Source organism: Falco rusticolus, chromosome 1 (genome assembly GCF_015220075.1).
Source record: "Falco rusticolus isolate bFalRus1 chromosome 1, bFalRus1.pri, whole genome shotgun sequence".
NCBI lineage: Eukaryota > Metazoa > Chordata > Aves > Falconiformes > Falconidae > Falco > Falco rusticolus.
In genome coordinates, this window is record NC_051187.1 from 39,685,022 (window position 1) to 39,826,712 (window position 141,691).

Below are 141,691 nucleotides of genomic sequence, written 5' to 3' on the forward strand. Positions count from 1 at the left end.
CATATTTCATTCTTGAAGGTTAACTCGTGTGTGTAGCTCCCGACCGGGACAGTTTGTACAAAATGGATGCCCCAGTGTGCGGCTGGTGGGATGTGAAGTTGGGGTAACAAGGCAGACTTGTGTCACCCCCAAGGCGCTACCATTGCAGCACCGGCTCCCACGCCGTGCAGCCAGGGTGCAGTGCCTGCCCTGCGGGGTGGCTCTGCCAGGTGAGCCTCTCTCTCCCGTTTTTTATTTTGGGAAGCCAGCAGGATCAGGAGGTGCTCCGTCTTTTGGAGCAGGGCACTCAGGGCCAAAGCAAGAGGAGAGCAGCCGCGGGTGCTGGGGTCAGGACCCCCGGGGGCATCAGCAGGCTGCGGCGCGGTGGCACCGCTCCCTCCTGCGGGAGCGAGGAGCGCCTTAAGAAACGGCGGAGCGGCTGCTGCCCCCCCCCCCATTCCCCGGCCCAGTGCGGAACCCACGCGTGTGGTCACGGCTCCCACAGCCGCATCCCGCCATCCCGACCGGGATGGCTGCCCCTGCGGGTAGGTCGCCATGGCAACACCGCGCCGGCGCGGCCCAGCCCGGCTACCGCCCGCTGCCACTGAGGCATGCGGGCGGGGCGGGCGAGACGCTCTACCCTTCCTCTCGCTCGTCCCGGGGCCGCGCCTCGTTGCTATTCCTGGAAGTGGCCTGGACCATAGAGTCGCGCGGAGGGTAGATAGGCACTCGGCCGCGTTGGCGCGTGGGGTGTGGGCGGGCTCCGCCGGGGGAGGTGGCAAATCGCGGCCTGGCAGGGAGGCACCGGCGGAAGCGGCTGTAGCTCAGGTAAGTGCCGGGGGGCTGGGCCGCCACCTCTGGCCGGCGGGTGGGTGCCTCGTCCCGCATACCGCTCCGCCCCACAGCTGGGCCCGGTCCCGTCCGGTCCCGTCCCCGGAGCCCGCCCGCGGTGGTGTGTGCTCCGTGTGCAGGCCCAGCGGCCTGGCCGCGGCCTGCCCCGCGGCGTGGGGCGAGGCTGTTGAAGCTGAGGTGTGAGGGGGGAGAAGCCTATTAGGGCAGAACCCGCGAAGTCCCGCAGCCGGCTCGCGGGCAGTTTAAGCGCACTTGTATTTGTTTTTAAAGCGAGGCCTGCGTTGCTTTTGAGATGGGGACAAGGCCTCAGTGCTGCTAGGTCTGGCCCATCTGGGGATGGGGGGCGAGGATGGAGCAGGAAGCTCTGTCTCCATCGGGCATTCCTCAGATGTTTCTAAAATTGCAACACCAAGTGTGGCCAACTGCTGGGAGCAGAATGCAGAGCCCACTGCTGTACAGAAGGATGTATACCTCATTTGGCAGCAGATGGAACAAGTGCTTTACTTTTTTTTTAGGCTTAAGTTCATATGCAGGTTGGACACCTCATGGTATCATGGGACTTAAGCATGATTTGGAAGTGACTGAAAATACTAACTGCAGTTTGCCAGTATGTACACAGTTACACGTAAGCTTTGTGGGTGTGAGGCAGAGCTGCCTATTTCCTGATGAGTGATCATGGGTAATATGTTCAGTTTCTTAATTTAAAAAGAAGCCCCTGATTTTCAGATTTACAGGCCTGTTGTACAGTATTTTTCTCAGATACAGTAACTTTGGGAAAATACCATCAAAAGCTGCTTGCATGGGAAGCACATTGTTGCTAAAAGTGGTTGTCAACGTATTATTGCCACCTTTGTGCTTTTTAAGTGACTATTCATTGTAATAACAGCAAGAAAAGAACTTGTCTAGAATAGCATGTTAACACTGAAATGGAACTTTAAATAAAATATTCAGGGTTAGAGCTCTAGATTCATGTGTTGCTTTTTCTAGGCCTTTTAAGAACAGTGCTCATACATGGTTCTTTTACTTGCTTAGTCCTTGCCTGCCTTTGCGGTGCCTAGGTGTGCTCTTAAGTCACAAAAATGTTACAAGTTGTGATGAACAGCAGTGCATTCCCAGTAATAATCTGTATGGTGTGTTATTGGTTCGAATGCATTATCAAAACAGTCTGCAAAACTTAGGAACACTGAATACTAGTTCAAAGACAAAGCAGTGGCATACACTTAGCTTGATCTGCCTGCAGATACCTTAGCTGGGCATTTGCTGTTAAATTCTCTATTTAGTGGAAGTAATACAGTCATTTTCCTGAGTAAGAGTAATGCAGAAATGTATTCAATTGTTCATGTATAAGAGAGAATTCTTTCATTTGATACCTTTTGTTTTTAACGAGGAAAATGGAATCATCTGGGATGTTAATATAGAGGGAGTGATGCTTTTCCCTGGGAGCTTCAGTGAGGTGGTTTCCAACCACAGAGGTGAGGATGTGCTATGAACAAAGCATGACACAGAGAACAGGCTCTGCTGGACCTGCTGTTGTTGGATAGAATTGGGTGATTCATACAACTTTGATAGCGTAAGCTACAAAAAAAAAAAAAAGTTAACTGTTTTGTATTTTAACACCCCTATATCCAATTTGGAATACAGTGAGGAAACTTCTAATTTTCATGTAACTTCCTTGTTTTCCTGTATGCAAGACACTTGGGGGAGTTATAAATATTTTTTTCAATTATTATTTATGTGCCTCGGTTCTTGACTCATTTCTTTGTGGGTTTTTGTAGTTCTTTTTTGTGAGAAATCTCAAATATTGGTATTTTACTTACATTTTTTTGGTGGTTTTATGTCTGCTTTAAGTCTGAAAATGTCACTTCAGAATGGTAATGCTTTTGAGATCATTCCCAGCACTTGGAAACCTACTTAATTTTTAAAAAGTATTTAATAACCTAACAAAGAACCACAGAAAGTAGTAAAAAACAAATAATCAGAGTTATATAACCTCTACTGGGAAGAAAGAAGCCTCACATGATCAATCAGGAGGGCTATTCTGCTTGTAGAGATGGTTGTTAACGTCACTCTAAAGTAATTATTTTAACATGTTGTTTAATATCCTTATATGGAAACAGTCTTTGTATATTTTCCGTAGCATTTTGTGCTGGTTCCTATTAAGAAGCTCCCAGTCTGCCTGTTCTTAACAGTTTACTTCTTGCATCCTGACAGGAACAAAGGAAATGACCCATTTTCCTTCCCCTCTCATTCTCTCTTATTGGGATGCTGTTCCTAGCAGAAGGCGGTAGGATGGCACGTTCTAGGCCTCACTATTTGTAGAGGCAGCAACTGCAACTGAACTTAGGGATGATCTGCTCCCCTCGCCGAACAGCATGTTGTTTAGGATAGGAATTTGTTGGGATCTGAAATGAAAGTTTGTTACGTTATTCACTATTCAAAAACTGATTTGGGCATTCCTATACTATAGCAGAGTGTCCCTTTTTTCTGCTAAACCTGCTAGATGGGACCCACAATTACTTACAAATAAAGTTTCACTGCGTTTTGCAAGCTAATGCAATTGTATCTTATCTGTTCCTTTCGCTTGGAAATATTTTTCGTGTACTGCTTTCCTTGTCTCATAATGATTGAAAACAGCCCTTTGAAAATCTAAAGAAAGCAGAACAGCTATGGCTTGCTCTGTTTTGCCTTAGGGTTTTTTTGTGGCTTTTTTTTAATATTTAATTTTACTATGGAAAATCGATGAAAAAGTCCCACATCTAGAAATTGTAATGTTTAATATCTGGAGTGTTGCCAGACACTGAACTCCGCATTATATTAACGCTTGTTTCAGTTACATGCAGACAGACTTCAGGATTTCAGCAGTCATTGATCTGTAATGTAGTCTGGTCTGTTGGCAAGTTATCACTTGTGAGCAATGCTGTAAGTGGTGCCGTTATTGGGTGCTGTAGGAAGATGTAACATACGGTATGTTGCTAATTTTAAGGTTTTGATTTGTAGTAGTATAGTAAAGCTTCAGGAAGACAGCTCATGGTCATCGGGGGAAGTTGGTGGGTTAAATTTTCTCGGAAGCCTCCTGAGGGCAGTGTTACGAATTGCACGGTGTGTTGAGGCAGAGTAACTGAGGAGTTGTGTGAACCTCAGTGCCTTCTTTAGGTGTTGCGGATCAGCAGTTTGGGTTTTTTTTCTGTTGTTGTTGTCCAGCTAACTTTTAGTTAGAATATTTCTATTCTAACAAAATACAGTGGGAAATAACTAACTGGATGCTGGTTGTACACAAACATTTAAGCATGTGCTGCAGTCATGATGGGATCAGAGCAGCTGTCCTGTGGCTTTGGCTACAGCAGCTTTTTGGTCAGAGTAAGTCACAAGGTGAATGTGGTTTACCTGGTAGGAAACAGGTTTTGTGAATTTTATTTGTGGAATGATTTGTTGTAAAGTTTAGGTTTTTATGATATGACACACCGAATGTGTCATAATCAGTTGACGATTTTGACTCTTCTGCTTTTTAATCAAGTAGCTTGGGTAATGCTACATTGGATGTGACTGTACTGTCAGTTTAAAGCAGAAGTAATTCAGTAATTTAAAAAATACATATTTAAATCTGGATTGTTCCTCCTTCTCACCTTTAGCTGTAGGCAGCTTCTCTGGGTGGCTTCTCACGTGGCATTACTGTGAGAAATGGGCCAGAAGGTATATCTGCATTAGCACTCGGACAATGACTATTTATGAACTTTTCTAAACTCTTGAATTATGTCACTGAATGTATAGACAAGGTGACAGGAGAGATTTGCAAAAGTAGAAACAAGATGTGAGCAGAGCAGAGCGGTGAGTTACATCTGTCAGTGAGGCTGTGGCTGTCTTTAAAGATCTGTAACACTTCTTGGCTGGAGGCTGGAATGAGCACTTGTGTATTGGTCAAAGAAAAAGGAGCTCTGTTTTTTCAAAACCATTCTTAAGTGGTGTTTCCCAGGCAGTTTTGAGGAATACCCTGTTAGAGGCTGTCAGAAGATGATTAGGATCAGGACCTCCTTATTTTCTAGGCAATGAACCTATTAGGCTTTCATTAACAAGCAAATGAACTGGGGGGGGGGTGGAGGGGAGAAGTTAGAGGAGAAAAAAAAACCCCACAACCCAACAGCTTTCCTAGCTTACAAGGTGGCTGATGTCTGCACAGCTGCCAGGATTTGAAATGCCTGCTTCAGGGCAAATGAAATGCCCTGTGAGCTAAAGACATGTTTTTTTTTAAACTGCCAAGTTGCAGTTATGCTAACTTAGACTTTTCCTTTAGCCCAAAGCTTAGTATCTGTCTCTGCTAGGATTTGTCCGTCAGACTGTTGGTGTCAGAAACTGGACTGTATCCTGCTAGAATGACTTCCGCTACCCAACAGGAAGGCATTTCTGTCTGAACACACAGGTGCCTGCATAGGTCACTTCCCTGCTTTCCCAGGCCAAGAGTTGTGTTGTCAACAAACCAAGCTGTGAAGTGCTCCTGCCACTTCTGCGTTTCCTGTCCGTGCTCTGTGGCTGCTCTAAATAAAAGGGCCTCGCTACTGCTGTGATAATTAATCTATAGCACAACTAACATTCTTGAGTAAAAAGATAAGGGCTTGCCAAAACCCAGCTGTTCTGGGTGTTTGAAACTAAAGAACAAATCCTTTTGATAATCCTTCAGATCAGGGTGAATTTTCATGTCTAGCTTGGGTTAGCCAAGTGCTAATGTTCAGTGTAGCGTTTGTATTCAGTGATGGTACTTCAAAGCGACTGAAAATAATGTTAGAACCTTTACCTGGAAATCCTGTAGGTGTCCCATTTGTGGGAGAGTTTTTGTATGTGGTAGTAATTCTCAAATTTTTGGACAACAGTTACATTATGTTCACCAATTTGTAAATCATCTTTAAGAAAAATATAATTCCTAAGTGGAAAAGGTAAAAATGGAAGGAGAAAGGACCTCCTTATGCTATTCTTTATAGGGGTTGGAAACAGAGTATTTGAATTTCAGGTTTTATTAGCTAAGTACAGAATCAGAGAACATAAAAAAACCCCACAAAACTTCAGGAGTACCTTGCATACTCAGCATTAGCTTTCAGTAGATATTTTTCCTTCTTTAAAGACAGGATGGGTGAAAGGTATTTAAGGATGCAGAATTTTAATATTCTGAGTTTTAAAGGACTCTTTCTATTTTAAAACTTTTAAGTATTTAAATGTTCTGATTTTGATAATTCTGTGTAATTTTTTTCCTGTGACTAGCTTTGCGGAGGCAGCCATTTTGATTATGGCTTGTTTGTTTTATTAATCTTTGACTATGTGACATTTTATTCTACTAGAAAAAAATGTGAATATTATATGCAATTGATCAGTTCAGAATTGAAATTAATGTAACCTTCAAGTCAGCTAACATGCACTGTGGATTTTATTTTCCAGTATCTGAAACTTGAAGTGACGAAACATGTCTCAGTCTGGTGAAAAAGTAAAGGTAAGAAAGCGCCTGCATAGCTAAAATTGTGTTTAGAATCTGTTCAGCTTCTGAAATTACTTGTGGTTTTACTGAGGTGGTAAAATAGTGAATAAATGATACCTTATTGCTTCAGATGTGTTTCTGAAAAGGAACTGTTTGGTAGCAACAGAGCTTGCATGGGCTTTCAGATATTTGCCAGACATTCAGTGTTTGCTTGTGCATTTAGAATGGTGCCTTTACCTAAGGAAATTTAATTTTACAACCCTTTATTTCTAATGTTTTTGCCCATCTGGGTCAGTTTTAAAAGGATTGTTAGGAAGTAACTGAATGGCCCTGTATCCCCCCCCTGCCCCACTGGAGGTCTGGCATTGGATAAAAACTGTTCTCACCATAAACTCATCTGTGAAGAAAACATTTGGTTCCAGCTGGCTCATAGGTCCCTACATTAAGTGGCTGCAGTTCCTGTTGAGGCTCCTATTAGGTTTTCAGTCAATTGATGACAGATGGTGAAGCAAACTGCCCTTTTTATAGCCCAAATAGCTTTGATAAGTTTTTCAGGCATGTTTCTTTTTCCTGCTTTTGTGTTAGAAATTAAACATTTAGAAGATAGGTGAGCAGCTTAACAAGCAGAAGGTAGATCTCTGTGTAATTATGTTTTCGTAATCTCTGCATTACTATAGAGTGTTCCTGGTTTTCTACGTGTGAGTGTATGCATTATTTACTCTTATAGAAGATAGTAGCAGCAGATACCAAATTTCAAGAGATATTTTTGGCCTTTAGCTTAAGATCTTTGGGATTTTTAGCTACGTTTACAGTTTCAGATTAATAATAGCATGTTCATGCAAGCTTGCAGATTTTTTTTTTAACAAAGGGGAGATCTTTGTTTATCTGTAGCCTAAAGTACTTAATAGATTTCTATTTATATTAGACTGCTTGGGAAATGGGTCTGTTTCAAGGTCTGCCTTACTATAGCAACAAAAAATTGTTTCATTCTCTTTTTCCATGTGCTTTATATACTTCTGCACTTTATTGTTTAGAATCAGCTGAACTCTCTTTCAACTTCTTAGGGGGAAGGAGATCTCATTTATACTCAACTCTTGGTTTTTTGTCAGTTTTCCGACTCAGCAGGCTATGTGGGATTTGCTAATCTGCCCAACCAAGTTCACAGGAAATCTGTGAAGAAGGGCTTTGAATTCACACTGATGGTGGTTGGTAAGTGCTTTGTTTAAGTATTTTTGATCGTTATACAATAACAAATTTCTTTCACATAGACATATATGTCTTCCTACTTAGCAACTGACCGTTACACAGAAGAAGAAGCAGCTTTGAACTTCCGTGCACTGTAATTAAATCTTACACTATTTTGTCATGTCTGGTAGGAGGGAGTATTTGTAGTGATTAAAGATGATGACTTGGAGCCAACAGGACATTCTTGTATTCCTGACTCATCATCAGATGGTAGGGGTAGTTGCTTAATCTTTCTTTGACTCCCATTTCCCCAGCTGAAGGCATGAATGCACATGGTGAATATCTTCCTGTTGAAACGGTGACGCTATTCTTCTGTTTTCTTCTGTTCCATCCTGACTCACTCTGGTATTCGAACTAAACTTTGAATTTGCCTGTTCTGTGAACAGGCACCTGTAGGAGTCTTTGATGGAAAGTCCTTCAGGTACAAAGCCGTTTTAAGAGATTATTCTTGGCACGTTGAATGATACTTACATTGAATCAGTTTAATGTTATACAAATGCAAAGGGAATCCATAGTACTTACCACCTTTTTGTCATAGTTACCTTGAAATTACATGTTATTGAAAAATGAAAATGAGAAGAGATGCATTACACTTCTTATTCTCTGTGCTCTGTAGTACTGTTTGGGATTATTTGGTGACAGTTTTCAGCCATGTCTGTGAAATAAATAGGTAGTTTTTGGTAAGTGTAGAGGTGTTTTTATTTCACGTAGCTTGTGATGATAAATACAGATAACAGAGATGGAAGTTAGTGGCATCTAAAATATCACGGCTAGTTGTTCTAAGTGTTGACTCCTTTGATTGCTTGGGTTAGGAAAAAAGTTACTTTTTTAAATTCAGGTTTACTGATCACATTTACAGGTCTTACCTTTATTATTTTATAGGACAAAATTTTTATGAAATGAGGTTCTAGATTTATTTTCTAGATGAATTTTGAATAATATTTGTTATAATTTTGTTTCATGTTTCATAGGATGTGTATAGCCTAACTGTAAGGGTGCAAAGTTCAACTGTTAGTTTGGGGTTTCTTTATTCATTGTCCCTCCTAACAGTGTTCAAGGTGCAATTTCTAGCTTAGAAAAACCTTAAAGCTCTCAGAAATTTTCAGCAGGAGAGTTACAGCTCCAGATTTTTTAAGTTTAAGTGGAAAAAAGCTTTTATTTCCTTGAGGTAACCAAGCTATCTCTAGATCTGTAGTCAAAGCGCTGTATGACCTTTCAGCTTTTATTATGAAATGTATTACAGTAAACTTCTCATTTTCGTGTAACATTTATAAAAACACTAGAGGCTTGTTTTTCCTGTGTTTTTAAAGTGCTTAGCTGAGCCTTTGATGTTTTTATATCAAAAGCTAGGGTGGATCCTGATGAACAAATTATTTTTCCTCCATAACATGCACTTGGGAAAAAGAGGTGCTTTAAAAAGTTTAAGAGTAAAAGGTGTATATGCTTAATAACCTGAATTATTTTGTTTGTAGGTGAGTCTGGCTTGGGAAAATCCACTTTAATTAACAGTCTGTTCCTGACTGATCTTTATCCAGAACGTTATATTCCTGGAGCTGCAGGTAAATATGGTTTTGCAGTTCCTCCAGCATATATCCTATGAAATTTTATGTTCTTTCAGTTAACATTGCTTCATTCTGCTAACTTCACCTGTGAGACCCTTTCTTCATGTTATCTAGATGTATTTTAATCTTCCAAATTATTTTTTGTGCTGTCATTTTCTCATTTATATTTCCTTTCAAAGACTCAGCTTTTGTTGTTTCTTCAGTAATTGTTAAAAAACCCACCCCCCCGCAACCTTTTAGGTGTCAATATACCTAAAGGTGATTTTGCTCTAATCCTCATTTCCTCTAATACTTTTTGCCTGTAGTGCCTTAAATCCTGGTTAGAGGTGTAAATTCGTTCTGACAAAGAATCTAGCATGTTTCTGAGTAGTAAAATTTTACTTCTGCATATTGTCATGAGTAAATCCCCCCTTTTTAGTTCTTTGGTTCTTGTTTATTTACAAAAATGTATTGTTAAATTTTGACTGGCTAGCTTGTGGTTTTTTTTTTCCCTGTAAAATACTTTGTCATGTAGATTACAATACAGTTCAGATTGCATTTCATTCTCTATTGCTCTCTCCTGCAGGGGTTTCTGCAGCAACTGATAGGCGTAATAACAGTAAATATGTTCCTTTTCTTTTAGAGAAAATAGAGAGAACAGTTCAAATTGAAGCTTCTACGGTAGAAATAGAGGAGCGAGGTGTGAAACTGCGTTTAACAGTAGTTGACACACCAGGATATGGAGATGCCATTAACAGCCAGGACTGGTATGTGTGTAAATACTGCTGTGCTTGGTAGACTTTGTATCTTACACAAATAGTACTCCAGTGTGTCTGTGTCTCTGAACTTAAGTGATTCAGCTGGTGGTCTTTGGATAGCTTTAATGAACCTGTTGCTTCCTTTTACATAATTCTTAACATTAATGGAGTGTTATCTTGAATTCATGGTAGAGGGTGTTTTCTGAGTCCTTGCAGTTAAGCGCAATTTTCCAAGCAGTTCTGCATTCTGGGTGCTTGTCTTCATATCATCAGGGACATGATCATTTAGTTTGTGTGAGCTTTCCAATAAAGTTTCTCTTTATATTTTTTTGTTGCCTAAAGTACACATCTCTAGTAAAACTATTACTTATGCAACTTCTGTTTCAGTTTTCTAACACTTCTTTTATTTTTTTGAAAGGTTTGGTTAGTTTCTCTAAGCTGTCTGTTTCTCCCTCAAAATTAGTTGCCTTTTTTCCAAGTAAGGTTTTCTGTGACAACTGAAGTCAACTTCTTGTCTCCATAGCTGCTCTGATAGGGTGGAATTCTGGTTAAGGGAAATTTTTCTGTGTCTCTAGCCCATGCAGTTTCCATGTTTTTTAGACACTACTTTTCGTTCCCTGTCCTTTATATGTACTACTAGCAATTGGGATAGAACTGCGTTATTTTTAATGATGGAGTTACTACTTAGCTCTCTCCAGTCTAAATATTGCTGATAATCTTTAGTGGCTGAGGTAATTGTCTGAGATACATTGGACAACATATATAGTTGCTTTAGCATAAGGATTGTGAAGAAAGAAGATGGTAAAATATCTATGAAGGAACTGGGGAGTTAGTAACAAAATTAGAATTAATAAATTTGTTCATAAATGTAATTTCCGAAGCATCATAGTAATGCACTTTAACTGTGGATAACTACACATCTTGTGATAACTTCTTTCAAGTAAAGATGAGATATATTAATGTGCTTACTGGGATGCCTGAATTGTTCCAGTGCAACTAGAAGCTAAACTTTGAATTTCCATGTGGTTGTCTTTTAAAAAGTGCTAATAATATTTATTTTGCTTGGCCATTAATTTTTGTTGACACTTTTTTGTGGTGCTGGTGGTAATCCTAAGGCAATCAAAGTGTCACTGTACAGAGAAAAGGTGCATAAAGCCAAAACAAGTTGATTTGAATTCTTCAGTATAAGTTAAAGATCAGGAAGGAGGCAATGCTAATCGACTGCTTTGTAATCTTTTATTGACAGAATGCTGTGTTATTTGGAGCATTCTGGAGAAAATTTTTGTCAGACATGGTTTTTCTTTTTCTTACAGCAAAAGTGAAGGCAGTGAAGTTACATAATGAAAGTTTGAAAGTGAAGCTGTAGTGGGATTTTTATTTTCCTCCCACTTTTCCTACTTTATTAAGTTGAAAAAAAATTGAACTTTCAGAATAACACAAAGGCATCTTTCTGGACTGCAGCATGGTCTTGCTTCTTTTGTGCACTGTTGACTAGAGCTTCCTTCCGCTGGAGCTCAGAACTCTGCAGCCTGTGTATTGTGTTACATAGAGCCCTTCCTGTTGATTGTGTTTTAATGGCCTTTGTTTATTCTGTTAAGATGTTTCTTAGAGACCTACGTGTTCATGTTTTTCCCCTTTACTTAGCAAGCCTTCGAAAAGAGAGTCATTCTATGATGATTCAGATCCAGTAGAACAATTTACTGGTTTGTACTTGGTTTTCTGTGACAAACCTTAAACATCAAAATAGATTATGGGGAAAAAACAGTACTTACATGCTACAAAATAAAAAGGTGCAGTTATTTTAATTGTCTCTAGTCTCATTTTCTCATGTCACATGAAAGGACTTTGAGCCATGACGAGTGTCATTTTGACAGAAGTCTGTTAGCCTTTACAGGATGTCATAGGGACTTGGAGGGATAGACTCTTTGTTTCAAACTGTAGTCAAGACTAACCCAGTGCAACCACCTTCCTTCCTTCTCAGTTCAGAGGAAGCAGCAAGTTCGTGTTCTTGAACTTATGTTTGTGTTCAGGAGCATTTACTGCAATTATGGTTAACTGGTAGATGGTGCTGATCTTGATCCAATTTTTATAAAGGACTTTTTTGGGAAAGCTGCAGTTTGTGCACACTACCTGTTTTTCAGGGTGATGAAATATACTGAGGTTATTTTTGAACAGGGGTAAATCAAACTGGCACAATGTCCCTAGGAAGTAGCAGTAGCTGACAGTGTTTCAAATATCTTTCTCCTGATAAGCTTTTGTAATAACTTTGTTTCTGTCTTTGCATTAACAAAAAGGCTTAATTTTAGAGCTTGACCTTCAAGGTTGGGTGCTGGGGTCAATTTTTGTGTGTTTTCCGTCACAGAAGAAGTACTAGTAAGGATTGCATATTCTCAGGAGTTTTTCCAGGAGGTCTCCTGAATTGCAAGAATAACAGTGTTGGATTGGGAAATGAGTTATGGATTTAGTACAACATATTCTCTAAAGTAGATTACTTTTGCTTTTCCAAATGCTACTGTACTTAAAACAGCCTGTAAGAAAAGGTGGCCGCTAACCTTAGTGATATTTTTTTAGATTCTATGTGAAGCTTTAGTTCTAGCTGTAGTTCTGTAGTCTAGAATCAGACTACACCTAGGAGTGCTCTTGGCATCAGTTTAGACATGTGTTTGTAGAATAGCAAAACTCTTTATGGTGGGAGGTTTGAAGCATAGAACATGTCTTCCATGCAAAAGGACTTTGGGATCAGGAGAAAAGCATGCCCTTAAAGTAACATCTTTCATCAGACAGAAGTGAAAGGATCTAAGGAGAAGAGAGAGAGGGGGGAAAAAAATATTTGATTCATGCACTGATTTGGGATCAAATCTAGACTCAAAAGAATGGTTAAAAAAAACCAGTCTACAGATTAACTTATTGGACACTGCCAATCACATGCCTCGTTTCATCTTGTTTGCAGTGTGGCAGGTCGTTCTTTGATAGCTGCTTTCTGGCTGCTGCTAGTTTGTTTTTTTTTTTTACTGGCTTACGTTAAGCTGTATTTTGTGGGCTTTGGCAGCTTGGTAATATTTTTCATTTTCCCCCGGTGGGCTTAAATGCAAAGGTTGCGTTGTTTGCTGTTACAACACAGGATGTGCTATCTCCTAAGTAGTGATAGCACAGTGGTATAAGCCAGGTGTTTCCCGGAAGTCAGGAGGTACAGGACACTAACGCCGTATTTATAGGGAAAATTATAGCTGTTAAAGCTAGAAAACTGCACGTAAACTAATTACGTTGCCAGAGAAGTGTGTGATAGTTGCTTTTCCATTGTTTGTGCTTGGTTTCTGTCCTAGTGTTTGTATGTCTTCAGTCTTGTTACCTTTCACCAGCCAAGAGGAGAGTTTAGGATCAACAGGAACATAAACCATGTTGCCCTTTTCCAACACATTTAGGTATTAAGAAGCTAGTTCTTAAAGACTTGAGTAGCACTAAGGTCAGAACCCAATAAATTCAATTCTTTGCTGTGTTGTCTTCCATAGCGTGACTTACAATGGTGTAAATCTTGCAAAGATATAAACGTGTGTATATATATTCTACTATGGATTTGTTCCTTCTAGATCCAAAAGCTTACTCAACTTTGGAAAACAAAATTCCCTCCAGGATCTCTTCCATCATTCTCGTTGCTTTCTTTCATTATCTTCATTACAGCCACACAGCCCAGGGTTGAACTTTGCTGCCTGTCACAGTATTTGCCATCATTCTGTGTGTTTATTTTCTAGTTTACTGATTGTTTTATTTGTGTTCTCTTGTCTGTTTCCTCCTTAAATTCCTATAATCAAATTTGCACTTTCTCAACAAGAAAAATACTGTTTTTTTCAAGTAAAGCTTTCTGCTCAGTTTTTCCACAAGTAGTTTAAGATATGTTCATGACACACAATCTGCCTAATCTTATCTTCATCAGTGTGTTCATTTCCCTTCCCCTGAAGTACTTAATATAAAGTGTCCTTTTATATTAATGTTGTTTGCAGGTGTCTGCATGCTCTGGAATATCTTAAAACAATCTTCTTAGTAATGCATTGTGTTTTCTTTTCTCTCTCTTAGTCACTGCTTTCATGAATTTTTGTGATCAAATTTTGTGTTCCTTTACTTCTTTGTAGGGCATATTTAAAATTGCCTTGAACTAAGTAGGAATTATTTTTCTTTGCCAGCAAAAAAGAATTCTGTAAGTTAACAAAAATAGCTTAATAAATCATGTGATGCTTGAGTGCATGACTTGCAAATGTATTCGTACTTAATTGAAACAGACTAGTATACCAGAATTTTCATAGGTAACTATAGAAACTTAGCTCTAGGGTCAGGGTTGTAAATCAAGAGGATATCCGGGATATGTCATTTTTCAGCTGATCTAAAAACAAATCCTTACCCTCTACCCCCAGAAAAAAAAAAAAAGCGCAGAGAAATCCTCAGTCTTCTGTTCCTGTCTGTGTTGTCTCAACACTGAGTGCTGCTTCCCGCGCCACCCCCGAGCTTGCACTTGAACTTTTTATCCGTAGACAGAGTAATACTTGAAAGTAACTCTAGGCATAAATAGACACTTGGTTGCTATGAAAATATCTTTTTGCATTATCAGAATACTTTTTCTCAGTAGTAGATACAGTGCTAGGAAGTTGAATTTTTGTAACAGAAATGTTCTTTATGAAAGTGTGATTCTCCTCGTGTTCTTATCTTTCATACTTCTTATTTTATTATTTTCATGCTTATCTAAGATGTCTCTCTCCCCCCTCCTCATACCACAGCTTCAAAACAATTATCCAGTACATTGACAACCAGTTTGAAAGATACCTTCATGATGAGAGTGGTCTAAACAGGCGCCACATCATAGATAACAGAGTCCATTGTTGTTTTTACTTCATCTCTCCCTTTGGGCATGGGTAAGAAAAGGCTCTTGAGCTCTTGTATTTTAGGGCATTATAACTTGTTTGTAAGTCTGTTCATTACTTGAATTGGAAACTTAACTTTAATGGTAATTGAGTTACTTCCCACACTGTCAGTTAGCCAATGCAATTAAAATTGTCTTTGGGGATTAATGCTCTCCTCTGCTTTGTCCCCATTTTTGGCATTTAATATTGTTTTGAAGCAGTCAGCATTACATTGGTTATCACCCAGAAACAGAAAAGCTTATAATACCCAATTTATCTTATAGTGCCAATTTTAATGGTAATTTGACCTTTAAACAACCAAGCTGATAAGCAAGTGCTCTGGCTTAATTTATTTTGGAAATGCTATTTATGTAGATACTTGAAATAAATATTTTTTAATACATTTGGTCTGTTACAAAAACACAAACAACCACAAACAAAAAAACACCTTTTTTTTTTTTCTACTTGTTGGCAGGCTGAAACCATTAGATGTAGAATTCATGAAGGCTCTTCATGGAAAAGTCAACATTGTTCCTGTGATTGCCAAGGCTGACACACTGACGCTGAAGGAAAGAGAAAGGCTGAAGAGAAGAGTAGGTCTAACACTTTATCATGAGAACGATGCAACCCATACAGTGTTAAAGCCAAATACAAAGTAAATTCAGACTGGAGAGGGGTGAATGATGCTGGCCAAGGACCTAATCTTCAGGAAGTCTGATGTGCTTTACCAGTTACGCTTGCTGAAAATCTGGCCATTTTTGGCTTCATTTGTCTTAGCAAGCAGTGCACCCCAACAGAGCAGGTTTTGAGCAAAACTGTTTGTAATGAGGGCTCAAATCATCCTGAAAAGCATGTAGTGTAGATGTTTCAGACTAGCTGTCATTTAGTCTGGTGGAGTGAATGCCCACTAATGTGAGTGCGTGAGGTATGTTCTGAGAGCGTTATCTTTTAGGTTTAGTTTCATCCAAAAGAAACTTGGTTTGTGTACTCTAGCTGTGCTGAATGTTTTGTAGCAAAATGTGGTTAAGTCACGGTGACTCAAACTTGCTTAGTAAGTGCGCCCATGATACAAACTAAAACACTAATATAGAGGCAGGACAGTTGGGCTAATATGTTAGCAGGATGCTTTTTGTAGTTCCATTATTATGGAAAAATGTACGCTGTCTTGTATATGTATTTCCTACTAGGTTATCTGTTCATGTGAAATATCAGGGCATAATCAGGATTGCATTGGAGAAAGTCTTTCCAGACAGTGGTACTAAAATAAATGCTTTTGTATTGGAAGATTTACTTGCTGTCTTGAACTTTTTTTTTTTTTTGGCCAAACCTTTCCAAGACAGGCCAGCCTCTGCCAGATGTGACATTATAGTGAGTTCTGCTGGAATAAAGTACATATTTGTGGTTGTATGAGTCTTTCACCTTAAATCTAATTTCCATTTAATCTCATCATAGAATAATCTGGTGAGTGAATGTAAAAATTTTAGCTTTCCTAGTTTGTCTTTGATTCAGAATGACTTTGTGCACCTTGTTAAAAGAAAGGAATGGGTAGGTGGTGAGATTGTATTGTGCTCACAGGTGTTCAGTAAAATTTATTGAGATGGCAAGCTTTTTTCAGGTTCTATTGACTCAAACCCAGTATATTCATTTGTAAAGTCTAACATATTCGAACGTTACAAAGCCTGTGAAGTTTTACAAGTTTAATAACTTATTCCTTTAGTATAGAGTTAATTAGTACTTCTAAAATGCAGCCTATACTTAGCACCAGAGTACGCAAACTTTTTTCATGGTAAGATTATATCTTAATCTCTTATGTTATATCTTAATATAATTTTATAGTGCCACTTTTTTATTTTTATGGAGGGCTTGATAGATGATCTGATTGTGTTCCTCTGGCTTCCAGTAGTCCTTTAGAATGGTTATTGGATCTTTTTTTGTGTGAGGGTATTTTCTGGGTTTTTTGGAGAGGGAGTACAGCTTTATTTAACTTGGAAAAATAGTGTAGTTAAAATGTTTGAAGTTAAAAACAGCACATTAGCTGAACTCCACCTAAATTCAGAGGATTTGTTTGGGGTCTTTTTGGGTGGACCAGTGCCACAAAGGTGTGATTGTGGATTTTGTAGGCTTGTAAGCAACTACAGTTTGGCAAGGTGAGGTACTGCTGCCACTGGTAATGTGTTTGCATAAAGCTCAGTGGTATAAGAAACCTTGCTCAATAAATTGAATAAATCTTCTGTAGCTGAGGACATTTAAAGTGGGGACAGTTGTGACTGTATGAACCTTGTCTGCAACGTAGACAAATTCACAGAAAGAGGGGAGAGGTATTTATACAAGTGACCAGCTTTATGATGAACTAGGTGAAAGGGAGAAGGGTTAAAAAAAAAAAAGGTCATTCATTGAGTTAAAAAAGACTTATGGATCTTCCTGGGAGAAATTCTGTCCAGCCTCTTTGAGCTTTTATTTTGTTCCTCCACAAATGCTATGAGGACATGACAGGTTCAGTCGGCAAATTAAAAGAACTGACAGGGAAGTAACAAAGCAGAGATGTGGCTGTTTATGCTGGTTTTATCACTTCTCTTTCTATGGCTATATTGTATTGGTTAAAGATTTTTATCTGGTAGTAATATTGTTTGTGGAGCTGCTACTTTCTATAAAGAAACTGTAATTGATTTTTCAGCAGTGTACTTCAGGCTCAGTTTTCATAGGTGCTTATTTTTTGGTTCAGCGTTTGGTAGCAGAATGATGTTGAAAGATTTGAAGCAGGCATTTAAGTGGAATGTTAATTATTTTATTATATAGTTCACTGGGAATCTGAATGTTATGCTTTGTCAGCTCAAATACATAAAATAAACTGATATAAAAGAAGTTCTAGCTACACTCATCTTTCACAAAAGCAGTTCTTGGGTGAAATGAAGAGGAATGTGACTCTTACCAGATTTCAGTACTTGCTGTAATTGTTTTGGGACTTTCATCTGTGCTCCTTTTATCTTTTGCTTGGTGGCTTCTCTTAAGGTCAAGCACAGCATAGTGCACCTGCTGTTTGACACTTGCTTCTGTGTGTCGCTAACACCGGATTTTAGCTGAAACATGGCAGTAGCACAAGTAAATGTGTTTCCCAGTGTGAATTTGGAATTATTTTTCAGTACAATTCTGTAAGTGATGTTAGATCTAGAGTTTATGCTGTACATTTCTTGTGGAAGAGGGAGATGAATCCCTGTTTACATATCCTGTGATTGAACAGATTAAAGGCAGCCTCTCTTGACCATATTCAGTGCTAATCCATGTCTAGTTCTTTCTAGTTTGAGCAAAGTTACTTTTGACTAACTAGTCTAAAACAGTTTTGACTTAGATATATGGACACCACATTTATGCGTTGGCTAAATATGAGATGAATGGCATTTATGCTGAAGTCTGAGGGAGTGGCTAGAAAACAGGTAATCAAGTTGTCTTTATTTTTGTACTGCTGGCAAAGGTCACTTTACAAACTGAGTTTATACCAAGTCAAATGTATAATGTGGTTCCAAAGCTTTGAAAGTCCTAGCTACTGTATATTGTTCTAACTCAAAGCATCTTGGCTAACAGAATCTCTAATCAAGAGTAAGAATCAAAATCCTGCTTTGCTGACGCAGCTTGAGGTCTTTTATTTTTTATTTTTTTTTTAGATGTTTCTGCCATTTGGCCATGAATCTAAAGTAAAATGTTTTTGTTTCACTGCTTTGGACTAAGCAGCAAGATCAGTTTGTGGTGCTTGCAAAGGAAACCCAGCTTGGAGTAATTCCTGTTTAGTCTTTCTGGAATTCAAAGTTATTTTTTAAAACTCTGGAGTGGGAAGAAATGCAAGGCAGTTTCACAAGCTGTGCCATGCAAGGCTGCTAAGGAAACCTGCTCAAAAGAATGACTTCATGAGAGGGGAACTAATATTTTGACATTTTTTTTAAATTTCCCATGGGAAGGCTAATCTTTAAGAACACAGAATCCTCTGAGGCCAATAAAATTCAGATTTGAAGCAGCAAAATGCTGTTTCATTGTTAGGTCCATAAAATACAGTTTGTTTTTATTGCAATTCTTTTTCCTTTCAGGAAAGCACTAGGTTTAACAGCTGTAATATATTATTCTAGCACCCCTTGTTGTTGGCTTTCCCGTTATTGTTTCACTTGCATTTTATCTTCTAAGATCTCAGCCAGGTTAAATGTGCTTTCTTGCTTTAGGCAGCTACTTAAAGGCATTGCACTGCCCCACCTATCCCAGCTGTGCATCTTCTGTTATCATTTGGTGACAATTTAGTTGTCTTCCATGTTGCAAAATGGTAACAACGTGCATTGATTTAAATGTAGTTGTGTGAACATAACTGTTGCTTGTTGGCAACGCTTATTCCCAAATTTCTTTTTTCTTTTAAAAATATTGCTCTTTGTGTAGGTGAGGGCTCATAATATTCTATTCAGTGTGGGCCCACGCGTGTGTGAGTGCGGGGGATGTTTATGTACCTGGCAGGAAAACATCCTCTTGGGAGTAGTTGTGGTTCATACATGGTCATTCTTCTTCTAGTGGTCTGAAGGATTGTTTTATTTTAAGCAGCTGTTTAATAATCAAGCTCTGGTTGGACAAGTTTTATTTATACCACAGCTATTGGTTGCCGTCATGACAGAGGATTGAGGAACCCAACAATGCTATGAGAAGGCTCATTAAGACCTCTCGTCTATTTGAAGTCCGGTTGTATTTGTATTATCAAGATATGTCCAGTTGTTTATGTAGTAATGACAGCACAAGTCCTTACAGGGGCTTCTCTGAATGTTTTTATAATTACCCCAAACTTCCTCCCTCCTCACTGATTTTGCCCAGACTTTGCTTATTAAAAGTTCATTACATCCTCCTGCTGCTTGGTTCAGGTGTTGGTTGTGGGGTTACAGTTGCAACTTGTCAGGGAATACTAACCTAGGAAGTTTGCACAGCTAACCTTTTTTCTGCTGTGACATCCAAGACCCCTTTGAAAAGAGTTATTGTGAAATCTCGGCATTCTTTGTGCTTCCATACCACTACCTTTAGTGAAAGAAAATCTTGTCAGTGCATTTGATGGGATTTCTGCCTTAAATATTTTTAATAGTATGGCAGTAGAAGCATTCTCTTCAGTTTTGAAGAAAGGATTGATTTATACCACCTTTTGAAACTGCCAGAGTCCTGGACTTACGCTAGCTGCTTACCCCCGCAGTGATTTCATTAGGAAAAGAATGTGTACAGGAATACAGATAGAGTATTTTTAATGTTAATCTTAGGCATTAGTGACAGTAAAGGAAACTGTTTATGGATGTTTTTTTCTCATAGTGTATTTTGAATAACTTTCTTCATTTTAAGTGAAGTTTTTGTCTTTTTGATTCAAGAGGCAATAGGCACTGCCTTTAAAATTTTTGTACATATCAAATACACAAAAATATACTTTGATATGGGCTGCATGGTTTTGATGCTGTAACTAATGAATCCTGCTGCCAAATTCATTGCTTTTACTTACTTTTTTCACATTAACTTCACTTTACTTTTGTCTGCTTCTGTTTTATGCTCCATGTGAATCTTCTGGTTTTTTTTTTAATTATTTACTTGCTATGTTTTCAAAAAATGTGTTTGTCTTTTGTGCCTTTTAAAAAAATCTTTGTGCCTGTGTTATTTGGCACTTTGGACATTGAGTCAGGTGCATGTGTGTTAGTCTTCAAAAGGTGCTGTGCAGGAGTACATTGTATTACAAATATTTTATTAGTTATGCAGCTAAGATTCGTAGCAAATAGTGTTCTACTTCTGTTGTTTGTTCCCCAAGTGTTGTCTGAAGGCCTTAATTGCATCTTCATATGCCTATTTTAAATCTTTTATTTCTGTATCACTGCACAAAAATATGCTAGTTAAGGTCTTACAGAAAGAAACATACATTAGGAATGTCACAAAATGCATTTAGTCAGTAAATCTGTTTCTTTTTGGGTGAACAGGCAGGTGAGCTGCTGTTAGTGTTTAGCCATTTCTGGTTTTGCAGATGGTATCATAGATTACAAACAGTTTAATTCAGAGGTAATCTTAGCAAATGTTTTGGCTTTTTAAAATGCCTGTTAGTAAACTCTTTAAAGGAGAACCTCTGTAGTTAGCAAATCTCAGCAATGTTTTTAAGATAAATTTTCTTTGTAATAGTAAAATAAAATCTATATAATACAACCAGGTTTAGCGTAGGCTTCCTTTCTTAATTTTAAGGGTGTGATTGACTTCCCACTTAGTATTCCTTTCTTAGATCTCAAAACATGTAGGTCACTTGCCGAGTGTTTTTATACCTTGTACTGTTCTTTCCAGGATATTTATGGACTTGAGGTTCAAGTCTGTTGAATGAAGAAAAAATGAAAAATGCTGGGTTTTTTTCTTCATAGGTAGGATGAAATTAATGCAATGTAAGATTGTCTTGCAGGACATAAACTAGTTTGTTAGTACATAAACTCAAAGCATGGCAGTTTCTGCTAATTTTTTTTTTCTAAGCATTGTCAAACTGCTTAAAGCAGGAAAACATTCTGATTTTTTTAGATGTGACAGACTAGTAAATCCATTGTATATATTTTTAACTTAATACCTCTTCAATGAAATAAGAATTTGTTGTTCTCCCTTTTTTGTAAATTTCAGGTTCTGGATGAGATTTCTGAACATGGCATTAGGATTTATCAGCTCCCTGATGCAGATTCTGATGAAGATGAGGAGTTTAAAGAACAAACTAGAGTTTTAAAGGCAAGTTTCATTCCTAATTTATTATTTTGGTTCAGTAGCTCTTCAAGGTTACAGTATTGCTTAAAGGTACTTTATTCCTTTATAGTGTGTTGGAAATTCAAATTTTCTTTGGATGTTGACTCTGAATTATAATCCTTTTTATTCCAGTCTCTGCTTCATCAGAATTCCAAATGTAGTGTGTCATGACTTTCTTTTCTTTTCGCTGTTAAACGTAAGCAGCTCTTCACCAAGATCTGTGATTTGCAGTGTGTTTTCTGACTCAAACCATGTAACATGCAAGCAAAGAGAAAGAATGTGTGTGTGTTATGGTTGCTATACTAATTAACAACTTTCCTCTCATTAGAACAGATAATAAAGGTTTTACTGAAGTAATTTCCTCTTTGTGCTGTGGTACTTGCAAAGGTGCTTGGAGAATGGAGCTGAAATGCTCTCTTTAGCTACTTCAATCTGTATCTGAAGCATGCTTCTGTTGGCTGTTTTCCATGCATGATGTTATGTCAGATGACACATTATGCCCAAACTGTACTTCAACAACAGTCAAGTGTTCCTAAAGCAAAGCATCATTTCCTTTTGTGCCTCTGTTAGGAGAAAGAGATCCTAACAAAACTACAGGTGTTAATAGGGACTTGTTGGGTTTCTGATGTGGAAGGATTTTAGTAGTGCTTTGTCAGCATTTCTTTCCCCCTTTCTCCTGTCTGTTACTTAAAAGTCTTTGCACTTTCTTTGAAAGGAAAAAACATAACAAAACACAAAAAAAGGACCCAGTCAAAACAGTAACTTGTTTTGCTCTGTCTCAACTAGGCTAGCATTCCCTTTGCTGTTATCGGATCCAATCAACTTATTGAGGTGAAAGGGAAAAAAATCAGAGGCCGTCTGTATCCCTGGGGAGTTGTTGAAGTTGAAAATCCAGAGCACAATGATTTCCTTAAACTGCGCACAATGCTGGTGTGAGTAATGGTAAAATTATCCCATCTCCTGATAATGATGATGTAACTTTCACAATGAGTAGAGAGTTATAAGAACATGAACTCCTTAATTCAAAAGTAGCTCTGATGGCAGTGTGGAGTGTCTTTTTAGCCCCCTGCAGCTTGTTTTGCTACTGTAATCCTCCGATCTGACTTCAAAAATTATTTTCTGTATTTTACATTGCCAGATGTGTGATCAGTTTTATGCCTTATGTGAACTAATTTGATGGCTTTACATATAAATTAAAGTTTTCTTATAGTGCAGTGGGTGGGGCAGAGAGGTATTCAAACTACTTTTCAGTTTCATCAATCACTTTGGGTAGTATTCTAAAGGCAAAACTCAATTTTCTGGCAGTATAGGAAATCCTATGTTAAATATGAGACCCTGCCCTTCTGTAAGTGGTTTTTCTGATGACATTGTGTGATTGTTGGGGAACTGAATGCTGTCGGTAATGCTATTGGTGTGTTTCTGATTTCAGTCTATACTGGGCAGGGATTGCCCTCTGCTGGTCACTGGTACCAAGCATTTTTGTCCACCCTCCTCCCCCGCCCCCCCCCCCTTTTTTTTTTTTTTGACAGTTGGAAATTGTTGGGCAATTATGTCAGCTGTTACGTGAGCCAAGGAGCTCCACCTAGTTCTCAGTTACAAATTATACTTAATAGCACTTAAAAGACAAAAAATACTTCAGGAATTAAAGTATCTTTCTGAATAACCGTCTTTGCAAGGTTCTTAACGCTGCCAAGACTGGTATAAACAACTCCTAGCAAGCAATTAGTGAACAAGAGGATGACAGTGTATTTCAGGTCTCTGAAGAATCTTTGTGGGAGGGCCCTTAAATATGAATTAAGGGAAGACCAATAAACATGAAAGCAGAGCTCTGACTAGCTTTATGGCAGGCTTGGGCTGTAAGGGTTACTTTTTCATTAAATACATCCATTATATAAACAAAAATATAAGATAAGAGTGTTTTTCTTCCCTTTGACAAGAAGAGCAAAGTGTTCTTCAATAGCCCTTTGCATGTTCTAGAACGCACATGCAGGACCTGCAGGAGGTGACGCAAGACTTGCACTATGAGAACTTCCGTTCAGAGAGGCTAAAACGAACTGGCAAGTAAGTACATGTGCGCCTTTGGGCTCTGCTGCTTGTCAGTCTCTTCTTTCTCCACTGTGACATTGGACTTGCTCCTCCTCCTAACTAATCCCACCTGTAACTAATTATTTCTCATGATATTTAGTCTATGGAGTTACTGAAATTTGTGTTAAATGCTCTTCTTGAAGAGCAGTAATATCTAGTGAAGTGCTGTGCTTACAAACAGCTGTTCTTGATTTTGCATCCATTCCCTCTTCTCTATGCTTTTAATTGGAATGTGCATAAAGAAGTAGTGGGCTGCAAGAAGGACAGGTTTTTATTTTGTGATGTCTCCTTGGAAAAAATAAACTGTAGTGGGCACATTTAAATAGAACCCAGCCCATCTGATTAGGTAGGGTGTTGCTTTTCCAGTTCTTGCAGGACTGCTGTGGTGGCTGTTGTCTTGCTCCTTCATAGATACATAGAGAGGGAAGTTTAGAGCAAACAATCTTTTTTGGTAATGTGTATGTTCTGTGGTGGTTGGATTTTTTTTCCTTGGTAAGGTTTCTGTCCTTGACAACTTAATGCAAAAAATCTGTCTACCTGTGCTGCATCTTTTTTTTGATAGCAACTTATCCTCGTCCCCAACTTTACTTGTTCTTTAAGTATTCAGCCAAGCATTTTGGTCTTAAAGAAGACAGAAAATAACCTATGCAGCCTTTTAATGGTTGATTTTTGTACTGTGGATAGATAGTAGAGGAAATACCTTGGTTAGAGTAAATGGCAAAAAATCCCCATAGCAGCAAAGAAATCAAATCTTAAGAAATGGGGAGTGAATAACAGGAGTCTATGAGGTCAAGATGGTGTTTTACAAAAGGGAAGCATGGGTTTAAGAATGTCCTAATTTCCCGTGTGGAAGCATGTAGACTTTTTTTTGTTGTTGTGTTAGCTGAAATAGGAGCCTTGAACGTGTTCTTGGAGATTTTTACTTCTGTAACTTATATCATCAATGTGTTTTGTTCAATAGGCCTGTTGAAGAAGAAGTGGTAGACAAGGATAGAATCCTCCAGCAGAAAGAGGCTGAGGTAAGAGGGAGCTTCTAAAACTGTTATTCTTTAATATAACATGCTATGTTCCTATTTCAGTATTCTACATCAACTACTGCCTACCAGTGTAAGGCTGGAATTGTAAAAAACAGCCCTAATCCAAACATGCACGTTGCCCATACGAAGTGGTTTGTTTATATAGTCACTTGCATACTGTGGATGGTAGGTAGCATGTGGACTCTTGGTTGTAGGCAGGGTATTTATCACTTCCAGTTTGTATGTTGATTTTCCATAAGGATAGTTGCTATTTTTAAAGTATTGAAATCGATTTATGTTTGTCAGCTACATACGCTGCTTTAAACATAGTACCTTGGGGTAGACTGGTGGTCTGATGTCATTTCAGATGTGCATGGCTTACTACAAACATGTTACCAGTAAATTTCTCCTTATGTCTGGTGTCTATGGCGTAGAAAAAGGTGGCTGAGTTCTAAAAATCCCATGATATAATTAATGTGTATGTTTTTTCATCTTAATCTTGACGTACAGCAAAATTTTTATTTCTGTTATACCAGTAAATTTATGAATTTGGAGTTTTCAACCTGACTTCTTACTCTGGTTCCAAGCTATTACTAGACCTTTCGATTTAACTTTTTTATACTAAAGTTCTAAAGATCCAGAGATTTTTAGCCTAGTATTTGAATTCAAGTAGTACACTGCCAATGCTTATGACTGCTTACATTGTGAAAACTTAAGACTTGCTGCAGATTGGAAGATAGTGTTTTTTCTGTTTATCCTTTTTTTTATTCAATTCAGCTTGGATTCAAGTCCATAAATGCAGGAAGGCATGATTTAAGATCAATGCATATATGCAATAATTTGGAGTAAGAAATAAAAAACTGCAAGCAGTTTTGTGTGTTTCTGAGGTGAAAGATTCAAACTCCCATACATGGTAATTCTTGAAATATTGTTATTTAGTCTGTGCATTTCCTTTTTCTTTTATAACATCTATACTTAAAAATAGCTAACCCTGGTGAGCTACTGGCTAACCCTGGCATTTTGACATAAATAGCAAAAAATTTTCCTAAAAGGAAATGCAGCAGCAGCCTATTAGCACCATAACTAGTAGTCAATAATGTGAATTACTGGAGATTAAATGAGCTGCATCTTTGTCACTGTATAACTTCATTTCAGCAATTTAAGTGTACTTGATGGCCAGGCACTTATGAGAGCAGAACTTCCACAAGCGTTCTGTACCATTTACTGATGTGTGTGCAAAACAATAGTAGACCATCATCTGATAGTCAGGAATACTAGATGTTTTGAAAATGTCAAGAGCATTTTTTGAAAAAGTTTTGTGGGTTTTTACTACTTTTTTTTTTTTTTAATGCTTCCAAGATTCAGGCAGTAATCTTAGAATTGAAGTCATAACTCTTTCTCCCGTTATTTGTACTGTATAAGTTGTATATGTCTAATCGTTAAGTAGAAACTTGGATATCCTTATAGAACTATTTCTTAAGGCTTACGTCTGAAAGAAAAATCTCTTATAACCATTTTCCGTGGAAACTGTTGATATGACAGGGACATTATTATATACTGGTCTATTCTGACCACTCTGTGTGAATGTATATATAGTATTTATAAATACATATGTATGTAATTTTTATATAACATGGCTAAAGGGATGAAGTCTTTAATTTCTCGGAGGGCAGTCTCTGAGTTTCCTCTGGGACTAATATCTCTGGATAACTGCTGCTGAAGTTGCAGAGGATTAGGTTAGAACTTGAAAAAACAAATAGATTTTTAACTTCTGCGTTCTATTGTCCCAAAGAGATCAAGAGGCTTTGCTGAATCTTCTGTAGATAAGCTGGTATGAAGTCCCTTCATCTCTGTATCATCCCTAAGGTTCAGACTGGGAAAAATCTGAGGAGGAAAGAGGCACAGAGGAAATGGGCTTGCATTCCATAGCCTTTGCAGAGAAAACAAATACCCATTTCCCCTCCTGTTTTGCATTCCCATCAGTAACGGTGCTTGAAGTTCTATTTACAGTTTTGTGAGGTTTATATAACCTTGGAAGGAATGAATGTTTGGGCTAGTGCCAGGATCATCTTTATCACAGCATCACTTTTGTTAAATGATCTTTTATTATGCCAAAGGATGTGGTCCCCAGTTCAGCAATTTGGAATTGCTAATCTGTCATTTTGGATGTATTGCTCAGTCTGGTAGTGATTTTTGATCATTTGCAAGTGATGACCTGGTTTTTTGAGCTGAAAAGTGAAAATAAGAATAAAGGTATCAATGTTCTTTACTGTAAATATGCTGCAGTTCAAATTATTTTGGTTTTGTAGTGTGGATGGGCACAAACTTAGGTTGTAGTGTTGCGCCATATTCTTCCTACTCTGAAAGTATCTCATAATAAAAAGCTTTCAAAGTTTTGAGAGGCAATACTTCCAGAAAAATGTTAGGGCAGTGATTACATGAAGACGGCAAGGAACAAACTTCCTCTGATTTTTCCAGTGAGCTACCCTGAGGCTTCAGGCACATCCCTTAACTCTCCTGTCTTCAGTGGAGTTGGTCATTAGTAGGCTGAATATAGTAGAATTAAGCGCAATGTTGAAATCTTCTCTCTGTCCTTCTGCTTTTGAATGTGTTTAACCCTTTAGCAGATGAGATGCAGAACCCTGGTTTGGTATGGGAGTTGGGGGGGGGGGGGGGGCAGCCTGCAGTGGCGGGGCTGCCAGGCTGGGGCCTGACAGACCTGTGGGAAGGTGAGGATGTGATGAACATGGGCAGGTAACTGCCTGGTATTCCAGGTATTTGCCTAAGTAGTATTTTAAAAGATAAGGTGAAAACTGAAGTGGAGAGACAGCATGACTGCTGACGAAGGCCTGCAGACCTGAGGGAAATAAAAACAGCTCTAAAGTTTAATTTGTTTGTGGGATGTTATTGCCCAGTGCAGGGGGGCAGAATGCTTCAACCTTCCTTCACAAAGTGATACAGCCTTAGTCCTGGGAGAACATCCTGAGAAGACCCTTAGTAAGCAATTAGCAATGGGAATCCCTTAGAGGCTGGAATGAAGAACACTTTTTTTTTTTTTTTTTTTTTAAAGAGTAATTGCTGCTTTTGCCCTTTTGAGTTGTTCTTTGAAGGAGCAATACTTACTTGCAGCCCATGTTTTGTGATGGCTGTGACCATAGTGACTTCTGCTATTTATAATGTCCATCTTGCCCTGTTCTTGCTGCCTTGTCCCTTTTGAACTTTCTTATGTAAAGGCATGGGTAGAAATAATCATACCTGGCGTGGGGAGGCGAAGTGTGTCAGTGCACAGTAGATATTCTTCATGTTTTTAACATTGCTTTTCCTGTGATATCTGTGGGGTTGTCACTGAGAAGCCACTCGCCTTGTTCAGACAGGAGTAGCACTTTTTGGTATTCTGGGCAAAGCATACTACAGATTAAATCTTGTAGGTGAAGCAGAGCTGTGTATCTGCGGGTTCTGTTAATGGTATGGAAGCTATTAAGAAGCTGTATAGTTCACTTTAAAGTCTGTAACTTTAACTCTCACTTAAATACCTGTTTCCTTTCTGTGTTGCTATGGTAGTTATGTGTAGTCACTACCTAGTAGTTACATGATAGTTTGAACTAAATTTTAGTCCTGACATAAGTAAGCTAGGTAGAATTTATACCAAGGTTACGTTGACTCTTTTGGCTTTTGTTATCTGGGAATTAACAGGAACTATTTGTTTTAACAGATTTCCAAGCACTGTTTTGTATTTTCTTTTTCATCATGTGCATTGACCCTCTGCTGTCATGCTGTAGATCCTTTCTTTAGGGGATAAATGCCATCTCCCTGTAGAACATATTATTGCTGCTCTTACAAGTGAGAGGGTTTGCTGCCGAGCCAGATCAAAGTCATTGTGTGCCCTTCATTCTTGCAATCCCCAACAGCGAAGGGAACACAGACATTGATATGACATCAATTTCAGTCTTCTTTGTGGTCTTTTACATTCGTTGTTATTAAGAACAAAGATTGTTTCTGTGTATGTGGTACGTCTAGTAAGGTGAACACATACGAGTTTTTTAGCTTGTATTGTACTGTGTAGGAATGGTTCTTAGGTCCTGTTCTCTACTTGAAGAAGAATTGTGAAAGAGGCTGACATGTTTAGCAGGTTGAGTACAATACAGCTTGATTTTTATTTTATTTTTTAATTTTACACTTGAGCTGTCAGGATTGCTACTGTGCAAACCGTTTCGTCTCCAAGGTATTTGTGTGCATTCTCCCAAAATTCACTTATTACCTCTGGCTTTAGCCCTGTAGTTATGCTGCCAGGTTTTAGTGTGTCTGTTGTTATTCATATGTTGTCTGCTAAGAAAACTGTTACAAAGCTGATAGTTGTGAGTTTGATTAGAGCTCTTGAGAAGACATAGTGTTACAGCAGAAAGCAGCCATTCTGGATTGTGTGCATATCAAGTACTCAACAAAAAACAAACCAAAGTGCTGATGTAGCCCAGGGTGCAGTGAAAAAGATAGGTGTGCTTGAGTACATTTTTTTTCTTTTTTCCTTTTTTCCTTTTTTCCTTTTTTGCCAACTTCCCTTATGAAAACAAAACTCCAGTGATTTCTTACCTACTAATGGCCATATGTGACAACAATGTGTCATTTTTTAACAGGCTTTGTGCCCAAAAGTTTTCTACCAAATTATGGTAAAATAGCTTCAGAAACCTGCCATTATTGAGCTAGTGGATCACTTTACCAGTAGATTTCTAAAACATCACGTGAAAATTGAAAAGGAAAATCTTACAATCTTAATGTTAGAGTAGGTTTCCTAGTGCTCTTGTCCTACCTTACATTTGAGTCATATGCAGTATCTGATTTCTTTCATGGTGTGGGCATATTTTTATCAATTAAGGTTAAGAAAATGCAATACTCAGTGCTGTATTTAAGTCTTAAAATATGATGTTGGCTATTAGCAGAAATCTGTGTTTGAGCAATCACCATAATACATGTGCAGCAGTATCTTCCCCTGTGATTACTGAATGGTTTCTATTTTGGGAATGTTTCATGGCTCAGCTTGGAGTGCTCTTGGGAAAGCTCAAGTAAGCAAGCTTCCAAAAAAGCTAGTTCTGTTCTGATGGTAAATCTGCAGAGAGGCAGTTCAAAAGACCAGGTCTTATATTTTTACAAATGTCTTACATTTTTACAAGTTGATCTTTGAAACTTTTCTCTTTTCTTGGACCATGGAATCGATGCAGCTCTCATTTCTGAGACTTTTCCTACAGCCGTACGCCATCTTTTTAATTGGAAGCTTTTTGGTTTAAATGTTTAGCAGAAGGATGTAGATGGGTATATAATGATCATTACAGACTTAGCTGTGTCTCATGTTGTTCCTGTGTGAATCTCCCTTTGTTGGAGTGCATCTATGCTACAGTCACAGGAACCTGAACTAGCCCCCACTGATCCCTGCGCTGCTGCAGCAAGAGGATAAGTACCAGTATATAAGGCAGCTACTTTTAGGCAAGCTGTTATGCTGGCTATGCTGCAATCTCAGGTTTTTTACTCTTTAGTTATTTTACAGTTGCTTACTCTTTCCTAAACCTGTATCTAAGTCCAGGCAAGAAAAAGTGGTAACGGGCATCTGCAATTACTTTTCCCCTCTTTTGTGATGTTTCTTTATGTTGTGGAGTTGGTTTTTTTAAAAAAATTAAGAGGTCAACATGTAGTGAAACATTTATCACAGATTCTTTTGCGTTGAATCTGATGGAGTAACTAGTATCACTATAGCTACTGTGGTTGACTGAATGAAAATATCGAATTGTTTAAGCATAGTGTTTTTTGAGTTTGAGTTTCTCCCTCCCTTGTCTCCCCACAACCCACCCAAAAATACATTAAAGCAATTATCTAACTACTTTTTCCAAAAGGGGGATAAAAGCTGGATATGTTACAAATGATACAATTATTCTTAGAATAATGAAAACATACTATACAAGCCTCAGATTATTACACGATCTCCAGTTGAGATGGACTCATATTTTATACAATGTATGTGGAAATTGCAGCCTATTTCTTTCTGATTTTGTAAGATTGGGCACTTGCAACTGTGTATGTGGAGCTTTTCCACCTGCATATGAAAGGAAATACCTAGTCATTTGTAAACCAAATTAGAGGTATTTGCATATACGTTTTGAGAATCTGTATAAGTGTTTGTTATTCTTTCTTAGGAACATCTATTTATATATATAATGCATTCCCCCCCCAAAAAAACCCCGACCAACCCAAACCCCTACTTTCATTTAACTGGCCTTTTATGAGATGGAAGGTAACTTTAAGTGTCGTAAGAAAATGCCTTAAGAAAACAATTACTTCCAGGAAAAGTTGATGTTTAGATGTAAAAACATTGATGCTTAATATGTTTAGTCTGTCTTTCCAAATTTTGTAAACTGTTGGGGTTTTTTTTGCTTTTGAAGTACTTTTTAATTCTGTATGCATGTTCTACTGTTGCTAAAAATTTGCAGAGTTCTCTGGTTAGCTGCAAGATGAATATTCATACATGATACTAATCTTTGAGCACTTGTATCAGAACAAAGCTCCTTCAGGTCACTCAAGCAGTGCATCTGTACACCCCTAAAAGGCATATTTTCCTTATTGAAGATTTAATTCACAAATCTCGAAACATAGCTAGCTTCAAAAGGTTTAATTTTATTGCTTAATTTTCATTATAAATGTTCTTACAAATCTTTTGTGAAAGTTAGATGTAATGCAATAAATCTGAGATGGGAAAACCGAAGTATTCAATTATGTGAATTAATCAAACATTTCCAATTTATAAAGAGGCAAATAGAATCTGCATTTTGCCATGGAGGATAAAGATTTACAGTTTCTTGGATTTTGGATGCCTCATGAAATTCTTTTTTGAATGTGGGTGTTTTTCTCTTACAGCTGCGTCGCATGCAGGAGATGATTGCACAGATGCAAGCCCAAATGAGGATGAAACCTGGTGATGATTAAGATGCTTAACATCTAGATGCATCAGGTATTACTTTTCTACTTGTTTACTCCTCTTACATAAGACTTTTCATGATTATTGTTTATTTTGCACTTTGGACTTGTTTTTACAGTACTTACAGAAAAAAATGAGAGATGTTGTGGGTAGACTAGAAAAAAGATATATACAGATGTTACCTTTCCAGCTGTTTTTAAGACCTGTAAATGCTTATCTTCAGTGCCTTATTTTTGGATCATCTGGCTTTGTTTCTGTTAGCACAAGCCACTCTGAAAATTAATTTGACTATATATAAAAAAAGTTAGGGTATTTTGGGTGCGAAGGCTGCTGGATTTATAGCAGTTTTTTCAAAGAACCAAACAAAATTTTAGACAAACTGGTTATGTGTACTGAATACAGACTTCCTTCACAATATATATGATATATTGGGTGGGATCAGAGTGAGTGAAGAAAAAATTGTTGTAGCAAACATGTTTTCTTCAGAATACATCTCTTCTGATATAATTTTTCTTTTAAACGCAAAAATAAACCCCAGAAGGATATGAGCAGTCTTGTTGCTTAATACTTCAGTTTAATACTCCAGTTGTGATTCCTGGTCTTCTGGAATGTAAAGCTTGAATAAAATGGATTATATTATCCCTTATGACCTTGTGGCCGCTGCCAACATTCCAAGTCTAAAATAAGGAGATTTTTTTGTTGCCTTTATTTGAACCTTCAGTCTTCCTGTTTACATTTAAAAAAAAAAAGGGGGGGGGAGAAGAAGAAAAAAGTCTACTTAGGAATAAACTTATTCACTGAATTCCTACTTAAGCAGACATTGATGGCTTTACTGGTATATGCACTGTGATCTCTAAGTGAAGCAGTTACGGGGAAAAAAGTAATTCAAGCTCAGGTTTCTTACTGTCACAATACCAAGTTTTGCAGATAGAGGAGTCTTCATATCATGTCTTCCAACCTCTGTACTAAGGTATATATTTCCCAGATTTGGAAATCTAAACAGTGAGGATAATTTTGTGGCTGACCATGCAGTGTATGTGATAGCAGTGTTTGACATAAAGCTCCTATTTCCCCAGAGCTCGTAATTTTGCAGCCTATAAAATACTTCAGTTGGAACTGGAGGTCCCAAGTTTTCATTGTGACTTTGTATTCATGTTGGTCAAACTCTGACCACTTGTTAAAATGGCTGTTTGATGCAAGAAACCTTATGTAGTGTAAATTATTACTATTGGTTTTTGCAAAGGAGCTCAATTCTTTGTGCAACTTATGAATCACATTTAATCATATGACATCTTTTAAACTGATATTCGGTAAGAAAAAAACCACTTTACATCTAATAGGCTCGTCTGTAGTTGTAGCTTGCAAAGCGTAGGATGGCAAATGGTACAAATATCTAGGAACTGAAAAAAGAGCTCCGAATATACTGGATTTGCTGTGAAATCAGTATCTGAGGGCTAACAGGATACAATATTCCCACTAGTGGTTAGCTAGTAATGGCATCAGATTTCCTGAGTTTCACAGCTTCTGGCAATACTGGATTTATAAATACTGGTATTTATAAAAATGAATTGGAGCATGGTTTGTCCCAGGCTGAATTTGCAGCCATGGATACATAAGTAAACAGAGTTCTGAGCATGCTCATGTGCATCCAAGTGAAATGTTATTTTGTAGGTACTTTACATTGCTAATCTGGAATACATCTTGAACCACTACAGGTGTTTAACAAGAGAGCTTTGCAGATTTAACATGATAATGTTGTGATTTAGTTTGAACTAAATCTTGAAGTTGGTTGGTCTGAAATACTGCACGTGAACAAATTTGAGAAAGATTTGAATGAGATCTTTCTATGTGGAGGTCCTGCTGTTTCTTTGGAATCTGCTAAGCTACCTTTCTGCAGCTGCTATGGGAATCATATTGTTTGATTTCTTTCCTGAGAGACTTTTGAACTTTTTTATTACCCTGAGATATTGATAGATAGATAGACTTTTAGCATAATTTGTTGGTTAATATGCACAGTGGGAACTGCAATTACAGTCCTGTTAAACCAGAGTGTTACTGTATGATCCTGTCAGCATGTTGAAGTGAATCCTTGCTTAGAACTTAGCCTTAGGCAAGTTTCTCTCATGCATGTTTACAGACTTTGCCATTTAGAAGTAATGACGATTTCAACCTCCAGCATTCCCATCAGATTTATTTGCTGTATTTTATTGAACTCGCTATTTCCAGAGAAACTAGGAAACATGTAATTAACACAGTAGTTAACAGAACGAAACTGCCAACGAATTTAAATGTACTCAGTATTAATCTTTTTGTTCTATCACAGCTTGTCTTGAGCATCTCTCAGGTTCTAGTTTCACAAGAACTTTGAAAAATCAGCTCTACTATTGAAAGCACAGTGTCTCCTGCAATTGCTTTTTTGTACCCTTAGTTATCTTTGTGCTGAGAAGAATATATAACTTTATAGATTATTTATGTAAAAAATAATGGTTTAACTCTTTTTATTTTGAATAAATGTGTATGTATTGATTTTCTTCAAAAGTAGTTTAAAATATTTTTCTCTTCATAAAGCACATAAAGATACAAGGATGTTTTCAGATACTTTGGGAAAAAAGAAGTATGGTGCAAATTCTGTCATTAAAAGCTGGAAAATAAACAATAGGGTAATGAAATGTGGTAATATCCAAATATGTGAAATACCCACTTCTGGTTTCAGATTTGTTTCAGGGTGGGGAGAAGATTGCTGAATGCTTTGGGTTTTTCTGGAAGGAGTTTGGCATTGAATAATGATTAAGAAGTGCTAAACTCAAATTCTTGCCAAAAAGACTGATAAGTCTGTATTACCATAAAGTGCTACAGAGATGGGTTGACCAGAAGGTCTGGTTTGCCTGATCCCTTTTGAACAGGGGCATCTTTAAAGGTTTTATGGAAAGAGCAAAGAGAGAATTTACATCAAGCGGTTTCCTTTGCTTTCAAGGCTGAAGTAAGAGAAGTGTAAAGGGAGCGACAAAGGCAAAGATTGTATGCAGGGAATATGCTCAGAGTTTCCAAAGAGGAGGGACAGATTTCTTGCTGTGGAGAAGCAGAAACCTGAAAGGCGATGAAGAGCAGCACTGATGGAGGCTGGGCTAGAGGTAGGAAAGGAAGATGACTTTGGAAACAGTAGTGACCAGTGTGCCAACTGCCGTTTTTGGCAAAAGCCTGTGAGTACAGATTTAATCTACAAGATGGTGGTGGTTAAGAGCTTTTGAGACCAGACCTAATGAAGATGTGTTGACCTACACTTCTGTTTCCTCTAAATATTTTGTAGCTTTTGTGTAACACCAGTGTATGTGGAGATGTTTGTAACAGGCAGTGAGAGCACAGCTAGACAAAAGAATACTCTTGGAATAGGTGGGAACAATTTTTTTTACCCTAACTTTTGATACATGAATCTTAAAAGTCCATGTGAAACATGGTAAAGACTTCAAGAAAAGCTTTGGGTTTTTTTCAGATTTTTTTTCTTCTAAAATGCAAGACTGCTGTAAAGTGTAGGGTCTTAAGGCTTCTTGTATTTGACAGTTGAAATGAATGATTGGACTGGAAGAGGATGGAGGAGTGGAATAAGTTACCAAAATCAAAACCAGATTTAGTTTAATTTAGATACTCCAATATGAAATGCTTTTGAAATAAGCCTGCAGTAATTCCAACATCACATTTACTAGTTTCTGAACTTGTCCATCTCAGATGAGCAATTATTACGAAAAGCTGGAATTATTTTTCAAATGAAATGTTTATTGATGGGTGTTTCTTCCCTTTCCTTCTCTGTTTCTGAAAATGCATCTCTTTGCAATCTGTTTTCCTCTTGTTATTCTTACAAATCTGGATTGTCTGTCTTCCACCCAGCTTCAGGATCATACTGGGACAAACCAGTAACAGAAGCCAGGCTATGGAAAACAAATATAGCCAGCTGGAAATGTGGAAATGTAGTTATGGTTAGGGAAATGTGTTCAGAAATAAACCCAAGCATCTTGCACTTAAAATATCTGTAGGATGTTGAAAATTCTTTTAGTATAGTTCATGATTTCCACAAGTATTTTAAAGCCTCCTGAGCTCACAAACACTGTTCTGATTCTTGATAAGATCTAAAGGCACCAAACAGCTAGTTCTGTCAATGAATTGACATCATTTAACAGAACAACACAAAGCATTGTCATAGCAACCAGCCTTCTAAAACGATGCTGCTGAATGCTGAATTGATCTAATGAGAAATGTCATTTGAGGAAGTGAAGATCATGTTGTAGTTTTTGGCAGCTGAAATTGTGAGCCTAGAGAATGTGAAGCTTGGGCGAATTTGTAGTATTTGGAACAACTGCCTGGCACTGCCAGTGGATGTTTTTCTGTCTGGAAACTAGACTAGAAGAGCGCCATCGTTCTCCAGCTCTTTTCAGCTCTTCTAACCATGGAGGAGTTCAGCAACTGCTTTGATGGGCTAGCACAAGATTTCATTTCCCTTAGAGAGCAGACTTCTGATAGAAATTGTTGGTTTTCCTCTGCTGCTGTACAACTGAAGTGCTGAACTTGTGCAGCTCTATAGGACCTTTAAGTTAACTTGTATAGAAAGATCTTAGCAGAGCCCTCAAGAGCCACCTTGTAGCTGGTGCCCACCTGCCCTTGTGTATAAAGTGCAGACAGCTAGGTAGACCAGGTGAGTCATGGTATGGCTTTTAATCTTGGATGTATAGAACAATAATGCTTTCATTTGAGTTTGTTCATCTAAAAATAATACCTTGCATCTCCCTGTTAGTCCGTACTCCTCTCAGTTGGTGAAACAGTCATGTTCCTGGATTGTAAGTAGAACATAATAGAAGACGATGATATACATGGATTGTGACCTTGGCCTGTTCCACAGCATTTCTGTCTGTGGCCTTTGATAGAAAACAAGTTGTACAGCCCTTCCCAATAGGAAAAAGGTAGCGCGTTGTTAAAGTTGTCATCTTCAAAGCGTTGTACAGAAAAAAATGTCATTAATATGATAGGCAAGTCTGAAGTATCATTCAGGTCTGTAAATCTCCTGTACCTAAATATTGTCCGTCTTCTGGCTCTTAAAGAATCTTGCTTGGATTTTTGTCTGTCTGCATTTTCTGTATGCAAAGTTTCCAGGAGTTTCAGGACCTCTTTCTGTAAGGGAAATTCTCCTCTAGAAATAGCAGTGTATAATTTCTAATGTTGTTGGGTTTATGCATCTTGAAAAGCACGTTCCCATTGAGACCAGTTTCCAGAACTGGTATGCTTACAGAGGAAAGGAGAGCAAAATGAGCCCCCCACCTCCCAAAGCCCAAAACACCCTCTACTTTGCAGACTTAAAAGGTTTCCAAGGAATTGCATGATGTTTGCAGAACATAAAATGAAAAAGATTGAAACACCCAATGGCAAGTCTTTCTGATATTTTCACATAATTGCCCTAACTGTATCCCAATAAATTTTGGCAGTAAATGGATTAATGCAGAACAGTGGTTCAGTTTTTGCCAAGTGATCCCAGAGAATATAAAACAAGGAGGATACAAAATTCTTAATGGGTCACTGCAGAAATAATGTTCTGTGGGGAAATGTCAGGGATGAGTGAAAATATGTTTATTTGCTTTTCGCTAATCTGTCGGTGTCTTGGGAAGGATGAAGTCTACAGTGGCACTCTCAATTCTTGTGAATACATGCAGTGGCACCTTGCACTCTGTGCCTGAGAGGCTTAATTACCCAGCAATTGTATAACTGACATATCCCACCTCTTCCTGTATCTCCCTGACACACTGCTCCAATACACCTCTTGGATCCGTGGGATGCAGGGGGTAAGGGGAGGTGCCTGCTGCCAGAATTTCTCAGGCATTAGTGAGCTTGAGCAGTGGAGTGCACAGACCTACCAGGCCCTGACATGCCAAAGCCTGACATGGTATCACAGGGGACCTGAAAATGCTTCAGGCCACCTTTTGCTGAATAAACACGTTCAGAAGAACATTTATTACAGTTCTGGAGCTTGGAACCTGGTATATGTGAGTCAGTGCATATCAACCCTATTAGCATATGAAGTGATAAGCATTGGGAGGCAGGTTCAAAGGCCAGTTTTGTAATTTGGTATACACTTGGGTGATGACGTTTGCTACAGGGAAGTGTAAGGTGTTAACTAGAAACTAGCAAAAGGAAAGGGAGCAAACCTGAAGCAGCCAAGTCAACAGAGGAGGACTGAAATACCAGAAACCCAAAATTAGAAATGAGTGACAAAATGAGTCAAAAGTAGCTATCAACAGGACATTGGTGTCATCCAGTACTCTTATTTCTTTAGGAAAGATGCCATTTCTTAAAGTTCTTGCTAATGATTGGGCACTCAAAGGGCTATAGCTACAACATAAATGGGTGCTATTTGAAGAATAGTAATTTAGGTCAGTGAGAAAATGTAACCGCTTATAAAGCAAATTTCTCTCATTGGGAATTTGGAAGTGCACGTGGAGAGATGTTGAATTGCCCTGCATTGTAGTGGAATTGTTCTTAGAAGTAGCTGACGGGGAGACAAATGCAAGGCGTTCAAAACCTTTACAAATGTAGGATTCTGAGCTGTCTGACTACATGCGTCAGGGTGCAGGCATTTGTAGTACTACTTACAGAGAAAATGTCATTTTAATGGCACACTGGAGAAGTATCATCTTTCTTAAATCATGGTATGAATTCACATTGCAGATGGATGCATTTGTTAAAGCCATGTATTGGTGAAAGGAGTAGGGGGACTGTAAGGTTAGTCTAATAAAACTGGAGATCAAATTTGTAAAGAATGGTATAAACCTATTATATCATAAAATATTGTCTCAAAAGGAGATTAGGAAGAGCGAGCAGTGAAATGAATTTGAAATGCTGAAAATGCACAAACATACTTTGTCCAAGTATGTTCTATGAACATACGAAATGCGGATATTGTGTTGCTATGCTGGTAACACAGTGCACAGCTGTGCTTATTACCCGAGCTTTCATGTTTATTGGAAATTCCAGTCTTTTTGTGAGTCTGAAACATCAGTTACAGTTTCTCCTTGAAGTATCTTCTGTAACAGATTAGAGTTAGGCAGGCAGTGGCAGAAATTTAGATCCTTTTCCATACTTGAAGTAGCACTGTAGCACAACAAGTTAATTTTGAATTTGAATATTGAATTCAGTTAGCAATGTATGGACTCTGGCTTTAAAGCCTTAATGCTGTCTTGTTGGTTCTGGTTGTTATGGGAAGTGGTGACCTCCTTAAAATGTTAGTAATTGTGTTGAATGGAATTCTCACTGTGAGAATGGCAAATAGCAAAGGACCCTGTTGTCAGCTTTCCTTGCTCCTTATCACAACTGTAGTCTGGATGAGTGTTGCACTGTACAAGCAAGTTGACACACAGTGTTCTCCAGAATATTTTCTTTTTTCCATCTAGATGAACATTTAGATTAAGCTAATTTTCCCGGTTAGGAATGAGTATTTTTGGGACTGGAGAATTTGGGGTACATCCAGAGTTCCAAATCTGACTGAGCTTAAGCAGGGCCCAATTTTCAGGGAAAGCTGGAATACTACTTCCTTTGTAGCAGCCTTTTTGATTGGCAAGTAGCTGTAGGGACATCCAAACCTCATAGTTGTTTTTGAAATTACAGACTGGTATCTCTTCTTTCAGCTGTAGGAATGCTTGGAAAAACCTATTTGCTTTCCTGTTTTATGTAAACTGTGTCATAAGTGTTTGTGCACAACATCAGACTTGTTGCTTACTTTAGCCCTGTTGTAGTCAGTCAGTTTTGTTTTCCTCAGCAGAAGGAATGTTTCACGTAACAGGCTGAGGTTGGAGTCTTGTGTGCGTTACTGTTGAGATGAGCCGTAATGCAGTTTTGTATTCTTGCAGATGGAGGAGAGGGCAATGTGTGCTTAAAGTATGTAACTAAAAATAAATTCTCATTTATGTGCTGTTATTAGACACTTGTGATAAATATTTTGAGCCAAACTGCATCTGACTCAGCTGAACTAGTTCTAGTGCAGGTCCCTGTGATGCAGTAACTGAAATGCCCTGTTCCTTGGATTATGCTGCTTTGCTCAGAGGGGCTCAGACTGCCCTCGATGCTCTGACAGTGCTGAGAGTTTGTCCTTTCTAATGCTTTGTTTTCCACTTTTGTTCGCAGCAGTATACGGTTCTCTAAGTGGATGGGTGCTCTGTTTTCTTTGACCGAATGGTAACGTTCACATGCAAAAAGCTGGATGCCGCAGATCAAGACCTGCATTAAAACAAACACAAAGTCTGAAGATTGTGTTGTAAAATGGCTTGGTTTATATATCTATGTTAATCAAGTTATAGTGTATCTTTTTTGATTCTTTTGGTAACACTGTCTTCATACTTATAAACGTGGTTTTATTATCCTTCCTATACCTTTTTATACGGAAACTGATAGAGTACACTGTTTGGACTAGTCATTGTGATGGGTTTAAGGAGTTAATCGTGTACCTGCTAGGTTATTCTGAACAGTTTTGTGATTGATACTAAAAGTTTGTGGCCTGTTTACAGTTAAATGTATGTGTGTTTGCACAGTATCATAACTTTCACTTGCCATTCGAAGTCGTGTATCATATCAGTTTGGCATAACTTCCTCTGTGCTTTGGTTACTTTTGAAGCTTCATCTCTGGTGACTTATATTTGTGTGATGTATGAGAAAATGTGCAAAACACTGATGATTCACCAGTGATGCAAAGAAGCTGACTTTTCTAAATCATCGTGCCTTAACATACCTTAAACACTACATATGCCAACAACTTCTGCGGATGCCTCTGAAGATTTGTCTTCAGGTCTCAAGTATTGATTGCAAGGATTTCTGTCACAGGCATTTTTATCTGTCAGCTGAGCGATGGCATGTACTTGATTTTTTTATATACCATAACACTAATTTTCATTGAAGTTTTGTAATAAATTGTATGAATGTGGAAAATGTTGAATTTTGGGGTGGCTTTTGTTGTTTTTTGGATTTTTTGCTCTTTCAAGCTCATCTATGAAGTGTTGTAATGGTGCCGTGCGCAGTGCATATTCAAAGGAATTGTGATACTTACCCTGGGGAATGAACGCATTTTCTAGAATTTGTCTACATACAAACTGCTTTGATTTCATTTCAAAACAATTTTGAAAGTTTTACTGGAAGTTAGGTAGTGAGACTTTGCATCCACTTTTTTTCCAAGTTCATTAGGCACCTACTGACACCTTTTAGGGTGGGTAAATACCTTGGAAAATCTGATTGCACACCTTACTTTATAGATTCATGAATGTTGCAATTTCCTTTGTCATTACTGAGTGCATAGCTCTCTTCCGCATGCTTTTGTAGTCTTGTGTGTATTACATATGCATAAGTGTAAATTATTTTGTAGGTATGGGATTGAGACCCTGTCTTCTCTACTAAATTGGGGTGTCTTCCATGTAATGGTTAGCCCCCATTTTGCTGTCTAGCAATGAGTGGTTAATCAGGATTAACAAACTATTTGCATCAGTGATGCATGTTTGGCTTGTGTTTGGAGTTGAACTGCATAAAATGGACATTACGTTGTTATCTCAGTGGCTGCTATAATGAAGTTGCAAGAAGAAATGGTGTGACAGATTTGTGTTTGTACAGTCTCTTCAGGTTTTATGAAGATTTTAATTGTAAACACCTCTGTCGAGAGGGTCAAGGTGAGAAATTTAACAGCAAACACTTTCTCATTAATGTCTGTGACTATGTGCACCTTTCTTGATTTTCTTGCAGAATTTTGCATCGTATTTTGCAACCTTCTTAAAATGATGTGCTGTCCAGTCATGCTTGTGAAAGTCCGGACTACCACACCCCTCCTGAGAAACCCAGAGAATAGTTACATACGTTAGTTACATACTGGATTAGCTCTCTCTGAACAAAGGTAACATGAAAGGTTAATTTTTCAGAGCAAACTATAGGACTATGGGGAAGCAGGCTTCAAAAGCATCTAGTCTTCATTTTATTAAAAACAAGAGCTCTCCACCCCCTTCCTTTTCAAAGTGAGGCACCTAAAGTCATGGTCACAGTTTTTGTGTGGAAAGCCTCGGTGAACAGATTTTTTGCTAGCGGATGTTGATTATCAGTTGATAGCTTCTGCCACCTTTGGGCTTGTGGATTCCAGCTAGAGCATTTTGGTTCAAAACCTGAGTTCTGTTTTACTAATTGTACAAGAATGACGTGCAATACTGCTGATACCATACAAGAGTGCTTTCCTTTCAATGCAGGCTTAATTTTTGTGCCTTCTACTACTTCTTTGATGTTGTCTGATGTTAATCTTCAGTTAAATTTGAACTTGGTTTTGGGAAATACTTCATAGCTTAATGGGGGAACATGTAATTGTTAGGCCAAGCCTTTGCTGCCATGGAGATCTCTGGAGAGAGGACCCTGGCTAGAGCCTCATTTCTGACCTTGCATTTCGGCTCCCATCGGTGCTGGCAGTGCCAGGGCCATGGAAGACAAGTCCTTTTCTCAGAATTCCACCCTGGCCTTCTCCAGGCTGACACTTTCCAGCACTGGGACCAAGTGCCCATGTGTAACTATTTCAGTGACCATGCAGCAAGAGCAGGGAGCAGTTGACTGCGGTTCTTCTAGTCTTCATTAGATTTAAAACACTGTGGCAGACTATAAAAGCAACTCATGAAAGGTGATTGGTTGGCTTGTTGGTGCTTTAATTGTGGTGTAGTGTAGTCTCTGATGGTCTGTGGCGCTCTAGCACTTAGAAACAAGCAAATATGCTGACAATTACCTGCTTGTATTTTTTTCTGATGCTTTGAATCAATGGCTAAAAGTGAACTTGGGATGAGCTAATGGGGTTTTAAAATGTATGTGCCTGCGATTGCCAAACTCCAGTCTTGGAAGTGTCGTCTTGTTTTGATACGAGGGATGTTTTCAGTGAGATGGTGGAAGAAATGGCAAGATAAACGCTGTGATGACTACAAGGATTTGAAAAGTTAGTGCTGGGACATCCGTGTCAGCTTTGTTCTGAGGCAGGTGAGTGGCCTTGCACGTGTGCAGCCACCACCATGCCAAGCTTACCCTGCCCTGTGGTCGGAAGCATTTCAAGTCTGACACATGCCTGTGTGATATGGAAGGTGTGAGCCCTCCTTGCAGCCGTGGGGTCAGGGGAAGAGTCTGTGTGTCCTGAGCCTTCGCGTCCCCCTCTCCTTCCTCCTTTACTGTTGGGTTGAGGTTTCTGTGAGCTGTTCTCAGACCGTGTGCTACTGCTGCTTTCAGAGCTTTTAAAATTAATTTGGGAGCTCTCCTGTCTTGTCTTAGAAAGTCGTTCTGACAGCTTTTACCTAAAATAACTTTCCGTATCACCTCTTTAAAATGCTCTAATGGAAACAAAGCACATATCCCTAACTTCACCCAGTATGCCTGCAGTATTGATTCAGGACTTCCCACTGGATTTTGAGGCGCTAAATCTGGAAGCACGTTTCCTATTTATTCCATTTGTGCGTGTGGTGGGTTTTGGTATTGGTTGGGGTTTTTTGTGTTTCTTTTTTATTAATGGTCTGTGCCTTCTCCTGGGTGTTGCTCCTCGCAGAGGGTTTCGGCGGCGGCGGGGGGCCGTGGCCGGCGGGGCGGGCCCGGCGGCGGGGCGGGGCGCGCTCCCGGCATTGGCCGGTGCGGGCGGCGCTGGGGCGGCCCCGGCCGCGCACACACACAGCCCCAGCCCCCCGGGCCGCGCACCCTCCGGCACACCGGCGCTCGGCTCCCGGGCAGGCAGGGCGGCCGGCACCATGAGCACCGGCATGCGGTACAAGAGCAAGCTGGTCAACCCAGGTGAGGCGGCGGGGACGCGCGGCCGCTCCGCCCCGCGGCCCGCCGCAGCCCTCCCGCCTCACTCTCTCTTTTCTCTCCCCGCCGCCGGCTCCCGCCCCGGGCATCCCGCCCCCGTCGATGTGCGCCGCAGAGGAGAAGCAGGTAGGTGGGCGGCTCGGCTAGGCTGGCTGCAGCCCCGGCCCTGCCGCCGGGAGCCGCCCCGCGCTGCTGCGGCGGCGGGGCCGTGCGCTGCTACCTGGCCACGGCGGCGGGGGGGCGGATTCACCCGGGAGACGGGCGGCTTGCCTGGCTCCGCCGGGCCCGGGGCCCGCTGGCTGTGCCCGCTGGCTGTGCCCGCTGGGCTAGGATGGAGAACGGCAGGCGAAGGCGTTCGGCTGCGGAGCGCGCCTGTCGCCCCGCCGCAGCAGCGATGCGCAGGCACGGGCCCGCTCCTGCCGCTCCTGCTGGTGCAGCGCAGCAGCAGCTTGCAGCCGGCCGGGCTTGGGGCGTTGGGGAACATCTGGTTTGCTTTGCAAGGCAAATAGCTGTTTGGAGACGTGCCTTTGAGTCCTGGAGAGAGGGGCGGGGGGGGGGGGGGGGGGGGGCATGTGATGCAATCGGATGACATCGACAGGGTTTTTTGTTCGTTCCTTGGTATTTGGAGGGATTGAGGGTGTTTGGCAGGAAGAAGGATCCTTCTCTGCTGGGCTTGGATGTCTGGGTAGGGGGTTAGCAGAGTCCCATGTGTTCCTTAGCACCCATCACCCTGATGCAGGCAATGTCTGCCGTAAATGGAATAGCTTTTTTGTCTCACAAAGGTGGGGATGGAGGCGGTGGTTAACACAGCAGAGCAGTGCCATGGGTCCCTGCAGCGGGAAGAGTCCACCCACTCCCAGCCTGGCTGGCACTTTTTTGCCTTTGGGTCCAGTCTTTCTCTGAGGCTCTAATTCCATGTACAGCAAACACCTTACCTCTCCAGACGGTGGTACTACGCAACCTTTCTGGGCCGCTGAGAGGCAAACTGGCATTGTAGCAGCTTGGACATTCACCTGGCCGCTGCAGGAGACGGTGTTTCTGTGTATAATGCAGAGTTGAGCACTGTGAAAACGCACCTGTGCCTTTGTGTGAGCTTCTGGTTACAGTGATGAGAGGAACAAAATAAATCCAGGGGTGATAATGGGGTCATCAGGTGCATTTTTCTCAAGCTACGTAGAGCTTTGCTAGTATTTTGTAGTTATTTGTGAGTATTATTGTTAATTCTTGTTTTATTTCTGGAGGAAAACAATCCACAATGTGTTCTGAAATTGTAGAAAATTTGGTGTAAGCTGTGAACTGGAGAGGAGCTTTGTGTCCACCCAGAAATGTGCTGTTCTTTGGTTCATTTGGTTTTATATGAAGAGGGAAGCAGGTTATGTATAAAGCTCCTTTCTGCTCGTTCCCCAGGGGAAGAAGCGAGGTAGAGATCAGAGTAGCCTGTTGTAGATATTATCATAATTCCTGAAGGCCTTGTCACACCATATAGACAAAAGTGGGCTGGAATCTGCACCCCAAAGAGTTCGTATCTGCAGGAGAGTGTAGTCTTTTGCTGCAGCAAAGGTCTTTCCTCAGATGCGTAGGTGTGTGCGCGTGTAGCAGTGTCTCTTACGCTGAGTGTAGAGTGAGTCTTGCATGACAGAGCACAGTTCATTATGAATTTGTGCCAGCCATGTAACTTGTGGATGGTGAATAAAAACCAAGCTGTGAATACAAAGCAATCTGTTAAAATTAAAATGAACGTACAAAAAGACAAATGGTTTTTATTTAGCATCCTTTGAGAGCAGCAGGAATCTTCTTCCTGTGCCACCTTGCTCCAGTCTGCTCAGATCTGGCAGCAGGTAACAATTTAAAAGGTTTACTAAAGTTGTGATTCTTGCCTGAACCAATTTTTCAAAGCTTACTGTAAAAACTCTTCTTTATAAATAGTTGGGAAACAAAGTGGGCTTCTGAGAGGGCAGCACAATAGATTGCATGTAAGTAGGGTAGCCTTCAGTAAAATCTTAATAATACTGATGACTTACTGTGTCCGAAAAATGGGACAGCATGGTGTCAAAGGATGTGTCTGCATCATCCCCCATAGCGTAGTCAGGACTGATGCGTTGTCTGGGTCCAGGGGACTCTGCTTGGCAGGTTGGACTCCTAATTGCTACCATTTATGAAGAAAAAATAACGGTAGATTCTCCACCTCTCAGGTTTCCAAGGAACAACCTCTTAACTGGTGTGTTTGGCACTGAAACCATGTGCCATTGAAGTCAGCAGAGGTTTGATATTGGTGTCTCTGTGCAGAACATCCAGCTTTCCAAGGGGATGGGTTTCCAAGACCCTGGACTGGAGGGAACTAGTTTCTGTTCTGAAGCTCTACAGCAGGTTGCCTGGTGAGACTAAGCTCCTCAGTCTCATTATACTTGCTTCAGCACCTCTCGGAGAGGAATGGTTTCTCACCCAGCAGTTTATATGCTGAGGGAGCGCTAAGAGGGATTCTCGTGGTGAAGTTGGGTAGGCAAATGAAGCCGTGACTGATGTCCCATGTGCACAAGGGTAGGCCCCATGTAAGGGAAACCTAGCAATTTGTCGAAAGAGTACTGACTTGAGAATCAAACAGGGCAAGTGCAGCAGATGGACGCTCTGCCAAAGCCTGAGGTGTTGCTGTTGGGAGGAGTACAGGTGAAACCTCCCAAATACCCAGTTAAACTGGAGTCTCCTGGCACACTCCTGCAGAACATGCCTCCTAGTTCGTGTTGTTGGCTTGTGTTTGTTTGGGGTGTTACCCTGCTGTGTCTCTGAAGCTGGCTTCTGCTCATTCAGGCCCGTGTCTCTAATGTTCTTTGAAGTCATTGTTTCTTTTTAAATCAAGAGGATGGGAACCTCTCCTTCCCAAGTTGATCTCTCTCCACCCCATCAACTTGCAAAGTTGTTTGGGTGTGGGAGCAGAGACTATCTGGTGGATCCAGTTCTTTCAGTGGGTTTGAAATTACAGGGCTGTGCCTTTTGCATTCAGATTGGTCCTTTTTTCTACTTCAGCATATTCTTGAAGTGGCCTGCTTGTTAGTAAAAATATATATTGGGGGATGCTGTGTGTAGAGATGATGCTGTGCAAAAGGTGGTTTGATTGGAGGAATAGTTTCATTGCAAGGCATTGAGAACTCCTGAATTCATTGCCTTCATGTTTCAACATTTGAGGATCTGGGTTTTATGTCTTAAAAATCTGTATTAAAACTCCTTTGCTTTTTTCTTAGAAAAAAAAGAAAGAAGCAGACATTTCCATCATTTCTGGAACAGTAGATATTGCAACAGCAGAGATGACTTCCATCTAAAACAGCAACCATGCCAGCACAGAGCATCATTTTAAGGTCAACCTTCAAGCACAGCCTTGCCTACCAGAAGATGTTGGCTGATGGAAATCCCCCAGTTCCATGTTAATGTGTGCTGAACCACCTTCCCTTTTTCTGTGCTGTGCTTATGGAGCGATAAGCCCAGATGGGCTTATAGGAAAGCGTACCTCCTGAAAAAGCTATGCAGTGCATAATGCAGAGGTACCCAAGATACCTGTAGATACTGCCCTTGACACACTGAGAACAACTCCAGTGCAGGCAGCTGCTGCTGGCAAAGAGCAGATTAGGAGGAGGGAGGAGGGGTGATTCCTGTGTCTTGAGCTGGTTGAGGATGACCTTAATGTGACCCTCAGTTTCTGTACCTACGTGGTGAAAATTGATTAGCTGAGTTATATGAAAAGTGTCAGGTGAGTGGTAGGCTCCCCTGTACAGCGATTGTACAATGAAGACGAGAAGCAGATCTTCGTCTTTACAGAATCCCCTCAAGTCTGCGCTGGAGCAGCTTGGAGGATTTGTCCCTGCGTTACATGGTTGTGGCATTGCCATCTTTCACGGAAGCATCTTCCTTACAGTAACAGTTCTTGTAATCTTGTGAATAAAGGAGAGTTCTTTTTGCTTGTGCAGAAAAGCATGGAAACAGGAAGGGGAACAGAGTACCACTGACTTTTTTTTTAATTTTCTCAGAGCTAAACCAATGTTTTTATAATTGTGATTCTTTGAGTCATTGGGAGTGGCAATGTGGATCTGTGTTCCTGTGCTGTCAGTCATGCTCTGGATCAATTCAGACAGGGTGGTTGTGGTGAGGGTCTTTTTGCTCAGAGGAAGCAAAATGATGTTTGCAGCTGGCCAGTGGCTTATTTCGCTACAGCTGGATAGTCTCTCACTGTGTCATAGATCGCCCTGGGTGAGACTGTTTCTCTTTGACTCCCCATGTTAATGTCTCTTCCAACCTCCTTGTTTTCTGACTCTGGTCTTGCATCCTGGCTACCAAGATGCGCCTGCCAGAAAGGGAGTAGCAAATTAGTCACAGAATCTGGAGGTAAATACTGGAAACACTCTTAAAGCAGCACATCTCTGCTTGTTTTTCTGCTGTCCCAGTGTATCTTGGCCAGACGCAGCATAGGAGTGGACGCTTTTACTTCTCTGTAAAAAACCTTGTGTGGCTCATCAATTATTTTTGGCCCATTTCAAAAGACAACGTTGGTCCCTTGCCCTCCAAACTGGGCAAAAGCTCCGTGCTCAGAACAGTGTATCAGGGGATGGGTGGGACTGCAGCAGGTCAAGAGGTTCAGCCCTGTCGGCCCTTCTGCTGTGCATCTGTCTAAACAGTCCTACTGCAGGAGGGCCCCGTGTGTCAGAATGGTGGGCTGGGCAGGGAAGTCCATCCTGGGCACTTTGACTTTTTTTTCCCCCCTTCTTTGTCTGCTTGGCTTCTTGGAAAAGGGCTGTAAAAAGAGGTCAGCACATGGACTACGTGGTGAAACAGAACTGCTGGAGAGCTGGGCACAGAATCTGCAGCCTCCTGCTGCTGCTTATGTCTCTCTTCAATTATTTATGCTCCAAATGGATAAAATGGTTGTTAGTGCAGGGCAGGGGAGAGTTCGGCCCTCTCAGTGCAAGTAGCAATCTGCAGTTTATGAAAAGGAGAAGTAAGCCTTTCCTGCACAGGGTTTTTTGTTCCTTGAATTTCCACGAACTGCTCGGCTACTTGTGCGGGAGTCCAAAATTCTGCTGCTCTTGGTGTGAGTTGCACAGGGTTGTTAGCCAAATGTGTAGTGCAGCTGATGTTGTGGCCTGATCCTTGCTGATGCTAACGAAGTAGGAGCAACTGTCATTTAACCCCGAGAGATGTTTGTGACACTTGCTCAGCTGCTGGGTTGCAGCTTGCTGGGGCATTACAAAAGGCAACTTGCAATTGCAGAGGTGAAAAAGTTGCTGCCATCTGAACAAAGGAGAAATCCCGTCCCTGGATGCTTTTAGTTTCCAAAGTCAAGGAGTCTCTTACAGCCACTTAACATGCTGCTGGCTTCATCTGATTGTTCTAGTAATAAATATAAGGGAGTTATGACAGTTCCCTGCAAAAGCTGAGGAAAGGCAAGTCTAGAAAGAGAAACATCTGGAGTTCAGTGCCTTCTAGAGCCCATAGTGCCCCACCCGCAGTTTCAGTCTAAATTGTTGTTCATTAAATACCCAATAAAGTGGACATCTGGGAAATCCAGGAGAGATTCTACTTTGAGCCAGCTGGTTGCTCTACTGTGCCAGGCCAGGTTGGGTCCCTGCTGTGTATTTTCAGAGCTTTGCCAAATTAGTTTTAAATGTTCAGTCCAAAGGGTTTCCCTAGCAGTTTTGGGACCCCCCACTTCCCACAGCAGTGACTCTTTACAACCATGATGCAGCTACTGCTCCTGTGTGCTGAAACCATCAAGCCTGGAGGGCTCTGCTCCATCTTCAATACTTTAGGCACCTCTTGCTGAGATACCTCTTGGCTAAGCCAAGAGGGTTCCTTTCCTGATGTTTCTCTTCCTGTTCAAGTAGATTCTGTGTAACTTTTTTCCTAGATAGTAAAGCATGAGCTGGAGGGCGCCTTCTTTGTTTACCTGCAGAGCTTTCTTGCCTGACCAACACTAAGCCTTTGTCGCCCTTCTTGCCCAAGGCAGAGATTTCCCTGAGACAGTGAAACCACACAGAATAATCCTCTAATACTCGTGAAAGAAGCATATGGCATCTCTAATATATTGTGTGACTTCAGATTTTTGTGAAGCATATGCAAGTTTTTTCATAGCATACTGGAGTAATTCCCATGTAGGCTGGGTTTTGTCTGTGTGTGCGTGCGCGTGTATGTCTACAGTGTGGTTAGCCTCGAAGCGCAGGAAAAAATGTTCGTCTGATGTTACACATTCCTTTTCTCCCAGAGAATTGTCCCTGGAGCTGTGAAGAGTCTTGCAGTCATCTTGTTCCCACAGGGGTGTTCAGGAGCTGGATTTGTGTGTGGTGCATCAGAAAAGCTGAGATCAGATCCCAGAACATGTGCTTCTCAGTATGTATGCTGCTGTTCATCTACCACTTGGTATCCCTGAAACATTGTTTGAAATGAATAGTGGAGGGTGGCCCCCCGTGTGCTGAGAGGAAGGTTTTGCATGTGCGCTGCTACCCATAGGGGCTGGGCTGCAGAAAGCAGAGATCTGTTGTTCCTGACTCAACGAGACATTTCTGTTTTGAGGGCTGAATGGGTTAATCTTCTTAATTCCTTCTCTTGTGTATTTCCAGTGCATTAATTGAAATCTGTTATGGCCTGCTAACATTCAGCTCTAGCTTGCTGTGCCTTCTCTGTCTGTCACTCCCAGCCTCTCCCCATGTGGCTGGTAGCGGTCCCCCCAGTAGCATCACAGCAGCCAGGTGCTGCCAGTGGCGGGGGAAGAGCATGCTGGAAGGCTGCAGGGACTGGCTTGCTAATGAGCAAAGCTTGGCTAAGGGTTGGCCAAGAGCTGAAGAGGAAGTGAAACCGTGCACAAGCATCTGCAAAGGGTGTAATGCCAAGAGGGGGAGGAGAATTGTTTAATTTCTGGCTTTAGTACAACTGTCCAGTCCTGAAGTCAAAAGGAAAAAAAAGAAAAAAAGGGAAGCTGAGGCTGAAGTTTGGCTCTAGAAAAGAAATGTAGCGATGTTGTGCAGGCAGCACAGTGCAGGGGTGCTCGAGATGGCAGAAACCTCTCTGGATCCAGCTGCGTAGCCTTCAGATTGCCCCAGCCTGGTGCCGGGCCACCGCAGCGAGGGCTGAGGGCGGCTCAGGGCTGACACTGATGTGCAGCGTGCTGGAGGAGCTTGGCCTGTGGTCCGTGCTAGCTGCGGGACTCCGTGAGGTGTGAGCTAGTGTAGCTGTAAGTCAGTCAGAGATGGGAAGCCTTTAATAGAAGTGAACTCTAGTTTTTCACACACACTTACTAAAATTGGGCTGTTTTTCTCCCGGTGGCACTAGCTGGCATCGGTAGGAGCAGGTGCCAGGACCAGAGCGCTCACCCCGGAGTTAGCTGATGGGGAGAGAGAAGCAGCGCGGGGGCTGAGCCAGCCCTGTGTGCCACTGCGGTGGCTGTGCTGCACCACAGCTGGGAGCCAAGGAGCAGGAGAGCTGAGGTCCTTCATTTGCCAGCTTTGTTCAGCTCAGCTCTTTGCTCTTCCTGGGAACTTTGGGAGTGCCCTGTTTGTTTTGAAGCTTGTTATCAAGTGTGTCCAGGGTGTGTGCATGGAGCTGGGATGGCCTGTCTCTGCCTGACCCCTCCCGGGGCAGCTGGTGCTCTTCCCCCAGGATGACTCCTGGCAAGGGAACCGGGAGCTAGGAGCGCAAGCTGAGCAAATAAACCACAGGATCCTGAGTGCTAGCTCCTCGGACTGGTCGTGGGGAGCAAGCCCGTCCCACTGACCTCTGGACATTCTCAGTGCAAAGGTGAGGGAGGGGGGGCAAAAGGATCAGTTCAGCTTGTGGGAAAAGAGGCTCCAAGGGCTTTTAACATCTCCTCTCTGCTTGCTGTGAGGCAGAGCCTGTGGCAGTGCAGATGTGGTCTGTGCTCCTGTGACTATGTTTCATTTTTCCTTGCAGACCCCTGGTGCTTGGAGCTGTGTGAACACACATGAGAAGGCAGGCTAGGCCTTTTACTGCTTTAGTTTGTATTGCAATTATTTTTAAGATTGCTTCCCAGGCCAGACACTTTGCTTTCAGCCTTTTGTAATGTCTCCTGGCTATTTCCTCGGTGTGGGAACTGTTCTAATCCTGTTTGCCGCACTGAGCTCATTCTTGCCATGATACCTATATACATGAAGTCTCTTTAGATCCTGCAGTCTTATATCCACTTTTATTTTCAAATAAATTACATACTACATTAATTATATATTCAGGTGAAATATGAGTCACAAAGGCATCTGCTATCTGCCTGCCCTACATAGATGGTCCCCTTGGCTGTGCTTTCCTTTTAGTTTAAAGCTCTCCTGAGTCTCTGCATTGGATATTAAGTGATGTGAAGTCCTGGAAACACGGATAAGTGGTATTGGAAGTGCCCATCTGGACACATAGTCCCATCTGGACTCATAGTCATTTCCGTCTGCCCAAGGCCTGCCATAAAAAATGTCAGGGAGGTTTATGGCTTTTAAGATCCTGTAGATTCTCAGTGGTTCCTGCTGCTCAGAGGAGCTGGTGCCAGCTGGAATCTGACAGTAATGGAAGAAGCATCACGGCCTTCAGGAGCTGGTATTTGCCTGGTTTTGTAGGCAGTGGGCTCAACTGAGGCACCAGAGGTTAAACTTCAAGTGATGCAGCTGGCCTACAGCAAAGTCTTGCCGCTGTGATTGCGCAGTGCCGAGATGAGCAAGAGTGTGTCATCAGGACAGCAAGAGAGATGCTGTCTGAGATGATCTGTCGTGTTCCAGTGGCTGCATTTACAGTCCCGACTCTGCGTAGATGTTTTTCTGCGACACAGCTGGAGCACTGCTCTGTAGCCCTTAGCTGGAGCACACAGAAGGGAAACTGCTCTTGTCTCACTCCCAAGATTAATAGCTTTGATGTTCATCTACATACTTTAAAGATCTCTCATCCCCTTGAAGGGAGCCCTTGGCAGAGCGTGTATTTGTGAGGGAAGTGGGTATCAGAGATGACAGTTATTTAACAGAAGTTGTTGCTTTCACTGGGCAGTTAATCCAGGCACATGGTTGGGAAGGACTCCAGGTCCACTGAGCAGCCAAATGCTCTGGATCTGCTCTAGTCCACTGGCAGCCCTGAGGCTGAGATTTCAGAAGCTCAGACCAGACCCACGGAGGTAAGCAAGTCAGAGGTAAGTTTTCTGTGTATACCCCAGTACTATCCATTGATCTCTCGGGGATCCTGCTAACCATCACTGTGCAGCTGGAGTGTGTCCCCTTGTTGTTAGGATCAACCTCATCTGCCCTGCCCTGCCACACTCAGCTCACACCAGGTTCACGCATTTGACTTCACAGCAATTTAAATAAACCAGAAGTGACTGGTTGGAGCCCAGTGTCCCTCTTCCTCAGTGCCTGCTCTGTTCAGCCTGTTGGTCCTTGAACAGAAAGGCTGCATGTCATCTCATAGCTGTGTGATGGCATTATTTTCAGCAGCTCTCATTAATGTCAGTGAAAGCCTTTCTGTTTGAGGTGGTAGGGCTGGTCCTCAGCAGCTGCTTGGAGGTTCCGGCCAGTGCCAGGCGTTTTGCTGCCTCGTTTGAATGGTCAGTCTCATCTGAACATCTCCCTGCTCCTCCCGTTGGTTGCGCTGTCATGGGCAGGTGCCAGTCAATAGCAGAATTGTTCTCTTGGTAAACAAGTGATGGTGTTATGGGAGCTGCCCTTCATGTAGCAGCAGCACAGTGTGTGCATGGGGTTGCTAACAAGGGATATCATGGGGCTTGTTAGTCTGAAAGCTTAATGAACCATCTTATGTTTCTTGGCAAAGTGTGTGGATGCTTCTTCATGTGTGCAGTTCCTGTGCTGCTTTTTGCACTTGGGTGTGTTTGGTACTGAAGTGTCCCTGCAAGGTAGAGCTCACAGAGCAGCTGTGGGCATTTTGAAGGACTTGGATCCCATCTATCATGAAACTAATGATAGCGGACATCCAGAAAACGTCTGGATGAGACCCCGGTTCTTGTTTTCTCAGACACCCTACGTATGCCCAAGGGCTGAGCTAATTCTTGGCATCAGGGAATCCGTGTGTATTGGGCACCTAGAGCTTGTCCCTTAGGGGTTTAGGGCTTTTACTTCATGACAAATCACTATTTTTCTTTCTTGTTTCTCAAAAAAACCCAAAATAATTAGGGCATCCACCCACCTCTTGGCTGGCATCCTGTAGTAATAGGCCAGCGTGTGTTTTCTACATTGGAGGAAAGCAGGTCTTGCTTCGTATTTGTAAAGTGATGGTTTACAAACGAGCCTGAAAAGAGAAACTAATTTCCCCACTTATGGCAAAGTTACATCAGAAAAGAGTCCCATCAAAAATTCATAAAGCTGGGCCATGAATTTGGCCTGACACTGTTGATTTGCTCATGTACAACAGGCATAGTCTGTGCCAGGGGTGTGCAGGTGAGGAAGCACGTTCCCTTTGTGCAGATCAAACCAGACTCCTCCATCCTTGCCCTGTCCCTTGGCACTGGAGGTTAGAAATGCTCACATTAGATTTACCTTTCCCTTCTTACCCCCTTGAGGCTGGAGAAGAGAAGGTCTCCCTTGAACTTGACTTTGTGTAGTCTGAGGGCACATGAGGCTGCTGTGAGCTGCAGGGACTGCCACGTCAGGGGCAGAGCTGCGTCTCTGGGTTAAGCAGATTTTTTGAGGGGTTGGGAACTCAGAATCTGCCTAGTCCGGCCAGTACAGTGAGACATTTAGGATGTCTGTGAGGGGATGGTGTGTTTCTGACAGGCCTGCAAGGGGCAGTGGGGTGAGATCCCACAGCAAAACATGACTAGAGAATAAATCCCAGAAAATAAATCCCAAGAGATGGCCGTTTGGCCTGGCGAGGTAGAGTTCAGGCTGGGGGACCAAGAAAATCCCTCCCTGTTCTACATGTGACATTGGTTCTGGGGATTATTATTTTTGGATTCTTAAAAAAATATAAAGGTTTGATTTCATGCTGTGCTGCAAGTCCCAGGAGCTGTTCATGGGAATCTAATCTGATTTTGCACCCTGTTCTCAATAAAGGGCTTTGAGTGACATGTCACCCTTGGCGTGCTGAAGCTGTTGCTTGAGCTGACATTGCATGGGCGTGCTGGCTTTCTGCTGACCCCTTGACCGAGCTGAGAGTTCCACCCCCGTCCTGCCTCGCTCTGCTCTTACTTATGGTGGCTGTTGCCATCTCCTTCGGGTTGCCCTGTAGGAAAACACAGTCTAGCAAATGTGGTTCTTCCACTCCATTGCTTCCAAGTTCTTTCCAAGGTTGGGTGTTGCTGCACCTCGTGTGTCCACCAACCACAGTGCTTACAGTCAAATGACTTTGTCACGTCTGATTTCTTCTTTAGTCCAGTTTAATTGCTCTGACTTCAAGAAATCCATTATAATCATTTCAAAGGTGACATTTTCATGAACTCTGCTCTTCCAGTGCCTGCTACGTTAACATCTCTCATCTTGTATCTCATGCACTTTACCATTCTTGTTATTTTCAGATGGAGCCCACAAAGAAATCAATGAGATCAGGAATACCACTAAAAAATCCACAAAAGTGAGGAGTTTAGAATTATCTGTTCCTTCAGATCAGGACTGTATTAATGAGTCACTGTTAACAGTTTTGCTACAGGGCAGGTAGAGATTATATTGATGACTCTGATTGGATAAACTTTATAGTGGAAATCACAACTAAAATAGCAACACCAGTGTCACAGCAACGTTATCTGCAAAGAACAGATGTTATGGAGAACCTGATTTGTTCAGTGTGATTGGGCTGTGTCCTTGAGGCAGTGACATTAATTATTCAGCTTGGGACGCTAACCTTTTGTGATTGCTTTCTCACTCAGTTTTTCAGGGGACAAATTGTTATCTTAAGGTGGAAAGGATTTTAGCAGGAGTGGGGCAATATGGTTTAGAATGTGTCCTTTAATGGCTCTTCAAGATTTAGGTCTTTGGTCTCTGTCTCCAGCAATCCAGTTGGATACTAAGGTTTGTTCCTAAGGCCGTGATTTTTGATGAGGAGAGGAAAAATGGCACTCTGAAATCTGGTGGAAAATACCATCCCTGAGATTTTGCCAGGACAATACTAGTATTCCAGGTCTGTCCTGGTCAAATTGAGTTGCCTGGTCTGGCTGCAGTATTTTGTACCGAATTATCACTGGTGAAATCTGCCAAAATGGCAGGGTTGGGTTGTAAAACCCATGCCTTTTGGGGAAGATTGTAACAGCAGCTCTGATGTTCTTGTTCCTAGTGCTAAGCTCAGTGGGGCCTCATGGCACCATGGCAGGGTTATGGAGTGTTTGTATGCTGATGGCATCTGTGAAAGCCCTCTCCTGGGCCACAGCCCTGCAGTTTCATGTTGTGCCAGCCCAGAACTGCGGGCTGTGCCTGCCCCAGTTAAGCCATCCTGCTTGCAGTGCCTCTGAGATCGTCAGCATATTCTGGATTAACCAAGGAGCCGACATGTTCCTCTGGTCTGGGGTGGTGGGTGGTGTGGAGATGAAAGGCAATAGGCCAAAACATCAACTTTTCCACAAAGGCCTTTGTACACTGTAGTTATTTTAAAGGCAAATTTTTAAGGCAGTTTGCAATTATACAAACCAGGGGCCAGCTTTCTTTAAACACGGATGAAAGTGCCCAAGTCCTTTGAAACTGAGAGGAGCTAGGCTGTATTTTCATAAACTTGGCTCTGATGACCAGCCTTGCCCCTGTTCTCCCCCCATTATCGCTCTGGTTGGTACAGGTTGCTGTGTAGCAAGAGCTGCCATCATCTCCCATGAACAGGCTGCTGCAGAGGACTTCACACACCTGATGCCAGGCTTGCAGTTGCCTTTCATGCGCCGTGGTCCATGGATTAGGTCCAGGAAAGGGGCTCGCAAAGGAAAATAAATGGGAAGATAGTGGAGGAGGTGGGTTCCAGGCTGCTCTGAATGGCCCTTTCGTCTTTGTCTCAAAAAAATCAGTAAGAGCCATAGGTCTGTGAAAATGGCTTTGAAAGGATCACGGCCATTCTCAGGAGTGATAGACCTATCTAACATTTTGGTTTCTTTATTTAAACTGAAACATCTACAGTGCTGCTTCTTTTTTAGGGACATTGTTTGGCAGAGATGCTGTCTGTTCATTAGTGGGTTTTTACATCTCATCCCACCTTGTTTCTTTAGAAAATTGTCCTCTTTATCCTCCTCCAAACTCTTCCTTAAGCCCCTCCTGAGCGTACTTGGCAGTAGCTAGCTAGTAGGTAGTTGCTGTAGTGCTGCTTTCTGACTGATCTGTGCGCCTGTTAGTTTTCTTGTATGCTTCTCGTTGGGATTTGGTGCTGGGATTGCCTTTGGGCTGCAGTTCAGCATCCTGCACATGGGGATGTGCTCTCTGGGAGTGTGCAGCTGATGGCAGTGCACTCCCTGGGTGACAAAACTGGGGCTGAAGAGCTAGACAGTGCTTTGCCCTGAGGCTGGATGCTTCTGCATCCCGTGTGCCTGTCTCAGCTTCACCTAGACTGGTCACAGCATGAAAAACTCATGCGGGCTTTGCTATTGCACATCTCTTCTTACCCTGTGCAGTGTTAATAATTGAGGCCATTCTTGCTGGGCTGAACTCCTCCTGTGCCCTGTTCTTTCTGGCTGTGCCAGATGACAGCAAGGGTGGCAGGGCCAAGAATTTCAGATAAATGCAACAAAGCAGCTGTTTGCTATAGCAAGAACATCTGTATTGACTGGGCTCCCTGCAGTTCGGGAGTGGGTGCTTTCACCTTTAAAATCCAACTCTAAGGCTCTTGTGTAAACAAGAAACAGGATCTGCTCCCAGGGGAACAGTTTATATAGTTAAATCTAAGTATTACTGGAAAAGGAAAATATAACCTTCGTCATCTCAGACTCCGCCAGGGCCCTGGTGTCCTTACGTCTATGGAATTCCTTTGCATAGAGGAAGCCTGGTTTGCCTGGGAAGAGAGGTTTTTTTTCTTGAATTAGATTACTTTCTGTTGCTCTAAATATACTAATGATTGCACAGCATCTCTTCCACATCCTCAGATCTTGCTGTCCAGAATATTCAACAGTCCCTCAGTGGATCTTTCCAGCCTATAGTTCTGGGAAATACAGGGTGTGGGTTTGTATGTTTACTTGTATCTTATCTGTGAGTTCCTCAACTACAGTACAGTCTGATTCCTATTAGGCTGCCCTGAGGGAAGCCTTTGCTTTCAGTCTGAATGGCTTTTACCTGTATATTGAGCAATTTAAAAATAATGGAAAAAAAACCCCAAACACCAGAACAACAACATATAGGAAAACACTGTGGGAGTGTTAGTGCATGCCTGCTCTCACTTGCAGGATTATTCATGTACTGTTGTTTATGGACAAAACGGCTGTCCATTCCTGCATGCGAAGAGCAGTTAAGTACTGGGAAAGCGTGAAGCTAATAGCAAGCAGGAGTCTCTTAAAACAGTGTTGGTGGGGTTTTCTGGGGACAGAGAACATGGCTCAGAGCTCTCCAGGATGGCTGCGTGTAGGGTGAAGAGCACAGCCCTTCCTGAATGCCTTCCTGCCCAAGGTCTTTGAAGGCTTGGCAGGCATCACTGGCCCAGCCAAGGCATTGGTAGTGAAGTTCTCACTGCTGTTTTAGAGGTGGCAGAACTGAAGCCCAGGACATAACACCTCTGTCTAGAGGCATTTCTGTCTGGAGGCTGTGATTTTTAGGGGATACGCAGCAGCTACTTTGAAGGAATGGCTCCGCTCCTCTGTGAGGCAATCACACCACAACTGAAGCTTCCCATAGGCATTTGAGCCTCAGGAATCCCCTTAGCCCAAATGTTCAACTTCAGACCTGTTCCTTCCAAGCAGTGGTTGATGTTTCTCATGCGGTGGGTTGTGAAGCATGCCCTGCTCAGCTTGTTGGAGCTAACAGGCGCTGCCTTGTAGGAGATCTGTGGCTTCTCATTTCCCTGACAAGGCAACCTGTCTGTTGGACATTTGCTTCCCCACCGGGTCCTCACTATGTTGATGACTTCTGCTGGCATCTTAACCAAATTACAGGTGTGAAGCCAGAACTGGCAGAAAGAAGCTGGTGGGAATGCAGCCAGGTGGGAACAGCCTGCTGCTTCCTCTACTGGAATGTCTGTCCCGCAGTGTGTTTATTCCTAGGCTGTGCTAAAGAGGAGCCACCTGTACAGCCCACGTCTGTGCCTGGTGCCAGGATTTAAGAGAAGTTCCTTTCTCTGGTACCCACTGCTTCTAGAAGGGTTGAAGCCCACAAAGAAGAAAGTTTTTGCTTTCACTGTGTTTTTGGCTGTTGGTATCGAGGGGTGACCTCTGGAAAGAGGCTGAGGAGCAAGGTCCTCTCTGGGAGAAGCAGTCACGCTGTACTTCTCCCACTGTTCAGCCCTAGGGGTGTGGTGTGATCCAGAGAAACTAGCACAGGACTGGCAGTGCACATGGTCCTGAGTTCCAGTCTTCCATCTCTTTGAAAGAAGTCCTAGAAATGTGCAGCGTATGATTCATAGCTCCACACTGTCCTTTGCTCCTCCGTCAACTGGATGTGCAATAGGTCCCGTTACCCCATGGTGCTAAGAAGGTATCATGCCTTGCGTTGCTTTGGCCAGTCAATGCTGTGGCACGTGTGAGGCCAAGGCATGTGCATGGGCTACAGCTGGATTGGCTCCAAATAGTGTATGGATTCCAACAGGGAGTTCTGGAAGAGACCCGCAAAACCTCAGGGCCTTCCTGTGTAGTGCAAAATCTGGGGTGAGGGGAAAAAAACCATGACTGTATAGGACAGAACTGTGTGACAGTGATGTGTCTTGGCCATTCCTGCTTGAGGCACTGTGGGATACTGCGGTTAGTTTAGTGCTTCCAAGAATGAGACACTGATTCATCTGTGGTCAATGTGTTTTTAAAATTATGCCGCTAAACTGTCGGTCTGGTTTCTCTTGGCCAAGTGTGACCATTGCAAGGCTCTCTTCCTTAGGACTCCCCTGTGCTGGTGACCTGAATTTCCATCCTCCTGCTCAGCCTGGTTTTCAGGGATTGGGTTAACTTCTGCATGATCCAGGTGGGAGAATCCTGCAGCCACCTTGCCCAGTGTGGCCACCTGACCAGTGGAGAATGGGGCTGCGCTGAAGAGGCCACAGGGTTGCGGTGCTGGTGCATGAATAAGATCAGTTGCGTGTGCTGTGTAAATGGGATCAGTTTCCAGTACAAACCATTTTCAATACTGTGTGCAGGGAGAAAGAGCTGGGCTGCTGCAGTGCAGGCATGTGAAGGCCAGCAGTTGGAGCTGGGCACAAGGTGGAGTGATGTGGCTGAGTTGGTCTGACAGCACCAAGGAGCAACTTCTCCCCACTGCTGCTTGGGGATTTGGGGAGCTGGGGGTCAGGCATAGCCCCATGCAGCTGGTGCCGTACCCTGCTGTTAACTTAAAGCAGCTCCTGCCAGGTTTGTTCTTGCAGGGGAAGGAGGGAGGGTGGAGGGTTTGGATGGCAGTCGACTGGGTGGCAGAGATTAATAAAGTGTTGAGCTCTTAACAGGGAACAAGCTCCGCTGATTTGGGTTTCCCTCCCCACCCATCCCGCTCTTTTTAATCTGTGTCACAGTCTTGAGAACGGAAGTGATTTCAGCCTGGAGGTGACCTCATCTGCCTCCAGCTCTGAGGTGGAGCAGCATTTGGAGCCATGGCCAGAGCTTCTGCCGCTCTTTGAACGATGCAGGAGAGGGGCTGAGGCTCCAGGGAGAGCCCTGTGCTTCCCACCTAGCTGCATGCTCTTGGCATGTGCTGGGCAGGGTCTCACCCTGGGGCGTCCTGCAGTCTGCCAGCCACCTGAGCGTGGGTATTGGTAAGACACAGCTCCAGCCCTGTGAGGTCCAGGCACCTCACCCCTGTTACCAGGATGTAAGGCTCCTTGGTGATGTCTGATCTGTTGTGCTGCTCTCTCCAAAGGTTGTGACCTTGGCAGGGAGGGAACAGGGGTTGTGATGTGACCCCTTACGTGCTGGTAGAGGGAATGGCCCTGTGGAGGAGCAGTACCAGTGTTAGGAACCAGCCCTGTGCACCTGCTTGAGGAAAGGGGTGTATCTGGGTGCTGGGCTGTAGCACGGTGCTCCCCAACCCCACAACTGAGGGGCAGCACCCAGCTGCTGGGTGGTACAGCTGTGCAAGTAGGGTGGGAAGTGGGGAGGGTTGTAGGGTTCCTTTTCCTTCTGTCCTCATCTTTTTACATGCTAGAGTAGGGGAGAAGCAGGAGGGAGAAGATGACAGAACAGAGTCCAAAAAACACAGCTGGACAGAAGGCCTTTCTGGAAATGGCACGTATCGGAGCAGTTTCCTGATTAAAAGTTCAGGACTGTCCTGCAGGGTGCTGAGCCATGCCTGGCTGGAAAATGTGCTCATTGCAATTGTGTGTTGGTGCAGGAAGGTGCTGAAGGTATGTGCAGGGATGGAAGAGTCCCTGCTGGGATCTTTGTGTCTGAGGGCCCTGTGGATCAGTGAAAAAGGGGATTAGAGCCATCCTGGAGGCTCTGCTTTCTGTGTTCTAGGAGCAGAGATGATGGTGGGAGCACTGAGGATGTGGAGTGTGGGGTGGGAGCCAGCTGGGCTGTCAGCTCCAGGTCCCAGGCAGTGGCAGGGAGTTTGGGAGACCACAGGCAGACACAGCTTGCAGAAACCACCAGTGAATTCTTCTTCATGACATGGCAAGGGACCCTTCTTCCTCCTCCCTTGATGTCTGCTGCTCTGAGATGGTCAAAATTTTCTCTTGCACAGTTGGAGTCTGGAGTTCCTGGACTTTGTCAGCATCCAGCAAGCCCAGCTCTACCCTGGCTGCTGGAGCTGGTCTGCCAGGCACAGCTCTGGACTTCAGTAAATAACAGTGTGCTCCAGTAAGGACAGCTTCCAAGTGCTGTCTCGCAAGCCACTGGGGGGATTCCAACGGCTTCCCCTTAAGCCTAGTTGTCTTCTGGCTCGAGCTCTAGCTTGAGGAGATGCTGGGCTGTGGAGGGCCATGGATGGGAAAATAAAAGCTGCCTTTTCTCATGTCCCTGTGGCTCTGTAGCTGGGTAGGCAGTATAGGAGGGCTACGAGTTCAGTGGAGGAATTTGCTTTTCGCTTGGCCTCATCCCAGGTGGTATCAAGAAGCTTGCTTGGAGATAAATCCCCTCCCACCACTGCTAAATAGGGAGAGTTTAACCATTCGTGGGATCTAGCAAGAGACTTCCCCCAGCTCTCCTGCCCCTTTTCCCTGTTGTACTGGGAGCAGGAACTGGGAACAGATCCCATCATAACTGTGTCAGGGTGAGGAACAGAGTTTACAGTCCCATTTTCCTCCTTCCTGCCTCGGCATTGTCTCCATGCTTGTATGTGATGGAACAATCTGTCTGTTGTGCACGGACAAGCAGGAATTTTGCACAAAATCTGTCCCTTTTGTCACCTCTGCTCAGCGCCCCACCGCTGTGCCTGTGACACTGGAGCATAGTGACAAAGTGACTGACCGGCTGGGTGACAGAGGAGCTCTGCCATGTCTGTGAGCAGGGGTTTGGGTCAGCGGAGCCCCGGGGGAGGCTAATGCTGCTGTCGGTGGTGGAGGGCGCGCAGTGCCAGTGCTCGCTGCCTGGCAGGGCTGAGGGTCTTGGCAGTCCCCTGCCATCCCTGGCCTCCTGTGTGTAAGCTGCAGCAGCATCCCAGAAAGGGGCCATTGAGCCCTGAGCCCTGCCTGTTGCCGGAGTCAGGAGGGCACAATAAAGAAGATGTGTTCAAGCGGCAGCCTGGAATGGGCTCGTGTGCAGGGAACAAATGAGCCTTTGTGCCCAGCGCTGCCTGCAGCGGGAGGTTTGTCAGCTCTGGAGCTGGGCTGCTAATGTGGGGGGGATCTGTGCCCAGCCCGGCTGTGCTGCCCAGGGCCTCCCCCCGGCTCAGGGCTAACCAGCAGCCCAGTGGCAGGGTCACTGGTTCTTCCTTTGCTGTGGGAGGTCTTTGTCTGAGCACGGCTTTGCCCGGTGGGCTACGTGGCTGCAGGGGGCAGGACCCCTGGCCTCCCAGGTCCCAGTGTTGCACAGCCTGGCTGCTCTGGGCTGTGCGTCCAGGCTGTGTGTTCCCTGCAAGGTGCAGAGTCGCCAGGAGCGGCCTCACGGTGACTGTGACAGGGCTGTAATGGACCAGGATGGCAATGTCACTGTATCTGCGGCTTTGAGGAGAAGTATCTCTTGGGAAGAGTTCAGCAAAGCAGGGCTGAGTGGGACTGCTTGACAGTATGTGACAGCAAAGCAAAGTCAGCTTGGAGAAGTGAGGGGAACTCCTATGCTTGGGGTGTTACACTAGATATACTCATTACAGAAGGATATGCTTTGGAGAAAGCTGTCGTTTTCAGCTGTTAAGAATGGACTTGAGGTCTGGCTGCTCTCCCGTCTCTGGCTGGAGCATCAGTGCCGCGCTGGTGCGGAGCTGAGCGTGGCTGTGCCTGCTGGGTGACTGAGAGCTGCCCTCTCCAGCGCAGTGTGGTTGGCGGTGGGGTATGTAAAACCACAGATGAGCTGAGAAGCTGGTGGTGGGAGCAGTAGGACAAGATCATTTTGGGAAGGATCCTCTCTGTGAAGCTGTGTAGGATGCTCTGGGCTTTTGATTTTGTATCAGTTTTGTCCAGCTAGTCACTACTGCTGCAGTATCACAGTGTGCTGCTGCATTTTGTTCATGGTGTGTTCTGATGTTTCATCCTTTCACACCTAAGAGCACTGTTCTTCAGCTCTCTCCAGGCAAGACTATGAAGATTTTGTTGGGAAGAAAAGGAGAACTTGGAGCATGTTCTGCCACTCCCTGCCATGGTTGCAAATGCACCACAGGCACCAGCTCTTCCAAAGGGAGGAGTTGCTGAGGGGAATTGCAGGGCCTGGGGGGCAGGCTGAGAGGAGCATAACGTCACTTCTCGCTCTGAAAAACACTGTGTGTGCTCAGAGAGGAAGCAGCAACCACAGGAAAAGGCTAGTTGCCAAACTCAAATTGCCAAAAATTAAGCAATCGGTTTCAAAGCATGAAACCTCCTATTGAGCAAGAGGACTGTTTTCCTGCGTAAGGCAGGTGTGACAGGTAAAACAAGGTGGCAGAGTCCTTCTGCAGTTCAGCTGCTAGACAGGGCCAGTACTTCCTTAGCCCTCCCCACCCAGGGTGCCTCCTGTTTTTATCCATTTCTTCCTCCTGCTACCGTTTTCAGAAGCCGCCTAGGCACTCCCATGCTACACGCTGCCATCTTTCTCTCTACTGTCTGCTTTGTGCTTTTGTGCTGGCCGGGAGAGCGCAGGCACCGCTGGTGTGTCTTGTGCCATTCTGGGGGCAAGTGGGTATGTGGTTGCCCCAAGCAATGCGTACAGAAAAATGAATACATGGAAACGGTGTCTGGGTAAAAATTTCTCTGTGCAGTGTGATCTCTGCAGGACCCTGATATAGAATGAAGGGGCTGGTAGCTGTTTATGCTGGGATCTTGGCTTATCAGAGGCAGATTCCTTTTGGGTTTGTAGAGGCTGGACAAAGAGATGTGGGAACAGCTGAGAACCCTTCCTTTGCTGCGGCGGCATGCAGAGCAGTAGGTCAGTGTGGTTGTGCTGTCTGCTGGAGCAAGTTCTCTGTGCCCGCAGGGAAGTGGCCTGTGGGTGGGTGTATGATGGAGCTTGATTGCAAAACCGAAGTGGGAGGGCTGCGGTGCCTCCTAGGTGTGTACTTTGTACAGAAGGGAGGTACTAGGTCACTCTGGGGAGGGCAAATCCAGACTGTGTCTATCCCAACCAGCTGGCTGTTCAGTCCCTGTGCACTCAGGAGAGCAAAGACTCTCTGGAGTCCTTTGCTCTGTAGCTGCTTCTGCAAGCCAGCATGTAAGTGGAAACAGATGGCAGCATCTCAGTGGTTAGTAGGAATCTCTCACTGCTGCAAAACTGCTAACGAAGTTTGGGGCTGGACCGAAGCAGACGGAGGCTGCTGCGCTGCCGGGGCATGCTGGCTCACGGCTCTGTGCTCTGCCTGTTATCGCCTCTCCGTTGCGATTGCTGAGCCGACCTCCCAGCCCAGCAAGCTGCAGTGTTTCCTGTAGCAGCCTCAGGCAGGGTGTTCATCTGAGTACCACAGAGTCATCAGGATGCATCAGTGTCCATCAGTCTTGGTAAATAATCTCTATGGTTATCCCTGCTGTGAGTTCCAGAGTTTGCATATCACACCTGCGTTATGGAAGGGTAGCTCTCTGGTATCCAGCACATTCCCTGCTAGGACTTTGAGCCAGATACTTCTCCATTCAAGAAGGTCTTTTTCTCTGTTTCGCTGAAAACTCAGACTAACTTCTCATTTTCTCCTTACTGTTCAGCATCTCTGATAAGGAGAAGCAACACTCAGCAGTTACTGACTATTACTCTTAAGCTTGGAAGAAACTTTATGTTCCCTTTGACAGCATAGTTTGTTTTATATACTCACTGACTTGAAGTTTTCTCCCATTGTCACAGCATTTAACAAAATGTGAATGTCCAGTCAACACTGCAGGGCACAGCGAAGTGGTGAGCTGTGCAGTGCAGGTGTAACCAGGCTTGTTGTTTGCTGGAGCAAGTAGATGGAGGAGAGCAAGGTGTTGGAGAGCATCCCTTGATTCCCTTTTTGATTATTCTGATGGCTTCCTACCCAGCTATGGCCTGGGCGTCTGTGCTGGCAGCGTACAAGGAGCTGGTGTGAATGCTGGATGGCCACACAGCCACAGGGAACTGGGGAACAGCCTGGTCCCCAGCCTGTCTCCGTTGGCCTGAGCTGCGCAAGCCTTGGGCTATCAAAATTTCGACAGTCTTTGAAATATGGGATGAGCACAGCTGTTTGCTGCCCTGCAGCTTTACCTTTTCTTTTGTGCAGCAAATTGCTCTGCTTTCTATCTGCCTGGTTGGTCCCACAGCTGTGTCGGTGGCCCACAACACAGCTGTGCTGGGGACCTCTTTGGGTCAGCCGGAGCTGTGATGCCCTTTGGGAACACCATGTCACACTGCTGCCATGCAGCTGCAGCGCTGGTCCTGCGCAGACCCTGGTGTGTGCGGTGTGCCGGGCCCCAGGGAAGCCTGGCCAGGCCACAAATGGTGGAAGAGGCACCGACAGCTCAATGACTGCAGTGTCTCAGGCCTCGTGGCCTGCAAGCCTGCCAGCAGCACAGCTGGGTAACACTCCATCCGGGACTTGGTGGGCAGCCAGCAATGGGCTGGCACGAATTTGGGGGGAGAGAGTCAGCAGCAAGCTCCTGAAATCTTCCAGAAGTCTTTTCAAAGCTCCCTCCATGGGGCAAGCGGCAGTTTGGGTTTTGCAGCCCAGTGGGGAGTAGAAATTACACATCCCAGGCAGTGATGTGGAGCTGCTGGAAGTCACGATGGTTTGCTGGAGGGCTGTGGGACTCACAGTGCTCCGTGTGGGCTTGGGATATTGCCCGTGGAGAACACGGTATATCACACGGTACAAGAAGTCAGAATTGATGGATTATCTCTGCAAACCTCAGTCTGTACATCTCCTGTGAGGGGTGATCTGTGTGATCCCAGCAGGGTGACTCCTTTGCTGTCCTCTGTCAGGTGGAGGTAATGTGTCTGTGTTTCTGTGCAGGTCCTGGGGATGCTTTTGCAGTCATCAGGGCTTTCGGTACCAGTACTGCTTCCCAGAAAGCCCCTGTTTAGTGGCAGGGGAGGACCAACATCTTGTACGCTCAGTGAGTATCTTTGTGGATACTTCATCTGGGCACATGCTTCTTCCCTTCTCTGGGAGCTTTGAGAGGCAGCTCTGTGTTGATTTACCCCAATTTAATCATTACTCCATCTCTTCCTCAGGTTTCCTGCAGGAAAGTGTTAGGATCTTTTTCTGAGAGCATCTCACACCATTGCTGATGATCAGGTGTGGTTTTTTAGGCCCTACCTGAAAGGAGTGTTTTGCACCACTGCCCATAAATGGAGGTGTGCTGCAATCGCAGTCCAGCTGATTGCTTATTCCTGCTGATTAGCTAATTGCTTCCAATTGCCAGCAACATCCCATTCACTTTAATCATGCATATTTTCTGTGTCACTTGGGGAAAAGGGGCAGGGTGCAGGTGTGTGAGGGAAAACCCTGTTTGCCAGACTGAAAAGGACAAATGCTTCTGAAACGAAGTACTCCAACTGTTGCGCAGTTCACTCTGCTGTTTATATTGAACCAAAAGCAACAGCCATGTGAGGAGGGGAGCAGAATTTCCTTCTGACTAATGCTGCTGGATTGTGCATGGCTGTGGGGGAACTGCCAGCCAGAGAAACCATCAGGAAGAAGGAGGAAATGGAAGGGGAGTCTAATTATCCATCTGCAAAGATGCAGGGCCCAGCCCTGAGCAGACTGATGTGGGCAGTGAGGTTTCCAGAGCCTGGTCGTATGGCAGGGCTGGGAAATGGGCTCCCGGGGGTCCCTTCTTGGGTGGCAGATAGTTGAGCATACATCACGAGCAGCTGGGTGAGACTGGAAGCCACATGGCTGCACTTGCCAGGGACGCTGCCCTGTGCTAGGCTCCAAGGGGCAGCACTTTGCAGCCAGGTACGGCTGTGTCATGTCTCAGTCGAGGTGGAGCAAGGGCAGAGTTGTGCATGTGTAAAGGGAAGAGGGTAAATGCCTGGCACCCCCTCAGCAGCCTCATCTCAGTCAAGTGGGCTGTGGTGCAAGTCCAGGGGTGAAGGTGGAGATCCCCGTGTACCTCTGCCATCTCAGCGAGCGTGCACAAGGACTGTGCTTGGTGTTACTGCAACGCGACTGCATGGGGGCAAGCTGACAGCGGGGCAGGAAAGGTGGGAGACTGGAGCCTGGGGGTCTAAGCGCTGGATGGAGACCTGCAGGAGACCACCTAGGAAGGAGGAGGTACATCTACCTCCTTGCCATGGAAAGCAGCAGTCTGTCTGGCCTGGAAGGGTGCAGTCTGCAGAGCTTTTTGGGGTTATCTGTCACACCGGCTGAGGCTGGCTTTCCTCTCCCTGGTGCCTCCGAGGGCTGAAGGTTGCTTTAGAGAGCTGCCTTTTTCCCCTTTAACTAATGGAATTAAAAATTATCTAAAAGTGGGCTTATTCTACTCTCTTGTGGGCATCAGCTACTCCCTAAAGTTATGTTAATTGTAGCTGGAAGACTCACACAGAGGTTGGGAGCTGTCCCAAGACAGTTGGCTTTTGTTCTCCCAGTATTGTTTTCAGGAGCCTGCTGGGAGGACAGCAGCATTAACAAAGAGCTCCTTGCAGAGCTGGGAGTATGTGAGACGCGTGTACTGGGGATGAACCAGGAGCATCCCTGCTTGGGTGGAGCATCCCTTTTCCAGCCTTATTTGTCCACTGCCTTGCTCTCCATGGTCTGTGCTTGGTGCGCTGTTTGCAGGAGTGGTGCCCTAGCCTGGAGTGCCTTTCCTGGTGATGCCCTTGGACTAGCCTCTGCTGGACCGTGTGTGGGTGTGTCTCATGATACTCGGGGGCCATGATGTCCTCTCCGGTTCAGGATTCAGCCTCTTTGGTAGACAGGCCTGATCCTGCATCCCTTACTCACGTGAGCAGTCGTCTCTATTTCAAAGGGACTACTCGGTGAGTAAGGATCGCAGGATTGGGACCACTACCTGTAACTTTAAAGTGGACCTTCTGTAGGATTCTGGCCCCAGCCTTTTCCAGTTCATGCATGTTAATATGCATCAAGAGCTTCCAAAACTGCTGATGCTCTTGTCATTTGGATGGAGAACCTGTGAGCTGGAGAAGCAGCGCCTTTCCATTTTGAAGAATAAATCACCATTATTTTCCACCCTCTCTCACCAAACAGCTCACAGCCCAGCCAGCTTCTGTGCCGTGGAGCAATGTGTACCTGTTTGTCTCCCAGGTATTCCTCTTCCTAGCTTCCCGGGGCTGGCAGGGATCTGCTCTGCCTCTCTCTGGTTTTCCCAGCTGTGGCTTTGAGATGAGAGGCAGGCAATCTATTTAAGCCTGATTTGTTCTGCAGAGCTGGAGGATGAAGCAGGGGGACGGATGAGCCGAGAGACTGCTGCAGACCTTCCTGCACGCCTGGTTTCTCCTCTCTGAACAGGCTAAATTTGGAAACCTTTGTCCTTTGTTAAGGTTTTGAATGCGTTCACAATCGGAGGTGCCAGTGACTGCGACCCTGTGTGAGGTGGAAGCATCAAAGCTGCAGGTTTGATCTGCAAATTGATTTCTGTCTGGCCCTGGCCAGGGGAAGCTGCGTGGGAGCTCCCATCCCCTGTGAGACCCACTCATCTGCGGGCTGGCTTCTCCCTCGCGTGGAACTTGTCGGTACGGCACCAGGGAAGGTCTGGCTGGAAGTGGTTCCTCCTGTGCTTCTGCGGAGAGGAGGGCAGCCGAGCCTTTGGTGGAAGAGTTCCAGCCAGCTCCGCATCTGCCCAATTCATTACTTTTTGCACATTATCCTAAATTGTGAGCAGAGGAGCCGGGTGTGACAAGAGCTGTGAACTCGCTCCAGGGGGAGTCACAAGTTTAAACAGGCGAGAGGCAATTTGAAGTCATGTGTCCTTTTTCAAAGCTGGAAGTGGAGACATTGTGTGAGTCACACAGTGCCTCTTGGGAAGTGTGAGGTGCTTCAAGTGGAAGCAGAGAGCACAAATACCTTTAAAGTGGAATTGGATAGATTTCTGGAGGGATTATGTGACAAAGCAGCAGTGATCCTAGAGTGGAAATTAATGCTTGACCTGTGGGTTAGGTAAAAGACAAGACACAGGAGATGTGGTTACTGTGTTGTGTATGCACTGTATGTACAGGAGATTAATGTGTTTTGGGATTTCTGCATTTCTGGTCTGGTATCTTGCTTTTGCCTCTGCATCAAAAGGATGAAGCCTGGCTAAAGTGTCAGGGCTCTGATGCTCCCAGTAACCACTTACGTAAAGCCTTGCTTGCAAGCTCGAGGTTAATCATCAGAGTTTAGATCAGCAAGGCATCTTGGCTTGGATCAGGTCAGCAGGAGCCTCAGGGTGAGTGTGCAGCTCGGCGGTGATGGAGCAGCAGAGTCCAAACCTTGCAGTACCCATGAAATACCCATGAGATTCATCTGCCTGAAGTCAGCACTGACTTTCTGCATAGTGGGAGAGAAGGCAGCAGGAGGAGAAGGTGGTAACTGAGCTGAGAAGGCTGTGCACCCCTGCAGGGAAGACATCGACAGCTCCTCAGCCTCCATTGCCCTGGTCCAAGCTGGGAATAGGTTTACTGCCTGCTGCTGCTCTATTCAGCTTGAGCAAATGGCTCCTCTGGAACTGCCCTTCCCACCCTGGTAGAAAACAGCCAGGAACCAAATTCCCCTTCTGTGGGGAATTCTGAAAACAACTTTATCTGCCTCAGCGGAAAAACCATAAATGCTGCTATGATGTGACTGTGCTGACTCTGCCGAGCCATGGATGCACAGAGCTTCACCAGTCCCCTGCACAGGCCAGACTGGCTGGGTGCATTCCTGATGGGACCCTTTTGCCTGGCTCTGTGCTGCTCAAAAGTGTCTGTCTGGATCAGGATGAAGATTTTTCCTTCTGTGATGTGTTCCTGGTTGTTCATCAAGGATGGAGCCTGAGCACTGCAGTCCTTAGGTGACAGCATGTCTGCCAGAAACCACTGCCTGGTAGATGGGGGACCTCTCCTCTGAGCTGGCTGGGGCCCTGTCTCCCTGTACCATGATGCTTCCCCTTATTCTCCTTCCCCTGGATGCTCTGGGTGACGTAAGGGGAGAGCTCTTCGTGGCTGGACCTCTGGATCTACCTATATTCACATTATCTTTGCTGCTCATAGTAGCAGACTAGAAAAGCTGGGTGGCTGGGGCTTAGAGTGAGCTCGTATCACCGTCCAGTATTGCTAGTATATTGCCAAGAGGCCAAAAAATGTGTTCGTGCCCCCATCTGACGGATGTTACAGCTGCATCAGTGTGGTGACCTCTGATCTGCATCCATCTGGGCAGACCGGGAGGCCTGAGCCTCTCAGCTAAGAGCGTCCAACACGCTGAGCATGGAGGCTGCTGAGGTGAAAGCCTCGCTTTGGTGTGAGCTGGGGGCTGCCGGGAGGAGGGTGTGCGGGGCTGTTCTGGTTGTGGCTGGAACCTGGCCAGGACAGTGTCAATTCAGCTGAGAACTGAATTCCCTCTCCCTGCCCCCTTCTCTGATCTGTGCTGGTCTCTCCTCACTCTTCCTTGTGTGGTTTCTGCTCCTTGCTTGTCACATTTCCAGCCACCTTTACCCACTGTGCTGGGCTCTGGGTGGTTGATCTCTGCCGCTTGCTGCAGCAGGGTCCTGAGCACTGGGTGTTCTTCTTAAATGGGTGTATGGCTTCCAGCTCTGCTGGCTGTGCGATAGCACAGCCCTGTGTCTGCCTTCGGTTAGTGCTGTTGGAACAAGCACAGCTCCTTGTTCCCTGGGCTGGTGGTGTGGAGTGCAGTGGAGGAGGGTTGCCCCTGCCTGCCCTTGCAAGGCTGAGGTACTGCTCTCAGGGATTGTTCCTGTGCTCCAGCCAGCTGCCCAGTGCTGAATTCCGCCTTCTGTGAGTTTACATCTAAAACCATGAAATAATGCGTTTTTTTCTTTTCTTCTCAGAGCCCATCTTCAGCACCACAGGCTAGAAATCCCTTCTTACAAAGGGAAAAGTAGGACATTGCTCTGCTGCTGCTAGTGCACAGCCACAGCTGTACCCACACATACTGCGTCCCCTGCCCAGAGCAGCCCTTGGGGCTGTGCTTGCCCCCAGCTGGCTTCAGTGAGCCAAAGGAGAGAGGTGTTGCACAAGGGTGGGCACATGGTTTGGCTCTGCCCTGGCCCCGTTGCTAGTGAGCAACTGCTCAACCCAGCAGCAATGCGAAGGAGCCTGGCTGTGCCAGGCAGCGCTCATTGATGATTATTTTGTCTTTCTCTTTTGCTGTCACAGTTTGACAAAGAGCTGGTCCGTGAGGTGAGGTGGGCTTGGTGCACCCTACGCCTGCGTTTCCTTTGCTGAGTGCTCAGCAGGTTGGGGCTTGTCGGAAACCTGGATTCTGCTGCCAGCTTCAGCCCTGAGCTGCTGCTGCTGGCACCTGCCTGGAGAGGAGGTTAGAGGTGCATGTGGCCCACAAGCCATTAGAAGAAACGCTTTGGTTTTGCTCTAGATCTTGAAAGGGCAAAGATGTGCATTTCCATGCTGAGCTCTGCCGCACAGCGCATCTCAGATGAATGTCCTGTGTGCTATTTTTCCTCTCAAGGATGTCATACATCATTAGCAGAGGCAGAGGAGGCTGAATCTGGGACCAGTCAACCCTCCTTCACATTTCGAAAGCCATAGCATTGGCCACTCAGCCTCAGGATGTTCTTTGTAGCCAAGACCTACCCTTCTGGGTTTCTTTCCCTAATCTATTCTGTGTGTTTCCAGACGTGGCCTTCTGGATGAAATTGCTCCCTGGCTGCCAATCCTGAGAGCATGTGTGATGTGCGAGAGCTCAAGGCATTCAGGAGACAGTAGCTCCTTGTTCCTCTCTGCACTGTCAGCATGGCTCCTGCGGCCATAAAAGCACTGTGGTTTTGTTGCAACCATATCGTTGTTGATTTCTTCTGTGATCCCAGCTCAGAGGAATGCTCTGATTTGGTGTAGTGGGCTTGTGGGGACACAGCATGTCTCCATGTGCCCTTGGAAGGTGCTTGTGGTTGGTGGCCTTGTGGCCTGTGGTCCTCAGACAAGGGTTTACCAAGCTGTGAGGATACGTGGGGGTTGGAGAGAGTTTGCTTGCAACTATTGTGGTTTATGCTGTGGAAGGACTGGTAAGACCTCTGTGTTACCGCAAGTAAGTTTGAATGCATCTTTGGTGTGCCACAAACTGTTGCTCTCGCTGCCCAGTGCAGACAGTGTGGTACCTTCATTGCCTTTTGGTCATATGCAAACTGCAGACCCTGGTGTTGGTGTCCTCCAGTCAGGAAAGCAAGGATTAGGTATTACGAATCTAGGAGAAAAAAGCGCAGTGTCACAAGCCTACTGCTGGGTTGGGAGGCTGTTGAAGGCTTACCGGCTTCCTGAGGAATGGAGCAATGTTGCAAAGCAGGGGCAGAGCCACTGAGCCGGGATGTGTTCTGAGAGGTGGCAATTCCTGCTACACCTGGACCTCAGTCCAGGACTTTGCGAAAATAATTGGGAGCAAAACTGGATGGATGTAATTTTAGTATGCTGCTGGCAGAGCAGGGTGGTTTGGAAAAGGGCTTCATGCGTGCTATATGATGGCTGTTGTGTGGCAGGAGTTTTCCTGCTCTGGGGGTGTTTCCCAGTTCTCATCCATTTATTTTTCATAGGATCACAGAATGGTTTGTGTTGGAAGGGACCTTAAAGATCACCCAGTCCCACCCCCCTGCCCTGTTCAGGGACACCTTCCACCAGCCCAGGTTGCTCCAAGCCCTGTCCAGCATGGCCTTGAGCATGGCCAGGGATGGGGCACCCACAGCTGCTCTGGGCAGCCTGGGCCAGTGTCCCACCACCCTCACAGTAAAGAACTTCCTCCTAATACTTAATCTAAATTTACTGTCTTTTTAGTTTAAAACCATTACCCCTTGTCCTATTGCTACAGGCCCTACTAAAAAGTCTGTCCCCATCTTTCCTTAAGCCCCCTTTAGGTACTGGAAGGCCGCTACAAGGTCTGCTCAGAGCCTTCTCTTCTCCAGGCTGAACATCCCCAACTCTCAGTTTTTAGGACCTTGTGCCTGCAACTTGTGAGGTCATCTTCCCTCAGCTTGCAGGCTGGCAGCATGGGTAAACCACCATTCTTTTTCCTTCTTTCCTTCTTTTTCAGCTTGTGGTGTGTTTCTAAGACTCTCACAGCTGCCCCCAGGCTTCAGTTCACTGGAGACCTTGCAGTATTGGTGCCTCGTAGCAGAACCAGGTGTCAGCCCCACTTGCAGTGCATGGTGAAGGCTCTGGGTTTGGCCTGAGGGTGACCAGCACAGGCCCTGCTGGTCAGGTGCTCTGTGGAGCCACTGCCTGCAGTTCCCAGAGAAACAGCGGGAGCTTTGGCTGGGAGCAAGGCAGGAACGAGGCTGTGGTTCGGCATCCTTCCCCATGCACAAGCAGAAAGCTGCTCAGGAACCCGTGTGGCAAGTGACAGGTTCCTCCAGCACCACCAGTGTTGCCATCTCATATGACTTTATTATAAGTGCTGTGATACTAACCTCCCCAGTTTCTGGAATCATGTGATTATATGAAATGATCAGCTTTTGTCTGTTTCAGATAAATTGCTGTTCAGTTTCTGTGATTGCACAGAGAAGCTGGAAAGCGGGTCTTGTGCATAGGTTCAGAACCCAAACTGGAGGTTTGAATGACTTTTCTGTGCACGCTAGGCTGTTGTTGAGCTTGGTTCTCATGCTTAACACACACAGATGCCTCTTTATTTTGAAATGCCTTCGAAGATTAAATGGTTGCTATAAGGCCCAGAACACATCAGCTGCTATTCAAATTGGATTCAGATGTGAGGCTGCAATAGGGCCTGGACTAGACAACAGAGGGACCGGCACCACGTGGAGGCAGATCCATGTCAACCAGGACTGCGGTCTGGGGGCTGAGTTTGGACCCTGATTTTGGGCAGCTTTTTGGACTCTTTAAACCTTCATACACACAGCCAGAAGCAGAAGGTTTTTGCTGAGAGCAAGATTCCTTGCAGCCAGCCTTTGTCTCAGCTGTGTCAGGCAGGATATCTAAGAAATTGTCCCGCTGACAAAACCCATCTGACAAAGGACTCGGACTCAGGGCCAGGACAGCATCCGGTACGTGCGCAACCTCTCTGCGGGACACTGGCAGGGCAAGAGACATTGCCGCTGGCCTGTCGGTGGCTTTGTCCTGTCCTTGCTGGCAGGCTCCTCCTGCAGCACAGGCGGAGGCAGGAAATCCCGGGCAGCTGCCGTGGGAGCCCACTCGCCTCTCCTCGCCTCGCCTCTTCTCCGCCTTGCCTCGCCAGGCTGCTGCGAGCTGAGCCAGCCCTGTGTGTGTGTGTGCATGCGTAGGCGGGGGGGCTGCTGCATGGATTTAGTGAAGCTGGGAGGGAACACATGGGTTGGGTTTTTTTTTTCTTGGCCCACGGCGGCAGTCCGTCCTGCCGGCCGCGGTTATGGATTCGATCATTATTCAGGAGCGGTTAGTGGAGCGGCTGCTTTCTCCCCGGACGCAGGCACAGCGAAGCCACCCGGCCAAGCTGAAGGTACAGGGATGTATTTATAGCACTGTGCGAGCCAGGGAGCAGCAGGGACAGAGGGGGGGAGGATGGTGCCCGAGAAGACGTGTGCAGCACAAGATGAGACCTCTGAGGAGCAGAGGAGTGGAAAGACGCTGGTAAGGGAGAGATGGTGGGGACAGAAAGGAGGGGAGCAGCCCCTGGGGGAGAGGGGCAACGGGCATGTTGGACAGCTGGGAGATGCCAGCATATTTTTGTGTGGTTACTTCATGCAGTGATTCCCTCTCTGAATGGCGTGTGCGTGCTTGGGGGGGGCTCAGGGCAGGAGAGAGCGCTGCCTGTGTGCCAAAACACAGCCTGGTTTGTGTTCCCATGTTAATGCTGGGCTGGACTAGCCGGTTTCCCTTCTGCTGCAGCAAACGTTGGTGGGTGAGTGGTTTTGCTGATACTCCCATGCTCAGCCCCAGGCCCAAGGTGGCAGATGTATGCGGGAGATGCCCCGGGGACTGTTTGTGTTTTTAATTTATGCAGCTTTCTGGCAGTGAAAGGAAGCGAAGGGTCTGCCTGTCCTCTGGGGCTGGGCTGTGCTGGTGCGTGCAGATGCGGATGTGGTGGCCGTGCCTGGCGGGAGGGGGATGGCTGGAGGAAGGGCCACCCGGGAGGGAGCTGGGCAGCTTCTGCTGGAGGCTGTAACCTGGGGGGGGGGAGGGGGCGCTCCCCGAAGAAGTGGAGGCAGGGGCACCGACATCCCAGCAAAAGCTCCATCATTTCTGAGATTTGCTCCAGACCTGGGATAGGGGCTGTTCTTCAAATTTGCTGTGGTCCCATGGTGTTTAATTTTAGCTCTTTCGAATATACCCAGCAAGGCCCCATTTATCCCAGGCTGAATGGTGAAGTCACACGAGACCTGGATTGGTTTAAACAGCACATCCACTGGAGAGATTTGGAGGAAGGAATTGGGAAGGACAGGAGCCATGGAGGCTGTGCTGTGTACTGTGCCTTGGAGGTACAGACAGCCCTGCAGGCACCTCAGTACTAGGGATGACTGAATGTTTCTACCCCCAATAGGAACAGGACTTGAACCCACCAGTGCTTTGTTCCTTGGCTTGAACTCCCAGGGAGAGCCTTGGCCACCTTGGCTGGGTGGTGGAGGATGTGAGGACATGATGTGTTGCTGTGATACCTGGTGAACCAGCAGTGTGTGCCGAGGGAGAGTACAGACATGTTTTGCTTGGCCTGGGATGCTTTGGTTTGTAACAGGGCCCCAGAGGTCAGCCACATTCCTTGGTGGCCTCTTCTGCTGTGCAGGGGGCATATTCCCAGGTATGTGGGAACAAAGGCAGTGTGTGGAGGAGGCAGTGCGGAGAGGGGCTCCTGGGGCCCTTTCCTGACAGCTGGTGCTGGTGAGGGAAGTGCGGTGCAGTGACTGGCTGTCCTGGCTTGTGTCAGCTTGAGGGGAGCTGGCTTGCAAGGGTCAGGAGCATGTGGAGGGGGCTGTGATGCCTTCAGGAACTCCCTCAGTCCAAGTCTCTCATCTAATTAATGGATTTTAGCTTTTCATAACCCTGAAAGTCACCTGCCTCCTTCAGTGGCTCTCACAGCCTTCTACACCCCCTTCAGCACTCTCCATCCCATGCATAGTTGCTCTGCAGATAGCATCCATGTTGGGTCCTAACGAAGATGGTGAGTGGTGTAGGGCTTTGAGCAAGGCAGACACCAGGCTTAGGAGGCTACTTGGTCTCCTTAAGTGTGGTGCTGATGCTGGTGCGCTAGCAGAGATGGTGACGTATCCCTGTAGCAGTACCTGAACATGGCTAGGATGGGAGCTCAAGTTGGGTGTCTCAGAGCCAAGATGAGGAGCCATGGGTCGAGGCTGGCTGTGGTGCAGGGGCCATGCTGTTGTTCTGAGAGAAGGCTGTTAGAAGAAGGGGTTCCCTCACCACAATTTCCCCTGTATCTCTTGCCTTTACCCTTGGCAGATATGCTGGCTGCTGGCTCCGCTGTAGTGCGTCCGTGGGTGGTCAGAGGGAGACGTGGCTGGGGACCGGGCTTTTCCCCTTGCAGCTCCAGCTGGCTGCCACTGTGCGGGAAGTTCTTCTCTTGGTATTGCGCCCAGCACTGACCTTACTGCGAGGAAGGAAGCAGTACCAGCCAGCCAGGGTTTGCTCATTTCAAATGCCGTGATTCCGCTGAGCTATGGGGAGGTAACCAGAGGTACAGTAAATCCACACTTTCTTGGTTGAGCTGAACAGAAACGAGGGATCAGGTTCAGCCAGATACACTTGGCTGAAGTAAGCACCAGAGTTCAGCTCCCCAGTGTCTCTATTGTCAGCTCTTAGTCATCCAGGTTAAAAAACAAAGAAAATGAGAAACACACCCGAGCTTCAGCTATGGTTTTATTACCACATTACTAGTCCTGTTTCACATGTCAAGTCACTGGAGAGAGCAGGTGATCATTGTCTCTCCAAAGTGTGGTAAGGATTGGGGCAGGTCTCTTCCGAAGCTTGCATGTATGAGACGTGCAACGGGAAGGGTGTTGTACATTTGTGCTGCTCGCTGAGCAACACTGGGCCTTGCACTGTGAGGTGCAGGCTGTTACGGCTGCACTTCGGTTGTGTTTGTGGATCTGTTTCGCTGGGAAGCAAAGCAGCTGGGAGGCAGCCACAGCACCAAGGGACACGGGCTGGAAGCGACCTTTTGGTCTTGTTTTCTTGATCTTGCCATTGTCACATTTCTGACCCTGCTTTGTACATCTCGTGTTTAGCCTTTACTGAGGCTTTTGGGTGGCAGTTCGCAGTGTCCCTCAGGCAGGCATTGCTTTGTTGCTTGCAGCTTGTCAGAGCTGCCATCACTTTTCACGCTGGGGTTTCACCGCTGCTCACTGCACTGCTGCTTTGGGATGCCACTGCCTTTAGCTCAGCCATTACAGCTGCCAGTGGAGTGCTTTGGGCACTCTCTGATCTCCCCACTTCTCTAATTTCATTTGCTCTGACCCTTCCTGCCTTTCTGGACTGTTGAGGTGGTGAAACAGCATTGCTTCAGTCATATTAGCAAGGGGGTGAAGTGAGGGAGACCAGAGCCCACAGTCACTCTGTCAGGACTGAAGTGACCAAGTCTGAGACCCAAACCAAACCTAAATTTCTAGAAGGCAGTGACCATGCTAAAGAACAGAGTCCTTGGGCTGCAGTGGCCATCAGCCATGCCTGTCCCATCTGAGTGGGCAGCTCTGGAGCAGCCATACTCTGGGAGAAGGACACGGTGTGTCCTCCTTGCTGTATGTCCCTACCAGGATTTTGCGGTCTGCATGGCTGAGGATGCTCACATGTGTGGATGTGCAGCCAGAGGCTGCAGAGGGCTGCTTGGGAGCTGCATTGCCCACTTGCAATATGGCAATAGGAGCGAGTCGGCATTGCCCTAAGCTCAGCACACTGGATTGTAACTTGTGTTTCTTTGAGCGTGAGCCCCAGGAATGGAGATAGTTAAACTTAGGAAGAGAGGTGTTCCTGGTTTGCCTGGAGAACCAGTGCCAGAGAGCTGTGGGGTGAGGATAGCTTGAGGGCATCCATAGCTGGATGGGAGCTGGGGCTGGTTTTGAGGAACTCCTGGCTCCGTGGATTTGCCTGTGGTGTGAATCCCAGGGGTACGTTTATTTTAAGTGATGTTGAAAAGCGGAGTCTGTGATGTCTCTAGCTCAGGCGTTTGTGTACAGCTGCCTCGCCTTTGGTCCAGCTCGGAAAGTATGTGAGAAGGGAGGTGTTTGCCAGGGTCCGTGCTCACCCTTCCTCTGCAATAGGGCCTGGGGAAGGGAGCACACGCTGTGAGGGTGCAGGCTGTGAAAGACCAGGGGTGCTCCAGGGGGAGGCTGGCTGGAGCAACCGGGCTGTGTGGCCCACAGTTACCCACAGCCACCTGAGCTGTGAGCATCAGACCATGTGCAGAGCCCAGCCCGAGGGCAGGACCTGGAGCAGGTCTGTGAATCCCCTAGACGAGTCATGTTCACCTTCTGGGACGTAGCCTGCACAAGCAGGGTGTGTGCCCAGGGGACGCAGCACAGGCTGCATGTTTGGTCCTGGCTGTGGGATGCAGTGCTGCGTGCTTGTGAAACACACCATCGGACTTGTCATTCCTGGCGTGCACTTAGTGTGCTTGTACAGAGCGTGGGCTGCGCTTGTGGGGTGGCTGCGGCTTTTATGCTGTAAGAGAGCACTCAGTGATGGGGGGCTGTGTCTGGGGGGTGGTTAGGCTGTAGTTACCACTCCACTAATACTATAAGTAACACCCTCATTAAAAGCATCTCACCTGTGTTGTCAGTACTTCCACATCTTCCCACTTCCCATGCTCCTTGAACTTCTGTGTCTTCAGAAATAACACTGGGGATTATTCAGGATTTCCTCTTACTCAGCCAGGAGTGGCTGTGACACAGCAAGAAATAATCCCCTCTCAGGTCAAGCAGAAGCCAAGCCACTGTGCCTTCCTCTAGACACTGCAAGCCCTGGGGTGCTGATTACAAAGCTCTCCATCATGTTCCGCATGGGCCTCTGGAGGGAGAGATGTAGGAATGACTCTGAAAGACCTGGGGAGAGGTGACCCTACTGTGGAGGGAGCCTGTGACTGTGCAGGAGAAGCAAGGAGGAAGGTTGTGTGTCAGTAGCAGCTCCAGATGTGCTCTCTGGTGGGAATGGCGGGATGCTCTCAGTGCTGGGGGGCTGCAGTGAAGTGCCGTGTTGGCTGTGAGAGCAGCCAAGTGGGGCTGCGGCTGGGAGGAGGTGGCCTTCCATGCCCACCTGTGGGAAGGGCAGAAGTCCCTGAGTCTAGAGGGGGTTCGTGCCCTGTCTCACACCACTGCCAGGACAGGGATGGACCTCTCCTCCAACCCTTGGCTCTGCCTCAGGGGCTTTTGAGTCCAGCGCCCTGTCGCTGTGTAAGGCTGTGGAGCAGGAGGGGTGGCACAGCCTGACCTGCTCCCATCTGCCTCTGCCCTGCAGGACCATGAGAAGCAGTACGTGGGCTTTGCCACTCTGCCGAACCAGGTCCACCGGAAATCCGTGAAGAAGGGTTTTGACTTCACCCTGATGGTCGCAGGTGAGACCGCCCATGGATGAAGGTGGCTGGGCCACATGGTGGGTGCGTGGAGGGGCCCAGCTCTCCTCGCTTCTTCTAGGTACTCCCTTAGGATCTGGATCCTCCCCTCTCTCTGTTCTGGTCCTTGTCTCAGCCTTTCCTTTGCTCCCCAGCCTGTGTTGCAGTCAGACAGTTTCCCCAGGAGGAGTGGGTCCCTCCTGAGCATCCATAACGCACTCAAGCAAGCTTCTCCTCCAGCAGAATGGCTGGTCTGGGTGGCAAAGGAAGGACCAGCCAGGGACTGAGGGAAAGGAAGGAGAGGGAGGATGGAGGAGCTGGGAGATCACATTTGTGCAAGGATTGAGACATCTTGCAGCAGAAGTCCTCCCCCTGCTGGAAAAATATAATGTCAATAAACAGCTTCTGACAGCTCGTCTCTCTCACTTCCTCTGGCTCAGGATTCAAAGCCTTGTTCAGAGTTTCATTTGTAAGTCAATTAGTGGGTCATGTTACTTGCTCTTCCCTCCTCCTCTTTGCGCTCTGTCAATTAGGAGAGTCGGGTTTGGGCAAATCCACGCTGGTGAATAGCCTGTTCCTGACAGACCTCTACAAAGACAGAAAGCTCCTCAACGCAGAGGGTAAGTTGGGGACAAAGTGGGGTGAGCGGTCCTTGTGCCTGCAGATTTAGACTGTCCTAAGGACTAGTATTTTGGTTCCTCGGTTCGGCAGCAGCTCCAGGCTTGGCTTTATCCCTGCCCTGTTGTGTGTTGCTCTGCTCTCCTTTGCTGGCTGTAGAAGCACTAGTATTCACACAAAAGGGATTTGGCTTGCCAGGGCTCTTCTGCCCTCCAAAGGGAAGATGAGGCCGCAGAGCAGCACTAGCCCTTTGGGCTGAGATTTGTCTGTTGTTCTTGGATGCTGCAGTGTGGTAGAGATTCCTCTTCCCAAGTGACTGGACAAAATGTTCAGCACTGCTGGGCTGTGAGCACTTCAGAGATTTGGGTGTCTTCTGAGAGTCTGCCTGCCTGCTGCTGCCCCCCCCCCCCCAGTACCACTCCCTTGAGGCCTCTTCGAGGATGATCAGGGGTTTTTGAAACCCGTGTTACTCCCTGTGCTCAGTGATAAGGAAGGAGCCAGCTTGTCGTGGGTGTGAGTGGGGATCCCCGGTGCTACTGCCTGGCTTTAACTCACGTGTTCCTGTTCAAAGAGAGAATCAACCAGACAGTGGAGATTGTCAAGCACACGGTGGACATTGAGGAGAAGGGTGTCAAGTTGAAGCTGACTATAGTGGACACACCGGGCTTTGGAGATGCTGTTAACAACACTGAGTGGTGAGCAGGCCACTGCTGCCTTCCTCCTAGTTGTTGGCCACATCTGTTTTTTGTGGGTGTCTCACAAGAAGGGAGCCTGGCAGCGGGAAGGGGATGATGCTGCCTCATAGTCCCTAGGAGACACTGTCCTGTTAAACGTGTGATTTTGTTTTGTTTTAATTGCCCTCCCCAGCTGGAAGCCCATCACTGACTACATTGACCAGCAGTTTGAACAGTATTTCCGTGATGAGAGCGGCCTGAACAGGAAGAACATCCAGGACAACCGAGTGCATTGCTGCCTCTACTTCATCTCGCCCTTTGGGCACGGGTGAGAGCCCCTGCTCCTGCACCCAAGTGTGACTCAGTCCAGAGGGGAGACCCTTGTGCTGCAGGATTGCCCTGTAGCAGCTTGTGCATTGGCAGGGCTGTTGGCACAGGAGAAGAGCTGTCTGGATGCTCCCCTTGGCTGAGCATCACACTGCCTCCCTCCACCTCGCTGCCATGACAGACTGCCTGTGACTGGGCAGAGTGGGTCTCCCTCAGGCCTTACATCCTGTTTTGGAAATCAGGAGAAATAATGCCACACAGACTTGTATCTTCCTATCTAGCTAAGCCTGACTGATGGGTAGGAAAGGGAGTTTTCAGCTGCCTTCAGAGCCTGCCCCTGGCTGGTGCAGCTGCAGGGGCTGTGCTGGCTGCCGCAGCAGAGCGCAGCTGGAGGGAGGCTGTGGCCTGGGCAGTATTTGGCCCGCAAGGGAGCAAATAATACCCAGCCTGTGTCTGTGTGAGGCATTCAGCAGCTAAAATACAGGACAGCTTTCCTGAAGACAGAGCACTAGCTGAGGGCTGTCCCAGTGCTGCCGCAGGCTTTTGTGGCAGTGCTGTCCTTTTCCCTCCATGCTGGGTGGGTGGGAGAGAGGCTGGGGGGAAGCTGCCCAGTGTGTCCTCGCTAATTGTGTCCTCCTCATTCCTGATGCAGGCTGAGGCCTGTGGATGTTGAGTTCATGAAGGCTCTGCATGAGAAGGTCAACATCGTGCCTTTGATTGCCAAAGCCGACTGCCTGATCCCCTCCGAGATCCGGAAGCTGAAAGAGAGGGTGAGATGCTCTTTCTCAGCAGGGGTGTACCTGGTGTGGTGGTGGGGAGGGGCTGAGGCGGCAGGGGAGATAGATGTATATATGTATACGGGGTGGTGGGGGTGTGTATATACACACACAGTATCTGCAAGTCTAATTGCAGCAGTGCTCTGCTGTGAGAAGCGGTGTCTGCAGAAAGGCCAGCTAGGGAAGAAACATCAAATCCTTTCACCACCCATAGGCTATGGCAAACCCATGGTTGCACAGACAGGGAATAAACCCAGCGTTTCTGTATTGTTCAGTGTTGCATCCTTTTGGTTTTGTCTTGCATGGACACAGATCCGGGAAGAGATTGACAAATTTGGTATTAAAGTGTACCAGTTTCCTGAGTGTGACTCTGATGAAGATGAGGAGTTCAAGCAGCAAGACAGAGAGCTGAAGGTATGGAACCTGCTTAGCAGGGGACTGGGAAGTCAGGCTTGTGGGTATGATGGTTTCTCCAGAAGGAGCCAGAGCTGCCCTGTGTGTGCCAAAGGCCTGTGCTACTGATACTCAGGGGACAGCCTATGCTGGCTCACATGGTAGATGGCCTGGAGAAGGTGCTGATGTCTTTGCTGGGGCTATGAAGTAGAGTGTGATGTGAAGACGTGGTGCCTCTGCTCTCCCACCAGACAGTGTCAGTCTTTCCTCAGTCTGCCCCAGCCTATTTGTTTTAAGATGAAGACTGGGTTGTACGGCATTCGTAACCACCTATTTCTCAGTGATGCCATCAGCAAGGAGCAATTTGTAAGTGATGAGACACCACTGTGACATATTAGTTGCATGGTGGAAGACAACATGATCATACAGGCCTGTCTGGAGGCCCCAGCAGCACCAGCCTGACCCTCTCCCAAGCTGAGCCAGCCCTGTGTATGCATGCAGTATGGCCTTGTTTCTCCTGTCAGAGAGGTGCAATGGGCTCTGACTCTTCTGAGCAGAGAGGAGCACGACCTGTACATCCCTGCCTGGACAAGCTCTTGGCCTACATTGTCCCACTTGCTTGGTGTCCCAGCCTCTCTTGCTCTGGCTTACTTTTAGAGCTTTCCCTCAAAGAAGGGATGCAGGCACCTGCAGAGAGACAGCTTCCCTCAGGACAGCTGAGAAGGTCAGGCTGGGAATTAGGCTGCCTGTGGATATCCCAGTGCCTTAGGCTTTTCTCTGCAACTGAGTTGTGGTGTCCAGCGCTGTGGCACATGTGGATGTCCCTGTGCCTTTCCTACCAGCACTTTCCTCCTGTTCCACTCTGCCTGAGCCTGGCCCTTGGAGGAGAGATCTGTGGGCAGCCCTGGACTGAGCTGGGCTCAGGGTTGCCTCTCATTGCAGGAGAGCGCTCCCTTTGCTGTCATTGGCAGTAACACTGTGGTGGAGGCAAAAGGCCAGCGAGTCCGTGGACGGCTCTACCCCTGGGGCATTGTGGAAGGTAAGCAGGGAGCCGGCACTGTGAGCAAGGGGCAAGCAGGGACAGGGAAAGGACAGACACGTGCTTGCAAGAGGGATGGGAGGGGAGACCTCACCTCTGCACAGCCTTGAGTGACTGTGCCATGTATGGCATGTGGTAGGGGACAAGGCAGGGTGAAGACAGAGGCACTGGGACCGGTTCAGGAGGTCTGTTACTGGGGGTGTAGCAATCACCCTGCTTCTGAAGCCATGACAGACTGAAGAAGAGGGGCTCCACTGTGAATGGAAGAGTGCCTGGGCTTTAATGTGCTAGGATATGGTTTCTTATTAAGTGGGGAGGCTGGGCATTGCCAGTTCAGTTTCTGGGGAGAAGCTGGTACCCTCAACTGAATCACAAACCCTCCTGCACCCCCTCCTCTGCTGCTCCTCCTGTATGTGCTGGAGTTGCTGGGCTGGAGGCTGTGCTGACTCACAATGTGTTTGTCTCTGACTTTCTTCCCTTCTGAAGTGAGAAATTTCATGAAGCCTGTAGGCAGAAAAACCCTGGAATGGCTTTTTCTGCTGTTGCTGAATCCCCCATGCGGTACATTGCTTGAAGGTCTTGCAGCTTTAGATCCCAAAAGTTTGCACACTGATGGGCTGGTGCTGGATGCTTGGGCTGCCCAGCTGCTGGCTCTCCTCCCTCGCTGGCTCTGGAGGGGACTGTGCCTGTTGGCGTGCTGGCCTTTGGCAGTGGGCTCAACTCTGTGAGACCCTGGGCCTGGCACAGCTGGCCTCCCCCAGCCCTGCAGAGAGGTAAATGGAGATCACCCTGGCAGACGCACAGCTGCTGAGCACAATGCTTCCCTGCAGAGCACACGCTGCCTGGAGCCTGTCTGCCCGTGGTAACAGCAGCTCTTTCAGCTCTCCAGACCATTGCCTACTCATGGCTTTTCCCCTGAGGGTCTGATTTTGCCTACAGGGGCCTTTTTATCAGTCCTAAATTCTGAGGAGACCAGCAGTTTGCCTCCAGCACTGCTTGTGCTCACTGTGGTTATAACAGTGACACGCCATGTACCTGGGAGCAGCATCCTCTTTCAAGGCGCTGCTGTACGCACTTGATTAATCCCCTTACCCAGAAAAAGTTCTGGGAGCACAGTGATTTCAGCAGCTTGGCCTCGGCATTCCGCAGAGCATCATCAGGGCCTTGGTCAGGGCCAGGGGGAGAGCCCCAGGCAGTGGCGGGGGGGTGGGGGTGGGAGGATGGTGAGAAAGGAGCCCTGGGGACAGTTTTAGTTCAGTCTGGGTGCTGGGAAGTGAAAAGGGGCTCTGGAGAGGGCTGGTGAGGCGTGCCATCCAAGCACTGTCCCGTTGTTGCCTCCACAGTGGAAAACCAGGCACACTGCGACTTTGTGAAGCTGCGGAACATGCTGATCCGGACACACATGCATGACCTGAAGGACGTCACTTGCGATGTCCACTACGAGAACTACCGAGCTCAGTGCATCCAGCAAATGACCAGGTGGGTCCCTGCTGCTTCAAACGGAGGCAGCAGGGCTGTCCCACTCTTTGTTGAGCTGGGGTTGCTCTCATAATGGCTCCTCACAATGGTCAGGAGGCTGTGGGTCTGCTGGGGACACTTGGGCTGCAGCCTGGGGAATGGCACTGGGAAGTAAAATAGCAAATCCAAGTGTGTCTCCCACAGCCTGAACCCGTGGTGGGGTTAGTTCTGACAGTCCACGTTCCTGTCTGAGGATTCCCTGTGCGGATCTTGGGAAATTGGGCTGGAGATTCCTTTGAAGAGCTCTTTCTAGTACTGGGTGAAATATATTCAGCCTAATGAAATGGGAGGTAAACCATCTCTCTGGTGGGTGATAGCTGTGTGCATGGCCAAAGAGAAGGCATTCTGCTGTTCTGTCCAAATGACAGCATGACCCTTGGGATGCTGCTGTTTCTCAGACAACAGAGCCCAGGCAATTAGCAAGACTCTTAACACATCCCCAAAGATTTCTTTGCACTGTCTTCCCATTGCATTTGATTCTCTGTGGTTTGAATCACAATGATTAGAAAATGGAAGAGAACGCATTCACAGGCTTCTCTTTTTTTTCCCTTCTGCCTTCCATGACTGAAAAACTGGTGACAGATTTTTGGATTTAAGTAGGTCTTGGCTCGTCTGCTGTAGAGCATCCCCTTCACTTCCTGCCTGAAGGGGCCGGGCAGGCAGCTCTGTGCTGCCACGTTGCAGAGCAGAAATGGCTGTGCTTCATCAAGGAACAGCCCTGCGTGTGTGCAGACGTGCAGGTTGGCGCATAATGTTCACACGCAATGTGTCTCAGTACTTTCACATAGCAGATGAGCCTGTCTTTTTCAACAGTGAGAGTGCAGAGTCCCAATATAACTATCGTGAATGCTGGAGATCTGTGAGAAGTGTCACAGCTGCTACCTAGGTAGGCTGTGTGTCTATTAAAAGAAGAGAACGATGAAAAAGCAGTTGCTGAGCTTAAGAAAAGCTTGTTTGGTACAGTTTCCCACGCCATGGCTACTTCCTTGCCAGTGAACAAGTCTCATAAAACCAGAGTGTGGCCATTTCTAGCAGTGGGATAAGAGTCCTTCTCTAGAGAGATATTCTGGGATGAGATCCCAAGCTCCAGGGCTGGGATTGACTCAATAATGAACCAATGGTGACTCCAAGTGGTGAACACCTGCAAGTGGCATCTTGAATTCCCAATTTCATCCCAGGCGTCTCTGGCCAATACCACCCTCTCCTCCCCTACTGAGAGCTCCTCTGACCTTTGGAGGAAAGTCACCTCCTTCCTCCATACCCTGCCTGCACTTGTGTGCACCCCCAGCCTTCATCACAACGCTGCTGTGCCGTGCCTGTTGTGTCTCGTGTCTCCCACCTCCTGAATATGAGGGCAGACTTTATCAGACTTGCAGTGATTAAACTGCTCCCCTGGTTTTATCTTCCTGACAATAAAAGAACCATGGTGAGCATGTAGTGCCTTAGGGATGCTGACAGTTTGTGTTGGTGCTGTGTATATGAGTAGGCTCATGTAGAGATGAGCCAAGGGACACCAGCTAAATATACTGTAAATGTCTCTGCTAAGCTTGCCAACGCAATCACAAAAGGTGGTCAGAAACGTCAGCCCTTTCTGTGTTTGCTGTCAGTGTAAGCCTGGTTGGATTTTCTCTGTCAGCTGCCTACCAGTTCTGTGTTGAAAACTTCTATTGACTTTGTTTCATTCTGCATCTGCGTACGTCCCACACCTCTGGGCTAGGTTGCCCCACAGCCCCTCCACACGGCTGGGTGCATGCTGCTGCACTGCTGGCAGGTCTGCTGTCATGAGTGACAGCCACTGCGTGAGGACACAAAAGCCAACCAGCCTGAACCACGACTGACTGTGTTTCTCCCTTTTCTCCATCTCTCTAGCAAGCTGACTCAGGACAACAGAATAGAAAGCCCAATTCCTATCCTGCCTCTCCCAACACCGGACACTGAGACAGAGAAGCTGATCAAAATGAAGGATGAGGAGGTGAGACCTGTTTTTGCCTGGGCCTGCTTGGTGTGGGAGCTGGAATCTGAGGAGTTCCGCCAGGATTGCCCCATAGAGGCTGCCCTGGGTCTTCCCACTCCTGCCTCCCACCATCATGGGCTCCTGGTGTGGAGGACACGGTGTGAAAGCTGTGGCTTCCTCTGTCAGGGAAATGTGGCTCCATTCCACCCCAGACACAGATCCCTCTGTGCTCAGCAGGAGTTAATACTCCGAGGGATCCCTTTGCCAGCTCCAAGCGACTACCCCCAGTGCAGATCATCAGCTCCCGGCCATAACAGGTCCCTTTTTGATTATCTCTTCTGTCTTGTGCAGTTACGGCGGATGCAAGAGATGCTGCAGAAGATGCAGCAGCAGATGCAGGATCAATGAGAGGCAGGTACTCAGAGGGCAGAGGGAATCCCCCAGTGACCAGCTGAGGCCTGGCAGGAGCTGTGGATGTTTAGAAAAGGTTTTGTGTTGTATAGAGACTTGTGGGCAAGAGCTGCACCCGCACCCTCTAATTTATTAGCAGCAATGCTGGCTTTGCGGTCAGCTGGATTGTGGAGGAGGCTGTTCACTTAACAGTTTACCGATGTGTATTTCTTTTTTAATAATTATTCTTTCTTTTCTTTTTTCTTTCTTTTGGTTTTTTTTAAGAAAATAGCCTGGTATGTCTCTAAGGCATCCTAAAAAAAGAAAAAAAGAAAAGAAAAAGATCTCCCTTTCCCACGTACTAATCTCTTGTTTGGGAATGCTCTGGTATTTAAAGTCCTGGTTTCTCTGGTGTACGAACTTGAAGACTATCTGTGTCAATGCACGTAAATGTTTACTCCCAACTGAGGTGCTGTGCCCCACTCCCGACTCCCCTTGTCTGGGGCCAGCACAAGCATTGTAAAGGCAGCCATACCCTCCTGTGAGTTTGACCTGTGCTGCTTGGGCTCCTCAGCCTGGGGCCAGCCCTGGCCCAGAGAGCTGGGGCTGGGGTTTCTCTGTGCACTGACCTGCTCAGGGATCCTGATGTTTGCCTGGTTTCCTGCCTGGGTTTTTCTGGGGTTTTTGTTTAGTTGGTTGGGTTTGTTTTTCCTATCAAGAAACTCCAGGATCATTGGACTGAGTCTCTCGAGGTTGGTTAGAAGAAAACATTTTCTGCTGCTCTGTTATGTCCTTCTGGCAGAGAGTATGAGTTGTTGACTGTTGCCTGCAAGGAGATGATGGGAGTGAGCACCTTCCCAGCCATAGTTTCCTCCCGTAGCAGGCTGGAGGTGTTGGTAGAGGAACCCCAGGGCCCTGCAGTAGCCGGGCGAGGGTATCTCATGGTTTAGCCCTGGTCATCCAGCTGCAGTCTCCAGTGTCTGCTCTGAAAAGCACCGTGGCAGCCAGAGTGCTTGGCAGGACCGCTTTGGAGGGGGTAGAAACCCTAGGGCAGAAATCCAACCCCAAATGCAGAGCTGTGCCCTGTCCCTAGGCTTTGTAGTCCCACAAGTGCATTGCTGGCTCTGAGCTTCTCCTAGGGAAAGAGGCAGGTTTTGTGGGCTTGTACCAGAGATCCACAAGCCGCCTGTCCAGACAGGCGTTGGGGCAGTGTGGCAGGTGCAGGAGTGTCACTGCATGGGGCTGAGCACAGCCCAGCAGACTTGGCACTTGCTCCCCTGCCCTTCCCCTGCGACTCAGCCCTTCTGCCCTCCCTGGTCCAAGGCTCTTCCTGTCTCAGTGCTGGGAAGGCTGATGGATCTGTCAGGCAGAGATAAGAGCGCTCTTTGGGCAGCAGCTTCTGTCCTGTTCTTGCTTCCTGCAGTATTTTTAACTTAGTCCAGCCAGAGCTGGAGCATTATGTGCCTGACAGGGCTGGCCTCACCAGCAACCCTGATGCGCTCACAGGGAATCAGGGCTGTTGAAGGGAGAGACACTTGGCTTTTCCCTCCAACTCCAGGGAATGCTGCCATGGGCTGGGCCCTTCTGCATCTCTGGCTCCTGGCCTGATTCCTCTGTCCCCTTTCCCCTTTTGTATCTGCTCCTCCATCTCTGGCTGTCCCCAGTAGATCTCCCTGGGTAGAAAGCACAGTGTTGGCCAGGAATAGCCAGGCCCTAAATTCAGTTACCGGGCACTGCATTCGTCTGATTCCCCTCTGGGGCTTTAATGTCTTGATCGGGGCTTGTCCAGCTGGTGAGTAGGTTGGCCGGTTCCAGTTATTCACTGTACAGAGCCTCTGCTTAGCCAGAACAGGGGCTGTAGGGGCAGGGGAGAGACCCTGGCACAGTGTGGAGGGACAAAGTGAGGGTGCAAGCCCCTTGGCAGAAATGTGGAAGCCCCTTGGCAGTAATGTACAGGCTGGGCAAGAGCAGTGTCCAACAGTGTTGGTTTTTCCTTCATTCTCCCCTATAATGGGCTCATGAGTGACAGTGGCAGTGCCAGGCTAGGAGAGGGGAAGAGTTTAGCTTGGCTTCAATAATATGCAGGGCCTTTCTTTGTGTGATGTGCTTACTTGAGCAGTGGAGTAGTTGGAAACAGGAGCTTCCTCCAGGTTTTCTGGAGCTGGTTTGCTGCTGTCCGGAGCAGGAAGACTGCTGAGTTCTGAGCTTTATCCGTGCTAGTATAATGGGAAACACCTTGCAGCACCTGTTCCCTCTTTCCATAAACTAGTCTTGTCTGTGAGGAGGGTGTTCTGTTGCAAATGAGCCCCGTCCAGCTGGAGATGTTCCTCTACTGAACATTCCTAGAAGATGAAGGAGACCTTTACCCTTCAGCCTGGACATAAAGGAGGTGACGGCTTTTATGCTGGGCTGTGTGCAGAAGTGCTGTGTGCTGGTGAGAGCACAGGGTGCACCGGTCACAGGCAGGTGGGATTGCTGGGGGCCAGTCTGCCCCTGTTCCTCTGGGTGAGGAAGTCTCCATCAGCTCAGTGCGCACGGCTCCTACATCCAGTCCATAGTCACAGATGGTCCCTACAGAGAGCTGAGGCCTTCAGCTACCAGCTGGCAAAGGTGGTTGAAGTTGCGCTTAGAAAAAAGTGCACAGGAGGGAGACACCAGAGGTGGCTTCTACAGAGGGGCAGTGGTACTGCTGAGCTCTGTGTAGGAGGTTCCCTGCCCAGAGCACCAGAGTTTGGGGGCTGCCTGGAAAAGGATTAGAAACAGGCTTTAGGTGGGGGACACGAGGGATTTGGTCTCTGGCCTGGAAGGTGGCATCTGTTTATTAAAGGAGGCGTGTTTTGTACTGCTGCGTTGAGCTGCAGGGAAAGCGGAGAAGACTCCTGAACAAATGTAGCTTGGCCATTTGGCTCTGGCAGTGAGAAGTGTGGATAGGAAAGTAATTTAACACCTCCTGCACGAAACCCTCCACAGCCTTATATGCGACCCCTGTGCCCCCAGGCACATTCCCACGCCTCTGCCAAGCTTTACCCTGCTGAGTGACTGCAGGAGCGTGTCCCACTCCACAGAGCTATCCCAGGCTGCAGCTGGGGCTGTCGGTACAACATCTTGGACCTTGTGCCTGACTAGGGATGGAGCCGTGGCATGAACTCCTTATGTGCCGCTGCTGTACTGGTCTTGCCTGTGCAGTCCTTGCTGCCTCCCTGCATGCCTTCCCTCAGAGGAGAGGGGGTCCCACTCTTCGTGCTCTGCGATGGCATTCCCTGCTTCTCCTCACAAACTCCGCTGTGCTTTAATGCTGGCTTGCTCCCACCATGTGACTTCCTCACCCCTTGCTCCTTTCCTAGGCTCTTTGTTTCCTGTCCATCTGTTGGTTTATTATATATTTTTTTTTGTAAATTTCTGTTAGAACATTTTGTCATTGTGAACAAAGAAAAATGAAACCTTTTAAAACATATCCATTTTATTAAATGATTATTGTTGTTATTATTATTATTATTAATGTTTACTACCTGAATTGATCAGTGAAATAAATACATCAAAAACCCAACCTCTTTCTGTTTAATTTTCAGTTCCCTTGAGCAGCATTGGTGATACATTATGGGCAGGAGAGAACAAAACTGATGCTGTTTCTCCTGTTATCTAATTCTGTCAGAGCAGGCGCCAGGCAAGGCTTCCTGCATGAGATTCCTGGCCTGTTTGTGTCAGAAGCTAGACAAGATGATCTTGAAGTTCTTCTGTCTTTAAGCTTCCCCTAGGAGTGGTGTCTAAATCAGCAGTGGGCAGCAGGGCAGGATCCAGTCCCAGAAAATCCAGCTTGTAAGTAGCCAAAGGAGCATTGCTGAGTCTGTGCTGTATGTAGAGCCAGAATGGGTCTGGCTGTAGATCAGCTCTGTGCCACACCTGGCCTAAACACCTGCCTGTGAATAAACATAGCACTGAATGCATAAGAAGTAGTCTTGCAGTCGTTCAGGCTGCTCCCAAGTGGAAAGCAGGCCCTGCAGGAAAAACTGGGTTCGTTTGTTAGCCTAAGACCTCTTTCCCAGTCTGCCTGCCTGCCTGCCTGCCGCAGTGAAACAATTGGAATGATCTGTTCCAACTTTCTAGAAATTTACAGCTGAATTGTTTTGTTTAGAGCATCAGAGATTTTCCCTGACTTAGGACCAAATTCTCCTGTTGTTTACACCTGAAGTTCTCTTAACAAGTCATCATTCCTGCTCTGTACAATGTGCACAGTACGAGGTAATGGAGAGTTGGGCCCAATGGGGCAATGGTTTCACAATGTAATTCTGGTGGCCTTATCCTAAGGAGCACAGCCTAGAGTCAGGCTGATGGCAGAAAAATGTCTGAGAAGGTGCAGTGGCCTTGAGAAGACAAAATTCTACCTAAATGTATTTTTGACCCTTGGGCTTATCTGTTTAAGTATTTGTGTAATGCGACTTCTGAATAAAGGATGTGGTCAGTCTTTCTCAGTAAGTGCAAGCTGTACTCATCAAGAGCTGCCAGTTCACTTGACTATCAAAATTGCAGTCCCTTGGAGCACAATCTTTCCCAGTCTGCCATCATTCCTGTGAATCTAATTAGTTTAGTTTAATTAGATGGTGAAACACCAAGAGTTGTGCTTTACCCCTGTAACAATCAGGAGAGGATGCAAGTGCCTTTCTCCTTGGCTCAACTGTAGCCACCATTGTGGTCACTGGAAGTTCACTTCTTTCAGCAGATCTTCCACTGCTAATTAGGATTACTTCTTCAAGGGAAACCTCAGGGTCGACACACTGCCAAGCACTAGGATCTCACTGCTCTGCCAAATATAGTCTTCCTGATGAGATAGGAAGCGAAAAGCCACAGTGCTTAGGGAGCATGGTAGAAACCAGTAGCAATCCATGTTGAGAAATGCATTTTGAGTTACTGCCTTGCAACTGAGCCTTTGTGATGTTTCTGTTGGACTGAGCATGTGGGTCCAGAATCACAGTTATCAGTATTGTCAGCGTCTCTCCCAGCAAACGTGTTCTTGTGAGCAGTGTCAGCTCCCATTTCTTGGAAGACTTGCTCAATGAAGCCTCAGCTTCCGGTGACATGCAGCAAACTTGCAGGAAGGCCTCGTGTGGGAGGTGTCCCTGGGATGAGCCTGACCCTTATCTTGCCAGCCAGCTGCAAGGGGATCATCCGGGAGCTCAGCTATGCAGCTGCAAACACTCTTGCACTGGCTGGTCTGCCCTAAGACCTTCCTCTTGTGTTGTAAAACCAGCAAGAAAGCAAGGATTGAACTGCTCTGGTAAGTCAACAAAGCTACCTTTTGGGGTGGTTTTGTCTTTTTTTTTTCCTTTCTTTTTTTTTCTTTTTCCTTTGGTTGATGGATTGCACAGAAAAGCACTGCCTTGTTACAGGTATATGTAGTTGTCCTAATGAAGCTGTAGCAGCTTGTGTGTTCAGCAGTGACATGAGACTACAGTACAAAGACGGCTTATTGACCCATGTCTCCCAGCATGGTCACAGCTCCAGAAGGACATTGTTCACCTTCTGATTATTCAGCATGGAAAACTCCGCTGACCTCCACCCTCAGTGGTCAGCACCCTCTCTGCTGGCCAAGGACTGTTTATCACTTCTTTACAAAACTAGAAAGGCTGTTTTTAACTTGTAGTAGCAGTAAATTTATTTCTGAATATCCTCTTGCAGTTTGCATGAACAAAGCTTTGCTTACAGATATAATTCAGAGCTATTATGATAAGGCATCAGCAGTTTCATATTCAAAGTTTTGATTCCTTGACATAAAATTTCTTGGGTACCATAGTACTGTGCCTCCAGTAATGCCAAAAATACAAGCAGCTCTAGTACACTTACGAGGACTACTGAAAATGAATTTGATGGCTGCAGCTAAGCCTCCCAGTAGCCATCTGTTCATACTCCTCCTCAGATCCAGGGTTGGAAGACCAGGAGCATTCACTATCCTGTAATGAGAGACCAAGAATTTGCACACCTCTTTTAACTCTGTTCTTTCCAGAGCTCTCGCATCTCCTGTGAAGAACACCACATCCACCCAACTTTAGACACTCATCCTTGGAACAAACCAACAGAAGACCTGGGCTGTGGTGTCAGTCCTAGATTGTGTGGTGTCCACTTACCTGGTCTCCACCTCATCCAGTTTCACCAGGGGAGTGTTTGCAGGTGAAGATGAACAGTGGAATTCTCTTCTTGTCCCTCCTTGGCTTTCTCCCACTTGTGACACCCACGTGTCCTGCGCCATGCAAGTGTGCCACCAGCATTATTGACTGCACATCAAAAGGCCTAACTGTAGCAAAACTACCAGCTGCTTTCCGCCCTTCAGCTGAAATTATCCACCTTGGTTACAACAGGCTCACCTCTATTCCCAGTGGACTTTTTGACAACCTAAAGAGCCTCCAGGTAGTCTACCTGCAGGGCAATCCTTGGGAATGCAACTGTGACATCCTGTACTTGCGCTCCTGGCTCCAGTGGCAGCAGAACCGGACCTTATACAGGGATGTGAGATGCACCTCCCCAGCTCACCTGCAGAACCGCATCATTGCCTATCTGACAGAAGATGAGATAATCTCTACGTGCCAGTACTGGTACTGCAGCCTGGCTCTCCTCTCTCAGCTCTGTCTCTTCGTACTCCTTCTCCTCCAGGGTATCTTGGTTATCTTCATCATTGTCTACCTGCAGAAATTTCGGAGAATGACTGCTGAAGCCCGGAGCACCACCCAAGATCTACATCAGCATGCAGATGCCTGGGCATCTTCTTCAAGATGCTCCTACAACAGTGATTAACATCACAAGACTGAAGACCCTCCTCCCACCTGGGTGATGCTGTGCCAAGGTCATGTGGTTTGTGGTAGCCAAGGGGGACAGTTCAGCGCACCATCGCATCCTGACTGCAGTCTGAAGCAGGACTTGAACTGATCAGACACTTGCTGTATTTCCAAGGACCTGATCTTGTGTTTTTTAATGCTTTAAAGTCTTTAGCATGATCTTGATTGCTTTGCTGGTTTGGTAGACAAAGGAAATCGTATAAACTACAGCAACCAGACCTGACTCAAACTGCTCATAAGCTTGTAGGTGCTAATGGTGCTTGATCCCTCCTGTGCTGGAGTATTTCAGCCATACTTTCTGCAACGCTGCTGGTTGCGTTGGGTGGGGTGGGGACAGAGGTGGCCAGCGGGCAGTAAGGTACCGGACTGGGACAGTGGAGAAATACGGTTTCCTTGGTGCTACCACAGACGGCCTTAGGACAAGTGACTTAATCTTCTTCTAGCTCAGTTTCCCATCCGGAGAAGGGAAAGGATGTTTCTTCTTGCTTGATGCATCTTTTCCGGTGTTTTTCTTGGGGGAGGGAGGGAGGGAATGTTCAGAAGCCTACCCATTTTACCCTATATTCATTCCTTTTAATCTGCTTAAGGGTTTTAATGCTGACTTCAACATGTACTGAGTCACACTGGGGCCCTGAATGTTCAAGGGGAATTCCCCCTTTAAGCCAAGAGTTGTTGAGACCAGGGGCTCTTGCTGGCTCTTGGAACCCAGCACAAGACATCTGGGCTTTTCAGAGTTCAAACTGCGAAACCCGCTCACGTGCCTGCTGCTGGCTGTGCCCTGCCTTCATTATGTTTGGAACAAAGCGAGACTGAAATAAAGCGATGGTGCGCGATGGCGTGGAGGGCTCGTTTTTCCTTTGGGCACAAGGCACCTTGCACTCTAGTGCTCAAACCGTGCCGAGCAAAGCAGCTACAGGAGGCAGGCGGATATGTTACCAGCAGCTCCTCAGGGGGTTAAACGGTGGCAGCTGTTGCCTGGGCTGGTCTGAACTGGGCCTGAACTGGGCCGGTCTGACCGGGAGTTTCTTCTGGTGTCACCACGTTGCTGCTTATTGCACGTGGTGACGGCCCCGTGCCCGCGCTCCCCAGCCCGGTGCGCGGGTTCCCGCCGCCCCCGGCCCTCAGCAGGCGGCAGCCCCCAGCGCGCGGGCGGCGCGGGCCGGGGGGCGGGTGGCGGGAAAGCCGCCAGGGGGCGGTGCCTCGCGCCGGCTCTAACCGCCCCCGGCCGCCCTCGGGTGCCGCCGCTGAGGGGAGGCGGGAAGGGGCTGGTCGGGGCTCTCAGGGGGGCGGCTGAGGAGGAAAGGAGGGTCCCGGGCCTTCTCTGCTTCAGGTTGCTTCACCTCGGCTCAGTTCAGCTCGCAGGTCTTGTCATAGTCCCAGAAGTACGAAGCATTGCGGTGCAAAAGCCCCCAGGTGCTTGGGTGGAGGCTGAGGGGGAGGTGCGGGCCTGTGTGCAGCGTAAGGCCTCTTGCCGTGCCGAGGCAGGGCTGGCCTGCAGCCGGGTGGGCCCTGTCGCAGGCTGAAGACGTTCGCCATGCTGTGTGCGCTTGGGCCATCCTGATGTGAGGTAAGTGATACACGGCTCTGCCTTGGTAAACCTCTTTCCTCCTTTTCCTCTCTCTGCCCCATCTCCCTCCAGCGCTAACCCTCTGTGGCGGTAGCCTGCTAGATGTTGCAGTGTAGCACCCAAGGAAATGGCTCATATTTGCTTTTTCTTCTGGGGATTGGGTCTTGCTGGACTTTGCAGCTAATGCACCTCTCACTAGAGGCTGCGATATCCCCTGCAGTATCACCAGTGACAGAGGCCTCCAAGGGGAGACATGGCCCTACTGAGGAGTCTGCTCTGTGGATATGCACAAATTGATGCTCCACGAAGCCTCCTGATGCTTTCAGATCTCTGATGTTTAAGTACTGTTGTATTATTTTTATTTTCCCCCGGAGGATCGAACTTCCCATAGGAATAGAAAGCCAATTTTCTGGATTGTTGTTCTTCCCCAGTGTCCTTTTCCCAGAATCAAGGTGTAGATGTGTAAGGAAGTAGCACAACCCGCTGTCTTCCCTTCACCCCTTCCTTCTCATTTCTTTAGATGAATTACACTTACTTTAGGTGTTTTATGCCTGTTGTTGAAGTCCCGTCCCTTTACTGGTACGTGCAAGGGATGTAAAAGGCCCTTTGCTTTCTTAATACTACTGAAAAACGTGCTAATGTGGCAGAATGAATCCCTGGTTTTGCCTCCAGATTTGTAGCTGTATTTACCTGGATTAGAGGATGTTGCTAGTGCACGTGGGCAGGTACTGATAGTGCTACAGGCTCAGTTTCTGGGAGAGGCTGCACTGAGAAAGCAGGCACGATCCCAGCCCTGTGACTGCCTAGATGCCTGCCCGTCAGCACTGCCATGGGGTGCTGGAAAACCTTCAGGACTTGGTGTGCCCACAAAGTCAGAACAACTGCTGACTTGGGTTTCACTTCCCCAGGGAGGCAGGAGGGGTCCTGACTTTGCATCATTAAGTCTTGGCACATGAAAGGTAAAAAGCCTTTTTGGCATCAGTTGCACCTGTGAAGAATGTGACCAGCCATAGCAATGTGATAATGAATTGCACTGAGCGCAGAGTGATTTGTATGCCATGGCAGCATGTCTAATCCATAAATCTAGGGCCTGCATGTCTTGGCTTCTCCTGGCTCAGAAAGCTGCATGTCACGAATGCTTTCTTGTTCCACTGGCCTGCAGGAGATTTGCTGTGGTGCTACTGAAGGGAGAAACTGCTTACTTTCTGAAGGGAGGAACTGTCCAAGGCTGCACAGTGGCTTCAAAGGGGAAGCAGTGGTGGAATACAGCAAAGATAAATGCAAGCTATTAAGCTGTTTTGCAAATAACTTCCTAGTATTGGGGCTGATCCAACCCCTGGGCATGCAGGATTTGGCTACCAGGCCTGCTGGACAGGCTGCTGCATTGCCAGACATTCAGTGCTTCCAAGCAGCTCCTTTCTCTGAAAAACACCAGGTTAAAAAACCCTGGGAAGCCAAACCAAAGTGTGTTTGTAGCCTCCATGATGCAGAGCTCCAAACCAAACCTGAGGTGTTTGAAAAGCAGGTCAGCGCTTCCAAAGTGAGGGACCAAAGTGAGGTAGATGACATTGGGGAAGGCACACTGGTTCTTCCTTCTTTCAAATGCCCTGTTTTTCTGGTATCTGCATGACTTTTGCATGCTTTGCAGAGTAATAAAAGTCTTGAAAGCAAAGCAAGCTGCTTTTGGAGCCTAGAGAATTTTAGCCCATAATCCCACAGAGAATAAGTTTTTCAGCCCCTGTACCTTATGGTGATAGTGGTAATGTTTTGCTTCAAGATTGCTGCAGGTGGTTGTTTACAGATCGTCTGTACATTGTTCATTTTACATTGTTGACACCTGGGAATGACATCATTCATTGTTGACACCTGGGAGTGTGCCCCTGTTGTTCTAAATAGACTTTCACTGTTTCTGTACCCTCACGTGTGGGATGAAAATAACACATCAGTACACATAAAGAACAACTTTTTATAATCCACTGCAGGGTTTGGTCACTGAGAGGCCAGTTTTTTAAGTTGGAGATTAAACAGTGCTTGGAGGGAAGTCCTGGAGAAGCGTGGCATATCCCTGTCTCACATGGTCATAGCTGGATTCTGTGTGTGTGCTCAAGTGAGAACATTCAATGGATGCCTTGGTGGCAGCCTGATCTGGGATCTCTTGCCTTGCTTACAAATTGAAAAAGACATTTTTCATGGTCATTAATATGAGGCTACCTGGCCTTCTTCAAACGCCTCATTTCCCTGCAGGATTGAATTATGCAGGGCATCCCAGAGAGAGTGCCAAGAAAAGCAGTGTTGATTCTACATCATGGGGCATCTTGTCTGTCCTAGGCTACATGGGAGTAGAACTATTTTAGACATGTTTAGAAAGGGCTTTTACTTTTTTTGTAAATTTGCATATGAAAACTGCGGCTCCCTCAGGCTCCTAAGCCTGATTTTAGAGGGCTTTAATGGAGAGCATGCAGTCTAATTTAACAGGTTTCCGTGAATGATTAGTTATCTTGGATAAATGCCTTGAAAGCAGCAGGTTGCAGTGTTAAGGTTTCTTCTGGAGATAGTATGTGCATGCATACTGTATGTCTAGATAAAGGCATATGTTCCCTGGAAGGACAGGATAGGGCACTGCTGGGGGACATAAAAGATTTAAGTGGGTTTAGTCCAAAAACCAAAAAAGCCAAATCACCCTCTTAAATCCACGAGTAGTTTTTTTTCCTATTCTTTACATGTCTCGTGGTCTGATTCTGCTCTGAAATGTTTGTGACTGTTGAGAACAGAATACGTTGGGAGCTATTTCTCTGCATTTCCGCAGAGGAGGATTAACCCAAGAGTTATGAAACCAAAATGCCAAGAATGCCCCCTATGGATACCTAATGGTTTAGGCTGTGTAGCCCTGATCTACCGTCCTCGTCTGTAATAGCTGCTGAGCGCTTCTAACCCGCCCTGTCACAACTGTTTTGTGCCCTATCAGTGTCATTCATTGTGCATGGAAGCTGAGCTCTGCCTATTGAATGACAGACTCTCTCCAGAGCCGTTACCCATATTGTCGTGTAATTGGGGTTTGCTCGGAAGAGGGCAGCAAATAGCTTTTCATCTCCTCTTTGCTTTTACCGTAAAATCAGCGTGAGAGGAAGGCCTGGAAGAGCATGAAGGCAAGTGTGATGTGTGTCTGCCCAAAGAGACTAACAGTGATGCTCCAAACTTAGTTGCCCAAGCAGCAGACATTACTTTTTGAACCTAGTTTAAACAATCCTTTTCTTGTTGGCCTTTTGAAACATCAGACTGAAACCAAGAGGGGAGGAGGGAGGTCATCGTGTTGTTATGACTGTGGCAGAAATAGTGTTGGTTCTCTGTGAGGTGTTTAGCCTGTTGAGCTTTGGGGGACTGAAATAATCCACTCCTTGGCAGATGGGGTGAAAAAAACTTGTCCATCATCACTGAGTGGTGAGAGCGGGGTGTTTCTGCTGGTGGACCTGTTAAGAGATGGGAAGGTACCTGGAGGATGGGTGGGAGGTAAGTGCTCTAACAATACCCTGGTGCTAGGTAAAACAGAGATGCAGAACAGCTCAGATTCTTTGGGGTTGGTTCTGTGCATCCATGGGACAGAAAATGCAGAGGCTGAACAGGTAAACATGTAAGCACCCAGGGAATTTAAATGTCCCTGCACTGGGAGGAGCTGTGGGGAGCCAAAGTCTGGATTAAAGTACTGTGAAACACTGATATCTCCTGTTACAAATCATAGCCCCTAACTTGGTTGTCTGTCATGGGATATGATAAGGGCTGTGCCTATGTTTGGAGAGCTTTTTTCACTGGGCTTTTACCTCTGGCATTCTCAAGCTCACCAAGAGATGATGTGGGTGCCCATGCTTGCTCTGCATCTCCATTACCTGATCTTTCAACACAGTGTTAGCAAGCTAATTTTTTTCTCAGGATGAGACTTTAATTCCCTCCCATTGATTGTGGCCAAAGAAGAGAGCTCAAATAGAGATTTTATTCCAGAAACAATGCCCCCCTTATGTGCTGTGTCGTGATCTCTGTGAATGAACCTCCTGGTAAAATGAAGGCTTTTCCCCAGGCTGTTTTGTACCTTTCTCAGGTGAATCTTCATATTAGATCAGCTGCTCTTCATATAGATCTCATGGAGAGAGAAGGGAGGTAAAGCATGACATCTTTGTTCCATGGGGACATGAGACAAAATGACAGTCAGTGGGACTTGGGCTTCATATTTAGTTTTCATAGATTCCCATGTGGTGCAGCAAGATTATCTGCATTAAAACTTATGAAGCAGAGAACAGTTTCCCTGCACAGCAGTACATGTTTTTCTGCCTTGTAATGCTTTTCTCCAGGTCCAGCCTAAAGCCTCCACCCTAGGCTGGCTGTTCACTTCCAACCAAAGCTGGCGTCGTCCCGTCCTTCTTGCCTCATCCCCAGCTCTGCTGTGAACTGCTGCCTGTTCTGTTGGTACCTGCTCTTCCTCACCCTTCCCAGTGCTGTCGGTATTTCTCAAATTGTACATAAAATAGCACTTGCTGCTTTCCCATGTTTGGTCCTTTGCCAGCTGAGCTGCACCAAAACCATCAAACTGATGGATTTGGTGATCCAGTACAGAAGGCTTTGAAAACAAGACATTGGTGTTCTTGATCACTTTCTCTCCTCTCATCCCCTCTGCCACTATCCATCAAGAATAATATTTTAATGATCTCTTTCCTGCATTTCCTCTTTGCCTGAGACTTGAAGTGTGCAAGAAGCAGTATTGTCATTTCTGTGCTGCCTACTTCTAAATGAAGGGAAACTCCCTCCAAGTTCAGTGTCTGAATTTCAGTGTGTAAATTCCCCTGCAGTTTCCTACAGTGCTTCAAATAGTGTTTTAATCTGTCCATTGCTGGTTTTGACCTGAGCCAAAAAAGTACTGTCATGTTTTCTATTTCTGTATGGAGTGAGTGAGGCACACAGAGAGGAGGAAAAGAGATGTGTTTACATAAGGTAAAGATGGAGAGAATGGGAATTGCATTGTCTGTAATTTGAATATATATTATGAGATACATTTTTGTGTGTAGATCTGAGAGAAGGCTCAGCATTAAGTGCAGTGTGGTTTGAACTATGTGGTGGTGGTCGCACTCTGGGAGAAGTCACACTTTGGGTAAGTTGCTGTGTGTTGCAATAAACCAGTGCCCTATTTCTCTGTTATAGATGGCGGGGGGAAATGATGTGGAGGTGCAACATCTGAAAATGTGTGTAACTTGAAGGCAGTGCAGTGAAATCCTAGCCCTGCTCTGTTCTGCCATTGACTTCAGTAAAGCCAGGGTTCACTGAAGGAGCCTTTGGAGAACGTGCGAGGCTGTGCACACAAACTGCCAAGATGAACCTTTTGTTTCGTGAGATCCAGTGCAGGAAAGCACAGCTGTGGGGCAAGAGCCCTTGATTATGCATGTCTTGGTAGTGTAACATTAGTTATGTACAGTAGAATACAGAGCATGTACAAAAGCATCTGAGCCCTGTCAAAATGAGAGAAAATTGGGATGAAAGTTGGGTACTGTATCCCCTAAACTTGTTTCAGTGCTTAATTAGCTGTGGAAAAATTAGCATGTAATTTCAATCCCTGTTTGTGAGTTTCCAGCATTCCTACCTTTCCTTGCCTTTATCTGTAGATTTCTGTGGGGCCCCATGTGCTAGGCACTTTATGTTCCCAGGGATGGGAAATTGTGAAATCTGTGTGGGATGGGAAATTATCTCAGATGTTTCCCATCTTAGATAGGGGGGGAAAAAGTCTGTCTTGGAAATGATTCAGCTGAAACCCAGGGCATACAACTGGTGCATTCATCTTCATGCTTACCCTCCTGCCTACCAGCAACCCACTTGACTTTCTAAATGAAAAGTTACTCTAATCCAAAAATTGGAGCTTTGGTATTTGTGAACTGGAAAACAGACATCTAAGCAAGTCCACTGACTTATATATGTATTTTTAATCCATGTTTTAAAAATAGATACTTATACCAACTGTTCCTTGGTCTTGCCAAGTTGGGGATTTCATATTAAAATAATAATTCACTGAATAGTTTCCACCAGCTTTGTATCTTGCGCAGTCAAGAGGGTCTGTCTGCTGAAGTGTCTTTCATTGTGTGTGGTGAGACTGAAGAGGAACAGAAAGGGGAGAATGGGGTAAACAATCTTTGTTAGTTAGACTACCAGGGACCTACCTCATGGCCTAGTGGGCTGCTGCGGTTGAGGAGAGGTGGCTTCTGGTCCCATGTGGAGCCAAGCTTCATAAATCTTCCTTTAAGGGGCTGGATCCTGCCTATGATACAACTTTATCTTTGCTTTGCTGTGCAAGTGGATCCACCTGATGGAAGCAGTGCAGGACTGACAGCATTTGGGGCTTCTCCCCTGGAAAGCAGCAGGCTTTTGTTGCTTGGAGGCTGACAGTTTATTAACCACAGCAGTCCAGCAGGTCTTGGGAAGGCTCCCAGGACCCCTGGAAGTGCTGAGCTGCTTGTGTTGACACACTGGGAGTCCAGCGCCTGCTGTGTTTCTCTTATTTCAAAGGATATGTCAGTCAGAGAGGGAACATCATCTCTGTTGGGAAGCAGCTGGAGTGTATATCAAACAGGAGCTTTTGCTGGGTAGGAGGGCAGGGCAGGGCATGAGGCAGCCTCTTGCTTGGAAGGGAAAGGAGCAAGCAGGGATCCCGACAGCTGATCTAGCACAGGGATGGCCTGGTGTTAATGCAGTTAAGGGCCTTGGGCTAGCTGCCCCTTGTGAGCAGGCTGCAGCCCCAGAGGTGCTGGGTTGATGTCTCCTCAGGCTGTATTCTGGCGGCTGATGGGGGAAGCGGGTGGGATGCAAAGCTGAGCCCAGTTGACCACTGCACCCTGCCAGATCCCTGCATCCCTGTGCATTGGCACCAGCAGGGCATAAGTTAACTCAGTGCTGAAGTAGGCTGGTATGGAGATGGGCATCTGTATCCAGCGCAAGAAGCGTGTGAAGCCGAGAGGTTTTGTGGAACTGCTGATAAAGTCAGAAGCCTTGTGTAAACTGCCATGGTTTTAATGACCACTCATTAGAAGAGATAACTTACTACAGTATGGGGCACTATCTTGTACCCTTCTCTGGAGCATTTCTGAATCCTTGGGCCCTGAGTGGACTCACCAGTGTTCTCCATATCAAATGAGACAGGCTTTTCTCCACCTGGCGGTTGCAGGGTTGGACTAATGCCACAGGGAGTTCACAAGGGTTGCTGGACGGCATCATGGCTGGGGCATCGCCACTAGTTGCCCAGGGTGGCCAACGTTAAGCTGTCCTCAGAGTTCTTTCCCCTTGGCTTCCCTGAGCAAGGAAGGTCTCAGCTGAGTGCTGCAAAGATGAAGAGGTTCCTGGCAGGCGTGTGGGAGCATTCCACTGCTGGCTGTTCATTTGCTGTTGTGAGCTCCCTGGAAAAGGTTTCCTCACTCAGCTAGGGAGGAGGAACCTCACTACAGAGTTTAGCACCAGTGCTACTGAAACTTAAAGCAAGCTGACAGCAGACAACCCTCAGGATGAAGTCTGTGCACACAACCAGGAAAACGAGGAGTGAGCAGAGAAAAGGAGCTAGACCTGATGGGCAGTTTCCTGGCAACAAGGAGCTTGATCTGGGTCAATTACTGAGTATTTATAAATGCTGAAGCAGTTGTTGCCTCCTGAGCTGGCCTAGTTGTATCCTCAGCAGCTCCTACAGATGGAGAGTGAGTGGCAAGAATAACAGAGGAGGGAGGATCTGGTTACAAGCTCAGAGAGGAATGCCAGGGTTTCCTTGCCTGTCTTGGCGCTGGCTTTGTGCTCCTGCTGCCCGGCTCTCCTACCTTTCTGGCTAATCCAGCCCTGGTTCAGAGTCCAGCACGGCAGGAAAGGCAGGCTCTTCTGTTGGAGTTGCTGCATGCCAAGCTGTACATAAAACATAAAATATATTGGAGCTGCTGTACTTAAGCTTGCAGTGGAGAGAAAAACAGTAGAACTTGTGGGCTGCCATGAGGCACCCTGTAGCTTCACAGCCAAGCAGCTTTTGTAGGGACTTCATGAGCAAAATGAAGAGGCTGAAGTTCATTTTATTGAGTAGAGTTATCATGAAACTTAACCTAGAAAGTTAATCTCGGAAGTATGCTAAGTTTGAACATCTGTAAGTGCTTTGAGATTTCTGAGTGAAAAATGCTGGGCAGAAGGAGAGGGTGTATCTGTGATTCAAAGCAGGGGCAAGGATATACCTCCTGCCTACTGCTTGGCTATGCAATAACTTCTGAAAATCTATTTCTTTGCTTTTGAAATACATTTGACTGCACTAAGTGGCATGGTGTTCTAAAAATGTTTTCCTTGGCTTGTCCAATGCCTCCTGGCCTCTATTCCTGTTCTTTTCCTTCCCGATTCTTTGCAAACTATTCAGCTTGAACCTTACTTTACTTTGTTTAGGTTTAGTATTTCCCTCAAATATTTAAGACTATGATACTTATCTTGAGTAGCAAGCCAAGGAATCACAGAAATTCTGTGTTAATGTCTCACCCTCCTTTTGCTACGCCAAGCAGATTTGTAAGCTCCCCAGTTCCTGCTTATTCCATCCTAACACAGTATAGAAAATTTGGTTTGCTACCTCTTGGACAGTGGCACACTTTAAATAGCTCCAGGCACTGTTCATCCTTTTACCTAGTTTGTGATGAACCTGTTGTTTTAGGAAGTGTGGGAAGCATACTTGGTAAAAATGGTAAAAAAAAAATAATCTGTCTCATATACTTCTTATCAACAGAAGAATTTGCCAAGCTGGATACCAGTTGCTACACCTATTGCAAAGACGAAGAAACTAAAGCAGGGAAAGTTTTGGAACATGACTGCTTTCACCAAGCACATCAGCAGCAAAGCTGGGATTGAACATCCCTGCATCTCACACTGGCTGCCTGGGAAGTGGGAGGGAAGGATGCAGGACCCAAGGTGGCTGTCTGGCATGTAGCTCTTCCTTGCTTCTCAATAATTTGCACACTGTAGAAGAGGGACTGTGTTCCCCTGTTCTTCATGGTTAAGTTAATCATCAAGTTCCCTCTAGGTTTCATTAAGTCTGAGACTGGAAGAGTTGGTGTTACAGGCTGACCCCAGGGTCTTGAGGGCACTGTCTGTCTGCAGGTTCTGTGCTTAGATGGGCACCTTCTGTGACCTCACCAAAGTCTTATAAAATGCTGCCATGAGTCTTCTCAAAATATTCAAATTCTGGGTGTTACAGGAATCATGGGGAACAAGGGCATTTTTTCATGTGTGATGCAGTTGGGAGCTGCTGCACTGGGAAGACATCTCTCTTAACTTTGGTCTTGTTGAGCATGAAATGTATCCTGCAGTCTGGCAAGGTGCAGAACTAGCAGTGGGAACAGAGGTCTCCAGTCCCAAACACACTTCACTTAAGTGTGCACAATATGGGACAGTGTCCTCTTTCAGTGTGTAAGGGAAGCCAAATCCTGCTTTCATCAGGTCTGAGTGGTCCTGGTGTAACTTAAATTCTCTCTGCTGTGCCACAGTGATGCACTGGACTCCCTGATTTGTGAACCACAACACCCACTGAGGGATGTGTCTTCAAGTCCTCCCATTTTTCCTGGAGGCTGAGATGCAAAGGCACTTGTGATGCTCAGAGAAGGGAGTGCAGAGTGCATGCCTGCCCCATAAGATAATGTGTCTCCACCTACGCCCGGCATGGCTGTGTTTTTCTAACTTTTTTGTGGTTTTGTTGTTCTCCCCTTGCACCCACAAGACCTTGCTCTGACTATAGCAATTGGCTAAATCTTTCTTGTGTTCCTCCCACAGGACCCAGGCATAAGCCCAGCCAAGCTTTTCATACATGTCTGCAGATGGACCTTTGCCCCTATGGTTTGCCTGGCCCTCTCTTCACCCGTGGACAGGCACTCCAGTGCATGAAGTGGATGTTTTCCAGCCCTCAGCTGCCAGAGCTAATTAACCTTCTGCTAAGGCCAGGCCAGTCTTTCTGGGAAACTAGATCCATTGGGCTGTGCATTCCACAAGCTTCTCTTTGCCTGGCGTCTTGCATATCTACAAGAAAAATCCATTTCTTCCTCCATATACTTGTGTTTTGAGATTGGAGGGGGCAGAAGCCTGGGGAAGAGAGAAGGGATCAAGTTCCCCAAGTCTCCTTGCTGTCAGCAGCTTCCAGGAACTCACCATGGGAGAAAACCAACCCAAAGCTTCTGGAGATGACTTGGCTCATCTTGGGCAGAGGATGCACATGTGCAACTTTCCCCGTCTTCTCTGAGAAAGAGCCAGGTCTCTTCTTCCTTGCTGGAAAGCAGTCTTTGTATAAGGCAGCTGCCATAGTTTCCTAGGAACTGCTCGACGTGACTGGTCATAATGTTGTTCTCCAGCTTAATCCTTGTCCTTTCTCTTCCAGCAGGCTTGCCCCACCCTCAGAGGAAAGCACAAGCTTTTCCTCTGGGCTCTGTTCAGTGTATATGGTACTACTGGCCAAACCCCTGCAAAATAATGTTCTTAATGGTGTTACCCTTTTGGGTCATGGGGCCCAATTCCTTTCTGTGCCTTGAGGTTTCAGAGGTCCTTGAGATGCCATTCTCCAAACAGCCCGTGCAGGCAGAAGTCAAGGATTGACTGGACTCTCACTGAAACATGCTGGACTCCAGCAGCTGAGTTCTTGGGGCAAACTGTAGAGATCAGTATTGAATTCTTCCCTGGCTGATCTTTATCTTAAAACAAAATGCCCCTTTTGCACTGTGCCTGGTGCAGCTGTGTGTTTTGGGGCTCATACCACCTGTGTCACTGTGCTTCGTTTCGTGATGGGTTAGTGCTGGTGGGAACAAATACTGAGTTGTTCAGTCTCCCAACACCTACATGCCTGACTCCCGCTGGTATCATGCTCTATAAGGCTATTTATTGCCTCCCCTGTGAGGCAAAATGCTCCCTTCCAAAAGGCCCTGATCAAGCAGAACGCTGGCCAGACCTGTTCCTGTTAACTGAGCCTGTCTTTCCTTGTAAAGAAAAAGAAGTCTAATCATGATGTCTTCCAAAAATAATAATTAAAAAGTATAAGCTTGCATGAAAGCGTGTTATGCTCTGGAGAAAGAAAGATAGGGACCTTTTTCACTGGTGCTGGGGGCAGGATACGGAGAGTTGTTTGCTTAATGTGAAAAAAGCCAGAATTTACCTGTATGGTCCACTCCTGTTTGGATAGAGGCTGCAAATCCCCCCTCACCCATCTAATTCTGTGAGTGAGCTGCAGTAAATCAGGACAAGCTGAGAGGGTGCATTTTTTTTGGTTGGTTTTTTTTTTTTTTTGAAAGGGCCCTGATTGTCCAGCTATTTTTCTCCCTTGGTGCTGCTTCATGCCACTTCTGACTTTGATTAATAGGTCTCTGAATAAAATGTTAATCTAACTAGGGGTCCTTGGCCCAGCCCCCCCCTGCCCTCCATGCCGTGCTCCAGAAATATCAGAGAAAACACACAGAGGTTTTGTCTCCCTGCAGAGCACTTGTAGCTTTTGATTAATGGGTGGAAGGGCCCAGCTCCAGGTTTGTGGCATCTCTCCCAACTGCAGAAAAATAAGCAAAAAGTCACCAAACATGACACAGAGAAGGAAAGTCCCAGGAGCTGCAATGAGAAGAAAGAAAGGAGAGAGAGCAGCTCATAATTCAAGATGTACCCCACTGTAATTCTTTATATTTGTGAGTCTGATTATCTCCACTTTAACTTTTCTTTATAATGAGCTCAGACCATGTTGCTGGATTCAGCAGTTTCCAAGCTCTGGGATGTCTTTAACTTCTAATATCTGCATCATGAGCTACTCTGCACATTGCCCTGGGCTGACACTTCACATCCAAGTGTTAAGAGTGGCTAAGATGGCTTAATAAAAAAATGAGACCTTACACTTCAAACAGGACATGTGTTTCCCCTCTTCCCTTCAAACTCTTGCCCATTCTCTGAATCAAACTTCTTTTGGAGCTTCTGAAATGATCAGAAACATGTGTTTCATTCCTGTTTTCTGGCCAGTACTGAAACTGAACTTAGAAAGGCTGTTCTGGTATTACTTTCATGTGGAAGCCAGACCTGCTGGAAATTGGCTTCTTCCCTCAAGGTGGATGATTTGGTGGAACTACAGATGCAAGAAGCTACTTGTGCAAGGGCTTGTCTACATGGGGCAATTAGGCTGGAGTGGGTCGGGAACTCAAACTGAGCTACTATGTTAGTCTGTAATAACAGTAGCCACTGAAGGGGCTCATCAGAAAAACTATTTCTGAGGCAAGCCTTAAGTAACGGCGTGGGATGTGCCTGACAGTAAAGACTGACATCTGTACCACCTAACAGATCTCTTCCTTTGCAACCCTTTTGTGGAGCAGTTAGTGCCCTGCTGTGGTCTTCCATTTTTAATGGAGTAACTGCAGCAAAGCTTGTATCACTTAGTTGCCAGTCACAGAGCCGGAAGATACAGGCTGAACTGTAAGGCACGTGGTGTTTCTTGCGTGTGTGCTCAGTGTTAAAAAACTCTTAACTAGGGAAAGGCTCCACACTGTTGAGAAAAGAGGGTGAAAAAAAAAAATCCCTGAATATTTTGAGCCTGGATCTTTTGGTCAGAATATGTAAAGGGCTTTATTTTGTGCAGTTGCAATATTTGTGTCAAGGAAATGTCCTGCATCATCTGCTACTGAAGAAAACTTTCAATTAAGAGAAGTGAAGCCTGATATAAAGAGATTTACTTTTTCTTCACCTGGAAGGAATCTGTGAAGCACCGTGGCCGTTCCTGGCATCAGTGTGGGATCATGACAGTTGCTGTATGGCCTTTCTTCTCATCTTGGCATCTCCCTGGAGGCCTCATCAGTCCTTGACAGGTCTGTCATCCAACTCACTCGACAACTGACATGCCTGGAGGATGCAGCCATCCCTGCTGACAACAGCTTTGTTTCCCATGTGATGGATGGTTTTGTGGCCCAAGCCTTGCCATTGTCCCCTGCCTGTGGCCTTGCTTCAGTGATTCTTATCTCTGCCCTGGGCATCCACTCCCTGCAGCGAAGGTGAGCAGTTGCCAGTACCGGTGCCTTCTCTGTAGGTGCCTTTCCAGGAGTGGGGTGGGGGAAAGAACAACGGGCATCCTCTTGAGATTGAGTGAAGCCAAACTGTGCTGTTTACTTGGGCCTGTGTGGCATTCGGCTCTTATCAGAGAGGGGAAGGCAGATACGAGGGATTCTTTTTTGTTAGTCGGTCAGTTGTATAGGCAGCGTGGAAGCGCTCGTGTAATTACCATTCTCTGGCTCTCACACCCCTATCTTGTAAATCACCAATCCATCACAGCTCTCCTCCTTGTATTGTTCTATAATTAACTGGACAAACTACAGGAGCATTGTCGTAGCTCCCCATTTACAGAGGAGGGACAAAGACTTGAAGGAAGATTTCAGTCCCCTTCAGCTTTTTTCCTCCTCTCGAACTCTTTTTTCTGTATCTTCGGATCCATCTCATGACTCTAAAGATGTCTCACCTGCTTCTCTGAATGAACACTTATTTGCAAACCTACAATCAACACAGGAGGAGTGGCCACAAAAGGACAGACCTAAGGATTTTAACCCTTTTGTTCCACTACAGATGTGTACACGTGTGCTCACTCACTTCCTAGTGCAAGGAGCAGCTCAGTTCTTCTGAATAGGCTTTGGACCCTCTGCTAATGAAAACGGGCTGCAGTTGCCTCATCCAGTCCTTTGTGATAATATACTGAGGATTTAGCTCCTAGAAAACTTATGAGTTATGCTTATGAGTTAGATACTCCCTGGGGCTGGATTATGAGCTACAAGGGAGATGGAAGATTTCCAAAGGGTGTGGTAGTGCAAAGATTTGGGGAATTACTGATACTTTGGTGTTATTGACCCAGGAAGGTAGATAATGCTCTGATAGGCTATACATGATATGGCTCTGAAAGCTATAAAAGTTTGATGTAGGCTCTGGAACGTGGAGGGAACTGGCAGTGATGTAGGGTAGTAAAGCTGGTTTCTCTTCTGTAGACCAGGTGAGTGAGGCTGCTGGGCGGTGTGGAAAGTTGATTGAACTCTGCAGGAGGTCGAGGCAGAACTTTCCCTAAGTTTGGTCATCTTACTATGGGGGACTGTTCCCGACAGCCTTTGGAGGGGGTATCCTGCTCCATTGTCCAATGAGAGAATACAGGGCCACGGGTGGACCAGGAGAACTGGACTAAAGCTTTGCTCTTCTTGCTTTACCATCCTTTCCGCCTCTTGCTTGCAAGGATTTTCACTACTTCAGAACAAGGTGTTTCTCTCACTTTGGCTTACAGCACCTGGCAAGTTGTGGCCCTGTTTTCAGCTGGAAGCTTTAGACGCTGGAGCACTACAAATAACGATGGTTTATAGACACTCTGTTCTCTTCCTCTGCAAATTTTTTAAAAAAGCCACAGTTCTCACAGCTGCTGCTTTGACAGCAGAATTTAGTCCTTTGTGTTGATAGTGTCATGCAGCCAATTTTCCTGACCCCATGGCCATCCCTTGGAGCAGATTTTGGCTCAGAGGATGAAGATCTACTTTTCTTCCTTATTTGAGGTGTCAAGTAGGTCTGCTAGATAAAATGTATGCCTTTGTGTTCTGGTAGGCCAGGCCATATAGTAAAAAACAACAACATTGCTTATTTAACCTCCATCTTTAAAATCGTCTTTTCCGGCTCTTGTGAGCTGTAAATTAGATTTGTCCACCCTATGGAAACTCTGGAGAAGTGACCTAAGGCTGACCTCCAAGCCATGGGGCACTTCTTAGTGCTACCTGCATCCCAGTGAACAGGTCACCTGTATTAATACCTGAGCACATTGGATTCCTTCTTGTGGGGTCAGTGAAGCACAGGGCGTCTAAGCTGGGCTTGGAAAAAGGCTTTGCCACTTCAGTACATTTGAATGGAAAGGGGAAGACCTGTTCATGTTTATTTTACAGCCTCTTTTATTGTCTTGATTTATAGCCTGAGGCTGTGAGTTAATTGAGGTCTAGTCCAGGAGAGGGCACCTGGGAAGGGGAGGTGCTGCAGTGCCACCAAAGGGAAAACAAGTGGGAAAGTGCTTTTATAAAACACAATTTGTTGCAAGATCTGGCCCTTGCTCTGTGACAGCAAGCCAAGCTCTTGCCACCAGGACTGGTTGTTCTGGCTCAGGGAACATCCTTAGCTCATTGTGGGTGGCAAGGACCAGGGGGGCAGAGGTTAACCAAGAGAAGGTGCTTTTTCTTGGTGTGTCGTTCATTAAAGCACCCTCCTGGCTGTCTCTTACAGGTGAAACCTAGTCACCTGTATAAGTGCGACTGTCATCGCCTTCTCTAATGGAGACCTGATAGAGTTGTTCCCATAGCCTGAAAGCAGTTGCCTTTCAGTGCACACCTCCTGGGCCTGCAGAACAGATACCAAGGCCAGCTCTCCTTGTTGGCACCTAAAGTGTGGGATGCAGCAAATGATGCACTTTTACACGCAGAATGTGTGCGATGAGGCAGGCAAGGAAGCAGGGCTGTTACCCAGGTCAGCTGGCTCAAAGACAGGTTTGGGAAAGTGCTTCTTCAGCCCAGTACCACCCTAGCAAACAAAGGGGACATAATGTTGCTGTGGGCGGCCAAGGGCCTAAGCCTGTCATAAGCTGGAGGGTGGTGGGCTGATCTGAAGGGGCTGGTTCACCCTTTCCTGTGTGGGAAACAGCATCATGGCTGTGGGGTTTTTCACAACCCCCTAGTGCAGGTGCTCCGAGCCTGCTCTGGCTGCTTCTGAGCCGTTAGTTCCAGGGACAGGCTGGAGCTGAAAGGATGCCAGCATCTCTGCTGGTTCTGAGCTAGTGGGGCATGAAATCTGTGTGCTGTCTCCACTGAAGCTGTGCTAAAGGAGCAGTGTTTCTATTCTGTAAAAACCCCTGATAGGCCAAGGGCAAAGCTACAGCAATTTCTCTTGCTAGACTGGCTCTGTCACAAACACATATGCCACTCTCTTTCTTTTCAGCTATTTACAGCATGTGTATATCAGAAATAGTACTGTGCAGCCACTCTGCCCTTCGCAGGGAGACCCTTGCTCTGGGAAGGCCTTTTTAGCCTGGTTTGTGCTGGGCAGGGCAAAGAGAGAAAAGATGCTGTCAGATGAACTGTAAGGTTTTCTTCTGTTCTGAGACTTGTATGGAGCAAGTACCATGTTTTCATTCCTAGCACTCAGTCACTCCATGGATGGCTGATTCAGTAAATTCCAACTGAATTTACTGGGCCAGAGCAGCCATATGCTGCAGGTATGGAACAAAAGAAGGTGAGCTTGCCAGTGATGAGTATCCCCATGTCCTTGCATCCCAATGTTACTAAAAGGGATCACCTAGCCCACCTCTCTGATTCCACATAATGCTATCCTAAAGTTTGACAAAGAAGGCTGGGTTTCTAGGGATGATCAACGTCCTTTTTCAGATACACTGCTAAATCTAGGAAAAACAGAAAAGCTTTGCATGCATGAACCCTTCTTAAAATCTGAGTACAATCTCAGTAAGCTTTTCTGTCTGTAGGATGTGTAATCTCATTTCTGGGCCTCAGAGGTATAGTTTGGTGCTTTCTTTGTCTTGCACAAGCTTGGTACTGAGCGCTGTAGATCAAATCCTCTTTGCTTCAGGAAGCCTTTTTCTGAAGGAAGACACGTCTTGCAAGTGTCTGATGTCATTTGCACTGTAATTGCACTACAGCCCTGTGATGAAATTGTGCCTTGTTTGTTTTAAACTACTTTACACTGCTTTTTGCAGGAGCCCCTTTAGAAAGAGGCCTTGCTGGAAATAAGAACTAATTTTGGAACTTAGATTTTGTCTGAATGGTGGAAAGAAATGTTGAGATCAGTCAGGCCAGAGTGAGCAGAGCATATTGGTCTTGGCATATTGCTGCACTGGCCCTTTCCCTACCCCAGAGGAAAGGTCCAAGTTCAAAGGCTGGCACACCATTAGCAAAGAGCCCCTCTTCCTCTCTCCTCATCCCCTCCTGGGGGAAGCTGCCCTGCCGGTCATAGCAGCAGTCCCCAGACACCTCCTGCTTCTTCACCCACCCTGTGATGAAAATCTGAGCCCACAGGTGTCTGGAGCGGCATGCTGCTGGACAAAGCAGCCCGAGGTCCCTGCGGAGCTGAACCTCCCAAATTAGCCTGCCGGTTGGCTCACGGGAGCTCTTCAGCAGGGATCCGTGTTCCCAATTCATCACCAGCTGACATGAGCAGGAAATAAAAAGAGCAATTTACCCTTCACTTCTCCTGTGTAATGAGCCCTTTTCTTTAAGCCATCAGCCCCTTTATCTTATGCCATCAGAGTGGCTGCAGTATAACTTGTTTTCATCTGAATTTGGACATTGCTTGAACTTTCAGGGCACTTGTTTAGCCTGTCAGATAATCCCCTCATTCACTCAGAACAAATAGAGTGCTCCTGGGCTGTGCTGCTCTTCCCCTGCCCCATTGTAGTGCAGGAATATAGGAGTTGATACACTTCAGTATGTGCTGAGGCAGCTGCTCATTGAAGACAAACCCACAGATGCTGGTGATCTTTTAAATACCTCCTGCCCAGCCCTGGAGAGGGGCTGGGAGCGACAGGGATGCTGAGGTTCAGAATGGTACGCACAGTCATCCCATATGTGTGATTTTACAACCAGCGTGTTGTCCCTTGGCAGATGTGCAGCTGCCTGACGTACCCGGTCAGACTGGGGAAAGGGAAGGAGTTTCCTGCGCTAAGGGATGGTCTGTACGTGATGTTTGCGGCCTTCCGACACGGGCTGGCAGAGGCCCGGGGTCTCTCCCCTTCGCTGCTCCCGTCAGGCTGACCCTCCTCCAACTGGTCGGCAGAGGGCACCAGTGACCTGGAGAGAGCCCTTGGGTCCACGCGCTGCCACTTCCACTGGCGACCAGGTGAGTTAAAGCGGAAATCTTGCTGTGGGGCAGATTTCTCTGGCATTTGGATAGAAATGTCTCCCAGGGGGATCCCAGCAACTCCGGTTGCTCACTCCAGTCAACCAGTCTGGAGGAATGGCTCCAGGGGCTGTTCCCACTAAAGGATACTTTGAGGCATGTTGCCTGCCCATGGGGCTCATACACATGGACATGACCATGCCCCACTCATCTCTGCTGCCGGTGGCTGAAGCAAATGCTGACAGGGTCAGTGGCTACATCAGATCCTTCTGCTTTTCCTTTGTGTCATGCTTCAGGTGGTCTGGAGATGTTTTACACAGCACAACACCTCTGTGGATCAGGGCACAGCTCTTCTGCATTTCCCCATGTAAATTTCCGTTAGATCAAGAGAACAGGCAATTTAAGAGTTACCACTGGCTGTATGAGTGCTTCCTACTTAACCTTCACTTGGCTTTTTCAAACTCCATTTCAAACATCTAGCTGTACTAGAACTGTTTACTGCTCTTTTCTACAGACACAGATGAAAAAACGCATGCAGTGCTGCAAGGGCAGCTTTGAAGCCATACGTGCTGCACTCACTGGCTCTAATGGTATTCCTTACAGCCTTCTTGCCCTGATTTTAAAAGCATGTGGTATCTAAAAAGACATTCCTTTTTCCTTGATTTCATTACATCTCAAACTCTTACTTCCCTCATGGCCTGCTGTACTCCTTGTTGTATGGCCTTTTTAATGTAGGATCTGGCTCCACGTTACACATAATTAAGCTGCTTCTGCAAAGACAACCATATTTCCCTTTTCCCTGGTCCCTGCTTTGCACTAGATCTAAAACATTTGTAATTGCAGACAAAGTTGGTAAAAGCTAAAAAGAAATTAATTTTCTTTCTTTTCTGCAAACTATTTTCCCAACAGATGAACAGTGGAGAGTGAAGCCAGATTCCCTTTTCATTTCAAACTGCTCGGCAGGCCGTGTGTAGACAGCCTTGCCATCCCTCAGTGTGTGATCCAAATGAAGCAGTTGAGCCTTTGGAGTCCAAACCAGTTCTGACTGTCATGCTTCAGTTGTTTATAGCATCCCCCTGTCAGAGAGGTATGAGTTTCAGTATACCAGCTGCAGTGAAACTAGTGATGATATGGCACACCTCCTGATTTATTGTCAGAACTACCTTCTAATCTCTGTTTCATGTTATCTAAGTCTGGAAGAATGGCACTGATTTTAGCAGACTTATTCAAGGTTCATGTGCTGTACCTGAGGTTGGGGTCAGGCTGACTGATGTCTCAGCTTTTGTCTCTTTGTAGTTTTCTGTCCCATTTTAATTCCATTTGTTGCTTTCCTAATTGTAGTTGATCAAGGATGAGCAAGGAGTCATACAAAAAAGTCTCACACATCTGCTCATATGTCACCTAAATCCCAAACCAAATCTCTCAGGTGCTTGATTTCTTTTTCATTCATTTCTATGTACTGTGGCATTTTCTAGCTTGAAGTAGAAAAGCAACAGGGGCTGGAAGGCTACAACAGAGCCATTCCTTGGAGGTTTCTTTTTCCACATGGAAATCTGGGAAAGGATCTCTGTTATAGAATATTTCTTTCCGTTCTTCTGGAGTGTTCTTCCTCAAACAGTACAAGCTTAATGTAACTGACTTTGAGTTATGTTGGCTGACTAAAACTTGAAAGATTTGGCTCAGTGTTGGAAATGGCAGATGAATTTGTAACTGTTTAATTGCTATTGATACTGGCATGATATTTAATTTGTGTAAGTAAGGAATCTTTGTACTAGTACAGAAGTGTTTGTCTCAAATTAATTGATTATATATAAATACTGGGCATCTCTAGATGGGCTTTTCCAGAATAGAATTAAAGATGCTTCTGTAAACTCCAGAAGACAACAGTGCTTCTGGAAATATATAGAGCCGGTGGGTTGGGAGTAGTGTACTTTGTAATGTGGTCTGTATAAATCTACTGGATGTGGATCAAACCAGGAATGTGTTTGCGGGTGGAGGGACAGGGCATAGAGAACCAATCACATATGATTTAGGTTAAGTTTCACTGGCCATGATTTAGTTTCATGTAAGTTCCTCAGAACAGCTTTGTTTGATCAGGAGAGCAGGTCTTACATATTTATATCTTCACTGCATCACCAACAAAGTCTGTCTATAAGTCTCTTCCACTCTTAGCTTGATGTTTTTTTTCTGGAGTTGATTGTCCCAGAATAGTATAGTTCTTCATTACTGCTCTGATTTCTTTCATCTCCACACAGTTGTCACTGACTAGATTCCCTATACTGTGGAAAGTCAAATAATAACCTAGCTTCATGCTTTGGATTTGGCCGGTGAAGAGCATGTGAGCTCAGAGCTGATGTTTTCTGTTGGCACCTGCTGTTCATCCACATCTGGCTATTGCTAAAACTCTGACACAGGAAAGTGGTTTCAGTCTTCTGGGCTGGAGTCAATGTTTAGATTGTACTGTTTCTTCTTCATGGAAAATCTTGGTGCAGGAAAATATTTCCAGGGAACTATATTACTTCTAGTGCAACCTGGAAAAAAACACTAGTATGTTACCTTTGTGAAAACTGTGTTTCACTCATAAGTGAGAGTCAGATTCTGCTATAGAAAGTGCCTTTTACAAGGTAAATAGTTGCCACGACAGGATGCTGTCGAAGCAGATTGTCCCTTGGATGCTTGCTGTGGAAGGGACTTCACCGATTCACTAATACATGATTTAACACTCTACTTCAGGATCCTGTGTGGGAATTTTTTTGGTCACAGTTTAATGCAAGATCATATAGAAGAGTCAAAGGATGTTTTTGTTTAACCATGATGATTTTAAATGCTGAAGGTTGTCTTGATTTTATTACACTTGCAGAAGCTTTTTGGTTTAGGTGTTTTAATTTGATGGGCTCAAGTTAATGCCAAGGGGACATAGTGAAAATACTCTTTTGATGTTCTCATGCCATCCTGTTTGCGCAAGCGGCCATGCTAGGGGTTGGATTTGTTACACAGGAATGAGAGCAAGAGCTGAGATATTACATGTTCTGCAGAACAAAGAGGATGAATTCTCATCTCCTTCACACGTGGTAGTGTTTCTTAGGAGTGATGTCAGGGTGTGTGTATAGTCCAGTCTTAGAGTGGTTATTGCAAAATAGGAGTCAAAATGATGTAAGGATTATGCTGCTTCTCCTGGTTCTGTGACTCCCTGGAGCTGTGACCTGCCAGTTGCCACAGACCCTGGGTTTCAGAGAGGTTTTGAATCAAATGCTGTGAACACTGTGGGAGAAATGTCTTCTCTGGTGGCCCAGGGCTGATGGGGTTTGGGGTTGTTTTATGTCCAAGACAGAGAGTTCCATGTTCAGCTTTGCCCAGTTTAAAATAAGCCATGTTTGTTTAAAATGGTGCTGCTGATCTAAGAGAGTAGAGAATACAGAACCCTGGTACGAAGAGAAACCTTGCAATGAGGGCACTGCCCCAGAGGGACTGTGGGGAGTGAGGGCAGAGAGAGGGAAACAGCCCACACAGCTAATTGAAAGCGCATCTTCCTGTCAGTCATGGGGCTTGCCCATCAATCATTCTGGCACCAACAGGATCTGACATCAGTAGGGAATTAAATAAACTCCTCTCTCTTTAGGGACCTGCTGATGGAAACCCGTAGGGGGGAAGTGAGCAGAGAAGAGCAGGAAACGTGTGCATGGGGGAGGAACAGTCTCAGCGGTCCCCTGGGATGGTGCAAGTCTGTGTCCTTCCTCTTTCTCACACCAGCGTGTACAGCTGAAGGGCTTTTTCAATGAGTCCCTAAAAAGGTGAATTTAAAGCTGGTAACAGGCCAAGCTCACCTCGGTTTAAATAAACAAACTGCAATAACAATCTACAGTGAGTGCCCCGAAAGCTGAGTGATGCTCTGTGCAGCTGAAAGGTAGTTTTCACCCTTGGGTGAAATTAGTGTTATTGGACCACAGTAACCGTGAGGTGAGTCTGAACCAAAATGTCAGAGCAAAACACTGGGAAGAGAAAGCGGACTAGAGCAGAAGGTTAGAAGCCAAGATGCTGTTTTCTGTCTTGCCATGAATATGTCTGTATGGTGAATTAGGATGTTAGAGACTGGACCTGGTGGAAATCAGGGGTTCAGGGCAGACAGTGACTTGTATCTCCACTGGCAGGGCTGCCACCAATCTGTTGGCTGAAGTGGGTAAGTGTCAGTGTGCGTGCACGTGTGCTTGGGTGGAGGGCAACGGAGCAGCTGGAAACCATTCAGGCACTGACAAGTCCCCTGATGGACCTCTACTGACATGGAGCAGCTTTGGTTTCAGGAAAGCCAAAGGGAACCTGTCACTAATTAGACACACAGCTAATTAACGAGAAGCAAACAAAGAGCAGCAGCTTGTGTTTTGGGAAAGCTCAGCTTTAGTAGCCAAGGACGTCTGCTCCTCCCTTTCAAACCATTTCAAAAACAAACAAAGCGGGAGAGACTTGCATTTCAAAGCAGTGCAAATACTGCCAACCTCAGAAAGCCTTCCAGAAGGGATGCCCGAGAGTGGGATTTAGCAGTGAAAGGAAAAAGGGCTCTCCAGGTGTAATGAGACCTTCCCTGTCCCTAGACCAGGGCCCTTTGAATCCTCAGTGTGCATCTCTTATCTATTAGCTTTTGATTTTTCTTTTACTGAATAAATACTCCTGTTAAAATTTTGGGTGGTTAGATGGGGAAGGCAAGCAGGTGTGGAAACATGAGCTGGCATTTTGTGCTTTGCTGCTTCCCAGGTTTTACAGAGGTGTGTGGTATTTCTATTTTGAAACCTATTCTGTACATTGTATTTATTGATGTTGTATGCTGCTTTACCATTGCAGAGTTGGCTAGAAGGGCAAGTTACATAAATACGTAAAAATTACCTAGACTGTGTAAATAGGTGCTCTAGAGTGGATGAGGCTCTGTTTGAGTGCTAATATCTTTATAAGAGAAGTGTGCTTTCAGGACAAGGGGAATCCAAAGCTGTAATCCCAGTTAGGAGTCCTCCAATGACCCTGAGACGGCTTGCTTAGGGCCTGATCCTCCAGTGAGCCTTGTCAGGGTCCCAAATCCTGCTCAGAGTGATAGTTGTTAACTGCCTCCAAATACGCCAGTGCTAGCAAGATTCATTAACCAAGGTTTGGAAAAGTGCTTTGAACATGAAGCACAGTAAGAATGCCAAGTTATGTGATATTTGGTGTATTTCATAGAGCCATGCATGTAATTAAGGGAGAATCTCAGCTTTCAAAAACCAAGGCAGTTTCTAACCCTCCTTGTTATAGGAAAAAAAAACAAATCTGGAAAACAGGACTCAAGGCTCAGAAATTAGGAGGCAAATTTAAAAGAAAAAAACAACCCACCAAGTTATGCTACCTTAATACTAATTTCGTGGTTTTGGGGACTAAATCCTAAAATTGGGTGCTTGGGTTTGACACTATGTGACTATACTTTAAATATTTATTAAAAGAAAATGCATTATTGATCCTCTTGTGCATTCCATATAGAAATTATTAAGTCTTTGCCATCACTGTCTAATGTGGAAATTTAGTACAGCATTTGTCCTCAGATTAGCCTATCAGCATTATCTTTGTCTGCTTTCTTCCTTCATCTTAGAGGATGGACTGTGTTCCTGGCTAAGAAAAAGGCTGGGAGTTGCAGGTTGAGTCCCAGTGCTGTCAGTGGCTTGCTGGATGAGCATCCTGTGATTCTGCTGGGATCAGAGTTCCCAACCCCACAGGGTTGGGAACAGGCATTGGCTCTTTACCGGACTGCAGAGTGGAGTGAAGGATACCTCCCTGTTTCCGTGGGATGATGCAGTGTTTAGCTCATGAGTGTTTTTAAAGCACTCTAACGTCCTTAACCAGAAGGAGTTGTCAGAGCACCAGGTGTTACGCTGCAGTAGTAGATCACCACATGCACTTATATTAGGTATTATTTTTAGCACTCATTTGGTTTTGCTGCTTTATGGCCTAATTTGAATTTGCCTTATACTCTGCTATCAGCACGGGTGTTTATTGCTGTCAAAGGACCTGTTCAAAGATTCAGCAAAGCCACAGCAGAATTCCTTCTAATATCATTTTGGCTCAGGTCTCAAATATGTACCAGTAATTAAAAAAAAAAAAAAAAAAGAGAGAGAAAAAAAAGGAAGGGGGGGGTGGCAGGGCGAGAAAAAAGAAGGCAACAGCTTCAGGTTACAACAAGTAAGGAGCATATAAACTTTTCCAGACACAGATTGATTTCACTGTGCCTCTCCCCAGAATATCCTTAGCCTCTATGAAAAAGCTATTGGAGGCAAATACATGAAGCACTTCATAAAGAAAACATTGTGTGGCGCTTCATTTTCTCTTTCTGGGATGCTACATAGCTGTTTTATTGTTGAGACATTGCAAAAAAACAGGAAGGTACAAAGCAGGATAAGAAGATAATGAGAATTTTCTATCCAGCCAAACACACACACTGTCTGAGTGCTGTTTCAGATGGCATCAGGTTTCTTCAGCCTACTCAGAGCTTGAAAATGTGCCCTTGATTTCAGCCCACAGGAACGTGGGCTTGTGCTGCTTTATTGTCTAATGGATCTTTCACTTGATCTCCTCATACAAACACGTTGAGCATGTGCTTGGGTCACTTAGAGAAAACTGAACCCCACTCATGTTCTTAGAGTGTAATCCCTTAATATTGATTACTGTGTTGCATAGGGGCAACAGGTAACAAAATCCGTGAGGATTCAGACTGGCAGCTGATCGTCCCACACACGCACGGTTCAGCTGGTGAGCTCTTTGCAGTGTTGGGACTGCTTTGCCTAATTGCTTACCACTGATGTATGAAACGCACAAAATATGTTGGAACAGAAATACCAGATTGCAGCAGTTGTTCATATGAAGTGAACAGATGCAATGGAGGATTTTACTATGGAGTGTGTTCCTCTCTAGATTTATCTTGTAGGCAGCTCATGTTTATCTTTTGCCAGCTCACGTTAGACCAGAGTAGGGTAACCTTTAAGCCAGTGTATAAGTAAAATATTTTGTGAAATAAAGGCAAGCAACTAATGATAAAATGTATGAAGGGGTGACCTAATTATTTGTAAAAACAGTTTTCCAGTGACCAGAACAACTCTTTGATTGGATTTTACATGTGGTTAGGGCCATGTCTTCCATTTTCTGACTTTTTTTTTTTTTTTTGGCTCAATGTAAGCCTCATTCTTTGCTGTGTCTTTTGGAGACTATGAAATATTAATTTGTAATTGAAGTGATTTGTAGGGGATACATTATATAGTTGGGTCTGAAGGGAGCTAGGAATCTCAAGAACTGTTGTAGCCTGAGGCTGATTTCTAAATATAAAGTATCCTGAGATGATCTGTAATGTTTGAATGTCTCCTTGGTTCAGTTTAATGACAGCTCAAATGCTGGAGGTGTGAAACACGGGAAAATGGACTAATGGGAACCCTTACAAACACTTGAATCAAGATGAGTGATTGGTTAAAGGTATGGTCTAGTAATCGGTGATTCCTGGGCTATAAAGGGGCATCTTGTTGAGGGAAGGAGGGGAGATGCCAACTGGCTTTCTACTCTGCCTCCAAATATAGCAAGTGCAGATTTTGCACCCAGATGGGCAGAGCTGCACATACAATACTGCTCATGCAATAACCATGCACTAGAGTATAAAGGTGCAATCCAGGATACTTAGGGGAAATGTGTCCCCTAAGACTACTGTGTCATGTTACTCTCAGCAAAAAAATAAAAAAATAAATAAAAAAAAGGAGATACACTCTCAGGTTCATCTTACATGAAGCATTTGCCAGTGGTCTACTCTTTGATAATGAAGGGTGTTAGAGTTAAGAGTCCCACATGCACCCCTTAAATGAGCCTGTGATTTCTAAAAACCGTGTTCCCAGCAAAATAACTCAAATGATTTTGGCACCCTCATGTACCAACTAGACAGCCTGAGACTGGATTTTTTCACAGCCGTTTTATTTGGGGTTCTTTTGGCATGAATTTCAAACCTGAATGCAGCAGTATCCCCAGGCTATCTTGAGGATCTGATCTAAGAGGCATCTTCACACTTACCCTAAAAGGTTGGAGACGGTATGTACTGTTAGCTCATTTAAGACCTACAGGTTTGTAATAGACTTGCACTTAGAGATCACTAAGGATCCTTTACTAGCTAGTGAAAAATGACCTTGGCTGTAATGGCAAATGCTGCTGAGAATCATTATATCCATCAGAATACTCATCACATGCACTTTAAAGTTGTGGTCTCCTTTGGGATAAGATAGTCTCAGGGACAACTGTTTTTGAACATGATGGTAAATGAAGAAATCAAAATCTAACATGCTGGAGGGGTTTGTATATATGGCATTTGGGACTGATGTTGCTGGCAGCTGATATGTTGTTGCTTAGGGTATGACAGATTTATTATTAATTATTAGTTCATTATTAGGTTTATCTAGTTCTTCACTCAGTTCTGTTGTATTACATTCAGTATGTAATACTTGGATCTTCATCCAGACTTGAACTTCCCCCCTTTTCTCACTCCCAATTTGGAAAGATTAGAATTGAGGCAAGGTTTATTAATTTATTAACCCAGAGCTGTTTAAAAATCAGTTTGTTGAGGTGCTTATGGAGAGGAGAGGTAAGTCACCAGCCAGCTGGCCATCTCAGCCACCCCCAACATAAAAAAAGGGCACCAGATTGCATCAAATGATCCTTATATCAGCTCCTTCATCTTTTAGCTGACCAATTGCTATTAGAAAACAGCATTTACAGAGCAGCAAATCCTCCACGTTCTTGGGGCAAAAGCCTTGTTAGTCTGAATTCATAGAGAGAAATTGTGCCACTCTTTACCATTTTCTGAGCAGAGCAGACACGGGAGAGCATTCCATTAGATTTTCTCCTACTCAAGACATATTCAATATAGATGTACGTTGGCAGTCTTGCAAATGGAGGCTTTGCATAGCTCTACATGTTCCCCTTCCTACCTCTTTCAAGCTTCAACAGATGTGATCAGATCAGGAGATCTGGTATCTAAGTGACGTGGTTTACATGTGAGTAGCCCAATCTCCAGACATTTATAAACTCATTTCTGAAGCCACAGTGATATTTAGAGGATGCTTTTTCAAAGTTTGGCTCCTCTGTCCCAAATATTTTTTCATACTGTATGCTAATAGCCATAGTTGGGGCCATGGATTACAGGAATTTAAGCTGCGGTCCTATAAAATGTTAGCAGAATCTAGTGGGACATTTAGAACATGAGTGAATTGGAGCCAGCTGGAAACAGAATACAGGAGATGGATTTTCTCCTGGAGGGGTGATAATAATTCCTGGTAAAGATCAAAATGAAGGACAGTTGGGTTGGTTTTGGATGGCACATGGCTTTGCATGAAGAGAATCTGTCACAGCTTAACATCAGGAGGTTTCAAGTGGAGATCCACTTTCCCATTCTGTTTGCTGCTTGGGGGAGTGTATTTGCTGTCCCTAGAGCCTGCCACCCAGACACAGAATTGCATGTGATGCCCAGAGACATCAGTTCACATGCCAGACTTGCTTAGTGCCACAGGGCAGACAGAGCTCCACGGGTATCCCAGGAGTGGTTGGCAGCACAGCACATGAGTGACCCTCTTCTGTGCTGGGGTAACCACTCCCTGCCAGGAGCCCAATACTGCCTCCAAAGTGCACTCCACTGCACCTTTGTGCCACATCAGCTTGCCTGTGTGGCAGCAGGACAACCTGGACATGAGGGTTAGAAGAGCCCTGGACCAGTTGTTCCCTTCTCCACTTCTTGCTTCTGAGCTCAGGGAAGACAGCCCTGCTCCCAGGTCAGCAGGCCATCAGCATTTTCTTTCTTCACTGTCTTGATACTTAGGAGCCTTTCAGACATTTCCTGTTAGTTGTGATGTTTCTTGATATCTACATTTCATCCTATGACTTGAATCTTTACGAGTTTTGTCCCTAGCTGCTCATGCTAATCTTTGATGCTCATCAGCGCTGCTCTGCCCTAGTGCCTACTTTCTATTTGCTGCCTGTGCCTTAAGACAGGGATGTACCAACCGTAGGAGTTACCAACAGATTAAAGCTGCAGCATCACCAAATGCCAAGGCAGAATAATTTACCCATTGGTGCAGGGGGTCAAGATCCTCATTCAAAACCTGACAGCTCAAGATCTTGATTCACTGGTACAACCAGCTCAGCAGTGTGCTTGGACATGTGCTTAGCTTTGGCATTGTCCTCAGAGAGTCTTAATCATATGCTAAAACACTTTCCTGAATTGTACCAGTGCATTAGACAAATGGCTTTACTAGATGGAGAGGGATGGGAAGTCTCTGAAGCTTATCATAACCTTCAATCAGTAGCAGGGTGGGGAGGGGAAGAACACTTGAATAATTTTTACATTAGCTTAAGTAAAACCATGTGAATTGATTAGATTCCTTATAACATAATGATGGCTGAGTTTGCTGCTGTACCTCTGATGTTTGCCAAGGAATCCTTATGGCAGCAGATACAGCAGAACTGCTGTCAGGTGTGAGCATGCACACAGCCGAGGTAAGGAAATTTCAGGTATGCAGGATTTGCTACACAAATATTCACTGTGAACAATGTCAAGGAGACCAGAATGCTGAGGATTCTTCTGCTTTTCTTAAAAAGTTGTAGAAACCCTTTTCTTACAGGGATGAGAAAGACCAAGCATTTAGGTATCTACTGCTGCCCACTGGGCTTTAGACATGAAAAACACCCCCAGCTGTAGGTCACTTATCTTGTGGCCAAGGTTGTGCCTTTTCTGATTAAATAAGTAACCAAAGCTCACCAAGTTACTTATGAATAAAGGGAGGAAGAGACTTTGTTTATCCTCACACGGGGTGCAAAGGCGAGGAAGCCATTTCCCAGCGACTGCATTGCTTTGGGTTCAATCATTTTTCTTCCCTATTACCGTGATCCCTAGTGCATGTTGTACATGTCTACAGGATAGATTAACTACCTCCTCTTTGCATGCAGGGTGCCTCCAGAAGGCTGCAAACCATGCAGGTGCTTTCGCTGTGTTTTATGTGTAGGTCTTGAGTACATGATGCAAGAGGAGTTATTCCACTCTGCTTCTTTTTCTTATCCTGCAGTGAGCCCACTCTGTACCAGCAATGCCTCAGGATGTTAACAATTTCAGGGTCTTTGTTTGATACAATTTGTTTGATTAAATTCACTTTCCTCCTCCTCTTGCTGCCGGTTGGCTCTGAGCTAGCTGAGAGCTACCAAAGAGATCCATTGCAAGTCCTTTTATCCTGTGCTATTCCATAATACCCCTGTATATTGCTTAACAGCCATTACGATCTCCACAGCAGAACAGTCATTTAAAAAAGAACTTGCTGGAACTCACGTTTTTCCTTCTGAAGTGTGATGAATGTCAGGCTACCACCTAGTGTTTCCATCCAGAATATCAGGGCATGTGAGGTGCTAGGGACATGTTCCTTCTCCCTCAGTATCTTCTGTGTGGCAAATTCTGCTTTAAAGAGGTTCACAGAAGGAGTAAGCCTCTTTTATACTTCATCCACTTTCCTTCAAAAAATTTAAACCTGCAGCCAGACATGATTCAAAGTAGCTCCTCATCTTGACCAGCCTCCCCATTTTGATCAGCTCACCTGGGTTTTATGTACATTCAGGTATATTTAGATGACCTGTTATGTTGGTTAAAATAAGGCAAATGCCAAACATTTGGGTGTTTATTGTGATGTCCTGGTTATTTCTAAAGCATCAAAATACCTGATGAGCCTTTGGGTTGTATTAGCACCTAGAAGCCCCAGAATCTCATTGTCCTGCAACTAAACACACACAGCCTACCTGTCAAGTACAGCATGTGCTTCATCAGTGTATAGTTTCTAAGTACTTACAGAAATCATCTATTTGCTCATTACTTTGAGAAGATACTCTGAGAAGTTTTACTTGGTGTTGACCTTTTCTAAAGCTAAAGGGGGAGTGGTTGGTTATCTTTACCAGAAAAGGATCTCATTTTAAACAGGTAAGTTCTTCTAAGTTACCAATATCCATATGAACTTTTTGAGGCAGTGTGATAATTACGCGACAAGGAGGATTTCCATTTTTGTTGCAGAAGGCTTTTTGCCAATTTTTTAAAGCCTTAAGAGAAAATTTTTTGCAGGGGCTTGGTGAGAAAATGTTCTTTATTGTTTCAACATGTCTTGGGACAAATAGAAACTGGTCCCGAGGCAAGACAGTATTCAGAATTAAATTAATTCTCTTAAATATGTTATTCCAAGATACTGTTGATATTGATGTGTTTCCCAAAGCATGCATGGTACTGTTGGCTGTGTGTCCCCTCCTTTAATTGATATTGCCTTACTCAGTTGATTGGAAATGAGAATAAATGACTTTTACCTTAATTTTATTCCCTTCAGACAGTAAACCAGAGACAGTATATCTTATATACTTGGTACTTATTCTGTTGAGTATGTTTTGCAAGCTTGTATTCACCCTGGCCCATAAACCAACACTTTACTACGTGCAGTGCATTAATGCAAGGTGACATGGCGTGGTGGGTGCTTGGTTTTAGAAGCATGTGGGACGAGACAGACCTTGCCCTCTGTAGCTTGTATGCCCTGGATGGGCATCTTTGAAAAAATTTTGAGGCTGCCTCCTTCTGCTCCTACTGTGGTGTCACAAACCACATGCTTTTCCATGCCGAAGGTGGAATTGCTATGTCCGGGTTAGGACACAGGTTCACAAAGTCTGTGACTTGGCCATAGTCTCAAAGGAAATCTGAAAAGCAGAGCTGAGGTACAAGCTTGGAGTTTGTGTGGAGACAGTTGAATAGCTAAGGTGCAGGACGGGATCCTGAGAGATGAGTGACTTGCCAAAAGCAAAGAGGTCAGGGGCAGGAGGATATTACAGGGCTCCCCAGTTGATTCAGAGTACCTGTTCTCCATGCTACACATCCTCCTGGGAGGCAGCCTTTGTGGTACAGAGAAGCACCTGGGGCTTAGCACCACTTGCCAGTTAATCTCTGCCCTGTGTGTGTGCAGCTGGGATTCCTCAAAAGCACAAAGCACTGAAGAACCCAGGGCTCTGCCAGTGTATGGGAGAGCAAAACACACGGATACCGGGGAAAGGAGAAGAGGTGTCTGTCTGGAGAAGCGAGAGGCTGGGAAGTTTCCAGGAGGCAGTTCCAGGCTTGCTAACATGTATTCTCCAGGGTGCCAAAGAGCTCTGTAGATGTCTATGGTTGCAGCAAGGGCTGCTAACAGATATGGCTTATGGCTGTATTCACCTGCGACACACAAATGCGGTATGAGGTGCTGCTTTGTAAATTGGATTACAGGATTGGGAAGATTTGCTTGTTGTGTATTGCCAAGTCCCCACTGTTCCCTCTCATTGCCTACAGCAGGGAACCTGCTCTCTGGGGACAGACAGCACAAGTCAGCAGTGGGAGGGCTCACCACCACGAAGTGCTGAATCCTGACCCTGCTGAGGGTTACAGTCTGGCAGGATGAAGTGATGGGAGGGGAAGAGTTGGCTGCATAAGCTTAGTAGACTGTCCAGAGGGACACAGCTCTCTGGACGGGCATTTGCAGATTTATGGAGCTAGATAAACATCGTCGGTGAAGATGAGTAACGATGCCACACAAGGTGAAGGAAAACTGCTTCCAGGAGTATGAGTTGTAAGAAGAACACTGAAAACAGTGTCAGAAATAGTGTATCTTCCAGCCCTGTAGGTATATGGCAATAAAAATGTATTGATTAGCTGACATTCTTGCTAACAGATGCTAACAAAGAGAGCCTTTACTAGGCTGATTTTTATGCTGGATCATGGCTTGTGAATTGGAAACTACTGGCAAGAAATTCCTGAAATCTTATATTCATGGAGTCCCTGTTCAGGTTTCTGCAGCCAAGCCTCCCTCACCTGGAAGGGTAAAGGGGGGCGGTACTTCCTTCTTCTGCCACTTGGAAATAGTGATCTACCTTCTTGGCAGATCTTTGGCTCTGCACTTCCCATTCTTGCTCTTCTAGCTTTTGTAGTCTTTATGTGATATATATGCCTTGCCTTCTAAAGCTTGTGTGTTAAAGGATCACCTTTTCCTGGCACTTCCTCTGTTTGACCTCTTAAGGCTCACTTGCACTCAGGGATAATAAACCAGAGTGACCTAACGCATGGTCACATCACGCAGCAGAACAGAGGGCGTACAGTTCAGGCAGCAGAGGCTGGAGTGAGCACATAACTTCAGGGGCTGATGGAGCAACTGTAAGATCTGTGCCCTCGTTGTGGGTGAGATGTGTGTCTAAGTGCTGCAGCTTTTTCTTATCTGTACCCAGTAGCTTAAGTATGACTGAAGTTTTAGTTCATGACTTTTTATCAAAGTATATGTGTATCTCAGAACGCCCAAGTTATCAGCCCAGAGACAGCATGGTAACTGCAGGTGGCTGCCAGCCCACCAAAGCCCTGTGTCTTGTTTTGGCTTAAGCTCGCTGTAGACAAGAACCATGGAGCTTCTCATTGCTGTGTGCCTCACTCGTCTTTGTGCATCAGGAGCAGCAGGCCTGCTTCTCTGGGCACAGCTGGGGTTGTAGGGAGAGACCAGAGAGGAAAAGTGAAGACAAGAGGATTGCAGCTTCCCTCCTGCCCCATGGCTCACTGCAGCATGTTAACTCAGTGTCATGCAGAAGTGACCACGCAGCTCCTTCTATTCAGATTTGGGCTGTATTCATTGCTGAGTGAGTACAGATAAAAAGCTCCAGTGGAGACTTTCTGTCTTTAGAGGGTCTGGGACTTCTTTCATAGAAAATGAGGAACTTACTATTGAGAGACAGTTCCCTGTCCAAATTCTGAATTTTGCAGCCAAATTCTGCAGCAGTTCTTAAAATTAAATCCCCATTGAAGGAAATTTTTATTTAGTCAAGGGGTGGAGAAAATATTCACTCTGATTCATGGCAGCAGAACTCCTTAATCCTGGCTGCTCAGCTGCTATTAATGCCAGTCTTTCAGTTGCATTCAATAACATTTTGACTTTAATTCCTCTGAGGAATTAGAAATCTCTTAGATGCCTGAAGTAAAAGCCCAATCCCTGTGTCAGGTGGGCTTCTGATGTTTTCTGGGCTTGATGAGAAAAGTAGTTCTTTATGGGGAGACAAATCAAAGTTGCTTTCTTGCCAGGTGTAGGTGAATTGGATGGGTAGAGAAAAGTGGCTTTTTAATGCAGAGGTGTGTGTTAGCTTAAACAAACAAACAAGAAAGAGAACAACTAAATCTGGGCATGAATTATAGCCTGCTTCAGATTTCAGTGTGTCACGTTTTGAATTGAGCTGGAGTACCTATGGCTTTTTTTTAAATTGCATTTGAACAAAAGTAAATACAAAGAGAAAGAAACCAGGACAGCAAAAGCCTGCAGGAAATTCCTCTAATGTAAACAAAGTCACCTTATGATTGATGTGAATGTACAGCCCCTTGTAAACATGTCTGTTTACTTGCAGGAAACCAGAGAGAACCCACATTGGGCGCTGCTGATTTTATCTCGCTTTGCTTAAATGCTTTTGGCTTCCAGTAGTCACTCCAGAGGGAGCACAGGAGTGGTGGTTGCTCCCTGGAAAACTTGAGTTTACTGTACTTTAAAATCTGTGCCAAATACTGCAGATGGGCAGAGTTGCACAGGGAAGATAGATAATAGCATTTTGTGGCTATCCTGAACCTCAGCAGTGAAAGCTTGTTGATAGTGGATGTAAAGCATTAATCCTCCGTGAAGCAGCTCTAGTTTTCAGTGCACCTAATAAGGGAATTTTATACCTCTAAAAAGGTAGTAACAACCCTGATCCTACATCCTGAGGTTCCTGTAGGCTCCCACTGAAAATTCATTGTTCTAAGAAAGACTGTCAGTGCTGCTGAGGTTGATTAATTCTGTGTTGATTGAAAATGCTGTAATTGTTTGTGGGACATGTTTTTATTTAAAGGGTTGGTCATATCTGAGAGTGAAATCTTGGTTGCGCTGAAGTCCAGTGGAAACTGGTCATACCCTTCAGAGGGGCAGCAAGTCACAGCAAGCAAATCTGGATTTTTTTGTAATGGATATATCAAAGAAATGATGAGAAGTTATTAACTGCCTTCTGCTGAAGATGTGACATGTGGCTACTACAGAGAAGCCTTGCATTATAGAGACAAAGATAATTACTTGGATGATGATTTGGGTTTGGTCTAGAAATCCCCACTGCCAGTTGATTACAATCTGTCTCCCAGGAGTGAATGCATTTCAGGGCTCCTCCCAAAGACCTTCTGTCTTCATATGGGCAGAGGTCTCACTGTTTTGCAAAGTGGTTTTTTCCCTCAAATAAGGATTGCAGTTTTCAGATGCTCTGAATGCTGCAAACAATTACCACTAGCAAAATGCATCAACATTTGCAGATTTATTCCTATGGGAAAATGTTACACCTGGGATTGTTCACAAAAATGTGCCTCTGGTTTATAAATTGCCTTGCCATAGTGGGAGAAGAGGGAGGGAAATATTTTTTCCCCTTGTGCATATAAATTTGGAATTTGAAAGAAGCTTTTCAAATATTTTAGGCCAACAATCATTTTGTACCACAAAGGATCTAAAAGTATTTTGGCATCTGTGCCTTTGCATACATCATTTTTCAATGAAAAGTATTTACGTGCGTAGGAGTGTTCACAGGCAGTGTTAGTCACCAGGCAGTGTTAGTCACCAAGACATTACTGCATCCTGCTACCACACAAGAAACAGTGTACGAAAGGGGGCTAGATTGTTACCATTTTCTGACCTTAGTAAAACCCAAAAGATGAAGGTGGGGAAGGGGGACTGAGCTAAAAACAGGCAGAGCTTGAGCCTTGCCTGAGTCACATGTTTTAATTTAAGCTAAAGAATGTCCCCCGGCTTTGCCTGGTTAATTAGTAAATCACATTTGTCAATTCATTGCAGTCCTCTACTATATCCCCTCAAACTCTTCTCCTTTCCAGCTGAAAAGTCCTATCTCTTTAGTTTTGCCTTGCATGAAAGCTATTTTCTGTTCGTCCTTACTGCCATTTGCTCTGTGTTTCCTGTGTCTCTTGTATCCTTTCAGAGGGAATGAAGCAGTGGTCAAGGCTCACATCCAGGCATAAGGAAGTTTTCTATTCTATTTTCTGTCCATTTCCTAACAATTTCTAACATTATAGGGATTTTTTTTGGCCAAGGACAAGTACTGAGTTGATGTCTTCAGTGCAATATCACCAGGGATTTCTAAATCTCTTTTTGTCAGTGTTAATACCTCACCCAGACATGTCAAAGAGTTTATGGAGTTTGGGTTTCTCCACACATGCATTACTTTGTAGTTATTGAAATGTAATTCAATCTGGCGCTTCATACCCTGTCAGTTAGTTGTTTGAGATCTCACTACACCTTATCCCCCTCAGTTTCAGATTTGACAATCGTGAATGATTTGGGAATCAATTGCAAATGTCATTTTCCTAATCACCCCTTTCCTGCATTGTTATGGATGAGTTGTACAGGAGAGATGGCAGGACAGACCTTCGGAATAGTGTTTTAACAACCCTTTTTGCTGTAAAAAATGAGTGTCCTTTCTTTTAACCAGTTACTAATCTTACAAGAGGTGGTTCCTTTTCACACCACGATGACATCAGGAATTTTTGCTAAGGGTCCTTCTTGAAGGTTTCTCTTTAAAAAAACCCAACATTTGAACGATATAAACTAGATCATGCTTACCCATACACACTGAATCTTTCAGAAAGCTCTAAGCTATCAGTGGTACCATTATAACATATTTACCCATGCAATTAAGTCTGTTCCTTAGCATAGTTTCCACTAATTTCCTCAGTAAAAGCCAAGTCTAAGTACTCAAATTCCAGGATCACCCATAACTATGTGTTTTAGTGAGCAGACATTTATGAAGCCCAGAAATTCAGTTCTACTTCTTGATTAAATATGACATTTACCCACTCTTTGTGAAGACAGTCTCCCTCTACAATTATCCTTTCTCTTTTTGTGCTTTTTAAAATCTCTGAGCATGTTATAAACAGGGTTGTCACCTTGATAGGACAGTTGAGAGAACAGTCCTAATGGTTCCTATGTAGAAGTAATAATGTTTATAGGTAGAGTTTAGAGAAGAACAAAACTGGCTTCAAAGTTGTAGCTTTATAAGAAAAGTCCAAAGCCTGAATATTGGCTCTGAGACATCTGCCAGGCACAAGAACCACAACAGCCATCTCTGGTTCCCTTCAGGATAATGCCAGGTCTGAAATCCTTGCACTGCTGAAGTCAGTGATGTCAGTAAGAGTAATGAGCTGAAAATAAAAGGGGAGTTTGGGCTAAATACAGGGAAAATTATGCATGTCACATTTAATATAGACAGACATATTAGCTGAATAAATAGTTGTCTAGAGGCTGATAGAGATTTCCTTACTTGGAAGGGAACTGAAGTCAATGTCTGTAGGTGCACGTAATTTGCTTTCTGCACGAGGCAGAGTCAGGTGCTCTGAGCAGTAGCAGTAGGTTCCGTGGCAGTGCTGTTTCAGAGGCAGCATTCTCACCTAGTCAGGAGTACGTACGCCTATTGCAACTACCAGCATTGCTGACCAACCTTTTACATCTTTGATCATGTGCACTTTTGGTTTGTTGGAGAGGACAGAACAAGAGGAGAATTTATGCCAGACTGAGAACAAACATTGCCTCATGTGGGTGGTTTTATACCTTGGAGGCCAATCCCTCAACTTTCAGACTTGCTTGCCTCCTCCTTTATTTCTGATGGGAAACAACCCAGAAGGATGTAAATCATGATGCAAGTTTCTCCATCTCATGTAAAAGTGAGAAAGCGGAGCAAAAGGGGCTGCCACATGCATGCAAAGAGAAAGAGGAGCAGAGACAGCAGAATGAATTTCTTCTTAATAAATTTGACACAGAGACTGGGAGCGTGTTTATAAAACCCTAACTGAGAGTAGGGGAGGGTTTGTATCTTTGTTTTTTTAAAGTGCAAAATCAGGGCTGGTTTATTGGACCCATGGGATTGGACAGTGTGTAGAAGGCCACCCATCTGGAAACCAGCTGATCACTGTTGAAACTTTCTTCCCAGGCTCCATCCCTTCTCTGACAGGGTGCTGGGGTTTTATGAGAGGCCGACAGCAAGCCTTTTACAGACCGTAACTCCTTGTTTCAACAAAAATTGCTATAAATTAGCTGGAGAAAGGACCTGAGGGGATTGTCCCAATCTGGCTTGGGGTCCCAAGTCCAAAGTCAGCAATTTTAACAGAATAATCCGAGTTTTCAAATCAGTTGTGCTGCAGAAAACCTTTATGGGAAATGGGTGAGTGGGAGGTAGAAGCAGACAGCAAAAGGGGAGTCAGAGAGTGAGAGGAGGTTATTTCTAGATGGTGAAAGCATAGACCATGTAAGTCTCTTTTCCCCAAAGAATTTTCAGGGTTTATAAAGGAAATCAGCTAGTCTTTGGCTCCCCAGGAGTCCTTATTTCCTTCAAGCTGAAGGCACTTTTATGTAGAACTTGGACTTGTGCTCTGAACCTGAGTATCTGACATTTTATAACCATTCAGAAACTAAGCTTGTTTATGACCTTCACAGTGGATCCCTTTTTCACAATAACCTAAGTCTAATACATCTTGGAACACTCCATTCCCACTGGAAAGATGTGGCAAAACCCCCTCCCCCCCCTTTCTTATCCAAATAACCAATCCAATGCTAGGCTTGTATCCTAGAGTGGTCCCACAGTAAACAGATAGTTTCAGTGTGGAAAGAAATTATCTTGAATTATACATTGAACACAGCTGAGCATTGTGTCTGCTCCTGTCAGCTCTGAATGGAGTGTGGCAGCAGTGGGGTGATGCTACAGGAGAGAAAGCAACTGAGGTTCAGCTTTTCAAAACAAGGAAGTTAAGTACAAGCTAAAACTTTAGTAAGTACTAAAAAAATTCTGTTCAGGAAATTAATTTTGATACACCGGAGACAAGTAGTTACACTATTAAATACCCAAGCAGTGTTTCCAGGTAAGTAGACTAGATACTTTCTAATGAAAGCTATTTATGCCTAAGTTTGTTTTGGAACTTTTGAAAATACCAATAAAACAGAATAAATTCACCTTTAAAAAGAATAAGAGAGCAATTTGCTTGGGTTGAACATAGAAATTGCCATAGCTATCCTTTGCAGTGTACTTTCACATTTTATGGTGAACTAGATGGCTGTTCTTTTGCACAAAAGTCTCATGATCTTGATTTTTGCTTTCCAGAGTGGCTGGGTGACTGAGCCAAGTGGTTGAGGAAGAAGATGGAAGGCACTTAAGACTTCTCATCTTGGAGGGAGAAGGACATCTCTGAGAAAATTGGGAAAATACTACTTGAAACCAGGGATAACTGCAAGAAGCACTTGTGAGCTAGAGGACAGGAGGAGTGGAACGCCTAGCATCTTGCCTGGATGTTAATGGCCATGTCGCGTCTGGAACAGAGAGCAGACCAGCAAAATGCTGTAAGCAAGAAAGCCCTTTTGGATCCCCCTCTACCTGAAGACGGCAGCAGGTAGGCTGGAGAGGGCTTTGCGTGGGGACACTGATGGCATGTGACTTCAAAGATGCTCTGTGAGTTGTGGAGTTTTTTCAGTTCTTTCACATAGTCTTTGCCTGAACTTAGTCTGGTTTATGGACTGGTGAGGTCAGTCTGTTGTAACCTGTGGCATTTGTATGTGGTGATGCTGGGCTTTGGCATGGTATGAATCAGTAGTAATTCGGACATGTTGTGGTTTTAGATGCAGTAATGTCCATCCTGCGTTTAGTTGGAACGTGTTTCCCTTGTGGATCCAAACACTGCTTGAACTACAATAATTAATTATTACCAGGTTTAAAATCACGTTTGGCTTAGATAAAGACCCATGCCCCAGCTAGAGCACAAACCAGAAGGGTAATATCTGGGTGGTACTATCCTCGTATGACCTTTTGGGTGTTGGTAGGTGTACGTGCCTTTTGTGTGTGTTAGTGCACAGGACTGTGAGAGTGTGCAGTCTCTTCCACAAGATACAGCTGGCAAAAGGCATGGGCAGCAACTCAGTGCAGAATTTTGGATATGCAGAAATTGTGGCAATTTGAATTTGGAATAAATTTCTTAAGCTATTTGCAGAAACAATAGGAGGCTCTCAAAGTGTCAGAGAAAATACACGCTTCCAGTCTGTGAAATGTCCTGGCAGAAAGCTTAGCACAAAATTCCAGAAAGCAAAACAAAACTTTCACCAACTTCCACCAGCTGGAGCTGTTACTGTAGCTGCCCGTCTGCCTTGGTTCAGAAATTGCCTACTGCTGGTTGATCTGTAGCACTGCTGTGGTTGAAAGATAAAGTGAAAGGGAGCTCTTTAAGTTCTCCAAATGTATTATGTGTGAAAACATTCAAATATACACTTAATTTTAAAAAAAAACCTGTTGAGAATCAGGTTTTTTGCTGTTTGCAGGCATGCCAAGAACTCAGCTTTCTCCTCCAATGGCTAATTCTATAATTTAGTCTGACTGGGACTGGTCCAAGCCCTATTAAAAGCAGGGGGAAACTGCTAGTGGAAGCTGGATTGGTCTCATCTGGTGCCCTGTTGAAATTTGTGGTGATATACCAAAGCAGAACAAAGATAACAGCCTCAGACTGTAAATTCGTTGGGGCAGGGACTCTCTGTTTGTATGTGTTGTATAGTGTTGAAGACATTTGTCGACACTTCAGAAATAATGAATAATGCCAGTGTGAGGAGGAAATCTCTCCACTCAACCCTAGGTGTTTCTGCTGCTAAGTGATGAAAGAGAAACACAGAGCCCTGAACTTTGAAGGCTTGGCAGGTGAAAAGAAGGAAAAATCTTTTCACTTCCCGTTTAAATTTAAGCTTAATCTGCATTTGTTGGGTCTGGTAGAAATATTTGAGCTTTTAATTTAATGTTGTTGGTTTTGGGAAAACTTCTTGGGATGCATGGCATGAAAACACCTTAGATATGTGGCAAGGTTTTGATTTAATTTCTACTTTCATCTGTTTTCCATTATAAACCAGACTAATTGCACTAAGATTCTCTGTGGCAAAAAATACTAGGGGAAGTGTGAATTTGGAAGTTTTCTCACTTTACAGTAACTGTAAAAACAGTCAGCAAACAGGTTTTAAAATGATTTAATACGGGAGGGAGCAAAGCCTGGTTGTCTTCATAGTAGCAGGATTTCACTGGCACTGTCAAGTTTTCAAAGCTCTCAAATTCAACCTATTCATATTTATAGAAAAGCTACTTTGCACACTTGAATTGCATTTATACCTATTTCAGAGACTTAAACTTCTAACACAAGCTGACATGCCCCTGGTGTTTGAAGTGCCCCCATTAACTGTCCACATTTTGCTGTTAAACAGCTGATGGATGGGTATGCTCATGAAAGAAAACTGCTTGTTTAAAAAAAAAAGATAAAAAAGAAAGGGGAGAGGGTTTAATCAGTGCTTATGGAGGAGGCCTGAAAAGATCCTTAGCATGGTTTTTCTGCACACTGTGTCTGATGTGGTTTCCCCAGGGTGGTGTTGGCTGGGTTCCCTTGCATGGGCGCTGGTGTGGTGGCCCGGCATTAGGCAGTGTGTGTATTTCCCCTGCACTCTTCTCCCAGGCTCCTTGTGCTACAAACCTGGTCATTGAGTGACCCTCATTTTAAAACAAGGCTCCATATAATAGCAGTCCAGGAACAGGATGAAGCAGTGAAAAGCAAAGATTCTCCACTGCCAAAGACAGTGTGCCATGAGTTTATTGCCTTGGTGATACTTTTCTTGGAGTACAGACTTGTCACAAATTTTATTTTATTTCAGATGGTGTCTTCATGGGCAGTCCCAGGATTCTGGGCTGCCATAATATGAAACTGTCATTAAATGTCTCCACTACAAAAAACAGCGCTTGGTTTTTATTTGTGCTTTATTTTGCTGTTCAGGTTTTTTTGTTAGAGAAAGTTTTGAATCCACTTTGGTAGTGAGGAAGATAAAGAAACTGAAAAATAAGAACATGGTATTTTGCTGTGATTTATCCTATGATAGATTTGTAGGGAAAGTCTTACAGGACTGAGATGAGCTATCATTACGCACAGATTTGGTACTGTATGCACGTATGAAACTGGCTTGGAGTATACATGTCACATAATGTATATGTGTGTTTGGTGTGGAGCGGGGTTGTGGTCCTGCACCTTCTTTGAGGCGCAGCGGAAGGTAAAACCCCTGGTGACTGTGACAACTGAGATGCAGCTGTGGGACAGCTCATTTTTCTCTTTTAGAAAGCTCAGGTCTACCTAGCTTAGCTTTCCATTTTACAAGACCTGTCTGCATCATTTCTAACCATTGACCCCATCAATATCGGGGACCTACAACGCTAAAGAAGAGAGCAATAAATTCTGACTCCCTTATTTCTGTAAGAATTATTGATTATGTACGCTTTTTAATGGATGTAAGTGGCTTTTTGGGAATCACCCTGAGGACCCATGCTCCTGTGCACTATGTGCTTTTATCAGCTCACGACATGCTATTGTTCTGTATGTGTTGACATCATTTGTGTAGCTGTTGAGAGAAGCAGGAAGGAAACTGAAATGCCAAGTGAATTTCAAAGTTGTTATCACCATGTGGAAGAGGGACAGTTGTCACGTGAGAAGTGACAGAATTGGCAGGACTGGATCTTGTGGCTTAGTACTTCTGAAACACCAAGTGGACAGCAAACAAGCAGTTAAACAGAGATGTGGAGAAATGGGGTGTCATGTTTGCTGTGTTCAGGCTGACTTGGGAATCCAGGCTCACAATGGATGTTGTTCTTTGAAAAAAATCTTGTCTGCATTGCATGTATAGAAACATGCTGCTCTTTCTTCAGTCTGTGTGGTTGGTTGAGCTTAATACTTGCATGTTAAAAAAAACAATTACTGATCCTTACGCAGTGGAAAGTTGGGTCTGAACTGTGAAGTGTGAATACATCTGCAGACATTTCCAAGATCTGGGATTCTGTAATTACGAGGTTTTGGTCTGGGCCTGTCTGTAACTGTAGCTGAACAAAAACCTCCCCACTGTAAACTTCCTTTCGCAATAGAATACAAAAACCCCAAAGCACATAAGCCACAAAAAACCTCTCCGGGTGACCTAGTGAGTTGTCATCAGGAGGTGATTCTGCACCCTTGGCCCTTGTTCTTGTATGGCTTGGACTTAAGCTCTGCTGGAAAAAAGTATTTTTTCTGGTAGTATTTCCTACATCCTGAAGGACAGAGCCTCTCCTTTGCTGGATGTTACACCCTATCTTTCCCCAAAGAGTTAGTCCTCATACAACAGAGAATAATGCTAGTTTGGCAGTGAACTAGATCAGCTGGTCGAGTAAGTCCTTTCTGTAGTGAATCTGTGATGCTGCTGTACTGGAATGTGTAGAAGGAGCCAAGAAACAGTTATGGGAGAGTAAAATTGCAGTGTTTGTTCTGGAGACAGGCAGAAGTAAAAAAACACATAAAAAGTGATCTATGTATGCATGTATATGATAAAGCAGAATACTTTTTAGGCACATGACACATTTGATTACATTAAAAATCCTTATGTTCCCTTTTTTTCCATTGCTTTTTATGTTGGGTGCTGTTCTTGCTCCTGGGATGGACGATGTGGATGGAGTGTCAGATATTCAAGGCTTCTCCAGAGCTGAGCAGGCTGGATCAGCTGCTTTTTCATTTGCTTCTAGGACAGCAGAATTATTTTTTTAAAATTATTATTATTTCTGTATGAGGTAAAGATAATTTCTGAATTATCTTTCGGATAGGGAGCTCCTGTGATCTGACTGAGCCAGGCTTTCTGAGAAAGAGATGAAGACTAGAACTGTATAGGAGATAAATGGGGAAGGAAAGGATATTGGCACCTTTGGGATTTTTTGTTCTTCAGGGTCCTCTTGCCCTGATTGTAAGGGGTGAGTTGTGCATGTCAAGTTCTCATTGGCAGATCTTTATCATCTCCCCTTCTTTGCCTGCCCAGAGCAGGGAAGTACCTGGTCCCATCCCAATGTTCTTTGGGCCTCCCCATGAGCTGCTTGTTACTAGTTTTGAGATCCCCTCAGGACCTGCAGGGACAGGAGCTTCTCTCAGTAACACGCTTTCCCCCCTCTGTGCCCTCTCCTGGGGCTCCACTTGTCCGCATGGAGGATGTGGCAAATTTTCTTGTTTCCACCCTCACAGGGAGAACTGCTTGTAGTTAAGATGATTTGCAAGTGTGATGTTTTGTGGTTACATTACTGCTTCCTCCTGTAATGGTGTGGCACACAGGGTGTTTAATAGCATCCTCAGGTTGACTCCCCAATTACTAATTTGCTCAGACCGCACAGACTGTTCATATCCTCTGGTAAGGAGCCAAGTGGTAAGGATTGATTATAGACCTTAGTGCAGGCTCCTGAAATACAGCCTTCACTTTGCCGTAGAGTCAGTGTGTGAGACCAGACATCCTTCAGATGAAATCAGTAAAAGAGTTTGTCTGGGCCAAGCAGTGGCCTGCATAGACATCTCCAGAGTGAGCTAGTGGCTGACCCAGCCTGGCTTATGAGATATGCACATTGTCAGTTTTCCGCTCCTTGATTCTCAAAGGGTCATTCTAGCTAGGATAGTAATCACATTGGCCATTCTCACCACCACAAAGACTGGTCCTCAGATGGTATCCTGAAAAACTGCCTGTAACAGCAGCCTGAAGAAGCCCTCAGACCTCGTCATCCATGCAATTCCAGCAGCTTCTGCAGCTCTCTTCAGGCTCGTGCAGTGGGGCTGGCACCAGTGTCATTTAACCCAAAAGCAGAGGAACATGTGCTGGTACCGGTGGGGCCGTATTTGATGTAGCCCACATTTGCGCTGGTTGATACAGAAGTCAACCTGTGCGCACCCTGGTACATGAGCGGGATATCCCCTGCCACCCTAGGCTGAGAGAGAAACGAAGCCAGGTTTGCTGCCCTCCAGCATCACTCGAACAGCCCTTGGCGGCAAAATGCAGATGCAAAGGCCGCTTCTGCCTGCAGAGTGTTCCGAGCAGCTGAGAGCACATAACCCTTCAGCAGCCCAGCTGGAGTCCTTCCCCTCCCGCTGGCAGATTGATAAGGAGGGACTTTCCTCCTCCATAACTAAGTGCTGCTCTGATTTACTGCAGCTCTTCCTTAAGCACTTCCGGAGGTCAGAGGGCTGCAGACATTAGCCCATAATGGAAGACCTGAGGTCATTTGTAACCAATACCAATGAACCTGGGTGCCGTGCAGCGCAGCTGGGAGTAAATAAACCTGTCCCCAGACTGGCTTTGTGAAACCTCTCCCTAATGTGACACAAAGAGGAGGATGGAAGAATAATGGGTGGTTCTCATCAGAAGAAATATAGTGCCCGGTGGCTTGTGAAATGTGCGTGTTTATCTGTTATTCTTGTGGGATGCTACCCTGCAGTGCAGCTGTGCTCCCTGAGGAGGCTCTGGTGACCACAGAGGAGGCTCTGGTGACCAGAGGAGACTGGGGGCTGCATGGCTCGTGCTTAGGCAGCCTTTCCTCAGCCTACCTTGCTTCAGCCTTGTTATTTACCATTTATAATGGAAACTTAAAACATTTCTAATTAAATAATTACTTTTTAGTTCAAAGACACTGTAAAAATCCTGTACTAGTCTGTATTGGAAGACCTGGTATCATTCATAATCACAAATTAACCTGTTAGGTTGACCGTGATAAAATTGCTGATGGTCTGTGCTCCAGTAGCATTTGGAAACTGCCTAGCTGCAGTGACTGCTGATAGAAGGAATTAAAATTGTGGGTGTCCTGCAGGCAGAAGTCCTGGTGGAGGTAACTGAAGGACTGAGCACCATGTGCAAGGAAGCAGACACAGACAGCATGCACTACTGTATGTGCAAATGAAGGTACTAATCCTAAAGGCAATGACATTTTCTGCATTTCAGTGCAGTAAATCCCACTAAAATCCATGGCAGGGCTCTCTGAGGCTGGCCGTGAGGCTCGGCAGCTGCACACTGCTATCCCTGAGTGGCATGGCTGAGCAGCTGTGGTCTAGGCTGGCTGCAGGATTGTGCATCTGAACAGGAGGCCAGAGAGCCAGTCACTCTTGTGGTGTATCCAAAAGCAGAAAGGGGAAGGTGCCTAAGGCAGAGGGGAGAAGAGCGTGAGTGGTGATGGAGGTGCTGTTAAGGATATTGGATTGGTTAGGGCTGGAGCACTGGCAGCCTGTACTTGGTGGTGCGGCTGCCCCTGATGATGATGAGATGAGCTCTCCTGGTATGACCTACCCTGTCCATGCAATGGTCTCTTGAGCTGAGCTGCTGCAGTGGTCACAAAGCCGGGAGCAGTCTATGTCATTAATGGTGTGAAAACCACCAGTGCATTGTCACCATGAGATGGGCACTATTACTCCTGGGTGCATCTGGAAGCAATTCCCAGCAGAGGCAGGGAAGTGTCAATGTCATCTAGGAGACCTGGGAAATCCCATCTTTAATACTGTGTTAAGTATTGGTTGACCTACACCCAGAAGAGGTAGATTCAGACTGGAGGAAGTACAGAGAAGGCCTTCTAAAATGATCAGAAAAATGTACTATTTGTCTTATATATGAAATCTGTATTTTGTGTAGCAGAATAAATGAGGGGTCTGTGGCTGTTCTCTGCCAGTACACTGGGAGTAAATACCAGGGAAGCAGATGATGTATTCACTAAAAGATGATGCCTTTTATTATGGTTAAAGTCTTCTGGCACATCCACAGGTTCTGCTCAATTACACACCCACCCACCCCCATTCTGGAGAACATTTACAAAACAGAGTTAGGCAGGATGCCTTCCTTCCCCTGTGCATTAAGCCTCTGTGTTGTGTACATAATTGGGACAGTGAAACTTCCATGAAAATGTATTTGGCTCAGTTAGGCAGGATTTTTATTTCTGAAAATGGGATCTGAAAAGATGGGAAGCAGTCTTTTTTAAATTTACTTGAAAACAATGGCTGTGTTTAGCACCTCCATTCATCCAATAATCCCACAACAGGACCTGTCATCAAGTGGTACTCAGACCTGCTGGTGTCTGCTCCAGCTTCATTACTGGAAATTAGGTCTATTTATACTGCTTTGAACACTCCACGCAATTCAAGGCCCGAGGAGAAAGACAAGCTCAATAGCCTGCGCAGTGTTTGTTTGCCTGGTTTTATCACTATCAGCAAAGGAAGCAATTTTCATAAACAGCGGGG

At 45.3% G+C, this 141,691-nt stretch overlaps 3 protein-coding genes across 6 annotated transcripts; all 3 read left to right on the forward strand.

The window, feature by feature from the left end:
* Positions 1–683: 683 nt before the first annotated feature.
* On the forward strand, positions 684–40,499 carry LOC119142555 (septin-2). Of its 2 annotated transcripts, none has more exons than XM_037375695.1 (13): positions 684–807; positions 6,253–6,304; positions 7,399–7,498; positions 9,007–9,093; positions 9,719–9,842; positions 14,600–14,734; positions 15,198–15,315; positions 21,362–21,463; positions 22,265–22,410; positions 23,456–23,539; positions 24,525–24,582; positions 31,477–31,570; positions 39,698–40,499. In XM_037375695.1, the coding sequence occupies exons 2-12, from the start codon at positions 6,278–6,280 to the stop codon at positions 31,543–31,545; spliced, it is 1,050 nt and encodes a 349-aa protein (XP_037231592.1). In that variant the 5' UTR covers positions 684–807; positions 6,253–6,277; the 3' UTR covers positions 31,546–31,570; positions 39,698–40,499. The 2 variants fall into 2 exon arrangements, with proteins under 2 accessions (XP_037231592.1, XP_037231591.1); XM_037375694.1 differs by having other exon boundaries at positions 685–807; positions 39,695–40,499.
* A 2,688-nt stretch (positions 40,500–43,187) lies between these two features.
* Positions 43,188–90,793, forward strand: SEPTIN5 (septin 5). Of its 3 annotated transcripts, XM_037375681.1 has the most exons (12): positions 43,188–43,345; positions 43,476–43,486; positions 79,464–79,560; positions 80,091–80,177; positions 80,747–80,870; positions 81,043–81,177; positions 81,829–81,946; positions 82,265–82,366; positions 83,288–83,384; positions 84,728–84,863; positions 86,772–86,874; positions 87,208–90,793. In XM_037375681.1, the coding sequence occupies exons 1-12, from the start codon at positions 43,303–43,305 to the stop codon at positions 87,262–87,264; spliced, it is 1,110 nt and encodes a 369-aa protein (XP_037231578.1). In that variant the 5' UTR covers positions 43,188–43,302; the 3' UTR covers positions 87,265–90,793. The 3 variants fall into 3 exon arrangements, with proteins under 3 accessions (XP_037231578.1, XP_037231559.1, XP_037231568.1); XM_037375662.1 differs by lacking the exons at positions 43,188–43,345; positions 43,476–43,486 and adding an exon at positions 73,976–74,505; XM_037375671.1 differs by lacking the exons at positions 43,188–43,345; positions 43,476–43,486 and adding an exon at positions 74,512–74,636.
* Positions 90,794–92,349: 1,556 nt separating this feature from the next.
* GP1BB (glycoprotein Ib platelet subunit beta) lies at positions 92,350–94,906 on the forward strand. Its single transcript, XM_037375696.1, has 2 exons — positions 92,350–92,518; positions 93,245–94,906. Exon 2 carries the CDS (start codon positions 93,415–93,417, stop codon positions 94,027–94,029), a length of 615 nt encoding a protein of 204 aa, XP_037231593.1. The 5' UTR covers positions 92,350–92,518; positions 93,245–93,414; the 3' UTR covers positions 94,030–94,906.
* Positions 94,907–141,691: the final 46,785 nt, after the last annotated feature.

Coding starts and splice junctions, on each gene's coding strand:
- GP1BB (XM_037375696.1), top strand. CDS start 93,415: ATGAACAGTGGAATTCTCTTCTTGTCCCTCCTTGGCTTTCTCCCACTT.
- LOC119142555 (XM_037375695.1), top strand. CDS start 6,278: ATGTCTCAGTCTGGTGAAAAAGTAAAG. Junction 6,305..7,398: donor AGTCTGGTGAAAAAGTAAAG/GTAAGAAAGCGC, acceptor GTTTTTTGTCAG/TTTTCCGACTCAGCAGGCTA. Junction 23,540..24,524: donor AGGCTAAAACGAACTGGCAA/GTAAGTACATGT, acceptor TTTGTTCAATAG/GCCTGTTGAAGAAGAAGTGG.
- SEPTIN5 (XM_037375662.1), top strand. CDS start 74,416: ATGGATTCGATCATTATTCAGGAGCGGTTAGTGGAGCGGCTGCTTTCT. Junction 74,506..79,463: donor GCCACCCGGCCAAGCTGAAG/GTACAGGGATGT, acceptor TCTGCCCTGCAG/GACCATGAGAAGCAGTACGT. Junction 82,367..83,287: donor AGCAAGACAGAGAGCTGAAG/GTATGGAACCTG, acceptor CTCTCATTGCAG/GAGAGCGCTCCCTTTGCTGT.